Source organism: Triticum aestivum, chromosome 6B, assembly GCF_018294505.1.
Source record: "Triticum aestivum cultivar Chinese Spring chromosome 6B, IWGSC CS RefSeq v2.1, whole genome shotgun sequence".
In the NCBI taxonomy this organism is placed as follows: Eukaryota; Viridiplantae; Streptophyta; class Magnoliopsida; order Poales; family Poaceae; genus Triticum; species Triticum aestivum.
In genome coordinates this window covers 681,307,366-681,451,544 of record NC_057810.1, presented here as the reverse complement: position 1 = coordinate 681,451,544, position 144,179 = coordinate 681,307,366, and the positions used below count along the sequence as shown (strand labels likewise).

At 46.6% G+C, this 144,179-nt stretch overlaps 3 protein-coding genes, 1 long non-coding RNA gene and 3 pseudogenes across 5 annotated transcripts; 5 read left to right on the top strand and 2 right to left on the bottom strand.

The window, feature by feature from the left end:
- The first annotated feature begins 19,113 nt into the window (after positions 1 to 19,113).
- On the top strand, positions 19,114 to 22,285 carry LOC123139198 (uncharacterized). Its single transcript, XM_044559002.1, has 2 exons — positions 19,114 to 20,502; positions 20,609 to 22,285. The coding sequence occupies exons 1-2, from the start codon at positions 19,184 to 19,186 to the stop codon at positions 22,089 to 22,091; spliced, it is 2,802 nt and encodes a 933-aa protein (XP_044414937.1). The 5' UTR covers positions 19,114 to 19,183; the 3' UTR covers positions 22,092 to 22,285.
- Positions 22,286 to 27,274: 4,989 nt separating this feature from the next.
- LOC123139197 (F-box/LRR-repeat protein 14) lies at positions 27,275 to 30,127 on the top strand. 2 transcript variants are annotated; one of them, XM_044559000.1, is made up of 2 exons: positions 27,275 to 27,429; positions 28,118 to 30,127. In XM_044559000.1, the coding sequence occupies exon 2, from the start codon at positions 28,157 to 28,159 to the stop codon at positions 29,606 to 29,608; it is 1,452 nt and encodes a 483-aa protein (XP_044414935.1). In that variant the 5' UTR covers positions 27,275 to 27,429; positions 28,118 to 28,156; the 3' UTR covers positions 29,609 to 30,127. The 2 variants fall into 2 exon arrangements, with proteins under 2 accessions (XP_044414935.1, XP_044414936.1); XM_044559001.1 differs by having other exon boundaries at positions 27,276 to 27,429; positions 28,113 to 30,127.
- A 3,843-nt stretch (positions 30,128 to 33,970) lies between these two features.
- Positions 33,971 to 36,767, top strand: LOC123134832 (F-box/LRR-repeat protein 14-like; annotated as a pseudogene).
- Positions 36,768 to 49,289: 12,522 nt separating this feature from the next.
- Positions 49,290 to 66,207, top strand: LOC123139601 (F-box/LRR-repeat protein 14-like). Its single transcript, XM_044559359.1, has 2 exons — positions 49,290 to 49,530; positions 64,790 to 66,207. Exons 1-2 carry the CDS (start codon positions 49,290 to 49,292, stop codon positions 66,205 to 66,207), a joined length of 1,659 nt encoding a protein of 552 aa, XP_044415294.1.
- A 2,996-nt stretch (positions 66,208 to 69,203) lies between these two features.
- LOC123134831 (F-box/LRR-repeat protein 14-like) lies at positions 69,204 to 72,891 on the top strand (annotated as a pseudogene).
- Positions 72,892 to 74,626: 1,735 nt separating this feature from the next.
- On the bottom strand, positions 74,627 to 76,137 carry LOC123134830 (uncharacterized). The gene is made up of 2 exons (XR_006465748.1): positions 76,010 to 76,137; positions 74,627 to 75,126 (listed from the first exon to the last, which is right to left on the bottom strand). It is a non-coding gene; the product is annotated as an uncharacterized lncRNA (long non-coding RNA).
- Positions 76,138 to 76,365: 228 nt separating this feature from the next.
- Positions 76,366 to 119,210, bottom strand: LOC123139600 (uncharacterized; annotated as a pseudogene).
- Between the last annotated feature and the right edge of the window lie 24,969 nt (positions 119,211 to 144,179).

Here is a 144,179-nt window from a genome sequence, read left to right as displayed (position 1 = left end):
GTCCTCATTGCTGCGTAGAAGGCTTATGTCCTTAATGCACCGCTTGGTGTGCTGAACCTCGAACGTCGTCTGTGGATGTTGCGAACATCTGACATACATGTTCTGATGACTACATGATAGTTCAGTAATGTTAAACGGTTTAGAATTGTGGCGCCGAAGACGTTTTTGAAACGTCGCGGTACATATGAGATGTTCCAAGGGCTGAAATTGGGATTTTGGGCTCGTGCCCACGTCAAGAGGTATAAGACCTCCCACGAGTTTCTTAGCCTACAAACTAAGGGAGAAAAGCTCAATCGTTGAGCATGTGCTCAGATTGTCTGGGTACTACAATCACTTGAATCAAGTGGGAGTTAGTCTTCCAGATGAGATAGTGATGTTTCTCCAAAGTCATTGCCACCAAGCTACTAGAGCTTTGTGATGAACTATAACATATCAGGGATAGATATGATGATCCTTGAGCTATTCGCGATGTTTGACACCGCGAAAGTAGAAATCAAGAAGGAGCATCAATTTTGATGGTTAGTGAAACCACTAGTTTCAAGAAGGGGAAGGGCAAGAAGGGATATTTCATGAAACGGCAAATCAGTTGCTGCTCTAGTGAAGAAACCCAAGGTTGAACCCAAACCCGAGACTAAGTGCTTCTGTAATAAGGGGAACGGTCACAGGAGCAGAATTACCCTAGATACTTGGTAGATAAGAAGGCTGGCAAGGTCGATAGAAGATTGGATATACTTTATATTAATGTGTAATTTACTAGTACTCCCAGTAGCACCAGGGTATTAGATACCAGTTCAGTTGCTAAGTGTTAGTAACTCGAAATAAAAGCTGCAGAATAAACGGAGACAAGCTAAAGGTGAGATGACGATATGTGTTGGAAGTGTTTCCAAGCTTGATGTGATCAAGCATCGCATACTCCCTCTACCATCGAGATTGGTGTTAAACCTAAATAATTGTTATTTGGTGTTCGCGTTGAGCATAGACATGATTGGATTATGTCTATCGCAATACAGTTATTCATTTAAGGAGAATAATGGTTACTCTATTTATTTGAATAATACCTTCAATGGTCTTGCACCTAAAATGAATGGTTTATTGAATCTCGATCGTAGTGATACACATGTTCATGCCAAAAGATATAAGATTGTAATGATATTACCACCTGCTTGTGGCACTGCCATTTGAATCATATTGGTATAAAACGCACGAAGAAGCTCCATGTTGATGGATCTTTGGGCTCACTCGTTTTTTAAAAGTTTGAGACATGCGAACCATGTCTATTGGTATGTGCGCATGAAGAAACTCCATGCATATGGATCATTTGGACTCACTTGATTCTAAATCACTTGAGACATGCAAATCATACCACATGGGCAAGATGACTGAAAAGCCTCGTTTTCAGTAAGATGGAACAAGAGAGCAACTTGTTGGAAGTAATACATTATGATATGTGATGTCCAATGAGTGCTGAGGCACGCAGTGGATATCGTTATGTTCTTACTTCACAGATGATTTGAGTAGATGTTGAGTATAGTTACTTGATGAAACGCAAGTCTGAATTATTGAAAGGTTCAACTAATTTCAGAGTGAAGTTGAAGATCGTTGTGACAAGAGGATAAAATGTCTATGATATGATCATAGAGATGAATATCTGAGTTACGTGTTTGGTACACAATTAAGACATTGTGGAAATTGTTTCACAATTAATGCCGCCTGGAACACCATAGTTGCACCCTATTGGATATGATGCATGCCATGATGTCTCTTATCGAATTACCACTATCGTTTATGGTTTAGGCATTAGAGACAACCGCATTCACTTTAATAGGGCACCACGTAATTCCGTTGAGATGACACCGTGTGAACTATGGTTTAGAGAAACCTAAGTTGTTGTTTCTTGAAAGTTTGGGGCTGCGACGTTTATGTGGAAAAGTTTCATCCTAATAAGCTCAAACCCAAAACGGATAAATGCATCTTCATAGGACAGCCAAAACAGTTGGGTATACCTCCTAATTCAGATCCGTAAGCAAAAGTAATTGTTTATAGAAACGGGTCCTTTCTCGAGAAAAGTTTCTCTCGAAAGAATTGAGTGGGAGGATGGTGGAGACTTGATGAGGTTATTGAACCATCACTTCAACCAGTGTGTAGCAGGGCACAGGAAGTTGTTCCTGTGGCACCTACACCAATTGAAGTGGAAGTTGATGATAGTGATCATGAAACTTCGGATCAAGTCACTACCAAACCTCGTAGGACGACAAGGGCGCGTACTGCTTCAGAGTGGTACGGTAATCCTGTCTTGGAGGTCATGTTGCAAGACAATAATGAACCTAAGAGCTATGGAGAAGTGATGGTGGGCCCGGATTCCGATGAATGGCTTGAGGCCATAAAATCCGAGAGAGGATCCATGTATGAAAACAAAGTGTAGACTTTGGAAGAACTACTTGATGGTCGTAAGGCTGTTGGGTACAAATGGATTTCAAAAGGAAGACGGACAATGATGGTAAGTGTCACCATTAAGAAAGCTCGACTTGTCGCTAAGATATTTTTCAACAAGTTCAAGGAGTTGACTACAATGAGACTTTCTCAATCGTAGCGATGCTAAGAGTCTGTTGGAATTGTATTAGCAGTTACTGCATAATTTATGAAATCTTGCAAATAGGATGTCAAAACATTGTTTCCTCGACGATTTTCTTGAGGAAAGGTTGTATGTGATATAATCAGAAGGTTTTGTCAATCCTGAAAAATGCTAACAAATACGCAAAGCTCTAGCAATCCTTCTAAGGACTGGAGCAAGCATCTCGGAGTTGGAATATATGCTTTGATGAGATGATCAAAGATTTTGGGTTTATACAAAGTTTATGAGAAACTTGTATTTCCAAAGAAGTGAGTGGGAGCACTATAGCATTTCTGATGAGTATATGTTGTTGACATATTGTTGATTGGAAATGATGTAGAATTTTTGGAAAGCATATAGGGTTATTTGAAAAGTGTTTTTCAATGGAAAGCCTGGATTAAGCTACTTGAACATTGAGCATCAAGATCTATAAGGATAGATCAAAATCGCTTGATAGTACTTTCAAATGAGTACGCATCGTGACAAGATTTTGAAGGAGTTCAAAATAGATCGGCAAAGAAGGAGTTCTTGGCTGTGTTATAAGGTGTGAGTATTGAGTAAGACTCAAGACCTGACCACGGCAGAAGAGAGAGAAAGGACGAAGGTCATCCCCTATGCTTTGGACGTAGGCTCCACAGTATGCTACGTTGTGTACCGCACCTAAAGTGTTCCTTGCCATGAGTCAGTCAAGGGGTACAAGTGTGATCCAGGAATGGATCATAGGACAGCGGTCAAGGTTATCCTTAGTAACTAGTGAATTAAGGAATTGTCTCGATTATGGAGGTGGTAAAAGAGTTCGTCGTAAAGGGTTACGCCGATGCAAACTTTGACACTAATCTGGATGACTCTGACTAGTAGACCGGATTCGTATAGTAGAGCAGTTATTTGGAATAGTTCCAAATAGCGCGTGGTAGCTGCATCTAGGAGATGACATAGAGATTTGTAAAGCACACACGGATCTGAAAGATTCAAACCCGTTGACTAGTAACCTCTCTCACAAGCGAGATATGATCAAACCCAATGGGTGTTGGATTCATTACAATCACATAGTGATGTGAACTAGATTATTGACTCTAGTGCAAGTGGGAGACTGTTGGAAATATGCCCTAGAGGCAATAATAAAATGGTTATTATTATATTTCCTTGTTCATGATACTAATTGTCTATTGTTCATGCTATAATTGTATTAACTGGAACCAGTAATACATGTGTGAAAACATAGACCACAACATGTCCCTAGTGAGCCTCTAGTTGACTAGCTCGTTGATCAATAGATGGTTATGGTTTCTTGACCATGGACATTGGATGTTATTGATAACGGGATCACATCATTAGGAGAATGATGTGATGGACAAGACCCAATCCTAAGCATAGCACAAGATCGTGTAGTTCGTTTGCTAAGAGCTTTTCTAATGTCAAGTATCATTTCCTTAGACCATGAGATTGTGCAACTCCCGGATACCGTAGGAATGCTTTGGGTGTACCAAACGTCACAACGTAACTGGGTGGCTATAAAGGTGCACTATGGGTATCTCCAAAAGTGTCTGTTGGGTTGGCACGAATCGAGACTGGGATTTGTCACTCCGTGTGACGGAGAGGTATCTCTGGGCCCACTCGGTAATGCATCATCATAATGAGCTCAATGTGACTAAGTAGTTAGTCATGGGATCATGCATTACAGAATGAGTAAAGTGACTTGCCGGTAACGAGATTGAACGAGGTATTGGGATACCGACGATCGAATCTCGGGCAAGTAACGTACCGATTAACAAAGGGAATTGTATACGGGATTGCTTGAATCCTTGACATCGTGGTTCATCCGATGATATCATCGTGGAACATGTGGGAGCCAACATGGGTATCCAGATCCCGCTGTTGGTTATTGGCCAGAGAGCTGTCTCGGTCATGTCTGCATGATTCTCGAACCAGTAGGGTCTACACACTTAAGGTTCGGTGACGCTAGAGTTGTTATGGGAATTAGTGTGCAGTTACCGAATATTGTTCGGAGTCCCGGATGAGATCTCGGATGTCACGAGGAGTTCCGGAATGGTCCGGAGGTAAAGATTTATATATGGGAAGTCCTATTTTGGCCATCGGAAAATGTTCGGGATTTTTCGGTATGGTACCGGGAAGGTTCTAGAAGGTTCCAGAGTGGGGCCCACCTGCATGGGGGGACCCACATGAACGTGGATAGTGGGGGCAAGGCCCCACACCCCTGTTCAAGGTGCACCAAGATCCCCCCTTAGAAGGAATAAGATCATATCCCGAAGGGATAAGCTCAAGATCCCTAAAAAGGGGGGATAACAATCGGTGGGGAAGGAAATGATGGGATTTCTTTCCTCCCACCTTTGCCAACGCCCCAATGGACTTGGAGGGCAAGAAAACAGACCCCTCCACCCCTATATACAGTGGGGAGGCGCATGGGAGCTTCACCCCTTCCCCTGGCACAGCCCTCTCCCTCCCCAACACCTCCTCCGTAGTAGTAGTGCTTGGCGAAACCCTGCCGGAGAACTGCGAGCTCCACCACCACACCGTCGTGCTGCCGGAGCTCTCCCTCAACTTCTCCTCTCCCCTTGCTGGATCAAGAAGGAGGAGAAGTCCCCGGGCTGTATGTGTGTTGAACGCGGAGGCGCCGTTGTTCGGCGCTTAGATCGGAATCAACCGCGATGTGAATCGCTACGAGTACGACTCCTTCATCCGCGTTCTTGTAACGCTTCCGCATTGCGATCTTCAAGGGTATGAAGATGCACTCCCCTCTCTCTCGTTGCTAGTCTCTCCATAGATTGATCTTGGTGATGCGTAGAAAATTTTGAATTTGTGCAAAGTTCCCCAACAACACTTGGGTATATTTCTTCAAGAGGAAAGTGAGACTCAACAAACCATCATTGACTTTGCAAATGAAGCTCAACGTCAACATGATTCAAAGATATTGACAATAAGGAGTGACAACGGCACCGAGTTCAAGAACTACACCTTGGATGAGTTTCTTAGTGATGAGGGGATCAAGCATCAATATTCTACACCTTATACCCCTCAACAAAATGGTGTCGCGGAGAGGAAGAACCGGACGTTGATGGATGCGGCAAGGACCATGATGGCGGAGTTCAAGTCTCCATACAACTTTTGGGCCGAAGCCATCAACATAGCATGTCATGCATCCAATCGGCTCTATCTCCGCAAAGGCTTGAACAAGACTCCTTATGAAATACTTACCGGTAACAAGCCCAACCACAAGTACTTTCGGGTGTTCGTGTGAAGTGTTTCATTCTCAAGAAAGGTGTTCGTTTGTCTAAATTTGAGTCTAGAGCTCATGAGGGCATATTTGTTGGTTATGCTACAAACTCTCATGCTTACCGTGTCCTCAACAAGTCCACCGGACTCATTGAGGAGACGTGTAACATGGAGTTTGACGAGAATAACGGCTCCCAAGTGGAGCAAAGTGGTACTTGTGATGTAGGTGATGAAATCCCCCCCAAGCCATAAGAAGAATGGGTGTTGGTCATATCCTACCCATTGAGGAACCCCTTGTGGCCAAAGGAGAAGGACAATGCTCCACTCAAGTGGAGCCATCACCAACCCAAGACCCACACGCTTCCGAAGAACAAAGTGAAGGCCCTCAACCTCGTGAACAAGATCAAGGGCAAGATCAACCTCAAGATGGTGGTGAACCACCAAATGATGCCCAAGGTCAAGTTCTCCATTTCGAGCAAGTTCAAGATCAAGAGCAAGCTCAAGATCAAGAACAAGCTCAAGATGGCGCTCAAGATGATCAAGTTACCCCTCCTCTTTTCACATCTGAGGAGGAATTAGATTGTCGTGTCGCGAAGATTACTTCCAAGCTCACTACCAAAGGTCATATCATGGAGAATGTGGTTGGAAGCCTAAGAAAGGGGGTAAGTACTCGTAGACAATTAGCAAATTATTGTGAACATCACGCGTTTGTTTCTTGTGTCAAACCCCAAAAGGTCTATGAGGCGCTCGAGGACCCGGATTGGCTCAATGCCATGCATCAAGAACTTAACAACTTCGAGCGTAACCAAGTGTGGAAATTAGTGCCAAGGCCAACCAGGAATCATAATGTCATTGGAACCAAGTGGACATTCAAGAACAAGCAAGATGCTCATGGGATCATTGTTCGCAACAAGGCTCGTTTGGTGGCACAAGGCTACTCCCAAGTCGAGGGTATCGACTATGATGAAACCTTTGCTCATGTTGCTCGCCTTGAATCTATTCGTTTGTTGATTTCTTATGCTTCTCATCATAATTTCACGTTGCAACAAATGGATGTGAAGAGTGCTTTTCTTAATGGTCCCATTAATGAGTTGGTGTATGTCAAACAACCCCCAGGGTTCGAAGATCCCTATTTCCCCGATCATGTGTACCAACTCCACAAGGCGCTCTATGGCCTTAAACAAGCCCCACGTGTGTGGTATGAGCATCTTACGGAGTTGTTACAAGATCGTGGGTTCGAAATCGGAAAATCGACCCCACTCTTTTTACTAAGAAGGTCAAAGGGGAGTTGTTTGTGTGCCAACTATATGTTGATGATATTATTTTTTGTTCCCCTAACAAAGCTTTCAATGAAGAATTTGCCGCACTCATGACCTCAAAGTTCAAGATGTCTATGATGGGAGAGTTGAAGTCCTTTTTCGGGTTCGAAATCAAGCAAAGAAGAGAAGGAACCTTCATCAACCAAGCCAAATACACTCAAGACATGCTAAGAGATTCAAGATAAGTGATGTCAAGCCGGCCTCCACTCCAATGACCGTCAAATGCCAACTTGACATTGATCCCAATGGTAAAGAGGCGGATCAAAAGGTATATCGCTCCATGATTGGATCCTTACTTTACCTTTGTGCATCTAGACCGGATATCATGTTGAGTGTGAGAATTTGTGCACGGTTTCAAGCCACACCTAAGGAAAGCCACTTTGTGGCGGTCAAGCGAATATTTCGATATTTGGCTCATACCCCAAACTTTGGCTTATGGTACCCAAGAGGAGCCAACTTTGATCTTTTGGGCTATACAGATTCAGATTGGGCGGGAGACAAAGTGGATAGGAAGTCCACCTCCGGAGGGTGCCAATTACTTGGTTGCTCTTTAGTGAGTTGGTCTTCTAAGAAGCAAAGTTGTGTATCTCTCTCGTCCACCGAAGCAGAGTATGTGGCTGCCGGTAGTTGTTGTGCTCAACTCCTATGGATGAGGCAAACTTTGAAGGATTACGGTGTCACTTGTGATGAAGTGCCTCTTTGGTGTGACAATGAAAGTGCCATCAAGATCTCTCTCAACCCGGTGCAACACTTCAAGACGAAGCATATTGGGATTCAGTATCACTTCATCCGGGATCACATTAGGTGAAGGGAGATCAAGCTCAAGTATGTCAACACTCATGATAACCTTGCAGATATTTTCACGAAGCCCTTAGATGAAGCAAGATTTCGTGAGTTAAGGCATGAGCTAGATATCATTGATTCGAGCTATGTGGTTTGAACCCTTGCACACCCCACCATACTCATCATGCTTTCTTGTCTAGGTGTAGGCATGGACATAGGGGGAGTGTTGTTCTCTCAATGAACTTTCCCTCACATTAGCCATTTTTATGGTACTTGTGCTTCAAAGATGAGTTTTGGTCATGGGCCCAAGGTTAAAATCTTCGCGGTGCCATACCTCCGGACTCAAACATAGGTGGCCTCGGCCACCGCCCTCTCTTGGGGAGGAGTGTGTTTCTCATCTTCCGTGTGTTTGTTTTGCGTGTGTGTTTGCTCTCGTTTCTAGTCGTCTTCTTTTCTTGAGCTAAGCCATTTGGGCCAGTCCTTTTGCGGCTGAGTGGTACTACCGCTGGGTGCGCGGTACTACTACTGATGATCATCAAGCGGCACTATCGCCCACCCCAGCAGCACTACCGCTACGGGGCAGGCGATGGGGGGTTATGTTGGGGCAGGGGGAGTTTGCCTTTCTCCCCCATACCCATTCACTCCACCCGCTCGTGTTCTTCGTTGTTCCAGCGACGTCTTGCCGCAGGAGGGCTTAGGCAGGCCGCCGTCTTCGTGTCGTCCCTCTCTAGTTCCTTCGGTGGAATTGATCCCCACCGCGTCCTCTTGCCATGGATGCCGGTATTGCCCCCGTTCCCATTCTCTCTTTGCCTAGATTTCTAATCTAGTTGTTAGGGGCAATAGGCATTGCTTTTCTCGATTTTTGGCTAAGTCAAGGCTTGAGTAGGATGGAGATGGCATCTAGACCTTTTGAATTGATGTTTGGTAGGATCATTTTTGAATTTGGCATCCCGATAGTGCCGGATCTGCCCACGGCAGTAGGGAACCGCCGTTCCCCGTCCAGAGCGGTACTACCACTCAACTGGCGCGGTACTATGCTCGAGCAGTACTACTGCTTTTGGTTTGCGGTACTACCGCTGGATGCCCAATTCCACCTCGTTCCTACCACTTTTTGATCCATGTTGTTTTGTTTGGAGGCTTATGCTCTTTCTTTTGTGTTGTTTCTTCTGCTCGTGTGTCTGGTTCCAGGTGATGAACATCCTGAGCAGCAAGTCCGCCGTGTCAACCCCGGTTGTTAAACGTCAAAGCGCTACCGCACCTCTGAGACAGCGGGTGCTTCCTCAAGTGCTCAACCTCCGTCTCAACACAAGAAGTCGACTGCCAACAAGCCGAAGCCGAGGGGCAAGATTGTGACAGAGATGACTGCCAAGGAATTCTGGGAAAAGGCATCGCCGCAACCCCTATGCGGAAGACCAAGAACCCACGTTGGTCAACCGCCCGTTCTGGAACCGTTTTAGTTTTCCATCTACTTTGATGTGATCAAGGCTAAGAAGAATCTCTATGTTGATGTGCGCTCCATCGACACGGATGCTATGGAAAAGGACCCTGAGTACTTTGGCGAAGCCCTTCAGATGTGCTCTCAGCTGAAAATTCTTAGAATCATGCAGTTCAACAAGGACTTTGATGCAGATTTGGTGGCTCAATTCTTTGCCCCTGTCCATCTTGGAACTGATGAAGAAAGGACTCTGACTTGGATGACAAATGGCAAGTTGCTTTCTGTCAAGTGGAAGGCCTTCATGGAGTTACTTGGGGTGGAAGATCACGGGCTTGAGACTCCAGTCGGCTTCCGCCCTCACCGCAATGCAACCTCCACTCACAAGAAAGCCCTCTAGCCCTACTGTACTGTGAGGATTCACCCCGTGACTGAGAAGAAGACCTATGAGTTGCCTGCCTTTCTGGACAACCTTCATCGCGTTTTCCGGGAGACTCTCTTACCTAGTATTGGGAATCTGGATATGGTCCACTCCTTTCTCGTGGACATGCTTCTCTTCTGCCAGCATGAGAAGGAAGCAAACACTAGCGAGTCCCTGGACATTTCCCATGTCATGTGGTCTAAACTTCTCTCTGCCATTTCTGAGCGCAAATGCCCGATCTATGGTCCATTTATCATGTTGCTCATTGAGAAGGCTTGGGCACATGTCTATCCTAGGGTTGCGCTGGAAATTAGAGAGTTGATTTCTCATGAGATCAAGCGTCTGAGGAAGAAGGACAATTGGGTCACCCCGGCTCCTAAGTCTAGTGTCCATCTAAAGTTGCTGACATGGAGACTAAGGGCGAGGCTGAGGCTGATGATGAGGAGGACTATGAGCCCTCCGGAGTGGAGCCCTCTTGGGCAAAGAAGATTAAGCGCAAGATGAAGAAACTTTTCTGCATGGAGTCTCATGGCCAGTACATGTCTCATGTCTCTAAGAAGAAGGCCCGGAGCCGTCACAAGGGGCTCATACGTCAGTTGGGTGCAACAGTTGCCAGCGGATCTGAGGGAAGGATCATTGATGAGGAGGAGTGGGTTCAGCAACACTGCCCGTGAACCGATTCAGACACCGAGCAGTTTCCTACCAATGACAGCGGTGCAGACGATCCCACTGGGATGTGATGCTCGAGATCCTCGGTTTGCTTTCACCTGGAGCCGTAGCAACGCTCCTTGTCTTTTTGGTGTCTCAATGCCAAAGGGGGAGAGAGAGTCTAGGGATTTATGTCGTTGCCGAGTTGCGAGTGTGTTTTTGTGGTTTGTTTGTCTTGTCTTTCTCGCAACTTTTCTCTCATCGCTTGCTTTGTTTTTTCTGCGCCCATGAGACCTAGTTCCAGTTTATATGGTGTGAGACATATGCTACCTTATCCATTAATATCTATGTCCCTCAAGTACTTTGGTAATTTGTGAGTTGCTTGCTTATCCGGTTATATACCTTTCTCACACGTACCCTTCTGCATTTAAGCCATGTTTACTTGTTGCTTATGTTGGACTATAAAATATAGGGGGAGTGTTGATCCTAATGTGTGTGCCTTGCATTCCAAAGGCACCACTAATTAGGTGCACACATTCAGGGGGAGCCCGTCTATATTTTGTACTCCCTCCGTCCAAAAATACTTGTCGGAGAAATGCATAAAATTGATGTATCTAGAATTAAAATACGTCTAGATACATCCATTCCTCCGACAAGTATTTCCTGACGGAGGGAGTAGTTCTAAGTATCTTTACATTCTTGTACTATCCTTGTGTAAATCCCTGGTTGTCATCAATCCACCAAAAGGGGGGAGATTGTTAAGACATATCTCTCTCTATGTAGTTTTGGTGATTGATGACAACACGCTTGCTGACTAATCGTGTGCCTTGAGCATTTCAGAGATTCATCCTTTGCACGAGACGATTCCTTCCCCTTGGAGTTTTAATCAAAGATGGTGTAGCTCTTTCGTTTCTGTTTTGGTGGACTGGTTTCCTAGGAGTCACCATACTATCAAGAGGGGATCCGCTTTGGTAAGGCTAGGGTGGAATCAACACGTACACATCCTCTTCGCACCCTCTGAGCCTTCCCGCTTCGATGGAGCTTCCATTTCCTTCCAATGTGCATGTTTTGGTCCCAGCGGTAGTACCGCAGTGCCCAGCGGTAGTACCGCTCAAGAGCCACAGGCGGCAGTACCGCTCTACAGCGGTAGTACCGCCTGGGGGTCCTCAGCCGTAGTACCGATGCGGTACCGGGATCCTACCGCCTCGACTCGACGGGGTCGCCTCTCGTGTCGGATTGTGCGGCACTAAGCAGCGGCAGTAGAAGCGGTAGTACCGCTCGTGAGCGGTAGTACCGCCTACCACCACGGTAGTACCGTACTGGGTCCGATTTCTGCCCATATTCTTGCCCTCCCAGACTGCACGGCAGTTCTGCGAGGGGAAGCGGTAGTACCGCTGGGCCCAGCGGTAGTACCGTTACCCCCTGCGGTAGTACCGGCCTCTGCGGGGCTGTTTTGGGGGGTAACGGTTGGATTGTTTCCCCCTCTATAAAAGGAGGTCTTCTTCTCCAATGTTGACCTACCTCTTCCCCAAAGCTCCATTGTTGCTCCAAGCTCCATTTTCGCCCGATCTCTCTCCCTAGCCAATCAAACTTGTTGATTTGCTCGGGATTGGTTGAGAAGGCCCCGATCTACACTTCCACCCAGAGAAATTTGATTTCCCCCACTAATCCCTTGTGGATCTTGTTACTCTTGGGTGTTTGAGCACCCTAGACGGTTGAGGTCACCGCAGAGCCATAGTCCATTGTGGTGAAGCTTCGTGGTGTCGTTGGGAGCCTCCAATTAAGTTGTGGAGATTGCCCCAACCTTGTTTCTAAAGGCTCGGTCGCCGCCTTCAAGGGCACCAATAGTGGAATCACGGCATCTCGCATTGTGTGAGGGCGTGAGGAGAATACGGTGGCCCTAGTGGCTTCTTGGGGAGCATTGTGCCTCCACACCGCTCCAACGGAGACGTACTTCCCCTCAAAAGGAAGGAACTTCGGTAACACATCCTCGTCTTCACCGGCTCCACTCTTGGTTATCTCGTGCCTTTACTTGTGCAAGCTTATTTGTGTTATATCCCTTGCTTGCTTGTGTGCTTGTTGTTGTTGCATCATATAGGTTGCTCACCTAGTTGCATATCTAGACAACCTACTTTGATGCAAAGTTTAATTTGGTAAAGAAAAACTAAAAATTGTTAGTTGCCTATTCACCCCCACCCCTCTAGTCAACTATATCCATCCTTTCAGAGGCGCCACCCAGGGTCGAGCCTGACGAAGCGGTCACGGAGTCCACCTCCTCATGCGCAGGAGTTAGAGATGACATGTCCAAGGATCTCGGTAGTACTGGTGCTGTGGGCTTGGCCTCCTCAGCATCGTAGTCTAGTGGTGGAAGCGACGGCAAAGTTGGGCACAGGCCCCTACTGTGCAGTGGGCATGGTCGCAATGGAGGAGTTGCGAGTTCCGGTTTGATGTTGACGTACACCGTCTCGTTCACAGGCTCCATCACCTCATCTGTGTGAGGCATTTGAGCGGTTGGTCCTGCCAGAATCCTGGCCGACAGTGGTGCTGCCATCAGGATGGCCAGTCCAGGCTGAGCACCGGAAAGTTTGGCATGGTGGCGACCGTTGATTCCTCGGACACCAAATCCTCGATGAAAGCTACAGCGGCGCTCTCTGAAATGATGGAAACCATGCCGACAACCTCCGAACGACAAAGATCGTCCGCATTACGGTGGTGGCAACGAAGCCCGCCAATACCACGACAACAACGTTCAATTAGGCGACTTCAACGACCATCTCCCCGAAGAAGACGAAGTAAGAATGCCAGTAAACCTCTAGGCATTGTTGCCTACCTTTTCTTTCTTCCCTTCGTTGTTGTTTTTTCAGCGAATTTGTCAACTTGTTCTGCCAAGTTCTCTTTCTGTCGGTTTGAGATAAAGTGTTGTTGACGTGTTGTGGTGAAAACTGAATGAATCAATCAAACCAACTGTATTCCATCAATTATCATAGAATATAATTATTTAATCTTGTAACTAAAGTATAATCCTTCGTGAAAAGTGTGTCGTGCGGTTTATCATATGGCAAGCATCCTGACGCTCTCCACGTCCCACGAACTGACAGATCTCTTCGTCACATGTGTTCCCCTTGTGTATATTCTATGATCATCGAACAATTGATTGGATTGTTTCATACAATTTTCACAACAACACATTGTCAACACTTTGTCTCAAACTAAGAAAGAGAAATTGGCGGAACTCGCCATCGAACACGCTGGAAAACCAACAGCAGAGGGAAGAAAGTAAAGATAGGCAACAATGCCCAGATGATTACTGGATTCTTCCTTCGTCTGCTTCGGGAAGATGGACATCGACGTTGCTTGATTGCATGTCACCATCGTTGTATTGGCGAGCTTCATCACCACCACCGCAATGCAGACGACCTTCGTCCATTCAGAGGCCATCAACATGGTTTCCATCGCTTGGAAAGCGTCCCTACAGCCTTCATCGAGGACATGGTGCCCGAGGAATGAGCGCTCACCACCATGTCAGACCTTCTGATGCTCAACCCGATACGGCCATGCCGGTGGCAACACCGCTTCCAACACGGATTCTTGCAGGACCAACCGCTCCAATGCTTCACAGGGACGAAGTGATAGAGCATGTAGATGACAAGATGGACATCAATGTCGCCGACATCAAGCTAAAATTCGTAGCTCCTTCACTGCGATGGCACCGGCTGCATGACTAGGGCCCGTGTCCAACTCCGCTAACATCTCCACCACAAGACTACGGCGCCGAGGAGGAGGCTGATCCCGTGGTACTAGGACCATCGGAATCCCAGACATGTCGTCTCCAACTTCAGCACATGAGGAGGTGGATGCCAGACTGCTTCATCAAGCGTTAGCCCCGGGCTGTTGTGCGTGGGACGCCTTCAACAATGGAGCAAGCAGCTCTGCTGCCCCATCGTAGTTGCCACACCACGACAGCTTAATTGTGTCACACGTCGTACAAGCTAAGGCTGGCACTGGTCGTCAGCCATGGGAGTAGAGCCTAGAGTCTTGGACTCAATAATGGGCACTTCGTTGGAGTCTCACACGGGACGCGCGCGGCTCCCTGGTGCTTCTTCAGAGGAGGAGTAGGGCGAGCTCGTGCTCCCTACCCCCTATCGTATGTTGGGGTGACCACGGCAGATGGCCGAGAGGTGCCCACTATCGTCACTGGCTCGGATCGGGATCGGGAGCGGTTGGTCGATGGGGGCGAAAAAATTTATCTTGCCACCTCCCTTATTCAATCGTGCGGTTAGGCTAAAGTTACCCAGGCTAGGACAAAAGGCCGGTTGGGCATTAGCACATGCTCTGTACGAGCATCAGATTTCCTTTTATCGAAACAAAAATAAGGGTTGCCTGAGCCACAGTACTAGACTACCTACTTTTAGACTATTGCTATTTTTCGTATTTCTTTTCCGATTAGATTCTAGGTTTTTCAGTTTTTATACATATGTGTTTGTGTAATTTCTAGCATACCACTGTGTGATGTCTGCACATTTTATATCAACATATGTATAGATGCAATTTTAATTGCTATATGTTAACTATGTTTGAAGAAATGATATGACTACTTCCAAAAAAATTACACGCTACTTATGCATTGCATTTATCACAATGTATAACTTTGTTCACAAGCGCGAGGTCTACATCACCATGTAGTGATTATCTTCAAAATGTTTTAATTAACAAAAGGTTGTACGAAGTAACATAAAAGTAAGGTCTACACTACTTAGAAGTGATTACCTACATGTGACTAATGCAAAAACGAATGCACCCAAATTATGGCATTAAGATAGCCATAAGAATAAGGTCTGCCACTTGGTGGTGATTACAAACCACCTCTATGTGTTCTACAAAACAAAGATCTTTGTCATGTTACGCTGATTATCTTTTTCTTGTGTGTAGAATGTCACATTTTGGGACGTTTAGGCTTTCCCTAGACGTCCTTTATATTTGAATCAAGCATCTTATTTTACACACAATTAATTTACATGAGGGTAAATTAATGCGCATGATATCTTCATACAGGGTATGGTTGACATATCCTGAAGAAATTTGTTGAGTTTGCCATTGATGACAGAAACTATCTAACGTGGCCCATGGATGTCTAGATTAACATGGTGACCATTTTTTTTAATCTGATCTGCACTATAACCACACCTGATCAGGGAGCTCCTGCTATCACATATATGGCAAAGTATGCTGCTTTGCACTTCATTTGACACTACCTTGATCCTGCTCTGAAAGAAGAATATGTGATGGAGGAAAGTCCTCTACCACTCTAGAACTCGCTAAAGGAGCACTAGGATCAATAGAGGTCGGTGATGTTGTCCGAAGCGCAAAGAGACCGAGCACTTATCCGCTTTTGGGATTTAGGTTTGTTATAGCATACAATTCTATTGTGCATCAAATCAACTATAAGTTGATACTCCGCAATAGTGTAGTTTCGGATGCAGATCTCACGAAAAGACGATCAGGATACTTGTTGAACAACATCGTCATCGGAAATACAAGCATTTTGAATTGGTATATGCACTTATTTATGCAGAAAAGCACAATACAATTCTTGACACGAATAATCTATCTTGTCCAATGGGAACATTGCCATTACTTGAAGCGCATTTCAATTCTCATAATACTCAAAAGTTTCATGGTTCTAAAAAGAACCATAGGAAGTTTAAAGAAAAGTGGAGACGTAATGAGAACTAGAATATCAATGGAGTTCAAAAGGGCAAGAATCATTTTAAGGAAAATGATAAGGGTAGCACCTCTCAAATTTGCTACAAGTGCGGTTGTACTACTCATTATGCAAGGAAGTGTACAACTCCTAAGCATTTGGTGACAAATATTTCCCATGTGAAGAATATTTCTCATATATGTTCCGAGCACCAATGATATTGGTTTCTTCTATTGAGAAAAACAAGAGAGAGCCATGGTATGTTAATATGATGTTGGGTACTTGTCAGATCCCCATAATGCTAGATCGCAAACTGGTTGTGTCTTCTTACATGGAGGTACGACCTTCTTTTGAAAGTCAACAAAGCAAACCTTAGTGGCTACATCCACCAATCACTATGAGATAATTGCTTTATACGAACCATCTCGGGAATGTGTACGGCTTCACACAATGCTGAACTTTCTCCAAGGTTCAAGTGGGACTGGTTCGCTGCAATCAACTACTATTATCTATGAAGATAATCCTACTTATATTTTACAAATGCACACAAGTTATATTAAGAGCTACTTCCTCTGTAAAGAAATATATGAGCGTTTATATTTCTTTAGAGAGGGAGTATATCACAGAGCATATTGCTCCTAAGTTGTTTTATCCCCATGAACTAGAAAAGAATAGGGAAATAAATTGTTTGCTAACAAAGTCACTGATTTATTTACCCATGTCTTTACCAAGTTCTCTGTTTCATAAATATGTAAATGAAATTGGTATGATGCGACTTTGTGACTTGCAAAATTCAGGGGGAGAAATCCTAGACTATAACCTGTTAAGATCGTCAATATTGCACTTTTTTCCTTTGTGAGTTTTCTCTAACGATTTCTCATGTAAAGTTTTTAATGAGAGAATATCAATGCAAGCATGGACGATATATGTTATTTTCTCACTGTATTTTTAGAAGTTTTTCAAGGCATACCGTATATTCCTCCTTAATTTCTCCCACAAGGTTTTTGAAGATGATTCCAACTTCCAAGTATGATCGGTTGCAAGGACAATCAATGCTTAGAGGGTGTTTAGGATTTGTTTAATCTTATTATTAAAGGATAATCCTTCCTTGTAAAGTGCCACGTGGGGTTGACCGTATGGCAACGGTCCCGACGCTTTCCACGCCCCAACGAACGTATGCATCTTCATCACGTCTATTCCCCTTTATGATCATTCATGGAATGCAGTTGGCTGGATTGATTCATTTAGTTTCCACAACAACTCTTCAAAAGAACAATTCAAAGTTGTAAAACGATTTGGCACTGTTTACCAAATAAAGTGGCGAAAACGCAAGAATCAAACACTAGTAATTTGTTAATTCTCTGTTTTGCTTTCCCTAACAGCTACTATCCTCCCACTACAATTCTTCCATGTGTCTTTTAGCAGCTACTAGTTTTTTTCTTATAGTGAGGCTTCGGTTGGCACAGCTCTATAATTTGGCCCAAACCAGCCGAGTCGAGAAAGGCACCGCCTGACCGATGACTTGCACCAGATGAAAGAGACTGTCTGCATCCGAATTATGGAAGGACATAAATAAAAAATGCAAAAATTTAAGATCCTAGTACAGAAAATTATTTATAGCTAAATACTGCCAAGTACCCAAGATACTTACGAAAAGAGCAGTAAAGAACAAAGAAAAACATGCCCCGGCCGAAAAAACACACATGCATCCAAAAAAGTGTGCACCTCACGATGTTTCCAAAATGCTTTCCTTTTAAAAACTACTCTCTCCGTTCGGAATTACTCGTCTCGAAAATAGATGTATCTAGAACTAAAATACGTCTAAATACATTCATTTCTGCGACAAGTAATTCCAAACGGAGGGAGTAGAATTGCTTCTTAGTTGATGTGACCGGAGACGAGTTGATTGCTGCTTCCCTTCTCTGACGACTTTTGACTTCCCTCTATCGAACTTTGAATATGCAGAGCACCTTCCTCCCTCCGGAGGACGACGCCAGGCAAGTCGTTTTATGACCACACAGCTATCTTCTCACTCTTCTATGGCTGCCATTCTCCATTCTGCAGCCTCACAATAATTAAGGATTCTCCATTCTGCACCTTAATTATTCCCCCAGGGTTTTGGAGATGATCCCAAAGACGATCGGTCGCAATTGCAAGGACAAGCAATGATTAGGAAGAGTGTCAGGATTTATGTAGTCTTGTAAGTAAAGGATAACCCTTCCTTGTAAAGAGCCTCGTGCGGTTGGCTGTATGGCAACCGTCCCGATGCTTTCCACGTCCCGATGAACGGACGTATCTCTTCGTCATGTTTGTTCCCACCACCAATGGAATACAATTGGTTAACACTTCAAAAGAACTATTCGAAGTTGCAAAATGATTTGACGCTGCTTACCAATTAAAGTAGTGAAAAGTGCAAGAATCAAACACTGACAATATGTTAATTCCCTGATTTGCTTGTCCCTAACAGCTACTACTCACCCACTATAATCCACTAATGATCTTCTTCAGTGAAAGTGCTACTACTACTTATAGTAGGCGCTGTCGTTTAGCACGTAGGGAATGTAGTCTGGCTCGTTAATTAAGGTATGAAGAAAACGATGAAAGCTACTGCATGCGTCCGTACACCCTTCCGAATAGTACATCACTTGCGTCTTTTAGCAGCTACTAGTGGCTTTTGATAGTGATGAAGCTTGACCATTTTTTATAATTGGCCCACACCAGCCTAGTTGAGCAAGGCCCCGCCTGACCGGTGACTTGGACTGGATGGAGAAAATTATGTGAGCCTAGTAAAAATATCTCTAGCCCAATACGCCAAGTAGCTAAAGCACTTGGAAAAGGAGCAGTAAAGAACAAAGAAAATCACACACATGCATCCAAAAAACACACGTATGCATCCAAAAACATGTGCCCCTCAGGAATGTTTCCAAATGTTTATATTTAGAAACTAGAATTTGCTTACCTAGTTTATGTGACCGGAGAAGAGTTGATTGCTGCTTCCCTTCTCCGACGACTGACTTCCGTCTACCGAACTTTGAATATGCGGAGCACCTTCCTCTTCCTCTTCCTCCCTCCCGACGACGACGCGCCAGGCAAGTCGTTTTATAACCACGCAGCTTATCTTGCTGAGACTCTTCTATGGCTACCATTCTGCACTGTGCAGGTGCAGCTGGCAGAGCCAATGGATCAGCCCGGCCAGCCAGCGCAGGTGCAGCTGACCGAGCCAGTGGCAGCATCTCGGCAGCCGGCAACAGAGTCCGATGAAATCCAGCCAGCGTCTCCGCAGCAGGCAATGGAGTCCAGCCACTTCCGGCCTGCGTCTGCAATGGATCACGGCCACGGCCAGCTTGCGCCACCGCAGCCGGTGCAGCCATGGGAGTACAGCCTGCGGAAGTACCTCCTGCTGCTGGCCACCCTGGTGGTCAACGTGACGTACGCCGCGGGCTTCAACCCGCCGGGAGGGGTCTGGCAGGCCGCCTACGACGGCCAACCCGCCGGCGACCCCATCATCCGTGACACCCACTACCGCCGCTACCTCGCCTTCTTCTACTGCAACGCCACCGCCTTCGCCGCCTCGCTCGTGGTCATCGTGCTCATCCTCATACTCGCCGTCCGGCACGACAAGGAGAAGGAGAAGGGGAAGAAGGACGCCGTCCAGGTCGTCAAGCCGCTGCGGGCTGTCATGGTGCTGGACCTGCTCAGCCTGGTGGGCGCCTACGGCGCCGGAACCTGCCGGGACAAGATCTCCATCGTCTACTCCGTGGTGTTGGTGGCCATTGTCTTCGTCTATATCATGGTACTCAAGCTGAAGGATTGCCGGTGCCCAGAAAGCCCCGACTCCGGTGACACGATACCTCCGACGGAACACAAAGCCGAAGAACGGCTCTGCAAGGTCCTGATGCTCCTGGCGACGTTCGTGGTGAGCGTCACGTACGTTGCCGGGCTGAGCACGCCAGGTGGCTTCTGGGACAGCATCGGCACTACCTACCGCCCGGGCGATGCAATCCTCAAGGACCACCACAGCCTGCGCCTGACGGTGTTCCTGCTTTGCAACACCACGGCGTTCGTGGCGTCCTTGCTCATCACCATGCTGCTCATCATCGACGGCAAGAAGCTCCGCAAGAAGACGGCTCACTCTCGCGTGCTCTACGGGTGCATCGTCGTTGCGCTTGTTGGCCTCGTTGGCGCATACACCGCTGGCAGCTGCAGGAAGAGCGACACCACCGCCAGATTGATTGGCCTGGTCGGAGCCGTTCTGGCAATGGCATGCATCCTACTCTATGGTGGTTTCTATACGCCAGTGCCAGAAATTTCATGTTCTTGTTTCAGTCCAGCAAAACGAACTGATGATGATGTCAGGTAACGGAGCACATATATATCCTCTGTTTGCAGTTACACTGTTTCTTTCTTTCTCTGCAACTGAACTGAACTCTGTTTCTTTTCTCTCTGCAATGTATGAATGCAGCACTAAGGAGCTTCTGGAGAAGGCTCGCTCTCTTGTTCTACTGCTCGCCACTCTTGCTGCCACCATCACCTACACAGCAGGGTTGGACCCACCGGGTGGTGTTTGGCAGGACAATGGCGACGGACACATGGCTGGCGACCCGATTCTCCTCACAACCAATGCTAAGAGGTACAAGGCCTTCTACTACTGCAACTCGGTTGCGTTTGTGGCGTCATTGGTGGCCATCGTCTTGGTCCAGATGGAGAAGCTGGTCAAGCACCATGTGCTGGAGGCAGCCATGATACTCGACCTGTTTGGTCTCATTGGTGCATATGCCGCTGGGAGCTGCCGGAACGTGAACACCTCCATTTACGCCATGGCTTTGGCAGGGGCCGTCTTGGTCTATGTGGTGATCCATGTTGTCTTCTTCACGCTGGATCACACGGACAGGAACACCAGCGACCAAGAAGATCAGTTGCTGGAGAAGAAGCGCAAACGGTTGCTCCTCTTTGCGATCTTGACCGCGACCATCACCTACCAAGCCGGCCTCACCCCTCCTGGCGGCTTCCTGCTCCAGGACGACAAGCTCGGCCACCATGCCGGTGACCCGGTCCTCTTGTACAACTACCCACGTCGCTACCATGCCTTCTTCTACTGCAACTCGGTGAGCTTCATGTTGTCCATCGCCCTCATCATCCTCCTGGTGAACCCCAATCTGTACGGGCCAGCAATACGAAGCAATGCGCTATCTGTCTGCACAGCGGTGGGCTTGTTTTGTTTGATGGGGGCCTACTCCACCGGAAGCACGCAACACATTAAGACATCCATCTACATCTTCGCGTTGGTGGCTGTGGTCCTCTTTGTTGTAGCCATACTGCTGCTAGTATTTTTACTGAGAGGGGCGGACAAAAATGGCACCATAGGACAGGACGAAGAACAAGGGAGGAAGGTAAAAGAAAAGAAGGGGGATGGGGATCGAGAAGAAAGGAAGAAGCACGTGAGGTGCAAGTACCTGATGCTGCTAGGCATTCTGGTGGCGAGCGTAGCCTACCAGGCCGGCCTAGAACCGCCCGGCGGAGCATGGCAGAGCAGCGGCAACGGGTACGAGGCGGGTAACCCAGTGATGCACGACAACAGGAGGCCCAGGTACCTCACATTCTTCTACAGCAACTCCATCTCCTTCATGGCTTCCATAATTGTCATCATCATATTGCTATGGCAATGGTTGCCAAACAAGGATGAAGGAGAATGGGAGAAACAGTCTCTGAGGGTGATGAACTGGATGATCCGACTGGATTTGGTAGCTCTCCTTGTGGCCTATGCAGCCGGCTCCAACAGGGGGTGGAAGACGTCTGTTTACGTCGCCATGCTCCTTCTTGCAGTGCTGGGCTACTTTGCAATCCATATGATACTATCATGTACGGTTTGTCACCGTAAGAAGCCCGAACGGAGATTTGCAGCGAGAAGGCCCAAGGCACATCTGAAGCGTAGCTATACTATGTGAGAGCTATTGCTCATCTGAGCTATGACCTATTTATGTCTTCCTATCTCTAGATCTCAAATCAGTTTGCCCTGCTCTGCCTCCTTGCTCAAGGGCTTCATCAAAAAGCTTCCCTCTTTTCAGATTCCTAAACTCTAGTTGATGTAATCAGATGAATAACCTGCATCCACTTGGAGCATGCTTACATTGTTTGTCGACTTACTGAGCAAGTGTGTGCATCTTAATCGAATGAACATGCATGGCACGTGACGTTTTCCTGACCCTATGTGAACTCTCCGTCTCATAAGAACTTGAATGGCACGTCCAATAACATTTGTATTCCGGAAACTGAAGCATTTGTTACTAATAACATATGTCGTTGCGCTGGTTGGCCTCGTCGGCGCTTCCACCACAGGCAGCTGCAGGGAGACCGACACCACCGTCTACGTGGTCTCCCTCATTGGCGCCGTTCTAGCATACATCCTGCTCCATGGCTTCTGCAGTTCAGCAACCAAATTCTTTTCATGTTGTTCCAGTCCAGCCGAACAACCTGATCAAAATAAGCACACTGATGAGAATAATGTCAGGTACAGAGCGCTGTTTCTTTCTTTCTCTGAAACTGAACCATGTGTCTTCTTTATCTGAAACTGAACTCTGTTTCTTCTTTCTCTGAAACTGAACTCTGTTTCTTCATTCTCTGCAAGACTGCAACTGAACTCTGTTTTGAAATGCAGTGCTAAGGAGGCTCTGGACAAGGCTCGCTCTCTTCTTCTACTGCTCGGCGCTCTTGCCGCCACCATCACCTATACAACGGGGTTGAACCCGCCAGGTGGCCTTTGGCAGGATAACAACGACGGGCACACGGCTGGCGACCCGATTCTCCTCACAACGAACATTGCAATGTACAGGGCCTTCTACTACTGCAACTCGGTTGCGTTTGTGGCGTCCTTGGTGGCCATCGTCCTTGTCCAGAAGGAGAAGCTGGTCAAGCACCACGCTCTGGAGGCAGCCTGATACTCGACCTGTTTGGCCTCATTGGCGCGTATGCCGCCAGGAGCTCTCGGGACGTGAACAAATCCATTTACGCCATGGCTTTGGCAGGCGCAGTCCTGATCTATGTGGTGATCCACATTGTCTTCTTCACGCTGGACCACAAGGACAAGCAAGACAATGATCAAGAAGATCAGTTGCTGGAGAAGAGGCGCAAACGGTTGCTCCTCTTCGCAATCTTGGCAGCGACCATCACCTACCAAGCCGGCCTCACCCCTCCCGGCGGCTTCCTGCTCCAGGACGATGGACGACAAGCTCGGTCGGCACCACGCTGGCGACCCGGTCCTCTTGGACAACTACCCACGCCGCTACAATGCCTTCTTCTACTGCAACTCGATAAGCTTCATGTTGTCCATCGCCCTCATCATCCTCTTGGTCAACCCCAATCTGTACAGGCCAGCCATACGGAGCAATGCATTATCTGTTTGTACAGCGGTGGGCTTGTTTTGTTTGATGGGAGCCTATGCCGCGGGAAGCACCCAACACCTCAAGACATCCATCTACATCTTCGTGTTGGTGGCCGTGGTCATCCTTGTTGCAGTCGGACTGCTGCTAGTATTTTTGAAGGGAAATGGCAATTCTGAGGCGTCATCCGTAACCAATTAACAGAAGGACGAAGAAGAAGAAAGGAAGAAGCACGCAAGGCGCAAATACCTGATGCTGCTCGGCATCTTGGTGGTGAGCGTAGCCTACCAGGCCGGCCTGGAACAGCCCGGCGGAGCGTGGCAGAGCAACATCAACGGGTATGTGGCGGGCAACCCGGTGATGTACGACAACAGGAGGCCCCGGTACCTCACCTTCTTCTACAGCAACTCCATCGTTGTCATCATCATGTTGCTACCGCAATGGCTTCTAAGGATGGAGCAAGGAGAATGGGAGAAATGGACGCTGAAGGTGATGAACTGGACGATCAGACTGGATCTTTTTGCTCTCCTGGTGGCCTATGCAGCCGGCTCCAACAGGGGGTGGAAAACCATTCTCAGATTTGACCTCACGTTCAATCTCCCTGTGCAAAGTAGCTCTGCACGGAAATGATGAGCGTGATTTTGATCATCTACCTATTTCTCCCTGGCCCTAGATCTGTAACCAGCTTAGCTCTGTCCAATCTCCCTGCTTTAGCTAGCTCGCCCTGTTTTTAGGTTCCTTGTCTAGTTGATGTAATCGAATGAACAAGCTGCATCCCAATTGGAGCGTGCTGGCATTGTCTCTCGACGCACTGGGTGTGTGTTTCTTAATCCAATGAATATGCGTGGTGGGTGACCTTTTGCACTCTCTACTCATAAGAACTTGAAAGGAAAGTGCATGAGTTGCAATTACATTTGTACTCCGGATACTGAAGCTTTTTTTTTTTTTTGACGTGGGATACTGAAGCATTTGTTACTACTGAAAGTCTGAAACATACTGTGTCACTTGGTACAATCTCAAGTATTGTGCAATCCTGACAATTAGCAATCAATGATCGAGAGGAAACATACCTTGAACGCGGGGCCCGACCATCGGACGCCAGCGGCGTGATCTCCGCAGCGGGGCAATTCACCGAACACCTGCAGGGCGCCCGATCCCCGCATGCAGATGGTGGCAACCGAGCCGAGCAGGCCGCCGTCGTGCGTGCGGGCGTTGCCGTGGGTCGATAGAGACGTGCGCTGGAGTTAGAGGTTGGCACGATTTTTGGTCGGAGAGGATTCCTCGAGCGTGAGCCGCGTCGATCGGAAGCAGTTGCTCGAGGCGTGAATGCAGGTGCTGCGCGAATCCAGGTGGTTTAAGAGGTCGCTCCGCGCGATCTTCCGCGGGAGGGACAAGGAAAGGGGAAGGCCACCGCGCAGCGCCGCGCTTCCTGGGTGCAGGTTAGGACGGGGCGAGGCGTCGCCGGCGATCGCCGGAGAGAAGGAGCGGCGCCTTGGCTCCTGGCTCCCGCGCGGCTCTGTATCGTGATTCGTGAGGGGCTTTCAAAAAACAAACCGTGAAAACCGGCTAGAGCAACAAACCTCCTGAGTTCTGACTTCACAAATTCAAAATAAATAAATAAATCTGACTTTCTAGTTTTTTTTTTGAGGGGTCTGATTTCCTAGTTCAGAAACGTGAGCTACCGGCGCGTTGGTAACCTCAGGGAATGTTTTTTAAATTTTAAGGAAGGGAATCGTGGAAGATTAGATGTGCCATACACTCCCTTCGTTTCAAAAAAATTGAACTTCTAGATTTGTCGTAAGTTGACCAAGTTATGTAAAAATATACAAACATCTATAACACCAAAGTGGTTTTATTAGATTCATCATAACACCAAACCGTGGCCGCCATAACAGTTGAAAGTGTCAAAATGACGAACAACGAAAACCTAGAAGCTCCAAATCAGGAAAGTTATAACTCCATCCAGTAGAGTGCGAACTCCTTGCACTCCCACACAGGTAGTTCCACCAGAGGAGGAATAGGAGGGACAACCCTACCATCGAAGGAGAGGTGACGGCACATCACCTCTTCTAGTGTTTAGAGCGGAACGGTTGGTGAAAAAACACTCGTTTTGACAAGTAGGATCCAAGTTGGAAATTGCTAATGAAGCTAAAATTTTGAAAAAAATCAAACTTCAAAAATTTAAAGTTTCAAAATATTTCGAAAAAACACATGTACTACATTGGGATGTACTCTACAAGTGTGAAAAAACAATTTTCATTTGTGTACCTCACATCATAACACATTTTCATCATGAAAAACTACACATTTGTAGCCAACATCCCTATGTACATGTGTATTTTTTTCAAAAAAAATGGCACTTGAAAATGTGAATTTCGAAGTGTTTAAAGTTTTGAGCTCCATGAATCTACTTTCCATCCAGTGTCCTATGTAAATGAGTTCACTCCAACCAAACATATGATATTATATCTCAAAAACTCTAAATTATCATTCTCTCTATCTCTCTCTAATTATCTGAAACCAAACCATCTCACAAGTTTGGTAGTGGCGAGAGTAATCAATTTTTTTTGCGGGCAGAAACTTGTATTACTCAACTTGTCATATGATTAGAATCAGCTAAAGATAGCTCAAGAGCTCTCGGGGGTCATGAACCGATCCAAGTTATGGTTATCCCTTCTAGCCGATAAATACTAGCTAGACAACCATTAACCATTAATGAGGGTAGTACAAGCTCCTTAGGTGTTGGATTTCCTTCACCACAAAAAACACAAAACCGATCTATCTGTGTCACTGGACTCAATCAACTTCCGAGCTACACTAGAATCAACCTCAATTTCAATGGGTGGTTCGGTTCGCATCAAAGCCAGAGACAAACCTCCCCATGCATACACGTGACTCTTCTTCAAATGCATCTCTACATGAAAATAATTGTCTCTGGGATGAAAAGACGATAGCTCCTTCGCCATCTCGAAGGATCATACCTGTTCCAGCAAAGCAATCAACAACAAAAGAACCACAAGAATTGAGCTTCGCCCATCCTTGCGGAGGGGCGACCCTGCTGGCTGGAGCTCTAAAATCGTCATCACATGTGTGAAGATTTTGTCCAAGTGCTCATAACTGACTACGCCTTCCCTTTCCACAGTCAGCAATAGGGTCGTGTGACAGTCCTAAGATGGATTCAAGATAATTGCAGGGAAATCTTCTTGTTACATTCATCTGTGGTGGATTCTTCTCCTGAGTGATTTCATTCTTGTTATGCCAAATCCTCCAAAAAGTCATCAAAATCATACACCGCTCACTTTCTTTCAAGGGATCTTTCAACATGGTGCGGCTAATTTGCTACCTAGCAGACACATCTAATGTATGAACTCAACATGTGGTGCTCCTATCATGTTTCCTATTATTTGTAAAAAAAATGAATCTTGATATCATTATTTTTTATCATGAGTGTTGAGATCTTAAAAGTGATCATGCTCGACACAAAAAATATATTTAATTCCAGATAATAATAATAATAATAATATTTATACTGTATTTTTGACGTCAATAAATTCATAACATTTATCATGAACTTTTTCTAAGGTCATTTATTCGTATATTTTTCTCGAGAAGAGGCAATTTGTGCCTAAACGAGTCTAATTATTTACATTAGGCCTGGTCGGCACTGAGGCCCGGTCCTCCGGTCGAATATGGGCCGCATCATCGAGTCGGGCCCAAAGCCCAAACCAGCTTACTACTGCGTACTACTGCGAAGCCCCGGCCCTTGGGAGGCGAGGGTTTCGCCGTCGACCTCGCCGAGGTGGTTTCGCCGTCCAATCCACCCCCTCAATCACCGCCGTTTCCTCCCAGCTCTCCCATCCCCGGCCGGCGCCGCCCTTCCTGGGTCGTCGGCTCCTCCGAGCCTGAGGTACGGATTTGGGTCCATTCCTTTTCCCTCTCGAGCAACCTTGGTGAGCCAGCCGAGGCGATGTCGATTCTTCCACCTGAACTTGGTCGATTCCGCTCTGTAATGTCTGCGTAGCCTCGGTTCTGCACCTGCTCTGTTACTTCCATCACGTACTGCCTAGGTCGACTTCGTTGTCCCGCTTGGCCCTGTTAAGGGAACTAGGCCGCTGTTGTGTGTGGATCTGGAAGCTCTGTGAAATGCTAGAGGAAATAGCTTGGTTTAGGCAGTAACACCTGCTCTGGAGTGTGCAGAAATTGCTATTTTCGTCTGATTTGTTGGTTTGTATTTCCATATACGAGTTCAGCTCGGCAGGGGAATGTTCAGATGCCATGTGGGTTCGTTGTTCAATTCTAGTAATTGGTATATTTGTACATTATCACCCCATCCAACAGAAATTTATATAATCAGGTCGTTAGTTAAATTTAATATTCCTTATATCACTTCTTGTTTCCATGGAATGGATGCAAGTTGGATGCTGCTGCATTGATTTACCGTGTATTGTTATTTGTGAAGATAAGCACATAAAACTTTCGACGCGTATAAGAAAAACTTCAAAGTTTCATCACTGTTTCCTTCTATATTATTTTGTTACAGATGTTATCTGCTTATCTTGTATGTTCCACCCTGATCATAAATTTTTTTAGTCCAGCACCTGCCGAGCTTTGAGTTTGCCCAAGTTGTGCAGCTGATGGAGGATCTCCCGGAGCCACTGCTTGCAGATATCATCAACAGGATTACCGTGTCGAGTGATCTCAATTCTCTTTGCCTCGTGTCAAAGCGGCTCTGTGCCGTCGAGGCGGAGCATAGGGATGCTATCCGTGTTGGCTGTGGCGTTGACCCTACAACAGAAGCCTTGACATCACTGTTCTCCCGGTTCTCCAATTTGTGGAAAGTGGAGATCAGTTACTCTGGTTGGACACCCAGTCATGGGGACCAGGTGAACAACCAAGGCATCCTTGTTCTATCGCATCATTGCCCCTTGCTGTCTGATGTCACCTTAAGCTTCTGTGCACACATTGATGATGCTGGTCTTAGTTATCTAGCTTACTGCAAAAAGTTGAGGTCCCTCAGGCTGAGCTTTGCACCAGCAATAACTTCTACTGGGATTTTCCGGGTGGCCGTTAGTTGCTGCTATCTCTCTGTTCTCCACCTTGTTGACTGTATAGCAATAGAGAGCGTGGAGTGGCTGGAGTATCTTGGGAGATATGGATCATTAAGGGAACTCGTTCTAAAGGATTGTGATGGAATCAGTCAGTATGACCTCCTAAAATTTGGTCCAGGATGGAGGAAGCTCCAAAGGTTTGACTTTGAGATTAATGGAACTTACTGGCTGAGTGAGCGCCCTGACCCCTCATACGTGGTTGGCTACCCATATAGCTATGACATTTGTTGTGATAATTTGAAGGATCTTAGGTTGGCTCATATTGTAACTAAGCCGGAAATTGGACTCCGTTTTCTCCTAGGGAAGTGCAAAGCATTGGAGACACTTTACCTGGAGTATGTTATTGGTCTAAATGAGGATGAGATGATTGCACTATTCCAGAGGTGCTGCAACCTTAAAACCATCTCACTTCGGCTCATGCCTCTGCGCTGTGAAGATCATTGGTTTAGGACGGCATTGACTGATGACAGCCTAGAGGTCCTAGCTCTAAGCTGCCCTATGCTTCAGGTTGTTGAGCTCACTTTCACATTTTGTGAACCCTGTTATCCTACTGAAATAGGCTTCACACAGAAGGGTATTGTGACGCTTATCCAATCATGTCCGATTCGTGCTCTTGTGCTAAATGGTGCCAGCATATTTGATGACGAGGGCATGAAGGGCCTGTCATCCACACAGTTCCTGGAGAAGCTCGAGCTCGTGGATTGCTGCTCTATAACTGATACTGGTATGTACCTCATTGCTCAGGCTCCTTGTTTGAGTCACCTCACACTCCGGAAATGTGGTAGTGTGACAGATGATGGGTTGGCTGCATTGGCACATTCACAGAAGTTGGAGTCACTGACCGTTATAGGTTGCCGCTGGATCTCTCAGGAGGGTGTGCAGGGTGCGGCCAAATCAGTGTGCTACTCATCGGAGACTGAAAGCCATGACAGCCTAAAAGGAATGAATGTGTACAGGAAAATACGTCAGTCGCCCTGAATTCAGTCATTGGCTGTTAATTTGTGTTGCTATATGTTCGCAGAACTTCGAAACCACAACAGTATGAAAGTAACTCGGAGGACAGTTGCACCTGCCATTTCCTTCTGGCAAGTTCCAATTGGCTTCAGATGTTCTAGACTTGTTTTGGCAGTGTGAGATTCGTTTTAGAATTTTGCCAGAATTCGTGTGTATTATGGCTTGATAGTCGTTTGTGCCGGTTCTGGTCTTTCGTGTGTTCGTTGTGCGGCACCTTCTCCATTTATTCTCCATGTGCAGCGCCTGATGTGCGATTCCTGCCGTAGCAATAGTGCGTATGATCTATGTGAGTACATTGTAGTGACTCTTGCTGACAGTAATCACTAATCAGTGGGCAGTTGGGGCACTCGCCTGAGCATATCATATTGTTTTTCTTTGTACACCTCGGCTCAATCCTGGTATGATGCATTGTTCATCACATCCACCGAGGAAGAGTTTTCCATTAATCCTTTTATTGTAGCTATCTGAAAGGTGTCCTTCATCTGTTTGAGATCTCCAAACATGGTTCCCTTCTATTTTTATATTCTCGGTGTTCTAAATTTCAAAAGAATTATCAGGTTCTTTTGGCTGCTTGTGCAATATTTAATGTTCAGGCGTAACTGAGCACATTAAACCTGGAGGTGAGATCTGCTAACCGTTGTTTTAAAGCAGTTTATGCTACAGATAGGAATTTTCTGAACTTATCAACTCAACACATGTGCGCGCATGAAACAAATGCCCTTTTACTACACTGAAACATTCATGGTAATATTCTGTCGTTACACTAAAGAAGGCAAAGATCTATGTAAAATGGCAGAGAAAACATATACATTGTTGCATCTCAGCCAAGACGATGATGCTGTTGACACCGATCTGTCATCGGATGGCTGAAACTACTCAGCGGGTCGCTATTTGAATTTCCTTTACAGCCAGCTTTCTGCTTTATTAATTAGTGATGTAATGGCTACAAGAGCCAAGACTTCAGGTTGCTAGATGCAACCGGTCTTGTACCGGGTTAAAACCCTAGCGGCAATGTTCTGGCTGGCCCTCTTATGCGTATCTGAAAGCCATAAAACCCCTAGCTAGAGTCACAGTTTTCCTGTCCAAAAATCGCTAGCGAACATGTGTGAGATGGTCAGTTAACTCTGAACCTGACACATCAGGAGTTACACAGAACTAGTCAGCCGCGGCTACGTGTGAATGACGTCGAAGAGAAAGGTATACTAAAACGTGTGAATGTTTTTTTTCTTAAATACATGCCGACTTTTTATATTGAATACATGTTGAACATTTTTGTATAGGTTGAACATTTTTTAGATACATATTGGACATTTTTTAGATACATGTTGAATATTTATCCGGATACGTGTTAAACATTTATAAAATGCACATTCAACATTTTTTTAAAATAAATGGTGTTTTTTTGGGTACAAAGTGATCATTTTGAAACACCCGTTGAACAATTTTCAACAATTTCATGAACAATTTTTTAAGCATGCAAACATTTGTTAAGTGTTAGAACATTTCTTTCTTAAATGGAAGGAATATTTTTATATGTTATGGACATTTTTATAAAAATGCGAATTTTTTTTCATTTAATGTTTTTTAAAATTTTGTCAAACACATTTTTATACGTGCCAACATTCTTTGAATGTCATGAACACTACAAAGTGATCATTTTGGAACACCCATATCATTTTGGAACATCCATTGAACAATTTTCAAAGATTTCATGAACAATCTTTGAAACGTTCAAAAATTTGTAAAGTGTTAGAACATTTCTTTCTTAAATGGAAGAAACATTTTTATATGTTATGAACATTTTCTAAAATTTCGATTTTGTTTATTTCATGAAACACATTTTTAAGCCTGCCAACATTTTTTTAATGTCATGAACACATTTTTGATTGGTATGTATTTTTAAATATTATGCTATTCTTAAAACATTTTCATTAACATTTTATTGTTTTTATGAACAAACTTTTAAACGTGTGAAATTTTTTCAATGACATTTTTTTTTGTTTCTATGGTATGTAAAGTTTTTAAATTGCATGATTTTATTTTAATGTGCGGTGATTTAAAAGAACTAAGTAAATGAATTTTTATAGTATGTATATATATTTAGAATATTTCAAAAATATAAAAGGGTAAAATAAATGAAAAAAAACGAAATGGTCCGACCCGCAATAGTGTCACCTGAGGCTAGTCGTCCATCTATTTTGTTAGATTTTTTTGAGGGAATCTATTTCGTTACATGCGAGATAAACGCTCCCAACAGATTGATTTACTAGCACACATTCCGATCACTAACTCCCCAGTGGAATATGGGCCTCATCATCAAGTCGGGCTAAGCTCAAGCCAACTTTGTTGTTGTTGCTGCTGCGGCATACTACCTCCGTTCGGGTTTTTAAGTCCCCCCGACCGGAACGCACTGACCAAGGCAGGATCTGCTGCAGCAGCAGCAGATATTGTGGCAGAGCGACGGCCAACGAGCTTCGCGCAGTTATTACTGCATGCATGCAACGCTTCGCTTTTTCCTTGCACGCGTGCATGCAGTACTCTCGCTTGCATGATCCGGCGTGGGCGTCGTGACCCAATCAGCTTGCTCCCTCGCTAGCATCCATTGGACAATTCATCATGCCACGGATCGATCAACCATCCATTGGTCAATTCACGATGCCACGGATCGATCAAAGCTCGGCCAGAGAAAAAATGGCGCCACGGCCATCGACACAGCTTCAAATTCTCCTTATAAGAACAACACATGATGCATGCTTAATCGTACTCATTCGTTCTCGTCCTTCTTCCAGAACTCCATGGCGTTTTTTGATCTAAACCTACCTCCAGTAGACTTAGAGGACGGCGGCGGCGAAGGGGAGGCGTTTGGACGTGGGCACGATGGGACTGCCGGCGGCGGAGTGGGCGCCGGAGGACCACAAGTTGGAGCTCGCGTCGTCGGCCTTCCTCCGCTAGGTCTAGCAGGACGCCGGCGAGGAGCTTTTGACCCGAGCCGCGGATCGCTCCCATCAAGCTCAAGCGGAGGACGCACTCATGGGCGGCTCGGTCTTGCCGGTCGTACACAAGCTGTTGGATGGCTCGGCGGGAGTGGCTTCACCGGGCATGAAGTTTTCGGCGCGCATGACGGAGGTGCTCTCGGCGCGCACGACGGCGGTGCGTTCTGGGCTAGCATGCATCAACATGACAAGCATAAATAAACCATGAACACTTACCTGAGTACCCCGAGTCGCATCACCAACGACGAGCTCTGCGTGCGCTGGCACCTCCAAGCCGAGCTTCGTCTGGGTCTCCGCGTCAGGATCGACCTCGACGCCATGCTCGACGAGCGCCCCATCGTCGACGCCGAGCTCTGCGTGCCCACCAACGACGAGGTCGGGCGGCGGCGCATCCAAGCCCCGCCCCGCCTGGGTCTCCGCGTTAGGATCGACCTCGACGGCGTGCTGCGCCAGCGCCACGTCGTCCACGCCTACCTCCGCCGCAGTATGGACGACGTGATGCAGCGCATCCTCTCGCCGGCGGCGGCGAAGCCCCGTTTTCTCCGTCTTCGGTCGCGGCGGCATGCTCGCAAGCTGTCGCGTGGGTGGCCGCGGCGTGCTGGTCGCGCTCGCGTCTGTTCGTGCTTCTGCGGGGTGGAGTACTAGTATTGCGGGGTGGAGTAGTATTAGTAATAGCCCATCTGCATGCAAGCTATACGCCAGCAGCTTTGAATTGATTGCGCTTTGGAAAGACGCAGCGCCTTCACTTTTTGCATGGCGCCCGAGGGAGCGGCCCTGTAAATGTGGTACGAGCGTGCGGCACCAAGGGGACCTAAAAACCCGGACGGAGGTAGTATTACTCATGTCATGAGGAAGGTGGGGGTTTTGTTGTCGACCACTCGACCTCGACGCGGAGGTTTCTCAGCCATTCCTTCCAATCTTTAGCACCGTCGTTGCCACTCAGCTCTCCCCTTTGGATCAGCGCCTCCTCTTCTGGTTCGTCAGCTCCTGCGAGGTACGGATTTGGGTCTATTACTTTCCCTTCTCGAGCAACATTGGTTGAGCCAGCCGATCGAGGCGATGCCGATTCTTCTACTTGCTTTGTTGTTTCTTAAATGTTAAATTAAGGCAACAACGAATTCACTTAGGCACACATTCCGATCACACGTACTAAGTGCGATGCTTTTTTTTCCTTGTTCATTAGAGTCGGTTTGGTTTTTTTAGACCAAAATTAATTTTGTTTAGTACGAGATTCAGTTAGTTGGGGTCGAATATGGGCCGCATCATCAAGTCCGGCCGAAGCCCAAGCCACCTTAGTTGCTGCTGCGTACCTAATCTGAGCCAAAAAAGAAAACAAATCCATCCGAGCTCGCCAAGCCAGCCGACGCTCTCGCCGCGAGGGTTTGCCGTCGACCTCGCCGCTCAATCCGCCCCCCTTGCTCACCGCCGTTCCCGCCCAGCTTTCCCCGTTCCGGCTGGCGCCGCCGTTCCTGGTTCGTCGGCTCCTCCGAGGTACGGATATGGGTCCAGTCCCTCCCCTGCTCGAGCAACATTGGTTGAGCCAGCCGAGGCGATGCCGGTTATTCCACCTGAGCTCTGTTCATCCCGTGCCGCGATGTCTGCGTGCGATCCGTTCTTCCACCGCGTACTTGGCTCTGCCGATGCAGTTAGCCCACCGCGTATGGGCTAACTTCATCTGATTGGTTCAGATAACCCTTTTTTAGTATAATTAAAACCTTTTTTTCAGTATATCTGTGAAATTCTAGAGGAAATAACCCTTTTTTTCAGTATAATTAAAACCTGCCCTGGAGTGTCTAGAAATCGCTATGGTTCGATCCTTCCAGACATGTGTTCAGTTCAGCAGGTGGATGTTTGATTATCTCGTGGACTTGCTCTTCTAATTGGTGTGTTTTTACTTTTTAGACTATCCCCTTCCCCCACCCCCCACCCAGCAGCAATTTCACACGTTAGGTCGTTTGATTAATTTTTCCTTGTAGTATCTTTTGTTCCATGATTTGGATGCAAATATTAGCCTGCAGTTGGTTACCATTCACTGTCAAGATAAGCGCATGAATCTTTCAAACTACTCCCTCGGTTCCTAAATGTAAGTCTTTTTAGAGATTTCACTATGGACTACATACGGAGCAAAATGAGTGAATCTACATTCTATAATATGTCTATATACATTCGTATGTAGTTTGTAGTGAAATATCTAAAAAGACTTACATTTAGGAACGGAGGGAGTAGTATTGAAAGTTCAATTTTTCACTGATGTTTCCTTTTACAGTAGCTCTTACAGCTGTCATTTGGTTATCTTGCTGTGTTCCATTCTCATAATGAATCTTTACTTCAGCGCCTGCCGAACCTTGAGGCTGCCCAAGTTGTGCAGCTGAGATACTCAATGGAGGATCTCCCAGAGCCACTGCTTGCAGAGATCGTCAAGAGGATTACCAAGACAAGTGATCTTAATTCTCTTTCCCTCGTGTCGAAGCAGCTCTGTACCGTTGAGGCGGAGCACAGGGATGCTATCCGCGTTGGCTGTGGACTCGACCCTTCTACAGAAGCCATGGTATCGCTGTTCTCCCGGTTCCTCAATTTGGCAAAAGTAGAGATCAACTATTCTGGATGGAAGCCCAGCAACGGGGACCAGTTGAACAACCAAGGCCTCCGTGTTCTATCTTCTCACTGCCCCTTCCTGTCCGATCTTGCTTTAAGCTTCTGCTCATACATTGGTGACTCTGGTCTTGGTTATCTAGCTGATTGCAAAAAATTGAGGTCGCTCAGGCTGGACCATGCATCAGCAGTCACTTCTACTGGGATTTTCCGGGTGGCGGTTGGTTGCTGGTATCTTTCGGTTCTCCACCTTGTTGACTGTACGGCAGTAGACACCAGGGAGTGGCTGGAGTACCTTGGGAGGTATGGATCACTGGGGGAACTTGTTGTTAAGGATTGCGATGGAATCAGCCAGTATGACCTTTTAAAGTTTGGCCCAGGATGGTCGAATCTCCAAAAGTTTGAGTTCGAGATTAATGGAAATTACTGAATTACAGGGGCCAGTGATCCCTCCTTTGTGTCTGGCTACCCATACAGCTATGACATCTGCTGTGATAATTTGAAGGATCTTAGGTTGGCTCATATTATAACAGAGCCAGAAATTGGGCTTCGTTTTCTCCTGGGGAAGTGCAAAGCATTGGAGACACTTTACCTGGAGTATGTTATTGGTCTAAAAGAGAATGAGATGATTGCACTATTTCAGAGGTGCAACAACCTTAAAACAATCTCACTTCGGCTCATGCCTCTGCATTGTGAAGGTTATGAGTATAGGACGCCATTGACTGATGTTAGCCTTAAGGCTCTAGCTCTCAGTTGCCCTATGCTTCAGGCTGTTGAGCTCACCTTCACATTCTGCGAACCCGATTGGCCTACTGAAATAGGGCATTGTGGCGCTCGTCCAATCTTGTCCAATTCGTGCTCTTTTGCTAAATGGTGCCAGCATTTTGTATGACGAGGGGATGGAGGGCCTCTCATCCGCACAGTTCCTGAAGACACTTGCGCTCATGGATTGCATGTCTGTAACTGATGCTGGTATTAGTCACATTATTCAAGCTCCTTGCATGAGTAGTCTCATCCTCCGCAGATGTGAGAACGTGACAGATCGTGGAATGGCTGAGCTGGCACGTTCACAGAAGTTGGAGTCCCTGACCGTTATAGGCTGCCAGCAGATGTCTCAGGAAGGTGTGCATGGTGCTGCCAAATCAGTTCGCTACTCGGCAGAGATTGAAAGCTACGACAGTCTAAAAGGAATGAACAGGAACAGGAACAGGAAAAGACGTCGATCGCCCTGAATCCTGTCTTTGGCTATTAATTCGTGTTTATTATATATCAGCAGAAGTTTGAAACCCCAAATCTATTCAAGTAAACTGGGAGGACAGGTGCACCTGCTATTTCCTTGCGACAAGTACCAATTGGCTTCGCATGTTCTAGACAGAATTCTTGCTTATGTGATGACAGTAGCTTTGATTTGTAATATCTTTGCTTTGCTCCTATTTGTAAGGTCTGCTTCCTCTGATTGAGATCTCCGAACATTGCACAATTTTATTCTTATAGCTTCAGTGTTTGGATTTCAAAAGAATATCGATCAGGTTCTTTTGCCTGCTTGTGCAATATTTAAGGTTCAGGTGTCATTGGGCGCACTAAACCTGGAGATTCGATCTGCTAACCGTTTCTTTAGAGCAGTTTCTGCGCTAGATGGGATTTTTCATAACTCATCGACACAACACATGTGCACAATATGAAAACAAAGCAAAGGGGTTACAAACAAGGAAGAAATGCTTTCTTACACTGAACATACATGCACATGGTGATATTTTTGTGCAAAACGGCAGAGAAAACATTTATTGTATTGCATCTCAGCCTATCACTTGTGTAGTGTAAAAAAGGCGCCATCAAGCGAACACATTGAGAACTAAATAACAAGAGAAGCCAACACATGCCTAAACAAAGGCTCCATTGAAGAAAGCCACCATCAGGTAAAGACATCCAGGGTTTGAGAATTTCACAATGGTCTCGAAGTCTGAGCAGCTCAAGAGAAACTATGTGGAGTTCAGATTTTGAGTAATGATACCAGGTTCTTTCGGCGGCTTGTGCAACCCTTCAGGTTATGCATCACCGTTCAGGTCATCAGTTCTTGCTTTTTCTTAGGTTTAATCATCTTTGTAATCTGTCTGCTTCTTTAATCAGGGGCTGTGTCTCGCAAATAAATAAATCAGGGGCTGGTGTTTCCCTTGCTGTGTTTTGGACTTAATGGAATGCAGAGTTTTGAGTTTGCCTCCCAAAAAAGTTCATTAGGTGTCACTGAGCACACTGAAACTGGAGACGAAATCTGCACAGTTGGTTTCTAAACAGGGGTCGAGCTGCACAAATCAAACAAGTGTTGTGGACAGAGCTGATCGAAACAAGCAGAGCGGAACTGATCGAACCAAGGCGTTTTCTTGTTTTTCCTTTTGTTTTTTTGGGCACACTGTGAACCTACGTTACAGGAAAGAAGACGAATTCTGTGAAAAATGGCAAAAAAACAGATACAGATGGGCTCGCATTTCAGCCTCTCACGTAGTGCACAAAGTTGAACTTTACTCTCTTTTTTTAGGAAACTTTACTCTATTTTAAACAAAATTCAAACAGATATGCATTGTTTGTGCACAACGAGTCTAATTATTCAATGTTACACCGCCATCCTGCGGTCTATTTTAAACAAATTCTACCCCTTTTTTTGCGAGTATGATAATTCTATCCCTGCAAAAGACTAACCTCCGACTCCCATCGACTTCCTCTTTTTCTTCTTCCTTGATGACCTCTGTTTTTTCTCTAGGTGATTCTCACCATGTACATTGAGTTGGTGTTGAGATAAATTTTTCCGCCATACAGTTACAGTAAAAAAAGTCGATGTTACAATAATTTAAAAATATTTAGGATTTGAAAAAATGTTTGTGAATTTAAAATATGTTCACTAATTCAAAAATAGTTCACAGATTTGAATCTTTTTTGTGATTTTTAAAAATGTTTGTGGATTTTAAAAATACTTGTGATTTTGAAAAATGTTCATGGATTTGAAAAATATTTGTGATTTTGAAAAATACTCATGAATTTGAAAATGTTCATGATTCTAAAAAATACAAATTAAAAAAGAATCACAAATTCAAAAAATGTTTGGGAACTTCAAAATAGTTCGTGAATTCAAAAAATGTTTGTGATTTCGAAACACATTTGCAAATTTGAGAAAATGTTTATGAACTCAAATTGTTTGTCGTTTTGGAAAATGTTAATGTGTTTCAATAATGTTTGCAATTTTCAAAGATGTTCGCGAATTAGAGGATGGAGCGGTGACTTCCTGGAATGTATTTGAATCGGTGACTTCCTGTCTACGGAATAGGGTGGCTCCAAATTCAAGGTCGAGGACGAGCAGCGGCAGTGGCGCGCCACCGGCTCGTCATGGACGCCTCATGCCCACATTGTTGGGATCTAGAGGGACTTATTTGTAAATTTTGTTGTTTCTGGGTCTCCTTGTAAGGATGAGTCTTTAATATAAACTAGATGATACCCCATGTGTTGCTACAGGGATTGATTTTAATACTTTTTGATGAAATTTAAATGAAAATTAAATTAGATATAATATATTATATTTCTCATGCATGTCAAGAGAAATATTATTTAAATGATTTAAGTTGGGAAGTTTTGCATGTTGAGAGATCATATAAATAGCAATTCTCATGCATGACTCTCCACTCGCACACGTTGAGAGTCGTCTTGCTTGCTCTGATTTCGCCCCTTTCCCTCTTTCTCTCCAGCGGCTCTGCCGTCCGGCGTGATGATGGGATAGGTGGTTGGCCCCCCTCTGTATATAGTAGTAGTAAATCTAGTAGTCGAGAGAGTCTTGCCTTCGGGGCGTCTAGCGTTATGCCGTTCCCGAGCTCCCCATCGACGCGTCCAGGCAGCGTTCGGTGCTCGCCGGGTTCCTCCCGAGCTTACCGTCCATGGAGGACGGGAGCAGATAGGAGTGGATCTGGCAGGAGCTCTCCCTCTCCAATAAGCATGTTATCTTCCCTGATCTGGAGGGCAACCATCTGCTGCTGCTTGCTTTTTCAGGCCATCATGGGGGTGGATGAGGAGCAAGGAAGATGCAGAAATCTAAAGCCTACAGATCGAGTTCGAGCTTATCAGCAGAGGATTCCTTGGTGGAGCTACGGCGCCCTTGGCTGGCCGGCGGTCTTTATTGGTGCTCTGCTTCTTCTGGTCGAATGGCGGCCGAATCTATTCCTCCCGGCTTGCGTGCCTTATGGGAGGCAGTTTCAGCTGCAACTCGGAGGCCATGCGGAGCAGGTTATGCTTCTATGGCGATTTCGTCGCACCAAGTGGATCGTTCCCGGCGGCGGCGAGGTTCAATCTAGAAGGCGGCTGTCAAGGACCCGATCGCGTTTCTTGCTCTCAGTTTGGGGTCCTCCATGTAAAAGTCAGGGACTTACTTGTTATTTTCTTTTTCTGTTGGGTCCTGTTGTAATCTATGCTTTGATGCTTATCCAATGAAGTATGGGCCTTGGGCCCTTTCACTGTTCAAAAAAAAAATCAATTCTCATGCATATTAAAAGAAATAATTATTGGATGATGAGATGACATGTATGTATGTTGAGAGAGTTGTAAGTGCATCTAGTGCCCCTTAGTGATTTTGGTGTATTGAAAACATATGTTAAGGGACTAATGTGTTTGTGAGTGTACATAGGCCTATAAGTCTATAAGGAGTTTGATATTTACAGGGAAAGTCGACCCCTAAAAATGAATATCTTTGACTGAAGATTTTGGTATTTTTGAAGACTTTCATGAAGACTTTGAAAGTGAAGAAATTGGTGTTACCGTGAAGACTTGATATTCATGCGAGGAATATGAAGCTTGAAGACTTCGTTTTCATAGTTTTGTTTTTCTCTTTCTTGAGTCATAGGAAACACCATACTGTTAAATGGGGTCGAGGAAATACTAAGGAAAAATTTCCAAGTGATGCTCAACTCAAAATCCTACACCTACGAAACCCTTCGAGTGAAGCCTTTGGAAATCTCATACAGTTCAGTCAATTTCTTCAGTGACAGAGACGAAGTTCTTCTGGTCGCTGAGGAATTTGTTCTGACTGAGGAGTTAGGAATTTGCCAGTGCGGATTGCCTACACAGTGAGAAACATGATAGCCCTGAGGAATTTGATAGTCAAATTTCCGACCGTTTTTGTGCTACGCGCCAACTGTCCCAAAATATCTTATCCACCTAACGGTCATATCAGACAAGGGCATTTATGTCTTATCATGTCGGGCTGCTCCCTAGGCTATAAATAGCCGCCCCCTATGTGACGCCCGGGTAATCAGGCTACAGTAATCCCGTGTTAACGATGCCACGTCACCTCGATTATTGTTGATAATCCCACATTAGATCGAAATAGGTTCAAATTCTAGAATTAAAGTTAAAACAATTAAAGTTTTCAAAAGTCAAAACTAATATGTTTGATGTGTTGAAAATATTCCCTAACTATTTGTCATGAAGAAACCATGTTTTTATATAAGTCCTATATTTTTAAAATGAGCTAAAACAGTAGAGAAAATAAAGAAAAAGGGAAAACAATAAAAACAGAAAACAAAACTACAAAAAAAAGAAGAGCCCCCCTGACCAACTGGGCCAAACGGCCCAGCTGGCCATCCAACCAGCCGGCCGACCCACCCCTGCCTTATCCCCACGAGGGAGGGGGGAACCCTAACCATTATCCCCACTCCCCCCCACGAACCCCACTCTCTCCCTCGTCTTCCCCCACACTCGCCTGGATCTGGATCGGGGAGGACCCCATCCCGCGCTGCCTCGTGCCCTGACGCCGGTGCCCATTCCCGCCGCCGCCCCGTAGCCTGCTCCGTCTCGCCTGCCACATGGGCACCCGCCCCCTCGACCCGAGCTGAATCAGGGGCTCGACCCCGCGGCGCCCCGAGCCTCGATGCCGCGTCATCGCCGCTCCCCGCCACCTCATCCCGATGTCGCCCCGCCGCCTCGTCCTCATCACTGCGTCGTCCTCGACCTCCTCCTCAACCGCGGCTCCTGGCGTTCCCCTGCAACGGGGGTGAGCCGCCGTCCGTCCTCCTCTTCCCCCTCTGCCCCGATGCGTCCACGACACCCCGCGCCTCACCCCGCCGTGGCCACGCGCTGGTCGCGCCCGTGTAGCGCCGACCACGTTCGACGCGCGCGCCCGCGAACTGCGTCCCTTCTCGGCGCCCTCACTGCGCCCGCGCCCAACCTCTGTCCCGCGACCGCGCGCCCGCCGGAGCTCTACCGCTCGGGCCGCCCCTGCAACCGCCTCCCTCCGTGCTCTCCAACGTCGCCGCCACTGCACGCCGTCGCCCCCGTCGATTCCGGCAGCCCCCGCACGAGCCGCGGTCAACAATCGACATGCGACATCGAGCACGTGCCGTGGGAACCGTCGCCGGGCCACATAGTGGCCGGAGTCCACTGAACGGCCGCCGCCGGCGCATTCTGCCATCACCGCCGTTAGCCACTGACGTGGCCTCATTAGCGATGCGCTAATGACCCCTATGACTCCCTGACACCGGGCCCCACCTTGCTAATTAATGTTTTTTTTGGTTAAATAAACTCTGTAAAAAAATGACTCACTGATAGCCTGGCCCCACATCACTAATTAATATATTTTTTAGAGTAACTAAACACTGTTAGTTGCCTCTGGGCCAATGACAAACAGGGCCCACACCCCTGAGAAAAAAAAACGAAATAAAAATAATTAATTAATTAATTAATTAATTAATTAATAATTAAAATAGTTAATGAATTAATTAAGTTAATTAATCATGTTTAATTAATCTAATTAAGTAGATAGTTTAATTAAACCCTAATTAGACTAATCAGTCAATGACGAATGGGACCCACAAGTCAGGTTGACCAGTCAACTCTGTTGACTGCTGATGTCAGCATGACATCATGCTGATGTCATTAAATCATTTTCGAATTAATTAAATTCCAGAAATTAATAAAATATTTAGAAAATCATATCTTTTAATCCGTAACTCGGATTAAAATATTTTCAACATGAAAGTTGCTCAGAACGAAGAGACGAATCCGGATACGCAGTCCGTTCGTCTGCCGCACACCCCTAACCTATCGAACCCGTAACTTTCCCCCTCCGGCTCCTCTGCCCGAAAACACGAAACACCGGGGATATTTTCCCGGATGTTTCCCCCCTTAACCGGCATCACCTCATACCACGTTAGGGCCTGCCTAGCATCGTTACTTGTCTTGTCATGCATCGATATGCATCTGTTTACATGGTATTCATTGTTTCTTCCCCCCTTTTCTCTCCGGTAGACTACGAGACCGACGCTGCTGCTGCCCAGTTCGACTACGGAGTTGACGACCCCTCCTTGTCTGAGCAACCAGGCAAGCCCCCCCTTTGATCACCAGATATCGCCTACTCTTTTCTCTATACTGCTTGCATTAGAGTAGTGTAGCATGTTACTGCTTTCCGTTATTCCTATCCTGATGCATAGCCTGTCCTTGCTACTACTGTTGTTACCATTACCTGCTATCCTACTGCTTATAGGATGCTAGTGTTCCATCAGTGGCCCTACACTCTTGTCCGTCTGCCATGCTATACTACTGGGCCGTGATCACTTCGGGAGGTGATCATGGGCATATACGATATACTTTACACAGTTACATTACCTGTGATACTGTTCGGAGATGGGGGCTGAAGGGGCAGCTGGCTCCATCCCGGTAGAGGTGGGCCTGGGTTCCCGACGGCCCCCGACTGTTACTTTGTGGCGGAGCGGCAGGGCAGGTTGAGACCACCTAGGAGACAGGTGGGCCTGGCCCTGTTCGGCGTTCGCGGATACTTAACACGCTTAACGAGATCTTGGTATTTGATCTGAGTCGGCTACGAGCCTATACGCACTAACCATCTACGCGGGAGTAGTTATGGGTATCCCGACGTCGTGGTATCACCCGAAGCCTTCTTGACGTCAGCGACTGAGTGGCGCGCGCCGGGTTGGACTGCGTTAACGCAACTTCCTTTGTAATGGAGGTTGCTAGGTCTGCTCACCGGCCGCGTTCGCAACGTGCAGGTGTGCAATGGGTGATGGGCCCAGACCCCTGCGTGCATAGGATTTAGACCGGCGTGCTGACCTATCTGTTGTGACTAGGTAGGGCTACGACGTGTTGATATTCCGAGGCCGGACATGACCCAGGAAAGTGTGTCCTGCCAAAAGGGATCGAGCGTGTTGGGTTATGTGGTGCACCCCTGCAGGGAAGTTAATCTATTCGAATAGCCGTGATCTTCGGTAACAGGACGACTTGGAGTTGTACCTTGACCTTATGACAACTAGAACCGGATACTTAATAAAACACACCCTTCCAAGAGCCGGGTAGGATTATGCTATGCGATGCTACTGGAGATGCTACTTGGAGATGCTACTTGGAGATGCTACTTGGAGGACTTCAATCTACTCTCTTCTACTTGCTGCAAGTCTAAGGCTGCCAGAAGCGTAGTCTTCGATAGGACTAGCTATCCCCCTCTTATTCTGGCATTCTGCAGTTTAGTCCACCGATATGGCCTCCTTACACATATACCCATGCATATGTAGTGTAGTTCCTTGCTTGCGAGTACTTTGGATGAGTACTCACGGTTGCTTTCTCCCCACTTTTTTCCCCTTTTCTTTCTTTCTGGTTGTCGCAACCAGATGCTGGAGTCCAGGAGCCAGACGCCACCGTCAACGACGACTCCTACTACACCGGAGGTGCCTACTACTACGTGCAGCCCGCTGACGACGACCAGGAGTAGTTAGGAGGATCCCAGGCAGGAGGCCTGCGCCTCTTTCGATCTGTATCCCAGTTTGTGCTAGCCTTCTTAAGGCAAACTTGTTTAACTTATGTCTGTACTCAGATATTGTTGCTTCCGCTGACTCGTCTATGATCGAGCACTTGTATTCGAGCCCTCGAGGCCCCTGGCTTGTATTATGATGCTTGTATGACTTATTTATGTTTTAGAGTTGTGTTGTGATATCCTCCCGTGAGTCCCTGATCTTGATCGTACACATTTGCGTGCATGATTAGTGTACGATTAAATCGGGGGCGTCACAAGTTGGTATCAGAGCCAACTGCCTGTAGGAATCCCCCTTCCAACTCCTTGGCCGAAGTCGAGTCTAGACATTGCAAAACTTTTACTAACATGACTGTGTGTCTTACGGGCACACGTCGCCATTGGGTGGTAGTAGGATCTTTTACTCCTCGACCTTTACTCTGGGACTCTGATCTCTCCTCTATTCGGGTTAAATGAAGTTTACTAAATCTAACAATAGGGTCTCGTTATCACTTTCACCCGGAGAGCCCCTTGTTACTGATGATCGTCTGCTGCACCAGAAGACCCTGAAGATACTCTCCGCTGTTAACCCGAGAACTTGTGTTCATCGCGTTTGCAATTCCCCTTACACCGCAAACCCTTATGGATAACTACTTGCAGTTGTTATTCTTACATTCATCCCCAGTTGGTCTTGTTATTACAAGATAACCTGAAAACTCATCGTTGTTTCGATAATCCTTTGAGCTTACTGCCTTGCTGTTCTTTGTCACCTGAATACCCCTACGGTTAATTATTGCAATTATTGAGTATCCTCTCATCCCCAGTTGTTCATGAGTTTCACAAAAGTCTTCAAAATACTATTCGATCTTCCGAAAATCCTGAGCATCCTATTGCTCTTGAAATTCTTGATTGCTTGCATTATGGTTAATCCCATAAGTCTAGTAATCTTGTTGACATCCATTGTCATTGTCATTTTGAGTTTGTTATTTCGATTTGTTGCGAATGCTCGCAATCCTCAAACAGATCCTAGAATTCATCCTTCCGGCTCAGACGTTGTTTTAATCATGAACTGGTTCTCGCCAATTAAATTGTCGTCGATTGTGCCCCTAAGTCTATTGAATTTACCCATCCTTGATCAGAGCGTCTGCTTCTGATCCTTCGCTTTGTAAATCATAATTCCTTAGCAATTGAGCTCTAAGTTATTCAGTTGTTTCTATAATCCAATTTCTTGCATTGTTACTTCCTCTGATTGTGTGCCGATGCTCACATCAGCTCTGTTATGGACCGACAGATCCTTTAATGGATTTTATCCGACATTTTCCTTTATATTCAATAACCTTGTGAGCCTTCCCTTGGATACATAATGCCTTTGGTAAATTGTATCATCTACTTTCTCAACCTTGCTCTACTTTCGAGCTTGTGTTATTTACTCTTAAAACTTGTGGTATATGTTTCTAAGAAGCCCCTATGGGTTGAACCTATACCTTCATTAAAAACCATATGAACCGGAAGGTTTTGACAAGTCAACCTTTCTAGTGTTTAGCAGATAATTTTCTACCATACAACTTCTTTGAGAACGAGAAGTGTGGAAGGTTATGCATTATGAAAGTGGGAGTCGACCTTGAACTTTGTGTTCATGCCCATGGACACGATGTAGATCTTATCATTAAAGCTTCTCTTAAATTAATTATTCCTTTGGTATAAGTTCATTTTATATCTGGGATCTGGCCTTTTGCAATCATGGTTCCGACCATGTTCTCCTTTAAATACCATTTTTTGTGCAAGTTTAAGCACTTGTCTTCTGTGGAGTAATACCCCAGTCCAACCTCTACTTTGATTTGCCATCGAGTATTACCCCCCCTGGTATCTCAAGATTATCACGGAACTGCATAACTTCTTATGAGTTTTTCATCAAGTGCTACATTCTCATTGATTCCAATTTTTCACGGGCTCTGAGTTATTAAACACTCAAAGACACCGATAACTGACTCGAGTCCGCATCGCGATTAAACAACTCTTGGTAACCTTCATTACTTACGAGTTTGAACTCAATCACGTCATTCCTAGCCTGTTTGGCTATATCCTTGTCGTGCCGATTTTAACTGTGTTACCTGTTCCTTCTTCCCAAAGCACAATTTTTGACGATGAGCTAAGCTTACGTCGATCTTCCTCATCATATCATTTCGCTTTGGAAAGCAAGCTTGCTTTGGAGTTTGTGTCGTACCCATGGTTTCAATAACCTTTTGCTTCATCATTCCTTTGACTTGATTTCATCGCCAATTGATTACATCTTCATGAATTCTCTCGACAAATGTGTCGTGCTCATCATCAGCATTCTGAGCTCTTCCAGGATATCAATGGAATTCATGATGAGAAAGACAATCCTTGCCCTCGATGAATTGTGTTGTCATAGACCACTTTATTGCCTTCCCTCAAACACAAACTTGTTCGTGTTCTATGATATACCTTGAGATTCTTGCTATCCAGTATTTGTTCTCCTTTACCTTGGAGTATTACCATCTTTTATGTCAAGAATGTTGTGAGAATTTCACCACCTCTTAAGAATTCTTGGTATAGTAATACTTCTTGCCATCTCCGCTTATTCCTGGGTCCCCGTGTTGATTTTAACCGGGATACCAACACGTGAACCGTGCTGCTTGGATTCTATACTTCTAGCAACCCTATTGCTTTGAAGTGAATGGGCGATAGTTTCATTCTAAGTCTTTCGATAATTGAATCACCATTCTAAACATTGATCATGCTACCTAAGCCCATATTATGGGTGCATCTTTCAACCAATGTTTACTTGTGTAGGTTTTCCTCGAGCATACATCATTATACCTTTTGATCTGGCAAATGGTATCTCCTTGTTTACATAATTGTGGAAATCCATCCGTTTGGAATTCTCGATGAATTGTCGTTGAGCCCATCAGCCACCTCGTCATCCCCTCCTTGGTTTAATAGTGAACTATTGTTTAAGGAACCCGCTCCCATAGTTCATTTCCCGAGAATCTTGCAATGTCATTTCGCCGATTCGTGTCGCGCCTTTTCTTCTCGGACATCCCGAGTCTGAGGTATCATGACACCAATCGGATCTGAATCTCGGTCGTATATGATGGTTGGGACAACTTTCCACGAGATATGATGTTGGTCCTTTGATGATCCGGTAATATGATGTCATGCCTAGCACCCCCCTGCCTGGAGGACCTATCATTATATTTCTTTTGCAAGGATAACCATTCTTCCTGGAGAAAACTGTAAGACTTAATTTTATAAGTTGCTCTTGATGGATCATTTGTGTATCCAAAGTCTGGCCCTTGATTGAAACACCATGTCAATGCTATCTCGAAGCATGTCTGTGGTACTCCGATTTTCAATAACAACATTTGAAGCACAATGCAAAATTCTCTTTATCAATTATCCAAACACTGTTGTATGGGTAATGTCATGAAATTTCTTCCCTCCTTTTCTAAAGGGTTTTCTACGTTATATCCTGTCATGGATATCTTGCTCTGCTTGTCCTTGGGAAGGATAACCCCCCTGAAATATGTGTTTAAACACATTTTTCATTTCCATTGTTTGATTTAACCTTTCTTGTGATCTTTATGACCTAAGCAGTAATATTCTCCTGCTTATGTAAACACCTTGTGGTACCGCTCTGTCAGTAAGACCCTGTTACTATTGTTGATGACATTCCGGTAGCCACCGATGGACGAGAACCTTGCCTATTGGCCCGCCTCGTTCAACGAGTAGGAAAATGGTTCTCTTCGTCCCTCGCCCTTGGTATCGATGTTGTTGCCGACATAACTGATATGCTACCCTCTGACACGCCTTACTATCGTGACCGTGCAAGATGTCGGCCCCCTTCCTACTTTCAACCACATGGTGGGCCCATAACCCACAGTTCCACAGGATCGAAACCTGACTCTCTTGTACACCCCTGTTCCCAAAGTTATTCCTCGCGTGTGGACTCGTATGTAATTCACGGACCACCGTCCCAAGTGATCTATTTTGGTATCATACGCAATACTTATTCTCGTTGCCCTGAACCCCTTTCACCTTCTGATTAGGCATCGAACGCTTGCCTATCCGTTTGAAACTTCTCATGGTACCTCCTTACTTTGCTCTCGATATTTTCTTAAGATTCAATTCGAGAGTAACTTCCGCCACCTTCCTCGATGTTATCGACCAGATAGTCAACCTTGTAGAGGTCTGTCCTTTTGAAGCTACCCCTTATCCTTTCCGTAAGTACGATGAAGATCCCCAAGGAAGGACGACAACTTCATCATGATGACCCGAAGCAGAGAACTGAAGACATCAATGTAATGGATCGACCTCTTCGAGAAGAGCAACCAAAGACGAGAAGATTCGTTAGGATTTCGTAACCAGACCTTTCCCCCTAGTCCCCCTCTTAAATCTCGGGACGAGATTTCTTGTAGTGGAGGAGATTTGTGACGCCCGGGTAATCAGGCTACAGTAATCCCGTGTTAACGATGCCACGTCACCTCGATTATTGTTGATAATCCCACGTTAGATCGAAATAGGTTCAAATTCTAAATTTGAATTAAAGTTAAAACAATTAAAGTTTTCAAAAGTCAAAACTAATATGTTTGATGTGTTGAAAATATTCCCTAACTATTTGTCATGAAGAAACCATGTTTTTATATAAGTCCTATATTTTTAAAATGAGCTAAAACAGTAGAGAAAATAAAGAAAAAGGGAAAACAATAAAAACAGAAAACAAAACTACAAAAAAAAAGAAGAGCCCCCCTGACCAACTGGGCCAAACGGCCCAGCTGGCCATCCAACCAGCCGGCCGACCCACCCCTGCCTTATCCCCACGAGGGGGGGAACCCTAACCATTATCCCCACTCCCCCCACGAACCCCACTCTCTCCCTCGTCTTCCCCCACACTCGCCTGGATCTGGATCGGGGAGGACCCCATCCCGCGCTGCCTCGTGCCCTGACGCCGGTGCCCATTCCCGACGCCGCCCCGTAGCCTGCTCCGTCTCGCCTGCCACATGGGCACCCGCCCCCTCGACCCGAGCTGAATCAGGGGCTCGACCCCGCGGCGCCCCGAGCCTCGATGCCGCGTCATCGCCGCTCCCCGCCACCTCATCCCGATGTCGCCCCGCCGCCTCGTTCTCATCACCGCGTCGTCCTCGACCTCCTCCTCAACCGCGGCTCCTCCGAGCCTCGCCGGCGTTCCCCTGCAACGGGGGTGAGCCGCCGTCCGTCCTCCTCTTCCCCCTCTGCCCCGATGCGTCCACGACACCCCGCGCCTCACCCCGCCATGGCCACGCGCTGGTCGCGCCCGTGTAGCGCCGACCACGTCCGACGCGCGCGCCCACGAACTGCGTCCCTTCTCGGCGCCCTCACTGCGCCCGCGCCCAACCTCTGTCCCGCGACCGCGCGCCCGCCGGAGCTCTACCGCTCGGGCCGCCCCTGCAACCGCCTCCCTCCGTGCTCTCCAACGTCGCCGCCACTGCACGCCGTCGCCCCCGTCGATTCCGGCAGCCCCCGCACGAGCCGCGGTCAACAATCGACACGCGACATCGAGCACGTGCCGTGGGAACCGTCGCCGGGCCACATAGTGGCCGGAGTCCACTGAACGGCCGCCGCCGGCGCATTCTGCCATCACCGCCGTTAGCCACTGACGTGGCCTCATTAGCGATGCGCTAATGACCCCTATGACTCCCTGACACCGGGCCCCACCTTGCTAATTAATGTTTTTTTGGTTAAATAAACTCTGTAAAAAAAATGACTCACTGATAGCCTGGCCCCACATCACTAATTAATATATTTTTTAGAGTAACTAAACACTGTTAGTTGCCTCTGGGCCAATGACAAACAGGGCCCACACCCCTGAGAAAAAAAAACGAAATAAAAATAATTAATTAATTAATTAATTAATAATTAAAATAGTTAATGAATTAATTAAGTTAATTAATCATGTTTAATTAATCTAATTAAGTAGATAGTTTAATTAAACCCTAATTAGACTAATCAGTCAATGACGAATGGGACCCACAAGTCAGGTTGACCAGTCAACTCTGTTGACTGCTGATGTCAGCATGACATCATGCTGATGTCATTAAATCATTTTCGAATTAATTAAATTCCAGAAATTAATAAAATATTTAGAAAATCATATCTTTTAATCCGTAACTCGGATTAAAATATTTTCAACATGAAAGTTGCTCAGAACGAAGAGACGAATCCGGATACGCAGTCCGTTCGTCCGCCGCACACCCCTAACCTATCGAACCCGTAACTTTCCCCCTCCGGCTCCTCTGCCCGAAAACACGAAACACCGGGGATATTTTCCCGGATGTTTCCCCCCTTAACCGGCATCACCTCATACCACGTTAGGGCCCGCCTAGCATCGTTACTTATCTTGTCATGCATCGATATGCATCTGTTTACATGGTATTCATTGTTTCTTCCCCCCTTTTCTCTCCGGTAGACTACGAGACCGACGCTGCTGCTGCCCAGTTCGACTACGGAGTTGACGACCCCTCCTTGTCTGAGCAACCAGGCAAGCCCCCCCTTTGATCACCAGATATCGCCTACTCTTTTCTCTATACTGCTTGCATTAGAGTAGTGTAGCATGTTACTGCTTTCCGTTATTCCTATCCTGATGCATAGCCTGTCCTTGCTACTACTGTTGTTACCATTACCTGCTATCCTACTGCTTAGTATAGGATGCTAGTGTTCCATCAGTGGCCCTACACTCTTGTCCGTCTGCCATGCTATACTACTGGGCCGTGATCACTTCGGGAGGTGATCACGGGCATATACGATATACTTTACACAGTTACATTACCTGTGATACTGTTCGGAGATGGGGGCTGAAGGGGCAGCTGGCTCCATCCCGGTAGAGGTGGGCCTGGGTTCCCGATGGCCCCCGACTGTTACTTTGTGGCGGAGCGGCAGGGCAGGTTGAGACCACCTAGGAGACAGGTGGGCCTGGCCCTGTTCGGCGTTCGCGGATACTTAACACGCTTAACGAGATCTTGGTATTTGATCTGAGTCGGCTACGAGCCTATACGCACTAACCATCTACGCGGGAGTAGTTATGGGTATCCCGACGTCGTGGTATCAGCCGAAGCCTTCTTGACGTCAGCGACTGAGTGGCGCGCGCCGGGTTGGACTGCGTTAATGCAACTTCCTTTGTAATGGAGGTTGCTAGGTCTGCTCACCGGCCGCGTACGCAACGTGCAGGTGTGCTAAGGGCGATGGGCCCAGACCCCTGTGCGCTTAGGTTTAGACCGGCGTGCTGACCTCTCTGTTGTGCCTAGGTGGGGCTGCGACGTGTTGATCTTCCGCGGCCGGGCATGACCCAAGAAAGTGTGTCCGGCCAAATGGGATCAAGCGTGTTGGGCAATGTGGTGCACCCCTGCAGGGAAGTTAATCTATTCGAATAGCCGTGATCTTCGGTAACAGGACGACTTGGAGTTGTACCTTGACCTTATGACAACTAGAACCGGATACTTAATAAAACACACCCTTCCAAGTGCCAGATACAACCGGTGGTCGCTCTACCTCAGGGATATGAGGAGGGGATCGCCGGGTAGGATTATGCTATGCGATGCTACTGGAGATGCTACTTGGAGATGCTACTTGGAGATGCTACTTGGAGGACTTCAATCTACTCTCTTCTACTTGCTGCAAGTCGAAGGCTGCCAGAAGCGTAGTCTTCGATAGGACTAGCTATCCCCCTCTTATTCTGGCATTTTGCAGTTCAGTCCACCGATATGGCCTCCTTACACATATACCCATGCATATGTAGTGTAGTTCCTTGCTTGCGAGTACTTTGGATGAGTACTCACGGTTGCTTTCTCCCCACTTTTTTCCCCTTTTCTTTCTTTCTGGTTGTCGCAACCAGATGCTGGAGTCCAGGAGCCAGACGCCACCGTCGACGATGACTCCTACTACACCGGAGGTGCCTACTACTACGTGCAGCCCGCTGACGACGACCAGGAGTAGTTAGGAGGATCCCAGGCAGGAGGCCTGCGCCTCTTTCGATCTGTATCCCAGTTTGTGCTAGCCTTCTTAAGGCAAACTTGTTTAACTTATGTCTGTACTCAGATATTGTTGCTTCCGCTGACTCGTCTATGATCGAGCACTTGTATTCGAGCCCTCGAGGCCCCTGGCTTGTATTATGATGCTTGTATGACTTATTTATGTTTTAGAGTTGTGTTGTGATATCCTCCCGTGAGTCCCTGATCTTGATCGTACACATTTGCGTGCATGATTAGTGTACGATTAAATCGGGGGCGTCACACCCTACAACCACTAGCTGGTTGGCTGCTCCGAGAGAAACTGACACTTGTCATTTGAGAGCAACCCATCCTCCGAGGACTTTGAGCGAAAATCATCGAGTGAGGAAAAACCCCAAACCCAAACACCTACAAACCTAAAGTGATTGAGCATCACTGAAGAGATTGATCCTACGTGGATCCGACGCTTGTTACCTTTGAAGACCGTGCTTCTTCCAGACGGTTAGGCATCATGGTCTAGAGCATCCAAGAGGAATTGTGGATCGCCGAGTGACCGAGTTTGTGAAGGTTTGGAAGTCGCCTGAAGACTTACCACGAGTGTTTGGACGAGGTCTGTGTGACCTTAGTTCAAGGAGAATACGGTGAGGACTTGGTGTCCTGAGCTGCGTGCTCAGCAATTGGGTGTCCGGGACTGTGCGTCCTCGAGTTTAAATACTCAGTCGCTCCAACCAGATGTACAACTGAGACAGCAGTTGGAACTGGTCTATCAAATCATTGTCTTCACCAACCTTACTGGTTCTATTTCCTCAACTATTTCATTTCCTCATTACTGTGTTGAGTGATTGTTCATATCTGTGTTTGAAGACTTTGATTGAAGACTTTCTCAATTTCCTTAGTTCAATTTCTTCAGTCTGTTTGTCTTCATCTTGTGTTATCCTGTGTTTACGCTTCCTGTACTCTGTGCTTGTCTTCATTTCATCATGATGACTATGTCTGTATCCTGTTATGCTTACTTCTGAGTACTTATTCCGCTGCTAGTAGTTCTTCGCTAAGGAATTTTCTCACCGGCAAATTCCTTAGTGAAGAATTCATAAAAATCGCCTATTCACCCCCCTCTAGTCGATATAACGCACTTTCAAGAGTTGAGATAATGGGGATCAACTATTTAAGAATATAAGATATATACTTCCCACACAACAAAAAGGATGCCGATAAGTCATGAACGATCAAGATTTGACCATGGAAAAACAAACTTTTTGTGATAATTTATATTTATTGACCATTGCAACTTTAGTTGGTAAACATGACAAATCCACCCTCAATTTTGTTTTTGTCAGAAAATTATCGTGCTTGCCAACAAATTTAGTTGTCATCACATCAACTCAAATTGCCATCGAAAATGTTCGAATTGCCATGGTTAAATCCCAACGTTTGAGATTTTTCAATGATTTTTTAAAAATTAAAGCAAAATGAAAATATTTTTTTCTTATGGAATGGGAAACGAATTGGCTTTTTTTGTGTGAGTGGGTGGGTGGGTGGGGGGGGGGCAAGCAAATTGGCTTAGCAGACATTCTGATCACACGGCCCCCAATGAAATATGGGCCGCATCATGAAGTCGGGCCCAAGCCCAAGCCACCTTCGCTGCGGCTGAAGTAGTACTACAATTCCTCATTCGAGCTACGGAAGCCGACGCTCCACTCACCGTCGCAAGGGTTTCGCCGTCGACCTCGCCGCGGGGGTTTCTCCGCCCAATCCACCGCCCTTGGTCACCGTCGTCCCTGCTCAGATCTTCCCTCTGGCCGGCCGTGCTAACGGCGCCTCCCTCGCTGCTTCCTCCGAGGTACGGATTTGGGTCCATTCCCTTCCCTTCTCGAGCAACATTGGCTCTTTCCACTTGACTTCTTCCACTATGTACTTGAATCTTGATGCACTTAGCCCACTACACATGAGCCTGGAAACTGTGTAGCTCTGCGAGGAAATGGCCTGCTTTAATTTCTAAGCAAAACCTATTCTGGATTGTTATCTTCATCTGGTTGCTTGGGCCCATCCAGATCTGTGTTCAGTTCAGCAGGTGGATGTTTGTAGTAGTTGTAATTGGTGTATTTGTAGACTATCCTCTGATCTCTCTCCCCACTGATGCTCAGCTATGGGCTAGCAATTTCAGTTCCATATGTAGGGCGGTATATATGTTAATTTGATTTTTCTTACTCCCTCCATTTTTATATACAAGGCCACAGACTCAAATTGCAGGTACCAATGTAAAATTTAATGCCTTCTTTATAAGTCAGCTTTTCTTTTCGTTTACTGGGATCATTAATACCACACATGCATGCAAGAACTCTGAGTGGAGGAAGTAGCTGATTGTCATTATGACTACATGCATGCAACTATTAAACAGGTTGCTAGTACGAGAAAATATCATTAATTTTGCCTTGATTACTGTTGGTGGACTTGTATAGATGCAAAAAGTATATTCCATAGTGGCCTTGTATATAAAAATGGAGGGAGTATAACATTTTCTTGTTCCGTGATATGGATGCAAACATCAGGCTGCAACTCATTAACACTCGTTGCGAAGATAAGCGCATGGATCTTTCAAATTTGTATTAAAAAGTTCAATTTTTCACTGATGTTCCTTTTACATTAGCTCTTACAGTTGTCATTTGGTTATCTTGCTGACAATGAATCTTTATTTCAGCGCCCGCCGAACCTTGAGATCGCCCAAGTTGTGCAGCTGAGATACTCAATGGAGGATCTCCCAGAGCCACTGCTTGCAGAGATCGTCAAGAGGGTTACTGAGGGAGTCCCGGACTAGGGGCTGTCCGGATAGCCGAACTATCATCATTGGCCGGACTCCAAGACTATGAAGATGCAAGATTGAAGACTTCGTCCCATGTCCGGATGGGACTTTCCTTGGCGTGGAAGGCAAGTTTGGCGATACGGATATGTAGATCTTCTACGTTTGTAACCGACTCTGTGTAACCCTAGCCCTCTCCGGTGTCTATATAAACCGGATGGCTGTAGTCCATAGGACCAACAACAATCATACCATAGGCTAGCTTCTAGGGTTTAGCCTCCTTGATCTCGTGGTAGATCTACTCTTGTAACCCACATCATCAATATTAATCAAGCAGGACGTAGGGTTTTACCTCCATCAAGAGGGCCCGAACCTGGGTAAAAACATCATGTCCCTTGTCTCCTGTTACCATCCGCCTAGACGCACAGTTCGGGACCCCCTACCCGAGATCCGCCGGTTTTGACACCGACATTGGTGCTTTCATTGAGAGTTCCTCTGTACCGTCGCGATCAGGAAGGATGCCTTTTCCCGTCTTTAAAGACGGCACCGTCGTCAAGGGAGCTTTGGCCGCCGGCCAAACTGTCCGGCTAGGTGGTTTTCTTATGACCGCCTGTTCGGCCACCGCTCCAACGATGACCTCTCAGGTCATCAAAAGCGATCTTCACGTCAGCCCGGAATTCGCCGAGCAGTTAGATCCCATCGAGCTCTCCTCTGTAAACGAGCTCTTGGATCGCATCACCGCCTTGGGAGTCGCTACAGACTACGATCAGATTGGGCTTAAAACCGATCTGAGAGAGATTAACTCTCCTCAGGCTACCCACCACGTTGTCGTGGTAGAGGAATAATGCGACAACCCTTCTTCTACGTTGAAAACCAACTACGTCCGGATTCCCGATCCCTCCAAGCCGGATTCCCGTGGAGGGACGGACGCTAATCAAATACTGAACTTAGAGTCAGGCATCGGACTAGATTCGTTGGAAAGCATCCAGCAAGTCAAGCTTCCAAATCCGGAAACTTCTTGGCCTTTGAGCCTTAGATCGGGCGGGGTTCCGAACTTGATTCCACCCGCCCACCCAAACATAAGCTATCTATCTCGAATACGGCAAGAGCCCGATGAAACAGTACATCATTACTGGGCCAGATTCCTCCTGGTTATGAACAGGATAAAGGACTGCTGCGAAGAAAGCGCGATTTCAATTTTCTGCAACAATTGCATGGACAAGGGAATCATGAACGCCATAAGTCGTCGCGAAGTTACACGCTTCGTCGACCTAGCGACCATCGTACAAAAATACTGTGCGGTGGAGAGTGCCAGGAACACCGAAACTAGGTTTTGGGACAGTCCGGCCTTGACTACAACCCTAGTCCGAAGTAAAAGGGTGCGCCATACTCAAGCACCTGGGTTAAAAACCAAAAAGCAAAAACCCCTAAAGGGCATGGAACCGTACTGGAGGGCTGGCTCAACGGACCCTGCAAAATCCACAGTACGGAGGGCGCCACTCCAACACACAGCCTTCGAGCATGTTGGATACTACGGCAGGTGGCCAAAAGTGGCGAAGGCTTTTTAGCCCCGGGCAAACAGCCCAGCAGTACCGGTACGGTATTAACAGTCTTCGAGACTTTCGCATCAAATAACATGCGAAAACGAACAATCCGCGGCCTCGCCGAAGTCTACCAAGTAGCAACAGCAAATCCATGGAGTGACACGGCTATCACCTTCAACGCCAGCGACGAACCTAAATTCCGAACAGCTAGAGCACCAGCCGCATTGGTCCTCAGTCCGATAGTGGACGGCTTTCGCCTTACCAAGGTACTCATGGATGGCGGCAGCGGATTAAACCTCATCTACGAGGAAACCCTTCAAAAAATGGATATTGACTGGAGCCGCATCGAGCGAAGCAGCACAACCTTCAGAGGGATAATCCCTAGTCGAGAAGTACGCTGCACAGGAAAAATCACACTAGATGTAGTGTTCGGCTCACCGGACAATTACAGGTCCGAGGAGGTCACGTTCCAAGTGGCCCCATTCGGCAGCGGATATCACGCTTTGTTAGGGCGAGAGGCATTCACAATCTTCCAAGCTATACCCCACTACGGGTACATGAAGCTCAAAATGCCCGGACCCAATGGGATAATCACTCTTGCCAGTGATCCAGATACAGCACTCCGCGCTGAAAATAAGACAGCCGCACTGGCCCTAGAGGCATTGTCCGAAGCCCTAGCGGCAGAGGAACTAACTACGCTGCGCTCCACGGTGGATAGGGACGATGTGATACTCGATAAGAGGTCCAAGTCCACCTCTTTTAAACCAGCAGACGAAATAGTCAAATTTCAGGTCCATCCAACGGACCCCACAAAGACGGCCTCCATTGGGGCACAATTAAGTCCTGATGTCGAAGCCGCACTACGAGAATTCCTTCGGGAAAATTGGGACATTTTTGCCTGGCACCCTTCAGACATGCCAGGAATCCCACGCAGGCTGGCAGAGCACAGCCTAAACATCCTAAAAGGATTCAAGCCGGTCAAACAAGCTCTTCGGCGATTTTCCGAACCCAAAAGACAGGCAATGGGAGAGGAGCTAGCCAAACTCTTAGAAGCCGGATTCATCAGAGATATAAAACATCCGGACTGGCTAGCCAATCTAGTAATGGTACCAAAAAAGGACAAATCCTGGCGCCTCTGCGTCGATTTTAAAGACCTTAACAAGGCCTGTCCAAAGGACCCTTTCCCCCTCCCTCGCATCGACCAAATCATCGATGCTACCGCAGGGCACGATTCATTGTGCTTCCTCGACGCATACTCCGGATACCATCAAATCAAGATGGCGGAGAAAGACCAGGCCGCAACGGCATTCATTACTCCATATGGGCCATTCTGCTTCAACACAATGCCCTTCGGACTCAAAAACGCCGGCGCAACATATCAGCGCATGATTCAAACATGTCTGGCTACCCAGATAGGCAAAACAGTAGAGGCATACGTAGACGATGTGGTCGTCAAGACCAAACACGTCGAAACTCTAGTAGAAGACTTGAGGGTGACATTCGACAACCTCCGAGCATATGACATTAAGCTCAATCCGGAAAAATGCGTCTTCGGCGTACCAGCCGGAAAGCTCTTGGGCTTCATCGTATCCGGTAGAGGAATTGAAGCAAACCCGGCCAAAATCCGAGCTCTGTCACAATTGGATATTCCAAAGGACCTCAAGCAAATACAAAAACTAACCGGATGCGTAGCGGCCTTAAGTCGCTTCATCTCCCGTTTGGGAGAAAAGGCTCTGCCCCTCTACCGCCTCCTCCGGCGCACCGAACATTTCGAATGGACGGATGCTGCCACAGCCGGACTCGAAGAAATAAAGGCCATACTGGCAACAAATCCGGTCCTGGCCGCACCCAACCTGGGCGAACCTATGTTATTATATATCGCAGCAACACATCAAGTTGTCAGCGCGGTACTCGTCGTCGAGCGAGAGACAGAAGGGCACAGATTCCCTCTTCAAAAACCAGTGTACTACGTATCCACTGTTCTAACTCCATGCAAGTCCCGGTACCCACATTATCAAAAGATAGCGTATGCGGTGTTCATGGCATCCCGGAAGCTGCGACACTACTTTCAAGAGTGTTCCATAACGGTGGCCTCCGAAGTACCTCTCAACGATATTATAAACAATCGCGACGCAACGGGCAGGATTGCAAAATGGGCTATTGAGCTCTTACCATTTGACATAACCTATAAACCACGGCGAGCTATAAAGTCGCAGGTTCTGGCTGACTTCGTCGCCGAATGGACCGAAGCCGAACTCCCTAAAGAGTACGGCGCATACTCCAATTGGATCATGCATTTCGACGGATCCAAAATGTTGGCTGGCTTGGGGGCTGGCGTCGTCCTGACGTCCCCAACTGGAGACACAATCCAATACGTACTTCAAATAATGTACATGGACTCCAACAATGCAGCCGAATACGAGGCCCTTCTGCATGGCCTCCGGATGGCAATCTCCATGGGCATTCAATGCCTAGAGGTGCGCGGGGATTCAAACCTCGCAATATCCCAAGTAAATGGAGACTTTGACGCCAAAGATCCAAAAATGGCAGCTTACCGCAACGCCGTCCTAAAAATGTCAGCTCGGTTCGAAGGACTCGAATTCCACCATGTAGCCCGGGATAATAACCAGGCAGCAGACGTGTTAGCGCGCATCGGCGCGAAACGAGACGCCGTCCCTCCAAACATCTTCCTGGAACGGCTCTTTAAGCCATCCGTGTTATGGGAAGAGGAGTCCGGAAATAACAATCCGGAGCCAGCTGCATCACCTAACTCAGACCATTCTGACACAATCGGCGGCTCAGCCATTGAAATAACACCTTCAGCTCACGAAATAATGGCAGTAATTGCCCCGTGGACAGAACCATTCCTAGCCTACTTAATTCGGCAGGAACTTCCCGAAGACCAAAATGAGGCCCGCTGCATAGTTCGGCGATCTAAAGCCTACAAGGTCCATGAGGGAGAACTTTATAAGAAAAGCACAACCGGAGTCCTTCAAAGGTGTATCTCCGAAGAGGAGGGGCGGAATCTCCTGGCTGAAATTCACGCCGGACTCGGCGGGCACCACGCTGCAGCCCGGGCCCTTGTAGGCAAGGCCTTCCGTACAGGATTTTATTGGCCGACAGCCCGGGCAGATGCTCAGGACTTAGTCCAACGATGCGTCGGTTGCCAGCTCTTTGCTAATCAGAGCCACATGCCACCCACCGCCCTCAAAACTATACCCATTACCTGGCCGTTCGCGGTCTGGGGGCTTGACATGGTTGGACCCCTTAAAGGGGGAACCCACAAGCACAAATACTTATTGGTCATGGTGGACAAATTCACCAAATGGATTGAGGCCAAGCCGGTTAAAACGGCAGAATCCGGACCGGTGATAGACTTCATATCCGGGGTAGTACACCGTTTTGGCGTCCCCCACAGCATCATCACTGATAACGGCACGAACTTCACGGCCGACGAGGTTAAACTCTGGTGCAAAAACATGGGCATCAAGCTCGATTACGCTTCAGTCTATCACCCCCAAACTAACGGTCAAGTCGAGCGAGCAAATGGTCTAATCATGAGCGGCATCAAACCCAGACTAGTGCGGTCCCTCAAGGAATCTAACACGCACTGGGTAGAGGAGCTCGACTCCGTACTCTGGGGACTGCGGACCACGCCAAACCGAACTACTGGATTCACACCATTTTTCATGGTATACGGCGCAGAGGCAGTTCTGCCCTGCGATATAATTCATGACTCACCTCGTGTGCGCATGTACGAAGAAAGAGAAGCCGAGTTGGATCGGCAGGACAGTTTGGACGCCTTAGAGGAGGAGCGGGACGTGGCAAAGGCTCGTTCCGCATTTTATCAGCAGCAGGCTCGAAGATATCAAAGCAGAGAAGTACGGGCCAAAACTTACAATGTCGGCGAACTCGTTCTACGCCTGCCGGACAAGAAAAAGGACAAACTTAAGCCCAAGTGGGAAGGTCCCTTCATCATCGACCAAGTCCTGACCGGCGGAGCATACCGTCTACGTAAAGCATCTGACAACCGACTCGAGCCGAACCCATGGAACGCAGCCCGTCTCCGAAGATTCTACGCCTAAACACCGGACTCAGAGTTCGTCTCACTCCCCCGTCCACCTTTTTATATTTTTTACTGTCTCTTGTCCCCCTCCTTCTTCCCACTTTTTTTTCAATACCTTTTATAGGCTGATTTGCGCTTTGTTCGCACACACTTGATGTGCTCCTAGCACTCATTATACCTGGGGGCTTCTTTACCAGAAGCTTATTCATATGGGCTTCACGCCCAATACATGTGTCATACTTCCGCATGTACCTTTTATTCACCATTATATGCATCGATATGACTTAAGTTTTGGCCAAGCTGGGTTGCCTGGCTCCTGTGCTTACCCCTACGTTCCCGATTGTTCGGCTAGGAGGTAAAGGGAGCACCTCTGCGATTGTTACTGCCGGGTCAGCCGGATGTGTACCTCAGACTGGGTGAAGCCGAAAGCTAGCGTTCTTAAGAGAATATTCGGTCGGTGACTTGAAAGATGATTTATTACTTACTTATTTATCTGCCCCCAGATGCTTTTTCTGCTATTTTCGCAGTCCGGCATTGCACCTTAGGGCATGCCTCCCAGGGAAAGGAACCCTTAACGGAACTATTCTCCCTGGAAGATGTTTCTTACTAACCATGTAATATAACATAACTAGTTGGGCACTTGTCTGATAAAGCAATTATGACCCCGACGCCTTGTCTCCATGCATGCCCCGGTTCTTTTATAACCGTAAGGGTATTCGGACACACTCCGGACTGTTGGGTCCCGAGGTTGAAGCGAAACGGTCCGCAAAGACAAACGATCTACAATCCGGCTAGAAGGCATCTTACATGTCATTTCAAATTACATCGTCAAACCGACTGATTGTACTCCTCCTCAATCCCATCTAACAGGCTGTCTAATTTACAGTCCTGTTGGGAATATTTCGCGGCCAGTTCTACTTGGCCGTACATCAAGCTCACAGGGATCTCCTTCCCATCAGGCCCCGCAGGTCCGACCTCGGCCATGTGGTTTGGGTCAGCCTTCGGGTATCGCGTCTTCACCATGGCCCAGGCCTCCCTGGCGCCCTGACGGCAGGCCGATATCTTCCACAAACGGAGGCGTCGCCGTGCTCCCTGAAGCTTCTCAGCAAGCTCACCAAGGCCCTCGGGTAGGGAGACGGATGGCCATAAAGCCTGAACGACGCCACTCATCGCCTGCCGAACACGTTCGAACAATTGCACCAGCTCGGGAAGTTGGTCACCCGTTGACCCAGGCATTTCCTCCGCAGGGCGACCTGTGAGCACACCTAAAGACATATTTCTGTCAATCGACTTCCTCGCCGAATTCTTCTTTTCAAAGGAATTTGCTCAAGCACTTACTATAAATGCCGCGACGAAGCCGCTGATTCTCCTTCACGGAGCCAGACAGCTGGGCCCGAACACCTTTCAGCTCTTCTCCTAGTTGGGTGTGGGCATCTTGGAGCTTGTTTCTCTCCTGCTGCACCTTCATAAGCACCCTCTCGCCGGCCTTTAGCTGACGCAGTAGCTGTTGCTTGTCCGGATCTAGTCCGGCGCCCTCTGCAATATTATTGTCAGATTCACGCCGCACTTTGTTAATTAATTATCTTTTCAAAGTACGTCTTACCAGCGGGGGTCTCTGTGGCTCCCCCTGTGGCGGCCAGTGCGGCCTCAAGTTGGGCCTTGCACTCTTGGAGCTCCTGGGACAGATGGGTATTCTTCTCCGTAAGATCCTGCATAAAAATTGATCCTTAAATCAGTTATTTTAACTATTTTAAGTCTCGGGGGCTACTGGCATATATAACTATTAAAATTACTTACACGTATGTCTTTCACATACTGCTCCGTGGCTCTGGTTAACCCATCTTGAGCGGCACGGAGGTGCGCGTTTCCCGCATCAAAGGCATTTAACGCCTCCGGGGAGAAACACGCGTCACGAAGAACTGTCCGGCGACGCCTGTGATTCATGGCGCTCTCCACCTCAGACCGGGTGGCGGACAGCCTGTCGGCATCCTCCGTCGGAGGAGCGTCCGACTCATGCCTTCTATTCGCCTCCCCTCCCGGGCCATGCGTTGGAGCATGGCTGGCGGAGGCTTGATTGGCAACCTCTCCGGACACTGTCCGGCGAGCGCTCTTTCTGGAAAAGTTATGAGCATTAATATACCTCCTGGGAATCCTTCGCTTAAAAATAGCGGTGCTCCGTACCGTTGCGGCGACGTTTCAGTTCGCGTCGCACTCCTCTTCCGCCTGCTGGGCCGGACTGACCCTTGTTGGCCGGCCACCGCGGGTTCGGCTTCCCGCCTTAAAGGCACCTCCTGCGATGCACCATCAGTATGGGATGGTCAGAATTGAGCACGGATTAAATGATGGTGTCAAGACCTCGGTCGTAGTCACCTGGGAGGCCGGAAACAAACCGGGGTAGTCAGCCATAATGGCGACTAAAGCATTGTCTATGCTGAGCTGGTGGAACACCCCGTCGATCAGTTCCACCGCTAAGTCCGGATCCTCTTCGGAGGCCGGATCAAGGGACCTTTCTGGATCCTCGGGTTGTGGAGCTGGGCTTTTTATGCCCTCCACATCCCGACGCAGTTCCTGTGTCAAAATCATACAATAAGACAATTGCCTTTAAAGGCACGGATCAGATATGCATGCGACCGCTTACCCAGCTCCGAGGGTTGTTCATGGAAAACCCGTTCAGAGGATTCGTGCGGAGGAAGTCCTCCTTCTCCCCCTTGTACAAGTCGGACAGGATCTTCACCAGGTCGTCGGCCGAGCCAGGTCCCTTGCGGCCGTGACGGGTGGCGTCATCGTCTCCATTGAAGTCCCACATGGGGTAGCCCCTATATTGGAGCGGCTGCACCCCGCGCATAATGCATGTGGCCATGACTCCGATCATGGTTAATCCGGAATGGGCTAGCAGCCGTATCCGGCCCATCAAGTAATGGACGCTCCTATCATCTTCTCGTTGAGGGCTCCGTGGGCGCCAACTCAGGCGTTTCTTCAGTGGAGCGTTGCTGAACTCCGGAAGGCCGATTCGGACTGGATCCGGCAGCGGAGCGTCCTCCATATAAAACCACTCCGAAGGCCAGTCTTCGGACGCCTTCTTCGGGGTCCCGGACAGGTATCCGGTCCCGGCGATGCGCCATATTTCGGCTCCGCCCACTTGATATATCGACCCCTCGTGAGAGCGGGGTACGAGGCAAAACAGCCTCTTCCACAGCGCAAAATGGGGCTCAATGCCCAAGAACAGCTCACACAGAGCTACGAAGCCCGCGATGTGCAAAATGGAGGCAGGTGTAAGATGATGAAGCTGGAGTCCGTAGAACTCCAGGAGCCCCCGGAGAAACGGATGTATAGGAAATCCGAGTCCCCTTATTAAGTAGGGGACGAAGCACACCCGCTCTCCTTTGGAGGGATTGGGGGCGCTCTCCGCCTGCTTCCCACCCTTGTAGGTGGCCAGTCCGGCTCGAACCGGAACCATGAAGGCCGGGGGAAGATATCCCTCTGCTTGGAGCGTCACTAACTCGCTGTGCGGGACTGAGCATCTCCTCCAATCTCCTGGCTTAGGGCTGGGAGCGCGAGAAGAGGAGCCGCGTCGACTGTCCATGTTGGAATGGGTTTGGTGTCAGATGCGCCTCGATGAGTACTTGCGGAAGGAGGATGGTGTGATTTGGATCTGGATCCTCGCCTCTCTTATAGGCAGCTTATTTGCGCAGCTAGGGGGTAAAACATAAAAATACCCTGGCTTTTCGCATTCGTACGACGCGTGGAAGAAGGCCATTATTGGACGCGGAAGCCAAGGAGCGCAGCATTTATGAAGCAACCGGACACTATCCGGCAAACACATGGAGCATGGAGAAGAACCCGCCTTGCAAACGCCGAAGACAACATACGCGCCGGATTCGTCGTTATTGAAGCCTGGTTCGGGGGCTACTGAGGGAGTCCCGGACTAGGGGGTGTCCGGATAGCCGAACTATCATCATCGGCCGGACTCCAAGACTATGAAGATGCAAGATTGAAGACTTCGCCCCGTGTCCGGATGGGACTTTCCTTGGCGTGGAAGGCAAGCTTGGCGATACGGATATGTAGATCTCCTACCTTTGTAACCGACTCTGTGTAACCCTAGCCCTCTCCGGTGTCTATATAAACTGGATGGCTGTAGTCCATAGGACCAACAACAATCATACCATAGGCTAGCTTCTAGGGTTTAGCCTCCTTGATCTCGTGGTAGATCTACTCTTGTAACCCACATCATCAATATTAATCAAGCAGGACGTAGGGTTTTACCTCCATCAAGAGGGCCCGAACCTGGGTAAAAACATCGTGTCCGTTGTCTCCTGTTACCATCCGCCTAGACGCACAGTTTGGGACCCCCTACCCGAGATTCGCCGGTTTTGACACCGACAGTTACCAAGACAAGTGATCTGAATTCTCTTTCCCTCGTGTCGAAGCAGCTCTGCACCGTCGAGGCGGAGCACAGGGATGCTATCCGCGTTGGCTGTGGACTCAACCCTTCTACAGAAGCCTTGGTGTCGCTGTTCTCCCGGTTCCTCAATTTGGCGAAAGTAGAGATCAACTATTCTGGATGGAAGCCCAGCAACGGGGACCAGTTGAACAACCAAGGCCTCCGTGTTCTATCTTCTCACTGCCCCTTGCTGTCCGAACTTGCTTTAAGCTTCTGCTCATACATTGGTGACTCTGGTCTTGGTTATCTAGCTGATTGCAAAAAATTGAGGTCGCTCAGGCTGGACCATGCATCAACAGTCACTTCTACTGGGATTTTCCGGGTGGCGGTTGGTTGCAGGTATCTTTCGGTTCTCCACCTTGTTGACTGTACGGCAGTAGACACCAGGGAGTGGCTGGAGTACCTTGGGAGGTATGGATCACTGGGGGAACTTGTTGTAAAGGATTGTGATGGAATCAGCCAGTATGACCTCTTAAAGTTTGGCCTAGGGTGGGCGAGTCTCCAAAAGTTTGAGTTTGAGATTAATGGAAATTACTGGATGCCAGGGGCCTCTGACCCCTCCTACGTGTCTGCCTACCCATATAGTTATGACATCTGCTGTGATGGCTTGAAGGGTCTTAGGTTGGCTCATATTATAACCGAGCCAGAAACTGGACTCCGTTTTCTCCTAGGGAAGTGCAAAGCATTGGAGACGCTTTACCTCGAGTACGTGATTGGTCTAAAAGAGAACGAGATGATTGCGCTATTCCAGAGGTGCAACAACCTCAAAACGATCTCACTTAAGCTTATGCCTCTGAGATGTGAAGATTATGAGTTTAGGACGGCATTGACTGATGTTAGCCTTAAGGCTCTAGCTCTCAGCTGCCCTATGCTTCAGGTTGTAGAGCTCACATTCACATTTTGCGAACCCATGTATCCAACGGAAATAGGTTTCACACAGGAGGGTATTGTGGCGCTCGTCCAATCTTGTCCAATTCACTCTCTTTTGCTAAATGGTGCCAGCATTTTGTATGATGAGGGGTTGAAGTGCCTCTCATCCTCACAGTTCCTGGAGAAGCTTGAGCTTGTGGATTGCAGGTCTATAACCGATGTTGGTATGAGTTTCATTATACTGGCTCCTTGCTTGAGCAATCTCACCCTCCGCAAATGCAAGAAAGTGACAGATAATGGAATGGCTGAGCTGGCACGTTCACAGAAGTTGGAGTCACTGACCATTATAGGCTGCTGTCAGATCTCCCAGGAGGGTGTGCAAGGGGCTGCCAAATCAGTTCGCTACTCTGCAGAGACTGAAAGCCACGGCAGTCTAAAAGGAATGAACATGGACAGGGACATGAACAGGAAAAGACGCCGGTCGCCCTGATTCCAATCTTTGGCTATTAATTTGTGTTGGCTATATATCAGCAGAAGCTTGACAACGCAAAACTATGAAAGTAAATTCGGAGGACAGGTCCACCTTCCATTTCCTTGCAATGAGTTTTAATTGGCTTTGGATGTTCTAGACTTGTTTTGGTAATGCGAGCTCTGTTTTAGGAATTTGCCAGAATTCTTGCTCGTATGTTATGACAGACAGTAGCTTCGATTTGTAATCTCTTTGCATTGCTCATATCTGTAAGGTCTACTTCCTTTGATTGAGATCTCCAAATATTGCACCCTATTATTCTTATAGCTTGAGTGTTTGGATTTCAAAAGAATATCGATCAGGTTCTTTTGCCTGCTTGTGCAACATTTAAGGTTTGGGCGTCATTGAGCGCACTAAACCTGGAGATTCGATCTGCTAACCGTTTCTTTACAGCAGTTTCTGTGCTAGATAGGATTTTTTCATAACTTATCGACACAACACATGTGCATGATATGAAACAACGCAAAGAGGTTACCAACAAGGAAGAAATGCTTTCTTACACTGAACATACATGTACATGGTGATATTTTTGTGCAAAACGGCAGAGAAAACATTTATGGTATTGCATCGCAGCCTATCACTTGTGGAGTGTAAAAAAGGCGCCATCAAGCGAACACATTGAGAACTACTCCCTCCGTTCCAAATTAGTTGACTTGGATTTATCTAGATACGGATGTATCTAACACTAAAGCATGTCTAGATATATCCGTATCTAGACAAATCTGAGTCAACTAATTTGGAACGGAGGGAGTAAATAACAAGTGAAGCAAACACATGCCTAAACAAAGGCTCCATTGAAGAAAGCCACCATCAGGCAAAGACATCCAGGATTTGAGAATTTCACAATGGTCTCGAAGTCTGAGCAGCTCAAGAGAAACTATGTGGAGTTCAGATTTTGAGTAATGATACCAGGTTCTTTCGGCGGCTTGTGCAACCCTTCAGGTTATGCATCACCGTTCAGGTCACCAGTTCTTGTTTTTTCTTGGATTTAATCATCTTTGTAATCTTGTCTGCTTCTGTAATCAGGGGCTGGTATCTCGCAAAAAACTAAATAAATCAGGGGCTGGTGTCTCCCTTGCTGTGTTTTGGATTTAATGGAATGCAGAGTTTTAAGTTTGCCTCCCAACAAAGTTCATCAGGTGTCACTGAGCACACTGAAACTGGAGAAGAAATCTGCACAAATCAAACAAGTGTTGTGGACAGAGCTGCAAGTTCCTTATTATTAGAACTGATCGAAACAAGCAGAGCGGAGCTGCAAATAGAGAACCAAGGCGTTTTCTTGTTTTCCTTTTTCCTTTTTTGGGCACACTGTGAACCTACGTTACATGAAAGAAGGCGAATTCTGTGGAAAATGTCAAAAAAACAGATACAGATGGGCTCGCATTTCAGCCTCTCACGTAGTGCACAAAGTTGAACTTTACTCTCCTTTTTTTAGGAAACTTTACTCTATTTTAAACAAAATTCAAACGGACATGCATTTTTTGTGCACAACGAGTCTAATTATTCAGTGTTACACCGCCATCCTGCGGTCTATTTTAAACAAATTATATCCCTCTTCTTTTGCGAGTAAGATAATTCTATCCCTGTAAAAGACTAACCTTGGACTCCCCGTTGACTTCCTCTTTTTCTTCTTCCTCGATGACCTCTGTTTTTTCTCTAGGTGATTCTCACCCTGTACATTGAAATGGTGTTGGGATGAATTTTTCCGCCATACAGTTACAGTAAAAAAACGATGTCACATAATTTAAATTCTTTTAGGATTTCGAAAAATGTTCATGACTACAATAAATGTTTGTGGATTCAAATGATGTTCACTAATTCAAAAAGTGTTCATGGATTTGAAAATATTTGCGATTTTTGAAAATTGTCCGTGAATTCAAAAAATGACAGTGAATAAAAAATTCATGAATTTGAAAATCTTCGCGATTCTAACTTTTTTTTAAAAATAATCACAAATTTAAAATGTTCAGGAACTTAAAAAATATTCATGAATTTAAAAAATGTTCATGAACTCAAAAATTGGTTGTCGTTTTGGAAAATGTTAATGTATTTGAATAATGTTTGTGATTTTCAAAAATGTTCACGAATTAGAGGATGGAGCGGTGTCCACACTAGAGGATGGAGTCACGCCCGCACTAGAGGATGGAGTCACACCCGCACTAGAGGATGTCGCAGCCGCTCGAGCAAGGGAGCCTGAAACAACACCAACGACAGGAGAGATGGAGTAGGCACGGGAGAGGGGCGGAGCAAGCGTGCTGCACGGGTGCCGGTTATGGGAAACGTTCATGTCGTTTTCGGTTAGAGCGAACTGTTCTTTGGATCCTTAGTATCGGTGACTTCCTGTCTACGGAATAGGCTCGCTCTAAATTCAAGGTTGAGGAGGAGCAGCGGCAGTGGCGCGCCACCGGCTTGTCTTGGACGCCTCATGCCCGCGTCGTTGGGATCTAGAGGGACTTTTTTGTAATTTTTGTTGTTTCCGGGTCTCCTTGTAAGGATGAGTCTTAATATAAACTAGATGCTACCTCACGTGTTGCTGCGGGGATTAATTTTAATAATTTTTGATGAAATTTAAATGAAATTTAAAATATTATAATATATTGTATTTCTCATGCATGTCAAGAGAAATATTATTTTTGTTAGAAAATTATCGTGCTTGCCAACAAATTTAGTTGTCTTCACGTCAACTCAAATTGCCATCGAAAATGTTAGAATTACCATGGTCAAACCCTGAACGTTTGAGATTTTTTAATGAAAAAGAATTAAATTAAAGCAAAACGAAAATATATTTTTTATTATGGAATGAGAAACAAATTGGCTTAGCAGACATTCCGATCACACGCTCCCGAATGAAATATGGGCCGCATCATGAAGTCGGGCCCAAGCCCAAGCCACCTTCGCTGCGGCTGAAGTAGTACTACTAAAATTCCTCATTCGAGCTGCCGAAGCCGACGCTCCACTCACCGTCGCAAGGGTTTCGCCGTCGACCCCGCCGCGGAGGTTTCTCCGCCCAATCCACCGCCGTCCCTGCTCAGTTCTTCCCTCCGGCCGGCCGTGCTAACTGCGCCTCCCTCGCTGCTTCCTCTGAGGTACGGATTTGGGTCCATTCACTTTCCTTCTCGACCAACATTGGCTCTTTCCACTCGAGTTCTTCCACTATGTACTTGAATCTTGATGCACTTAGCCCACTACACATGAGCCTGGAAACTGTGTAGCTCTGCAAGCAAATGGCCTGGTTTAATTTCTAAGCAAAACCTATTCTGGATTGTTATCTTCATCTGATTGCTTGGGCCCATCCAGATCTGTGTTCAGTTCAGCAGGTGGATGTTTGTAGTAGTTCTAATTAGTGTATTTGTAGACTATCCTCTGATCTCTCTCCCCACTGATGCTCAGCTATGGGCTAGCAATTTCAGTTCCATATGTAGGGCGGTATATGTTAATTTGATTTTTCTTATAACCTCTTCTTGTTCCATGATATGGATGCAAACATCAGGCTGCAACTCATTAACACTCTTTGCGAAGATAAGCGCATGAATCTTTCAACTTATTATTAAAAGTTCAATTTTTCACTGATGTTTCCTTTTACATTAGCTCTTACAGCTGTCATTTGGTTATATCTTGCTGTGTTCCATTCTGACAATGAATCTTTACTTCAATGCCTTCCGTGCCTTGAGATTGCCCAGGTTGTGCAGCTGAGACACTCAATGGAGGATCTCCCAGAGCCACTGCTTGCAGACATCGTCAAGAGGATTACCAAGACAAGTGATCTTAATTCTCTTTCCCTCGTGTCGAAGCAGCTCTGCGCCGTTGAGGCGGAGCACAGGGATGCCATCCGCGTTGGCTGTGGACTCAACTCTTCTCCAGAAGCCGTGGTATCGCTGTTCTCCCGGTTCCCCAATTTGGTGAAAGTTGAGATCAATTACTCTGGGTGGAAAACTAGTAACGGGGATCAGTTGAACAACCAAGGCCTCCTTGTTCTATCATCACACTGCCTCTTGCTGTCTGATCTTGCTTTAAGCTTCTGCTCATACATCGGTGACAGTGGTCTTGGATATCTAGCTGAGTGCAAAAATTGAAGGTCCCTTAGGCTGAACTGTGCACCAGCAGTCACTTCTACTGGGATTTTTCGGGTGGCGGTTGGTTGCAGGTATCTTTCGGTTCTCCACCTCGTTGATTGTACGGCAGTAGACATCGGGGAGTGGCTGGAGTACCTTGGGAGGTATGGATCACTGGGGGAACTTGTTGTAAGGATTGCGATGGAATCAGCCAGTATGACCTCTTAAAGTTTGGCCAAGGGTGGGCGAGTCTCCAAAAGTTTGAGCTTAAGATTAATGGAAATTACTGGACGCCAGGGGCCTCTGACCCCTCCTACGTGTCTGGCTACCCATATAGGTATGACATCTGCTGTGATAGCTTGAAGGATCTTAGGTTAGCTCATATTATAACCGAGCCAGAAACTAGACTCTGTTTTCTCCTGGGGAAGTGCAAAGCATTGGAGACGCTTTACCTAGAATATGTGATTGGTGTAAAAGATAATGAGATGATTGCGCTATTCCAGAGGTGCAGCAACCTTAAAACCATCTCACTTCGGTTCATGCCTCTGCGGTGTGAAGGTTATGAGTTTAGGACGCCATTGACTGATGTTAGCCTTAAGGCTCTAGCTCTCAGCTACCCTATGCTTCAGGTTGTAGAGCTCACATTCACATTTTGCGAACCCATGTATCCAACAGAAATAGATTTCACACAAGAGGGTATTGTGTCGCTCGTCCAATCTTGTCCAATTCGCACTCTTTTGCTAAATGGTGGCAGCATTTTGTATGACGAGGGGTTGAAGTGCCTCTCATCCTCACAGTTCCTGGAGAAGCTTGAGCTCGTGGATTGCAGGTCTATAACCGATGCTGGTATGAATTTCATTACACTAGTAGAAAACAGGGCTTTGGTTCTGCCAGAAAAGAGCATTAATCCTGGTTGCATTACGAACCGGGACTAATGTGAGCATTAGTCCCGGTTCGGGCGGCTAGGGCACCGTACATGCATTAGTCCCAGTTCAAATGGGACCTTTAGTCCCGGTTGGTGCCACGAACCGGGACTTAAGGGTGCGATGTCCATTAGTACCGGTTCGTGGCACCAACCGGTACTAAAAGTTAGACCTTTAGTCCCGGTTCGAGCCACCAACCGGTACTAATGGGGTTTGAGGCATTAGTACCGGTTCGTGGCACGAACCGGTACTAAAGGTCCCATTTTCAAACTCTACCCCTCCCCCCCTTGGATCGCCTTTTCAGTTTTCTAAAAAGCAAAAGAAAATGATAAAAACTTCAAAAATTAAAATCCTTCGAGATGTAGTTATGTTACTACATGTACTAGTTAGGAAAATTTAAAAACTTAAATTTGGACATGTTTTGCAAAAAGTGTAGGGAAAATGTAAAACAGCTATAATTTTTGCATACGATGTCAGAAAAAAGTATAATATATCAAAATGTTCAGCATGGAAATGCGCATCCGATTTTGACCGCCTATGGCTTGTTTGCAAATTTTTAGAATCCTCAAATTCTAAAAGGAAAAAAAGTTATGCTCAAATTTCAGTTTTTTTGAATTTTCATTAAATCTGGTCAAACTATGGTCAAACTACTTATTCAAGAAGTATTAGTGTTACTAAATAATTATTCAAGAATATTAGTATTACTAAATAATTATTTTAGTTTTTTTAAATTTTGGTCAAATCTGGTCAAACTGTGGTCAAACTATGGTCAAACTACTTATTCAAGAAATATTAGTGTTACTAAATAATTATTTCAGTTTTTTTGAATTTTAGTCAAATCTGGTCAAACCACTTATTCAAGAAATATTAGTGTTACTAAATAATTAATGTTTTTTAAACAATAGTTTCAATCTCAAAAAGTGAAATGTGTGATTTCATGCGCAAGCTAAATTCTGAGGGTTAATAGGATTGCCATCTTACTATTGTCAGGAAAACAACAAGTGCACACTTGAAAATGAGGGAGAATAGAACCCGGAAGTTAAGCATGCTCAGGCTGGGGTAGTGAGAGGATGGGTGACTGTCCGGGAAGTTAGATGATTTGGAATAACGAGGGATGATTAGAGATTAGAGGTTAAATTGAGCAGTGATGAGGGGTGATTAGAGATTGTAGATTAAAATAATTCAGAAATTTGAAAATCAGGAAAAAAAATCATTTTTTTTCAAAATTAAAAAAATTTCATAAAATTTCCTTTATAAAGGTGGACCTCCAGGCAGCGGCCACATGGAGGGCCTTTAGTCCCGGTTTGTATAAGAACCGGGACTAAAGGGGGGGGCCTTTAGTAGCGACCCTTTAGTCCCGGTTCCAGAACCGGGACTAAAGGCCCTCACAAACCAGGAAAATAGGCCCTTTTTCTACTAGTGTTATACTGGCTCCTTGCTTGACCAATCTCACCCTCCGCAAATGCAAGAAAGTGATAGATAATGGAATGGCTGACCTGGCACGTTCACAGAAGTTGGAGTCACTGACCGTTATAGGCTGCTGTCAGATCTCTCAGGAAGGTGTGCAGGGTGTTGCCAAATCAGTTTGCTACTTGGTAGAGATTGAAAGCCCTGGCAGTCTAAAAGGAATGTACATTAACACGAATAGGAAAATACGTCGGTCGCCCTGAATCCAGTCTTTGGTCATTAATTCGTGTTTGTTATATAGCAGCGGGAGTTTGAAACCGCAAAATTGTGAAAGTAAATTTGGAGGAGACACTACAAAAAAAAGACACATCCATGACATTTTGGGCCGAACGAAACTTTTTTCTGTCATACTTATGACACTTCTATGACAATAATTGTGACAAAACCCGGTATCATCATAGATGTGGTTGGCTCCTACTTCTATGGCAAAAAATCATGACAGAAAATGGGATTTTTGTCCTGGGCGGGCCGGAGACGCAGCTGCATGACATTCTTTTGGCCGTCCATGACGGAAAAAACCGTGGTAGAAGCGAGGGCGAGGAAAATTTCGGGGAGTTCTCGGTTACGGTGGGTGGTTGGGCCGAGCAATGCGCGTTTCTCTCGTACACGTACGCGCGCGTGTGTGTGGCGTTGGCTCTAACTGAACCCGAGCGAGGCGTTGGGCTCTAACTGAACCCGAGCGATTGCACTGAAGGCTACGCGTTACTGAACCCGAGCGATCGATCGATGACTGTTAACTGAACCCGATCGAGCGATTCCTTCGCTACTGCTGCTAACTGAAGCCGATCGATGCCGCCTCTCCGGATGAACAGTGAACGTTGGGGGGGGGGGTGGATGAACAGTGAGCGGTGGGAGTGGATGAACAGGACCCGTGGCATTGCCTCTGGATGAACATGACCCCGATCAATCGAGCCGGTTGGGGCTGGATGAACAGGACCCCGTGGAGAGCTGGATGAATAGGACGATCCCATGGAGGGTTGGATGAATAGGACAACCCCGTGGAGGGCTGGATGAATAGTAGATGGTGGAGGGGTGGATGAATAGTAGCCCGTGCAGGGGTGGTTGAACAGGAGCCCGTGGAGAGGGGTGGTTGAACAGTAGCCAGTGGAGTAGCGCGCGGTGGAGGCTGGATGAATAGGTGCCCATGGATGAATAGTCACAGGTGGAGGCTGGAGGAGGTACGGTGGAGATGAACAGTATCCCGTGGAGTCCCGTTTTGCAGTACGCCACACCTCTCCCGATGAACAGGACCCCCGTTTCAACTGTAGCGCTCCAACACAAGTCCGTTTCGTCCGTTTTGCGGTACGCCACACCCCTCCCGATCAACAGGACCCCCGTTTTGACCGTAGCGCTCCAACACAAGTCCGTTTCGTCCGCACTACAAGAAATATGTCAACTTGTGACCACCACTATTGGTCAGTGAAAGGTCATGGTTTTTCATTTGTGACCTTTTTGTGACCAAAAACAGAAGGTCAAAAGCTGGCGGTCGTAAATTGACTATAGCGACCTTCTCTGTGAGATGGTCGTAGACGTTTACGACCAAAACAGAAGGTCGTTGAACCCATGACCTTTTTTTTGGTCACTAGCTGTCTGCCTAGGCCACGTCGGATCCGACGTGGCAAAACTACGACCAATTGTAAAGGTCATTGATAAGATTCAGCCCGGTCCAATTCGCTGTTTTACATGGGCTTGGCCCAATAGTTTAGCCTTTTTATATTTATTTCCTATTAATTTCAGCATGGGCCATACCCCACAATTCGGCCTTTTTGTTAGGTTCTTCCATACTAGGGGGCCTCAGCCTTTTTTGCAATATATTTCTTCTCTTATTTTCTAAGGTTTTTTTGTTTCGCTTTTTAAACGGTTCAATGCTTGTTGGGTTGTGGCCTTTTCCAGCCCAATTATTTGTCCAATATTAGATCTCAGATTTTGAAAGAAATGTTTGGACAAAATTGTTTCATATTCAAATCAAGAAAACTCCATGTCGAATTCAAATCATTCATCATATCACATCACATAACACATCTCCCAGGTTTACATAACACAACAAAATCATCTCAGAAATACATTTACATAGGAATATAGCAGGAACGGAGGGAATATCTGCTACTATCCTAACATGTATGTATATGCATGTGTGCTTGCTTGACCGGCGCATGCATCACTGTAGCAGCCAAGCAAGTAGGCATAGTTGACGTCTACTCACAGCTTTCCTCGCACCAGAAAAAGAGTCAAAACAAAACATATTAGACCATAATATGACACCAGACCACAGATAAGAGAAGAGATAAATGCTGGGAGTACATCAGAAGTCCCAGAAATTCACATCTCCTAAGGAGCAGAAGGAGGGATAAGAGAGCATGCATGCTTGCCTAGATCCTGCATGTCTTCTTCCAACTTCGACCTAGAGCTCACGTTGAAACATGAATGAAGGCAATCATCTGCATGTTGTAAAACAAGATGGTTATGAACTCAGGAGTACATGCCAAAACACCGCATTAAACTTGTACATCAGTACATACCAAAATACAACATTAACTCGTTCAGGAGTGCATACCAAAATACTACAGTAAACTTGTACAACAGTACTACCGAAATACTCTGCATTAAACTTGTACAACAGTACATACTAATTTGAGCATTCTATACTTGTGTAGTTAGATCTAATCTACTAGTCTACAAGGTTGGGGGAATAATCAGATAGTTGTATTAGATATCTCCTTCAGGTTTTCTAAAAGACTCAGTATAAATGAACTGAATGTTTTTTTGTTTTCAGACCAGCTGAACATATTCAACTTGTCAAGAAAAATGAAGAAATGTGAAGGTGAAACTATGTAACCGCAAATTTAAACTACTTAACTCATTTTGCACGAACACCAGGAACATGTTAACTAATTTTTTAAAAGAGTTCTGCTGGTCAGTATACTGATCCCTTGGGCCTTGTGTGAAGTGGAGAGCATATACCACATGGTTCATTGCAAGCACAGCAAATAAGCAAGCACATCATCCATCCAGACTAGTATAATGGAGATGTTAGCACCCACAAAAGCAACCAAAGCAATTGCAGGAAAGTTAATTACATCGTCAGTCGGTTAGGTGTAAGCTACCCATGTGTACAGAAACAAGAACATATGGATCAATATGCATTAGCAGCAGCAGAAATTGACCCTAGCTAATAATCTTTCACATACCCAGTAACATAATATATGTGCATTCGACAACAGTAACAGTCCAAAAAATATGATTCACAAAAAAGAAAAGAGCAATCTGTCCAAAAAAATCACATCGGGATGGGAACAGGGGAAGAGGAACTGGAAGATGGACCTTAGGAAGAGCGCCAGGGTCGAGCTCGTGCAAGGCCACTTGGTTCTCCAACACCCACGTCCTGTAGCAAGGGAAGCCACATCCATCCTGCCGCTGCTGCTCGTCCATGGCTGGGCGTCCTACATCCAGCTGCTGCTCGTCCATGGCTGGGCGTCCTACATCCATCCGGCTGTAATTCTTAGCTGAAGTGATTATATATTTATATGCCAGTTCAACATCTATGAGGCAAGTACTTTGTTTATAATTATATGCAGCAGAATCTTAGCTGAACAATGTGTAGATGTAGAGTTGTTCTGCAATTGTTTAGTAGCAGCAGACAGAGACTGACTATATAACATACTGGCATTAGTGTTGACTTAACCAGGCATAATATTTTTTCCCTGTAAACCAACCAAGTATAGTATGACACCAATAAAGATGGAACAAGATCAATTGATAGTTACTTACCTATTCTTAAACTTCTCATTATGGATTATGCATCATTGGACTCGACCTACATCCCTGAGTGAAAACACATAAACCAAGATCATCAACAACAATGGTATCACCATCTTATCCTAAGAAATAGTATTTCAGTAGAGGTGTATGTGTTTATTAACGTGACTTGGCACACCATATATGCAAATCAACCAGAATTTTACCACTCCATGTGTGAAAAACAATCGGAGTTCTACCAGCTCAAAATGGCATATTACCTGATTCTTTTCACAGATCTCTGCACTTGAAAACCAAGTCTCATCAACTACTACATCAGGAGTTCTTGGCTTCCCATTGTAGGCAACAACAGCCATTGATGACATGATGACTCTCTTGATAGAGGCTTTCTTGCAGGAGCAAAGAACATTGAGTGTTCCATTGACTGCTGGGTCAAGTAACTCAGCCTGCAAGACAGTAAAGACACACATAAGTATATAGAACAAACGTCTGGTGAAGCTGTTGTATCATAAACAGTTTTAGCTGTTGAAAACATAAGCCCGCGCACATGCATAAGGAACAAACAAATGTTGTATGTAATTCTGCACAGAATGGTCATGATATATATACTAACCTTGGGGTCCTTGACGTATGTTGTGATAAAAGGGAGAAGCCGTGTGGAACACACAATCAGAACCGGCGATGGCAGCATGAAAGAGCCTTCTCCAATAAGCTTGCTTTGAACTAGTGCGGCCTATCCTTGGCTCCATCCAGGGCCTGCAGGTGCAATGTTTTCTTGGGGTCGGCTGAAAGAAGGAACCGTCAGTTCAGTTAGCGCCGCACATGCATGTTTTATTATAAGGAAACATTCCAACGGGCAATTTATGTTGATTCTAAACTCCAACAATCTAAAAGATTTATTATAATGAAAAAAATGTCATAACAACACACTAGCAACAGTATTATGGGAAATCAGTTCTGTAGTTTAAAATTCACAGGTCAGAATGGCTGCCCCTTGACTCTTACAGAATCTAGATTCAGATTTATATACTAGATAATACAACACTCACTCACATCATCCTAACAAATTCAGTCAGTCAGGGAGGGAGTGAACACAACTTCTTCTTCTTATTATTATTCCTTGTACTATTAGTTTCAATTTGACAAAACCTAGTCCACCAGCCACTGAATGACTGAATCCCTCGAGGCATATTCCTGTTTAACACCCTGGGCTGCTTGACATGATTCATCGACAAAGATACATTAGCTTGATGAATTCAGGGGACATGCTATGAAGCAAAATTGTTGATTCCAGAATAACAATGAACCTAGGTTCTACTAGTACTAGGCTATCAATTTGGTTCGTCTCCGTGCATGGCATCATAACTGTATACAAATTCTACTCAGCAACATTGATTTGAGAATCTGAATTCTGAGAATGACCAACATGGTATGATCATTTTACCTCCTGGACAGACCATTTTCCCTGGAAGACCTTGAAATCACCGTCTACCATGTTGAAGTCGATCTCCCGGCGGCGCGCCCGGGAATCCGGCAGTAGCTCCATCTCCCCCTCGTAGAATTTGATGGTGCCCTTGGCGTTGAACTTGAACCCCAGCGCCAGATCCTGCTCCCCGACCTGTAGAGGAACCAAAGCGTCCGTCCATTAGAGCAGAGCAGAGCAGCACGCCACCTGTTCGATGAATTGGCGAGAGGAGAGGAGAAACCTGGTAGAGGCGGGCGAAGGCCTTGTCCTAGTGGAGGAGGCGGCACTCGGAGAGGCCGGGGATGAATCCGGCGAGGCCCTCGTAGTCGGTGAGCGTGGCCCAGACGGCCTGGAGCGGCGCGCTGACCCACACCCGCGCGCGCACCAGCCGGCGGTTCTTCTTCCCCGGCAGCTTCCGCACCTCCATCTCGAACCCGTACCGCTCGTCCCGGTCCTCCTCCACCTCCCTGTCCACATATTCTCCCTCGTCGCCGGCGACACCGGCGCCGACTCGGAGTAATGCCGGAGTGGGTTCCGGGAAGGGGTGGGGCGGGAGACAAGGCGGATGCGCGCGGGGCTCAAGGTGATGGTGGTGTGGGTCAGGAGGAGGCGGAGGCGGGGGTGGCCATGGGGGGAGGAGGAGGAGGCGAAGCAGCAAGATGCGATGGACGACATGGCCATGGCAAGCAAAGCTTCGACCTTCTCAACATGGGAGAGAAGGGGAGGGGAGGGATCGCCGGCGGCGGGGTTGGGGATCGAGAGATTGAGACAGAGGGGGGGGGGGGGCGAGAGCTGGCGGCTGTGGGACGAGAGAGGGATATGAGTTAGGGTTTGGGTAACAGAGGAGGGGGAGAGGGATGTCGTTCGATTCAGAAGCATCCGACGGTGGTGGATGCATGATCCGCGTGATATGCCCATGAACCAATCAGAACGCATCAAACAATTTGAAGACCTTTTGACCTTTTAAATTTGGTCATGATTGATTACACACAATTTTTTCATTCCATTTTTCAATGCTCAAAATGAGTTTTTTCGTGATAAGACCTAGCAAATATTTGTTCAAATGATGTCATATTTTGCACAAGTTCATATCTTAGATTGACAAACAACATTGACACAAGGAGTTTTTATTTCATTTGCATGATTTTTTTTTCATTTTTAAATGCCCAAAATGAGTTTTTTTGTGAAAGACCTACCATATATTTGTTGCAAAATTGAACCAAATCAATTTTATAAAATACTAGGCCATATATAATGCACAATTGACAAAATGGTTGGGTGTCAAAAGTTTTAATGCACCTCTGGTGAAAAAAACAAATTCCCGTTGATTCAGCTGGAAGTGGGTCAAATTTGAATTGTAGCTACCTCGTAGTTTGCTCTTTATTTTTTCCAAAAATCATTTCTAGGTACATAAGTATCTATTTAATCAGAGAAACACCAGAAAAATTCCAAGATTCAACCACTAGCTAGGAATGGTCATTCTCGCCGTTTTGACCGCATTTTGAAACGGGCATAAAAAATTGAAAAAAATCAAAAAAAATTGGAAAACCTTCGCATTCTATCATTATATGTGACCAAGTTATCAGGAAAAATAATAAACTTGTAATATGGCAATTATTTCAAGCCAAATGATCAATCTTATGGCCATATTCATGGCATAGTTTGTTCAAATGACCTCATATCATGCACAAGGGTGCATATTGGAATGGCAAAGAATGTTGCCTAAGGAAGTTTTCATTTTCTTTGGACGAATAATTCATTTTCCATTTTTCGAGTGCCTGAAATGAGTTTTTTTGAAGGACCTACCATATATTTGTTGCAAAATTGGACCAAATCAATTTTATAAAATACTAGGCCATATTTAATGCACAATTGACAAAATGGTTGGGTGTCAAAAGTTTTGATCCACCTCTGGTGAAAAAGACAAATTTCCGCCGATTTAGGAGGAAGCAAGTCAAATTTGAACTGCAGATGCCTTATAGTTTGCTCTTTATTTTATTTCCAAAAATCATTTCTAGTTACACAAGTATCTATTTAATGATATAAACACCAAAAAAATTCCAAAATTCAACCACTAGCTAGTAACGGTCAAGCCCGCTGTTTTGACCGCATTTTGAAACGGGCATAAAAAATTAAAAAATCAAAAAATTGGAAAACCTTCGCATTGTGTCATTATATGTGACCAAGTTTCCAGGAAAAATAATAAACTTGTAATATGGCAAGTATTTTAAAAAAGTGTTCTCAGAAACGAACTATCATGCATGAAGATTCATGGCTTTCAAGCCAAATGATCAATATTATGGCCACATTCATGGCATAGTTTGTTCAAATGATCTCATATTATGCACAAGGGTGCATCTTGGAGTTCCAAATAATGTTGCCTACGGGACTTTTCATTTTCTTTTCACGGAAAATACATTTTCCATTTTCCGAGTGCCCGAAATGAGGTTTTTTGTGAAGGACCTACCATATATTTGTTGCAAAATTGGACCTAATCAATTTTCTAAAATAGTAGGACATATTTAATGCAAAATTTACCAAATGGTTGGGTGTAAAAAGTTTTGATCCACCTCCGGTGAAAAAGACAAATTCTCATCGATTCAGCTGGAAACGGGTCAAATTTGAACTGCAGCTGCCTCATAGTTTGCTCTTTATTTTATCCAAAAATCATTTCTAGGTACATAAGTATCTATTTAATAAGAGAAACATCAAAAGTTTTCCAAGATTCAACCACTAGCTAGGAACGGTCAAGCCCGCCGTTTTGACCGCATTTTGAAACGGGCATAAAAAATTCAAAAAAATCAAAAAATTGGAAAACCTTCGCATTGTGTCATTATATGTTACCAAGTTTTCAGGAAAAGTAATAAACTTGTAATATGACAACTATTTTAAAAAGGTGTTCTCAAAAATGAGCTGTCTTGCGTGAAGATTCATGGCTTTCAAGCCAAATGATCAATCCTATGGCCACATTCATGGCATAGTTTGTTCAAATGATCTCATATTGTGCACAAGGGTGCATCTTGGAATTCCAAACAATGTTGCCTAAGGGAGTTTTCACTTTCATTGCACAAAGAGCCATTTTCTAATTTTCAAGTGCCCCAAATGAGGTTTTTTTGTGAAGGGCATACCAAATAATTGTTGCAAAATTGGACCAAATCATTTTTCTAAAATACTAGGCCATATTTAATGCACAGTTGACCAAATGGTTGGGTGTAAAAAGTTTTGATCCACCTCCGGTGAAAAAGACAAATTCCCGCCGATTCAGTTGGAAACGGGTCAAATTTGAACTGCAGCTACCTCATAGTTTGGTATTTATTTTTTCCAAAAATCATTTCTAGGTACATAAGTATCTATTTAATCAGAGAAACATCAAAAGTTTTCCAAGATTCAACCACTAGCTAGGAACGGTCAAGCCCGCCGGTTTGACCGCATTCTGAAACAGGCATAAAAAATTCAAAAAAATCAAAAACTTGGAAACCTTCACATTGTGTCATTATATGTGACCAAGTTTCCAGGAAAAATAATAAACTTGTAATACGGTAATTATTTTAAAAAAGTGTTCTAAAAAATGAGCTATCATGTGTGAAGATTCATGGCTTTCGAGCCAAATGATCAATCCTATGGCCACATTCATGGCATAGTTTGTTCAAATGATCTCATATTGTGCACAAGGGTGCATCTTGGAATTTCAAACAATGTTGCCTACGGGACTTTTCATTTTCTTTTCACGGAAAATACATTTTCCATTTTCCGAGTGCCCGAAATGAGTTTTTTTGTGAAGGACCTACCATATATTTGTTGCAAAATTGGACCTAATCAATTTTATAAAATACTAGGCCATATTTAATTCACAATTGACAAAATGGTTGGGTGTAAAAAGTTTTGATCCATCTCCGGTGAAAAAGACAAATTCCCGTCGATTCAGGTGGAAGCGGGTCAAATTTGAACTGCAGCTGCCTCATAGTTTGCTCTTTATTTTTTCCAAAAATCATTTCTAGGTAAATAAGTATCTATTTAATCAGAAATACATGGTTTTATGGCGAGACATCGAGGTTTGGACGGTGGCCGAGGGCCCCAACTCTAGGGCACGTGAGCTCGGATGCCCGCCGCGTGGTCACCGCGTGACCATGGCATTGCCATGTGTTCTAGGCGGACTAGGCATGTCTAGTGGGTTGGGCACTCCCCAGTTAGGTGCTAGGAAGAAAATCACAACATAAGATTCTCACGAGGAGACCGATCGATGCTCAAACATGAATAAGCAGCCAAGTGTTGGATTTGCGGTACGGGAAATGCACATGGCTAATGGGCGTGAGTTTTGGCTGAGGATGATCAGTTACTAAGAAGACCGTCTTCACAAATTTTTAGGGAAATCAAGAATATATAAATAACACTTCCTTCACAAAGTGCTGCTTTGAACAGGATAGGAAAATGAATATTGTTGAGTTATTTTTGAACTAGGCAAGGAAGGTTTTTGACATATTTGATGAAGATATGATCCAAACAATTTATGAGAATTTGTTGGGAATTTTTGGAATAACAGAAATATAGGTTGCTTCACAACCTAGGGCAAAAATTGACACATGGACATGACACATAGGCAAAACTGATGAGATGGCGCCTAGTCATCACAACCCACCACAATCTACAAGGCTATGACCATCTATATTGGTCGTTAACAACTAGAAATAAGGCAGCAGACCTGCACTGTTTGCTTTGTGACCATTTCGTGTAAGGAAATTACGACCTTTCTAACCAAAATGGTCGCAATGGTTTAGGGTTTGGCGCCCCTCGGACAGCTTTTGACCAATTGGTCTCAAATGGTCGTAGATCTATGACCAATTCTTCCAGGGTCACTGACAGAAGGTCACTAGTTGACATATTTCTTGTAGTGCCGTTTTGCGGTACGCCACACCCCTCCCGATCAACAGAACCCCCATTTCGACCATAGGAGGTCCGTTTCCTCCGTTTTGCGGTACGCCACACCCCTCCCGATGAACAGGATCCCGTTTCAAACGTGGCCAGTCGAACACAAGGCCGTTTCCTCCGTTCTGCGATACGCCAAGCGTCGTTTCCATCGCCTGTTTCGTCCAAGCCCTCCCGATGAACACGGTGACGCATTCCATTCTGACCCAGCCGGCTGGCTCCCCATGAACATGACGGCGACGCTGTTTCTTCGTTCCGACCCATCCATGTACATGAGCCCTGGCCGTACGTATATATGCGCGAGTAGGCGTTCGAGACCCCGCCCATATGTACGTACATGGCCATATTTTCTTTCTTGCACCCTGGCCGCTGTACGTACGTGTACATGCTACGTGCGCGCCTCTACTACGACACGTGCACACCTCTACATCCACCAGTATGTACGTACATGTTCGCGACCAGAATGACAACGCTACGTACGCTTCGACCAGGTGGGTCCCGACTGTCAAGCACTTCCTTGCGTGCGAAGATGCAGCTGGTGGGTCCCAGCAGTCAGGGGGGAGAATCTTTTTTTCGGACACACTTCCTTGCGTGCGAAGATGTAGCTGGTGGGTCCCAGTAGTCAGGGGGGTGAATCGTTTTTTTGTCCGGACGCACTTCCTTGCATGTGAAGATGTAGCTGGTGGGTCCCAGCAGTCAGGGGGGAAACGTTTTTTCGTGAAATACAGTGGACCGTCCGATGTGTCCCAGCTGTCAGGTGTAGGAATCATTATTTTCCGTGTAATAAGGAGACACTTCCTTGCTGCGGCCGTGGACCCAGCTGTCAGCCTCTCCACGTACAGTCCACTTCAGATGCATGTCGGTCATTGACCACGTTGACCAGGCCGTGCCGAGAGGACCAAGGCGGTGGACGATGGTGAGGCCTAGGAAGGGAACGAGACGGAGGCAGGGAAGACTCGGTAGTTGTTTCCCAGGCAGAGGGGAGTATGACTGTACGAGGGTTTACTGGTTCGTCTGCCGTCGCCGGAGAATAACAACAGGTGTGGGTGAGTAGAGGGATGGCTAGGCCAGCGATGGGAGTACGGTGGGGCGGTGAGGCCTGCGCGGCAGCACAACCGGCCGCGGGAAGGAGGGAGCAGGCAGTCCTGGCGGCGCTTGTTTGAGCGGCTGGAGCAGGAAGAGCAGAGATTGAAGAAGCACGATGGCAGTTGGACAGAAATCCAACAGTCACTGCTTGTGCGTCAACCTTTTTTAGAAAAAGCCTCAAATCTGTGGAAAACAACATATAGCCTATCTGCCATTATTTCTAATAATTTACAGCCCAAGCTTTCAAAAAAATAATAATTTACTGCCCATTTGCTAATTCTTAAGTTTTTTTTGGAGCCCATATTCTTTTTGTTAGCATTACAGCCCATATTGTGGCCACGGTTAAAAAATTATACGAAATTTTGCATATTTCGGTGCGGTCTGAACTGTTTTTAATCCCGAAATTTCGAGTCACATTCAAACTGATTTTAAAAATAAATCTATATCAATATAAAATCCAACAAATTTTCCACGCATAAAAATCAATGCAATTTAAAATCTTGAAATGAAAAAAAGAAATTTGAAACTAATTGCCGGTTTGATGTGTTTTAAAAATGTACAGCCCATTTCTCATTACTGATAGGCCATTTTCTCGGCCAGCCGAATGAAGCTCTCCTCATCTTGAAAGATTTGCAGCCCAACAGGCCTGACAAAGCAACTTACTTGGCTAATCACAAAAAACTGGGCTGTGGCGTGACCTAGCTGTGAGCCTCTCCACGTACAGTACTCTTCCGATGGAAGTCGCTCATTGACCACATTGACCATGCCGTGCCGAGAGCAACAAGGCGGTGGACGACGGCGAGACCTAGGAAGGGGAAGACACGGAGCCGGGGAAGACGCGGTAGTGGATGCCCACGCGGAGAGGAGTACGAGGGTTCACTGGTTCGGCTGCGGTGTGAGGCTACCGTCGCTGCAGAATAACAGGGGTGTGGGTGAGTAGAGGGATGCCCTAGGCCAACGGTGGGAGTAGTAGGGGGCGGTGAGGCCTCCGCGGCATCACAGCCGGCCACGAGAGGCAGGAGCACGTGGCATGACCGGCGCTGCTTTGGGTGGCTGGAGCAAGAAGACTAGAGGTTGAAGAAGCACTACGGCCATTGGATGGACATCGTACGGTCACTGCAGCTAGAATCATTTATAATGACTAAGTTGACAAAGCCCTTGGTACGCGTCAACTTAGTAGGCCCATAGGTCAGCCTCCGAAATAGTGCACCCCAGATGTCAGGGGAGGAATCATTTTTTGGGCGGCCGAAGCTAGTATATCCGAGATTGAAGAAGAAGCACGACATCCGTTGGATAGACATCCAACGGCCACTGCTACTAGAACCGTGTGTTGACTATAATAAGTTGAAAAAGCCTTGCATATGCGTCAACCTTTTTTCTTAGGGGACATGTCAACTTAGTAGGCCCATAAGTGTGTGGCAGAGAACTTATGGCCCATTTGCGATTTGTAAGAATGTACAACCCATTTTTGAATTCTAATGGAATTTACTACAGCCCATTTACAATTTGTTAAAAGTACAACCCATTTTCTCACTAGGACAACGATTAATAATTTCAACCAACCGTTAAAGACATAATTCAATAAAAAATTCCCACATTTTGATGGGATCTGAAATATTTTTATCCTGAAATTTCTAGTCAGACTAAATATATTTGTATTACGTAAAAATCCAACGAAACATTGCGCGCGCAACAATTATAAATTAAGATTTTCAAAATCCATCAATAATATTTTACAAACTAATTTCGTGTTTGGTGCATTTTTTTATAGTTACTGCCCAGTTTTTATAATTACAACCCATTTATTTTTTTAAAGCCCATTTTCCTGTTAAGCCTAATGCATAAAATTTGCAGCCTAGCGGGGCGAAGAATAACAAGTTGACCTTGCCTGGGTATTCCTCAAAAAAAACGTATAGCTGGGCTAGCCATTTTCATCTTGAAAAAATGAACATCTGGGCTGGATATCTGGCCTGGGCTAGACGGGCCACAGCTCGCCCAGTTAATACCCTGCTCTCCTCTAAACAACAACGGAAACATCGCCAAGAAAAACTTTGCAGTGCTCACGCCTCAAAAACACAAATACTGCTCGAGCTGCTTGGTCCCAGCTGTTGGCTGCACCTTGTGCAATTCTCTCATTTATATTGACTACATAGGTTAACAATGGTGTGGGACCATGATGTTAGGAAACCAGGAGGAAGCAAAAACAATATAGTTGTACATATTAAGGAGGCACTTGCGTATGTACGGCAATGGCCCTACTGGGCCCCTACTGTCATCCAATCAAAATAAAGTCATCTCCTGAATCCTCATGTTCATTGACCATGTTAACAATGCTCGGCGCCACGACGAGCGCAATAACTCGAAGGACGACGAAGAGGGCCTCGCGGGCCCTTACAGATGGTCTGATACAGCGCCCGCTGCTCATTCAGGAAGCCAGGATCATCCGACACCTATGAGCACCTTCAAGAGACTGAGACGGCATGAAACGGTAAGGCCGCGCTTGGGAGCTCTGGTTTATTTCACACATGTATTAAGATACAAGTGTAATTTACTCATCATCGGAAACAATGCGTAAAATACAGGCATAATGAAACTGAGGGCCCGAGGTCTGTAAGTAAAACCGGCGGGTTACGCGTGTAATTTGAGAGGCCAGTGTATATTTTACTACTAGTCGAAATCGACCAACAAAGCGCTTCGCCCGAGACCATCTGCTTTTATTTACAAGCGTCAGTTTTACAAGCGGTTTTGGTTGGAAAACGACGATCCAATCATGGCCTAAGATGATGAGTTGGTCGGAAGATCATATGGTTTCACGTCTAACCTACCCGATTTGCCGTATAGGCTATGAATGAAACATAAGACGATGAACTTCTTAAGCACGGAAACAACAGAAGAGGATAATCTTCTTAACAAGCAAATCACTGGCATTAGATCGACATGCAAAACAATATGAAGCATTATTCTCAGGAGGCACGTGAACAACTCTTGATGTCGCATGCCATAACATTCCAAGCTCAACTTTGCAATCAAACACAAGGCATGGCATTACATAGACAATTCAGAACAAACTCTTAACACAGGAATATCTCAGCAGAGTAACTATTTACTTCTAAAACTGAACACAGGAATATGAAAAACCGATCGACGCTGCTCACAGCAAAGGGCGTCCCACTCAAAAATATCAAATGCATGTCTTCTGGCTAACATCAATGACCAAATTTTGACAAGGTTTTCCAATTCCAGTATATATTGCACAAGGCCTAGCATTACATAGACAATATTCAGAACAAACTCTTAACAAAGGAATATCTCAGCAGAGTAACTGTTTACTTCTAAACTGAACATAGGAATAGGAAAAAACAATCGACGCTGCTCACAGCAAAGGGCGTCCCACTCAAAAATATCAAATGCATGTCTTCTGGCTAACATCAATGAGCAAATTTTGACAAGGTTTTCCAATTCCAATATATTAAACTAATGTCTTCTTGCTAACATCAACGATTAAACTTTGACAAGCTTTTCCCATTCAAAAATTTGTAATGCCTATGATTGTCGAGTCCTATCATGGCTTCTTATACTTGTTTGGGCACTTTTTGAGTTGCCAATGCTCTCTGCAGACTATTCATGTCACCAGCGTCTACTAATACTCTGTAAAGCTTCTCGGTCATTCCTTTTGTAATGTAGCGCAAACAGTGACTGCTTCTTTCTGCAAAGTGGAACAACCAACTGGACCCAGTAATGCAGCAGTTTGCCTTGGACACATTGGCTCCTTTTGTGCAGTTCAACTAAAATCAAAGTCAGAATAAAACCAAGCTTTAATTTTGATATCCATGTAAGCAACAATAGGTATAAGGGAAACAATTACTGAGAAATAACGGTTGATGACTTGTACTCCCAGAAGAAAAGCATCTACTGATCTACCTTATCTTAATGGGAAACAAAGCAGGAGAGTAGCAATTCTCCATCAGTGCGATTCATTCATATTGACTGAGACATTATCTTAACAATGCCTTGTTTCAACATTTATAAAGAACGACAAAGCAGAAAAGTTCCATTCCTAAAACAATGCGACTGATTCATTTTAACTGCACAAAAATGATAATCCCGCCAACCCCTAACAAGTGTTGCAGTTTTGAAATAAGATTCAATAGTTAATTCTAAGAGTGGCATTGCTTAATTTTACCAGCAACATTAGACTAATGAAAAACATAAACAGTTCCACGGGAGAGTGGGCGCAACAACAATATGTGCTTCCATCTACTTATAAAGGGGGTGATGCAGAGTTTGTTGTAACAAAGCAACAAGCATCATGTCTAGGTTGGTCCCATTTTTGTTCACTACTTAATGGGAAAAGACTGCAATACAATAGCTTCAATTCAACATTTATTTAAAATAGTACCAATAGAAAGAACATCTCAAAGCACACTGCACAATCATGTGGATGAAGGCCTGTACTGACCTTTCATGAGAAGACCAGGAAAAAATACGAATCTACCAACACGAATAGGGAATCCAATCTCGTTTTGTGCAGTTGCACTGAAATCAAGCAAAGTGTTTCGTGTAGCGAAGCAAAATGTCACAATAGCAACAAGTTGAATAGATACCCCTGTTTTAACAGAGGCAAAAAAGGAAACAATTACTTGCCGATAAAGGAGGATGAAACAAACGATGACAGAAAGAAGAATCTAACTTATCTTGATGGAAAACAAAGTAGGATAGTAGCATTTCTAAAATAGTTGCATTGATTCATATTAACAGAGACATTCTCTTAAAACAACATTCGTTAAAAAATGTAATTTACTTTTAACAGTGGCATTGCTTCAATTTTCCGGCGGCATTCTTAGATTAACAATAGCAAAATAGTTGTATGGGACATGCCAGCACCACGTGCGTCCACACGTATAAATGGGTGATGCAGAGTATATAGCCAAGCAGCATATCTGTGTTGGTCCCATAATTGTTCTCTTTGAACCTTTTTCCTATGTGAGGGCAGCAAATCTAGTCCTACACAAACTACCCGACCGCCCCAGTTGCTTTCCCTTACAGATGTGTGTACTGGTTTACCCCCTTTTTCCGTTTTCGACCAACAAAGCGGCTGGATAGCCAGTCTATACTACTTTCCGTCCTTCCTTTCCTCATTGAACCACGTCCTAGATTCATGCTCCACCCCACCACACCCTTGTTTCCTCTTTGAACCAAGACCTAGATTCGACTACAGATCGAAAAAGATCCACATGCAGCTAGAGCAACGACGGTTTCAAAGAAACTTATACCTTAGGGTCGTCGAGATGTGGCAAGGCGTGCAGCGGGAGGCCGAATCTGCCCACACTACGTACGACAGCGAGGAAGAAGGGGTCGGTGGCCCTCCCGCACAGGCGCTGGGTGAAAGAGAACAGCGCAACCGGCAGTGGATTGCCTCCCTCGCCGAAGGCGATAGAGTGAACGCTGCACCTCCTCCCCTTCCCGGTGCGATGGGATTCAGATGCCTCCTTCACCAGCTGTGAGGGGGGAGATAGAGACAAAAGGCCAGCGCAATCTTGTTTAGATCTGGTGAAGAGAGGGTGAGAGACTCTGAATATAGCAAACCCTAGCAAAGGAACGCTGAGCCTCCAACATGTATATATATGTAGTGCGGCGAGAGTGTGGAGAGTGCAAACCCTAACGAACAAGCGCTGAGGCTCCAGCTTATGGGGTTGTTTGGTTCTAGGCCTAGGAGTGCCACACTTTGCCATACAAGGGCTGTTTGGTTTGAGACTAAGTTTGCTAAAGCTTGCCACATCTAAGGTTAGGCAAGTTTGACCAACTTAGGTGTGTGTTTGGTTCAAGTCACATTTTAGGCAAGCCACACTATGGTCCCACATCACATACACACAAAAAGTGTGGCAAGATTCCCTTAGTCTTGCCAACTTGTGGCTCTAATTTTGAAGAACTAACCTTAGGAAAGTTTGGCAATATTGTATGGCAAAGTGTGGCACTCCTAGGCCTAGAACCAAAGAACCCCACAATGTTGCCAAACTTGCCTAAGGTTAGTTCTTCAAAATGAGAGCCACAAGTTCGCAAGCCTAAGGGAATCTTGCCACACTTGTTGTGTGTATGTGATGTGGGACCATAGTGTGGCTTGCCTAAAATGTGGCTTGAACCAAACACACACCTAAGTTGGTCAAATTTGCCTAACCTTAGGTGTGGCAAGCTTTGGCAAACTTATAGTCTCAAACCAAACAACCCCTATATATACTGTAGTATGGACTGAGCTCCGGTGCCTTAACTGCACCTGCTTTTGGCTGTATGACAGGTGGGTCAGCCACATTTTGGGCCCACCTATCATAAACCCAAAGGCAGGTTAAAGTAAATGAAGCTGCGTCCATATAGTACTCGTGTATATGACCAATATATAGTGGAGTGGTTTTCTTATTCTCTCCATAACAATCGTTTTAAATTGTGTAAGTACGAAATGAAACTCTTTATTTAACGTACCAGTGAAGAAAACTACTAAGTACTCCCTCTGTCCCATAATGTAAGACATTTTTTCATATTACGTTGGTGTCAAAAAAACATCTTATATTATGGGACGGAGGGAGTACTCCCGATGAACTAACAATCCACACGTCCTGGTCGCACTTCCGGACCATTGCCACGACCGCTCCTAACCAACCCGAACCCTCTGCATCACCCGCGCGTGCTTCCCGCCCGAAACGATCAGTGCCGCATTCATGCCCGGCCAGAGCGGACGCGACCTCTCAATGGCGCCGGCATTGAAGTGGCACACTGGCCGAGAGAGCGTCGCCCGCGCCGCTTCCTGGTGCACGCGACTACTCTGTGTTCAAAGGTCGCAATAGCCGGCCACAACATGCATGTAAAAAGTTCTTGGGAGTCCATGCTATAGCTAGCTGTCCACGCAGATGTTGACCGCGTCTACGCAGAACATTGTTCCCTTCCCCGAGCTGCAGGATCAGGCCGGATATGTGACCAGCGGTGGGGCTACCGTCATTCTATGCTTGTGAAGAGAGCAACCCAAGCAAGCAGGCTTGTAGCTTAGGCTCTTGCTAGTGTATATATAGTGGTTTTCTTTTTCTCTCCATATCAACCATTTTATATTGCGTACATGTCATTGAAGAGTGAAATGATGGTTGCTTCTTCCGACTAACTTACTGTGTGATTTGACTGCTCCTTAGTGGCCCCTACATGTACTCCCACTATGTGTATGCAACAGTGACACGTACACATGGACGCAAAAACGCGCGTGACGCCCTAATGCATGCATGTCCGAGCACACGACGGAACACGCACGATCACGCTCAAGTGCTCAACATACATGTGCATACACATACATACTCAACCAGGGTGAGCTAGTGACCGTATAAAGACCGAAAAATGTATATATTGAGCGCAATGAGCGTATTATGAAGTCCACTGATCGTATTTTTACAAATATACAGTGACAGACAGTGTATTTATCTCGTTTGAAATTAAGCCATATTAACCGGAGAGGAGGCAGTATGGACTAGCATTACTTTGTTGTGTCCCGTCAACTTGCCGAACGAGGAGAAGCTTGCAGGACGGGAGAAGCTTGCACGTGGTGGCTTGCAGGACAAGGAGAAACTTTTGAGTAATGCTGTGGACGTGCAACAGTTAATTCGGTGTCAGATTGCCAGAAGCATATACTATACTAGTACTACTATTATTGTTCGACTTCCCGAAGAGGCGAACAACCAAGCGCAAAGTAGGATAGTTACTGCTTTGATGTGTCCCCTCAACTCGCTGAATGAGGAGAAGCTTGATTACTATTACACCTCTCGCTCGCCCATGCGCGCGGTGGCTTGCAGGACGAGGAGAGGGTTTTCACTACAATGCCCTCTACCTCTCCCTCTCCCTCGCCCTCGCTCTCGCGGCGGGCGTGCAACAGTTCAATCGGTGTCAGATTGCCAGAAGCATATTGTATTGTAGTATCATCATTGTTGGACCTTCCGAAGAGGCGAAGAGCCAAGTATGCACTATACTAGTACTAGGAACCGGATGGAGGAGCGTCTGCACTCTTATTATATTTTTTAAATGTGCTAAAGCAATCTTCAACACATTTGGTTCTCTTTGATGGTTCTCGCATGTGATAATGGAAGTTGATTGCATGGAACACTCGCCATAATTCTTGCTTAATTCTGGCTCATGTCCTGTTACAAATAGGAGCGTTCGGTAATATTTCCTCTTTTTTTGTTATTCAGCATGTAAACAGGTCAGCAAACCTTGCAGCGCATCTTCGTGCGAACCGTGCTTGCTGCACTTTGATGGCCGAGAGCTGGCTTGATGAAACACCTCGCTTCCTACTTCTTTTCTTGCGGGATACCTCGCTTCCTAGTGACCAGTGTCATGGCTGATCGTCCTAAGAATGCTTATATATGAATAAAGCTCTCTCATTTACCCGCAAAAATATTAAGCCATATTAACTGGAAAGGAGGGAGTATGGACTAGCACTACTTTTCGGTGTGTCCCGTCAACTCGCAGAACAAGGAGAAGCTTGCAGGACAAGGTGAAGCTCCCTTACGCCTTTTGACTAATCCAACCTACCCTCGGTGGACATGCATCAGTCCATTCAGTGTCAGATTGTCAGAGGCATACACTGTAGTACCAACATGCGGAGTACCATCATTTTTCGACTTCACGAAGAGGCGAAGGGACAAGCGCAAGGTTTAGTAGTACGAGTAGTACTACTACTAGAACCGCATGGTGGAGCATCTGTACTCTTATTTATTTTAATCTCTGATAAATTACACGTTTATTCAGGAGAAGGGCGGAAAACGGCAGCCCAACATGTAATGATGATATCGATCAACCAACCATGCTCGAATATATCTTGGCCTCCGTGCGAGCCCGTCTGTGTGTACTCACTCCTCGTCTCTCTCAAGGAACGGCGGGTTGGCCATTTTGCTATCAATTGAGATCGGTTTGCTCACACTCCTGTCCCACATGTCAGTGATATGCCAAGACGAGGTGCGTTAACCGACTGGCCATACACGTACTTGGTTTTGCACCTTCATATACTACTCCTCCCTCCATCACAGTTTACAGGGCGCGCTTCATTATGATGCATTTCTCTCAATGCATTTCCACCACCGGAGAGACTTTAGACGCGTTTGGTTTAATGCTCAATTAATTAGGGCGTGGTAACCGCAATCAAGTCCAGAATTTTCTCTCGATGTACTACTACGGAGTGGATTAAGTGCATGCATGTGTGTACCCGGGGTGCAAGCACTGCATGCATGTGTGTACGCATTATTTCCTCTAGTAATAGACGCCGTGCTATAACTACCAATGCTATTTTACAGGCCGATCGCTAGTCGCCTTGGTCCCATAGATTTTCTCTTTTTTCTAAAGCGCGCTCTATAAAACAGCGACGGATGGAGTAGTATGAGCGGATTCAAAGAAGAGCGTATTGATGGTGCTTCTTCCGAGCAACTTACAGTGGGAAAGGTGGGGCTTATGATTTGACTGCTCATTACTCACTATTAATGCGGCGCAATGACCGGGCGGTTGTGCACTACCTCCTCGGTTATTAAATACACTCTAGAGTATTTGTCTTTCTAGAGATTTCAATGAGTGACTACTCAAATATTTGTCTTTTTAGAGATTCAAATGGACTACTACATACAGATGTATATAGACATATTTTAGAGTGTAGATTCACTCATTTTGCTCTGTATGTAGTCACTTGTTGAAATCTCTAGAAAGACAAATAGAGTATTTAGGAACGGAGGGAGTACACATATGAAGCAAAATGAGTGAATCTACACTCTAAAATATGCCCATTTGAAATTTGTAAAAGGACAAATATTTAGGAATGAAGGAGTATAATTTTGTGCATGGCACACGGACCCGGATGCTGAAGAGGCTTCTGGCAATGCTATCAAGCTTCCAGCATTTGTTTACATAATTGACGTACTATACAAATAACTTTCCAGCGATATGAAATTGTACAATGGTGTGAGCATTCAGCTTTTGTTTCGTGTGTCGTGCCATCAATGCTCTTTCGGAAACAATAAAAAACTAACTTCCTTGCTATCACATCTCAATTATTAGCAGATTAGAGCTAATATTTACATCACGACTGAAGACAAAGTTGTGAGAAGGTGTTAAATTAAAATTGATCCATGCTTTCATTGGCAGCAACGTCAACCCAACTCTGTCTAAATCAACAAGGCATGTTGGGAAAAAAGTAGCTCTCTAGAGCATGCAACATTCCGATCATTTTGTGCAGTTCCACTAATATAGAGCTGAGCATCCCTGTTCCAAAGATATTAAGTGTGATTACGATAATAGAGGACTGCTGATGAAACAATAAACACAGAAATAGAAGTCGGTCACCTTTGCAGTCTCTCTTAAGACTAACTAGTTGGAGAAGATTAGGCTCGGAGTTGGATGAGGAGGATAGAGCAAAACCAATCTCCCTTTGTGCAGTCGCACTGAAATGGAGAGACATTGCCCGTGTGACATTTTAGTACAACTGCACAAAACACTCTTAAGAAAAAATGATTTGTGCAGTTCACCAAAAGGTCGCAATAGCAACGAGGTGAAATGTATAGCCCTGTTTGCAAAAAAGAGGTAGAAAGGAAACAATTACTGGCCAATAACAGTTGATGACACATGCGACGACAAAAAAGAAGCATATTCCTTGTCCTAAGGGAAGATAACAACATGGTTGTGTTTGTCTAAAACGGTGTGAGGACGAGATTGCAGTATGGAAAGTACGCCGGACAAGCTACTTTTTGGGCAAAGAACTATGGAAGATCCACATGCAGCGACGTGGGAAGACGGGTAGTGGAGCAAGGCCGGAGGGGATACCTGGAGGTCGATGGGATCTAACTAGGTGAGCGGTAGCAGGCGTACTGCGGTAGCGAGCAGGTGGCATAGGCCCTACCACGCTGGAGCTTGGTCAGAGAGAATGGCGTGTACCGCAGATCAGGACATGCTGCCTCGGCGTCGTCGAACAGAGAAACGATGCACTTCCTCTCTTTCCCCCGGCGGACGGGATGCGGCCAGATCACTGACCAACGGTGATAGAGAGAGAGGCCACCGCAGCCTTGTGTGAGATACTCTGAAGAGAGACATACCAGGAAGGCAGTCTCCATTGTATATAGTGGAGCGGACTACCGTTTTCTCCATAAAAATCGTTTTATATTCTGTGTACGTGCCATTGAGCGCTATAACTTTATTTAAAAATAACGCGCCAACACGTCAAGTCGAACTTTGTTTCGTGCACGCGTGGTACCACGACCTCCCTAGGTAAACAACCGCTACACGCGTTCAAATTAGCACGTGGGCTGCCATTTCATAAAGAAATGAGCTCCACCGTGTACCCGCGTGGGTGTGGCTCGGCACGAAGCATGAGTACGTGCATGGTGCACCTATTCTCTTCTTGTGTACGTACACCACCTACGTGGGGTTGTGTGAGAAAGATACAAACCTAGAGAGATATAATGTGTTGGGTTCGTGAGAGTTTTTTTATGGGTGGGTGGGGGGGTCAACCAAAAAATGTAACATATGCAATGTGTGTGAAATAGAATCCTGGATATATCATATATATAGGAGGGGGCGATCCACGAGAAGAGAGTGGAGGTATCATCGGCTTGAGGTGTCCATAGGATCGAAGAGAGGGATGATGTGTGTGTGTGCGCGCGTGATCGATAAAGAGTGCCATCGAATTTGTGTGTCCCCACGTCAAATATATAGAGTGGTTGGCCTACTGGAAGGTGAGAGGGGACATGTGCAGTTTGTCTCTGTGGTATGGATACCTCCCTACAACGCTCGACTATCGGTGTGTGGTGGGGGGAGAGGGAGGCCTAATTAACTATAAAGGTACAATGGCTGGTATATGTGTGGAGGAGGAGAGAGGCCTAACTCATGTATTAACACTACTAGGGAAAAGCTTATACACAGACACATACAAGCAGCGCGGGTTTATAACCCTCGCTACTGCTACTTACTAGTAGCGCAGGTTTTTAAACCTCGCTACTACTAAGTTGATAGCAGTAGCGCGGGTTTTTAACCCTCGCTACTACTAAGCGGTCTCTACCGTGCCCCCCGGGACATGCCATAGTAGTAGAGTGGGTTTTTAACCCTCACCACTACTAAGTTGATAGCAGTAGCGTTGGTTTTTAACCCTCGCTACTACTAAGTGGTCTCTACCGTGCCCCTGGGCCATGCCATAGTAGTAGCGAGGGTCATAAACCCGCGCTACTACTAAGTTGATAGTAGTAGCGCGGGTTTTTACCCCTTGCTACTACTAAGCGGTCTCAACCGTGCCCCTCGGGGACATGCCATAGTAGTAGCGAGGGGTAAAACCCCGCGCTACTACTAAGTACTAGGTTTTTAAAAACTCCCCCCCGGTGGATCGCCTTTTCAGTTTTGTAAAAAGCAAAAGAAAATGATAAAAACTTCAAAAATTAAAATCCTTCGAGATGTAGTTATGTTACTACATGTACTACTTAGGAAAATTTTAAAACTTAAATTTTGACATGTTTTGTAAAAAATGTAGGGAACATGTAAAACGGCTATAACTTTTGCATACGATGTCAGAAAAAAACATATAATATATCAAAACGTTCAGCACAAAAATCCGCATCCAATTTTGACAGCCTATGGCCCATTTGCAAATTTTTAGAATCCTAAAATTCTAAAAGGAAAAAAAGTTATGCTAAAATTTCAGTTTTTTTGAATTTTGGTCAAATCTGGTCAAACTGTGGTCAAACTACTTATTCAAGAAGTGTTAGTGTTACTAAATAATTATTCAAGAATATTAGTGTTACTAAATAATTATTTCAGCTTTTTGGAATTTTGGTCAAATCTGGTCAAACTGTGGTCAAACAATGGTCAAACTACTTATTCAAGAAATATTAGTGTTACTAAATAATTATTGTTTTTTAGAACAATAGATTCAAACTCAAACAGTGAAATGTGTGACTTCATGCTCAAGCTAAACTCTTGAGGGTTAATAGGATTGACATCTTACTATTGTCAGGAAAACAACAAGTGCAGGCTTGGAAACAAGGGAGAATAGAACCCGGAAGTTAAGCGTGCTTAGGCTGGAGTAGTGAGAGGATGGGTGACCGTCCGGGAAGTTAGATGATTTGGAATGATGAGGGGTGATTAGAGATTAGAGATTAAATTGAGCAGCGGTGAGGGGTGATTAGAGATTAGAGGTTAAAATAATTCAAAATTTTGAAAATTTGGGAAAAAAATCGAAAAAATTCAAAAAAAATTCCAGAGATTAGTAGTAGCGCGAGTTTTTACCCATGCTACTACTAACGGACGTAGTAGTAGCCCGCGCTACTACTACCTATTAGTTGTAGCGTCGTATCAGTAGCGCGGGCACCCACGCTACTAATATACCTAAAACCCGCGCTACTGCTAGGCTTTTCCCTAGTAGTGTAAGGAGATCGATCTACCTCATGTATTAAGGGAGATCGATCGGCATCCATGCATATGTGTAGGAGAGGAATAAGGTTGGGAGAGAGACAGAGCTAGAGTGTTGGAGGGGGTGGTAGTGGAGTTGCTTCTAACAAATGGTGGGATAGGCTTGCTAGACAAACGGAGGGCACGTGCGCAATATCAATAAGAGAGGAGATGGCTGCTTGTCTATGCACGTGCGTGCGAGAGACGAGTCAGGAGGCATGCACGAATGATGAGGGAGGACGATATGGCTGTGGTAAGCAGACGTAACTACATAGGAAGATCAATCACCTTTGTTAGAGAAAGGAGAGACATGACTTGTGAGGTACGTTAATCGATGGGGGAGGGGATAGTTAAAGTCGATCTAGGTATATGTTGGGAGATCGATCGGTATACATGCATGTGTGTGTTAGAAGCAAATGAGGCACGTGGAGAAGGATAGAGAGAGAGGGATGCATCTAGGAGGTGGGACGAGAGGCATACTATATCGAGGGGGGAAGGAGTGTGTGAGTACAAGATCGATGAAAAGAGTGGTGGGAGTGAGGCATCGACGGTGATAAGAGAAGAGGGGAAGCTTGTGTTTGTGCTAGGCACACCTGGCTAGAGAGGCATATCGATCAATGTGTGCCGTAAAGAAGGAGCTGGGGGGCCTACACACACCGTGGGTGAAAGACCTAAAGTGAAAAGACGAATTTGCGCGATGGAGCTAGAGAATGATGTGGGAGGGTGAGAGGGATGCGGGTGTGTGCATGCACGAGAGAAAGTTAGCGCTAGCTACAAAGATAAGAGGATTGTGTGGGCATAAAAGACGAATAGAGATCATACTTCACTATAAAAAGCGAATTCAGATATTTGCAGAATTTATCATAGTGTTTTAAGCCGACGCATGTGTGATTACATATAACGGTGATACACATGGTGTGGTTATAAACATGTTATACTACATATAATATATTTTATCTCTACTTCTTATAAAAAACGGAGTTGTTGATGATGGTGTGCCTGCCATCCTGCAATATAGACAGTCCGATTTATATCTGCTGGATAGGAAGGAAACTATGGCAATTTTGAAAAAAGATACCCACACCCCTCTCCATATTTGCAAATTAGGCCCCTTGATCATGTTGATCTTCCGTGGAACGCATGGGCATCTTGCTAGTACTACGTATAATATATAGAACATTGATTATAATTTGGGCTAATGTGTGGTTTTGCAGCTCAGGTCTAAATACTTGTCATAATGTAGGGGGCGGGGCACTATACTTTGTGTGATAAACACGGTGTACGTATGGAACATGGTTTAAATTATGAATATATAGTTAGTACATCAAATGTACTATTATTTGGAATCAACATCAAGTGTATTCAAAAAATAGAATTTGAGTTCATGTAGTACACATAGTTCATATCTATCTCTATAGTAATCATGTGGTGTGTTATTAAGGTAATACATGAATGATGGTTGAAGTTGGCAACAATCATGATTGTAGATTCTTATTGAAATAGAGAAACAAATTCAAATTTGGTTCGAATTGCAGCGGTAGTATAGACATTTGGAATGCACTAAAATGTTGGTATGAGTAGCTCGTTACATGCATTATACAGCAAGCGAAAAAATTTAATTGGACATAACATGGATTCATACTCCCTCCTTCCATCTATATAGGGCGTAATGCGATTTTTAAAGACCGCCTTTGACTATTGACAAGATTAATAGTACATGACATGAACAATATGAAAATTATATCATTGAAAGAACCTTTCACAGACGAATTTAACGGTGTGCTTTGTGTAAGTTGCATGTCATATATTATTGCTCTAATATTTGGTCAAAGTTAGCATCGAAAAACGCATTAGGCCCTATATAGATGGAAGGAGGGAGTAGCTTTGAATAGCATTTGTATAGTAAAACGGGGCAAGACACTCTCTTTGTGTGGTGTGAATAGTTTTATTTTTTCTATTTTCTTTTTGGTTGAGGGAAGTGCGAATTGATTTGGTACGTACAAGTACAATATTAGTACACATTAGACTTGTCCCTAAAACTCAACCCGCGCCTTGTTATATCCCGAATATTCAGATATCATGCTCCCAAAACTGGCGCCTTCACAACCCGCGCCTTGCTATCCCGAAATTACAACGCGCGCGAAAATTCCCTCCAGCTGCCAAATGCCGACACGCGAAATCCCCCTTCTAACCCTGAGATGAAAGGGATACTAGTTCAAATTGGTGGGGGGTACTTTTGTAACACACCCTAAATTTTGGACAAGCGCGTCCCTAAGTCATGGTTCACCCCCTCCCATCGCCCCCTTTTCGCCATTCGAAATCGCAGGCCGGCATAACCTCTCCGCTCCAGCCGCGAAACCCCACCCTCCTCCGTCCGCCACCTCACCGCTGCCCAGCCAGAGCCTCTTCCCCGACGATGTCGTCCACCACAACAGCTCAACGTCCCTCGTCCACCTCCCCGGATGAGGATCTGTCGTCCATCTCGTCGTCCCGTCAGTTCAGCCGCCCCGTACTCCACCTCCAAGGAGCTGCTCCGACGATCGCCTCGTCTATCGTGGCTGCTCCATCCCCATAGCGCCGCCTTAACCCGCTCCACCGGAACCGCAACATCCTTACCGACTCCTCGGATGAAGCCGAGGCCTACTCGGCGCCACCAAAGAGGTTGTACACTCATCGCATCGCACCTTCTCCTTAACTCGACCTCCCGGCACCGACGGTGCTCCATCCCGCACCCCCATGGAGCGGCTACCTTGAAGCCGGCGCCGCGGGCGACATCTCCATGACGGCTCTCCCCCAGTGCGAGGCCCCTTCGGCGGCAGCGTCCATACCAGCCGGATCTGCTGCTGCTGCTCCGGCTCTCGCTCACTCGCTCGCGCTGCTGCTGCTGCTCTGGCTCTCGCTCGATCGCTCGCTCGCCCAACTGCTGCTGCTGCTCTCCCCCTTGCTCGTGCTGCTGCTCTACTCCGATTTAGCCATACTTCAGTCGACTGAATCGACTTTGGGCCAGTCGATTTTCAGGGGTTGGGGGGGGGGGGGCTCGCCGGAGTTAAGGAAGAACCACCCACAGCGGGGACGGGGGCTCGCCGGAGAGGTACCCCACTATCTATCTTAGGGTTCAGGGTGGGGGATGGGGGGCCTAGAGGGCTGGCCGGGGCGGCGGTGAGGAGTTGTTTCGGGGCGGCGAGGTGGCGCCGGGGCCGGCGGTTCGACCGGTGGTGGCTGGCGGCTCAGGGGGGGTGTAGGTTGAAGATGAACTGCAGGCCCTCCCTAAACTACATGTCAAGTGCCTCTCTGCTACCATTGCGTTCAGTTTCGACAGTAGCATTCAGATTTCGCAGTAAATTTCAGTTTCGACAGTTAAGTTCAGATTCAACAGTTTTTACCTCATCTTTTGTAGTCAGGTGGTTTTTGGTGATGTAAATTTTACATCTATTTTACATCATCTATTGGAGATGCTATTAGAATCCCACTTGAGATTGACGATGTCTGTCTTGTGCTGCTTCAGCCTTGATGTCTTACGGCTCACCGAAGCTGCTCCAACGACAGAACGATCCATCACCATCATTGACTCAGCAGATGAACCTGAGGAGTACACGGATCCACAAGAGAGGTTGCACTCTTTTTGTTTCTGCTTATGTTATGCATTGCTTAAAATTACCTGCTACTTTATCGTCCTGTTCAGCTCTTAGACTCCCAAGTCAGGTCCAAATTAATGTTCAAATTTGAGTTCTAAGTTAGTTGCGGGGCACATATCGAGACAACAATGAATAGTTCTGGTTCACCTAGGGTATGCCTATGTTGTTCATCTTGGGTGGGAAACAAATAGTAAAGCAATCATCATCTATCTTTTTATTAAATTAAAGCAATCATCAGCCTGCTCTCATTATTTTTGGATCCATCCACTGGTTGTTACCATCACTCTAAATTTCTGGATGCTCTCCTCACATAATCTCACCATATTTTTTTCGTATGCATGTCAGATATTGTACACAGTCATGCTAAACATGTAGAGAAAAAGAGAAGAGTCTTGCGCTGCAATACAATGTCATGCAGACATCGCTCCATGGTGGGTTCAATGGAAAACCCTCCCCACCCCTCTCCAGATTGTAATCCAGAGGAAGGTATCTGTTCTGAGGCGGATTCAGACGCCGCTGACCACTCCTATTTACCCCCAAGCTGTTTGCTCTACCTTGGCATGATGATGTTAGTCATATCATGCATATGTTGCCTTGCAGTGCCTACTTTTGACATCATATATGTCATCTGCTTAGTTTAGACATGTTCTATAATGCCACCTGTTTAGTTTCTATATCATATATGGGAATTATGCAGTCTCATGTCTTTTAGCCAGCCATAATATATGCAAAATGTGCAATGCCATCCTGTTTAACCAGGCATCATATATTTGAATGATATCTTGCCCATCCTTTTCTTCATTACATTTCCATTTGTCGACAATGTTTGTACATTAAACTACTCTTCCTGTGAATCGGCCATTTGGGTGGGAGATGGAAAAATCTGGAGTGAAAACAAGGCCTTCAGAGCAGACAGTGCTACCTGTCGAAGCAGATCTCTTGTTGGGTGCCGATAGCTCCTCAGAGATGGATTCAGAGACAGATGACCAGTCCTATTCCCCCACCGAGGTGTATGCTCTAACTTGGCATGGTTATACTGCTCATATCATGCATATGGTGTCTTGCATTGCATAGTTTAGACATCATATACACAATATTCAACACCATGTTCTTAGTTCAGACATCATATCGAATGCCCTCTGTTTAGCATATAAATCACATATGTGAATTAAATGATGCGATCTTGATTACCTAGATAACATGTAGGTGAATTATGTCATGCGATCCTGTTTAGTTATTCATCATATCTTTGAATTATGTTATGCGCTATGCTATCCAGTTTAGATAGACATCATATATGTGAAATTATGTCATGCTATCCGTTTTAGTTAAACAATATACATGTCAACTATTTCATGCCCTCTTTTTTCCACACTATCTATTGCATCTGTTTCTCATACAATGTCTGTACATTCAACTATATTTCCTGTTTATCAGCCATTTGAATTGGAGCGGGTGATGCCAGTATCTAGAGGACTAAAAACACGGTCTTCAAATAAAACAGTGCTACCTCCATGTGGAGATACCACCCCGGTTGTACATGCACAAGAACCATCCCTACCACACATAACCCAAACTCTCACAGATTGTACCCCTACTGTGATGGACAGAGAACCAGCTTCACCCAATCTAACCCCAACCCCAGCCGATAGTAACCCAGTTCCCGTTGACACAACACCATCTCCACCACAGAGCTCCCAAACAAGAGCAGTTAGTAAGGCAGCTCCAGTGCCCAAAGGGCCAGTACTATCACGTCGAACCCCAACTCCACCAGTTAGTATGCCTATTCCTGTGGAGGAAGCACAACCAGCTAGTCGTAGTTTAGCATCTATCGCATTTGATGTTGTTAAATCGTATGTGCGTATCTTCCCATCTTGGAAATATTATACTGAAGATGAAGGAAAATGCCAGTTGCAGGTGTTTGTCCAGGAGTTATGTGTAAGTAATGTTATTCATGTCAATTACTTTGCTTCGTCCCATACATCCTACCTCCATGATGGTTATAATACAACAAATTTTCCCATTTTTCTCTATAGAGAAGGACCGGTTTGGAAACTCAGGATGAGGTAACCTGTGCTAATACCTCTGCTATCTTCAAGAATGCTTGGTGGCAGTATCGGAATTACCTGAAGAAAACGTACTTCACCGGCTAAGAAACTCATAAAATTCCCTTACGTTCTCCTGAGACACATTTACTGGACGATGACTGGGAACGCCTTGTTCTGTACTGGTCCCGAACCAAGAATGTGGTAAGGTCTATGAGCTCATTTTCTATTCTTAAGTATTATATTCTTGCGTCTTACTGTACTCTGTTCATGTAGAACAAGTGCCTAAACCTGAAGAACAACTGTTCTAATTTAAGATTCCATTGCTATCATAGTTCAAAAAAGCGCTAGACATTAATTGTGCGTTTTGCCACCGCCTTGCGCTTTACTGACCAAAGCACATGCTTATGCGCAGCTATGCACGGATTAAGCGTAGTTATGCACAATGCGTTTTGCCAACGCCTAGAGCCTAGGCGCGCTTAAGCGCTCGCTTAGGTGCGCCTTTTTTAACTATGATTGCTTTGCTCTTGTATCACTGTATTACTCATACAAACTTATTTTTAAATTGAAGGATCCAATCGAAACTCCAATGGCACAACAGGTATGTTCACACATGTTTCTTTAACAGGTTTGCTCTTATCAATAGCTCTATTGATTTCAATTTCAATTGTGTATACAGTTGACTTTCATATCATGCACATTACTAGCATCACAACAGAGCCAATAGTGTTGTTGTATATGTAGACCCATGGTACCCATCTGAAATCTTGTTGTGCCGTGTAGTTTCCCACGCTTTGTATTCTTTCACTGTTGCTTTGTCTTGAACTGATATGATTTGAACCGTGTCTCTATTTTGATTTGGCAAGACAATGCAGTGACCACAGGACATAGATATATGTTTGTTTGATGCTTTTATTATGTACTAGTACTTGGCAATAGAAGACTTGGTACTCTAATCCTGTCACCTTACTAATGAACTGGTTCACCAAAATGAGTTTCATATACTAGTACATGCTAAACTTGTTATGTGTCTGCTTGTTTCTTCTTTTAGAATGCTGACAGAATATTGGGGAAGGGTGCCTTATTAAGCAATGGTAAAGGAAGTAATGCAGATAAGGTTCAGGATAGTGACACATCCTTGTTGGTCTCCAACAAAGCTGATAAAACAGCTAAGGAAGACTATCATGAAGAAAGCGAGACAACCCCAAAGTCATGTCTTGGTTTAGTGTTCGAGCTACTGGCCACTACCGCTTGCACAAGCTATTCAAACTCACTGTCTGAATCACTTCGGTTTCTTGAGTCTCAACTACAAGCTGAAAGACATCGATCAGCTGTGCTGCGACAAGAAGCGGAAGGACTGCGGAAGTCCCTGGATCATTCAGATGCATACTTTCTGGTGCAACAACAGGCGTTGGAGGATTTTAGCGCCAAACAGGACAAAGCTAATAAGCTTGCTAAGCTTATTGCCAGCATGGTGGATACCCAGGATAACTTTTCTTGAGCTCTTCTGAAGTTGTTTCAATTATCCTCTTGTTTTGCTGCAGCGTTTATTTGCACTGGTGGCCAATTTTGACGGCCAGTGTATGTAATATGCTGCTTTGTTCCCTATATTTGCACTCGTGGCGAACTTTGATGCCCAGTGGATGTAATATGTGTAATAGCGGTAATAGGCTAGCGTTTATTGCTTGCTTATTTATTTCCTTATTATCTTGTTTAGTTGTTTGCTTGTAGTCACTGCAGTTCTTTTGCTGTGTTTTTCTAGTGGCCACAATAGCCTATTTTTGAGTAACTAGGCCAAAATAATCATGGCAACACACGGACTATTGTAACCATGGGCCTCCTACAGGCCATATGTTCCATGGGCCTTCTTCCGGCCGTAGGATCCATTGGCCTTCTATACGCACTAGTAGAAAAACACCTAATAGTCCCGGTTCGTAAGGGCCTTTAGTCCCGGTTCATGAACCGGGACTAATGGGCCGTTAGTAATACCTCCACCCATTAGTCCCGGTTCAAACAAGAACCGGGACCAATGTGCCTCCACGTGGCCCTATGCGTCGAGCCCAGTCAGGGGTCTTTTGGTCCCGGTTGGTGGCACCAACCGGGACCAAAAAGCATCCACGCGTCAGCATTCCAGTGGTTGGGGTTTTTGTTATTTTTTTTGAAAGGAGGGGGGGGATTGGGGGTTTTGGGGGGTTAATTTACGTGTTTCATATATTGTGTTAGCTAGCTAATTAATAGAGAGAAGTGTCCTCTCTTATGTCCATGCTTGGTCGACTCTATGTACTATATATACTTAAGTGATCGAGAGAACCATTCAGTACAGAAGTTCATGCATATACCGAGAGAAGTGATCGATCGACCTCTCTCCTTCTCTGAGAGATTGGTCGAACAACAAGTTTTCGTATATCATGTATCTGACGCTACTGGCTACATACATGCATGTACAATATGTATAAGATCTCTTATAATTACAATCCCCTAGCAATTGAAATCAATTTCCACATGGTATTCTCTGGCTTTATTGATGATGTGGTCAAGAAAGAATCCCGCCAATTCCTCTTGAATTGCTTTCATGCGATCTGGTTCTAGGAGTTCATTCCGCATCTGCCACGTCTAATTTGAAGAAGGGGGTTAATTAATACATATATATATATATATATATATATGAATGAAACTCAACAGAAATGATGGTGTAATAAAATGAAATTGTGAATATTATTGCTTACGCACTTCATATTGTCTTTGAGAGTAGCCCCGCTTGTTTTTCAAAGTCGCGTTGTGGATGAACTCGCACACGTAGTATCCACAGAAATCATTCCCTTCTTCCTGCCACAAGCACTTTACGAGAAATAGAGGTAAATCAAACTGATAATGAAGCATTATAAATGGCATTGATGAAAGTATAGCTATAGAATCAACGGGAGATGCGCGCAACTAGCTAGCCAGTAGTACTTACTTTCGGGTATGTATATCATAGCTCCTTCGGCAATCCCGGAGCTTCTGCGGTGAACTGTTTCCAAACCCTGCAAGACAAAGAAAATAATTATTATTACTTGAGATATCAGGAAATGAACAAAAAGTTGCCGATATGATGCGATAATGATCGATTGAACTTACTTGCTGAGCATTTCAGTCATGTCCGCATAGGATTTGGGATCTTTCCATCTCGAGTCTAAGACGGTTACTAGTCCACGCTCAAGCTTAATCTCCAGAAGAATATAGTGGTACCTGTGCATGCATGCATAACTCATCAATTACATTACTATAACCTTGCTTGAGTAATAAGGGAAACCGAATATGCACACGACAGTAACACTCACTTGCCGTTGTAAGGAAAGAGTATGGTATCTTTGTTTAGATTTTTTATCAATGATTGTAGCACGTTGTCCTCGGCCTCTTTGATGTCCTTTTTAACCAGAAATTCATCTATGATATTTGTGTTAATGAACCCAATATCATAAATTACTTGTTTTTTGCACTCGACGATCTTCAATCTGCATAATATATTGAGGATAATTAATTATAAATACATGAAATGAAAGAGCCGAGCTATATATAGTGACTTAATGACAGAAATAGTACTTACAGACAGTAGCAAAAGACCATTAGTTTATCGAGGGCCTTTTGATTGAAGAACGCGAAGAACTCATCAAATGGAACAGTCAACAGATCATTTGCAACGAGACCGTGCTCCTCTTTAATATGCAGATACAAAGCATTCGTACCCTCAGACTCTCTGCAGGTTTCCATGTACCAATTATGGAATCTTCCATCGTTGTTGTCAGAGATTTTTCATCTTTGATGAGAGGCTTCCCGTACTCGTATCTGTGTTCGTCCACCTCCAAGAAATCAGGAAGTGCATCGTCAGGCAGGTAATCATCAAGATTGCCATAACCGGCCACCGTCCCCAGAGCATTAGACACATTGAGCGGGGGGCACGATTGCTGTCCTTGTTCGCCAAGCTGGGCAATTTTTTCCCCTTTGCTCGTTCTTTTGACCTTTTAGCACTGACAGTAGTTCCCGACCGCTGGGCTTGGAGATATGTCTGTTTGGTAATGCGCTCATAGTTGGTTCTCAGCGGAGACTTTGGTGGTTTCCTCAGGGCATCGATAGTGCGCTTTGCTTTCACCGGATCTACCTTCTCCTCCGGAGGTGGATGTCTCTTTGCTTTCACCCCTTCAAAGAACCCCTTCACGTGGGTTCGCACAATCGTATCGTTTTCCTCCTCGGACCTCTCGTATGGTAACTTCTCTAGAGGCTTGAGAGATGGACCGTATTTGTATTGCCTCCCGCCTCTGGTTGTGCTGCTAGACGCCGGAGCAGACGGAGCAGCTGCGGCGTCTATCTTATTTCGTGCTTGCTTACGAGGCGGAGGAGAAGGAGTACGACACGCCGGAGCAGCTGGGGCGGCGGCGGGTCTCTTCCGCCCTTGCTGGCGAGGCGGAGAAGGAGGATGCTGCTGGCTGCTCGGGAGCGCCGGCGTAGGCGGAGAAGGAGGCGGAGTGCCGCCATGCGCCGGAGAAGGAGCCGGAGTGCCGCCACGCGTGCCCTGATCGTCACTCGTCGGAGGAGGAGGCGGTGGAGGAGGCGGAGTGCCCTGACTCGCCGGAGCAGGAGGAGGAGGCGGAGGCATCCAGTTCGGAAGGTTGATGAGCTTCTTCTTCCATAGGCATGGAGTCTTCAGAGCAGAACCCAGCCTAGTCTCCCCTTCACCGGTAGGGTGGTCAAGCACGAGGTCCTCAAATCCCTCCGTTATTTAATCCACCATCACCTTAGCATATCCTTTTGGAATCGGCTGGCAGTGATAAGTTGTCCGGGTCCACTAGGATAAACTTGGCCAACAGCCGCCTTGACCTTCAAATTCATCCATCACGCCATAATGTGGCAATTTTGAGACTCCGTGATACCATCCACGGGATAGCTGGCAGGAGCCGTCAAGACATGCTCCGGCTGAAGCAGCTCGGTGGAAGCCACGCTGCTTCTCCGCTGATATGGCGGGGTAGCTTCGGGGGAAGCTTCGGCAGGTCGTTTGCTGCGATCTGCTGCTTCTCGTTCCTCTTCTCGATCCTCTAGCCCCATTACCCTTTCGTGCAGCGCCTGCAGTTGGTCCTGCTCTAGTTTCTTCCTCCTCTCGTGGGTTTTGTAACCCCCTGCGTCCGAAAAACCAACCTTCCATGGAATGGAGCCTGGCGTGCCTCGTGTCCGTCCAGGGTGCTCAGGATTCCCAAGGGCCATTGTGAGCTCGTCCTTCTCCCTATTTGGAAGGAACGTCCCTCGCTGCGCTGCATCGATATAGTGTCGAAGGTTCTTGACTGGTATTTCCAGTTGCTTGTCCGTCCACTGGCAAAACCCTGTTACAGGGTCTAAGGTTCTGCCAGACCCGAAGAACCAAGTCCGGCAACGGTCTGGCCATCTCATTGTCTCTGGTTCGATCCCTTTTTCAAGCAGATCATTCTCAGCCTTGGACCACTTAGGTCGGGCTTGCAGGTAGCCACCTGACCCCGTGTGATGGTGAAGCGTCTTCTTCGCAGCATTTTTCTTGTTTGTCTCCGACATCTTCTTACTCTTTTGCGATGTCTTGTGGGCCACAAATGCGGGCCAGTGATCTTTGATCTTCTCATATTTGCCGATGAATTCTGGTGTCTTTTTATTTTTGACAAACTGGTTCAGCTCTTTTCTCCACCTCCTCATTAGGGTTGCCATCTGCTTAAGAGCACAAGACTTGATTAATTCCTCTTTAACTGGCTTCTCCGGATCCTCCTCTGGCGGTAGGGTGAAATTTGCCTTCAGCTCAGTCCAAAGATATTCTTTCTGCATATCATTGACATAAGACACCTCAGGGTCTTCCTCCTTAGGCTTATACCATTGCTGGATGCTGATCGGGATCTTCTCCCTAACAAGAACCCCGCACTGAGCAGAAAATGCCTTCCTTGTCCGGATGGGTTCAATCGGTTCGCTGTCGGGCGCGATTTCTATGATCTCAAACTTTTCATCCGAGCTCAACTTTTTCTTCGGGCCTCGTCTCCTTACCGAAGTTGTGCTCGATCCGGAGGGCTAGAAATTATAAGGAAGAAAGACGAGAGTAATTAATATGTGTACATATACCAAAACAATGGAGCATCAATTAACTAGTCAGCACGGGCTTAACTAATATATATATACCTGGCCGGGCTCGGTTCGGTCACCGGAGCAGTCAGCACGGTCTCCTTCTTGTACCTCCATTGTGTCACCGGAGCCATCATGAACATAGTCCTGTTCTTGTACCGGCATTAATGGGCCAAAGCCATCATGAACATAGCCCTCTTCTTCACCCTGTTCTTCCAGCTGACCAACGGTGTCGAGGAGAAATGACGCAACTTCATCCCTTCCATTTGCGATTATGTCCCTCAATATCGCTTCTGTTTCTTCGTCTCGGCAGTGCTCCATAGTTTCTGTAAATATTTACAACATGTCAATTATTATTCAAACATGGTACAGATGGATATATATATATATATATATATATATATATATATATATATATATATATATATATTAGTGGCAAACGTAGAACTAGCCAGCTAATCACAATAAGGAATCATGTTAGTGGCCTCGACGCTGCTTCTCTAGGGTTTGGGGTCGCCTCGACAAAACAACGCTTCAAAGCTTTGGGGTGGCCTTGACGACAACGCTCTTTTAACTTGGTAAATTTGGGTGGCCTCGAGAGAGTTAATTTGTCGGGTCGGGGCGCGGCGGGAGGGGGTAGGAGACCAACATTGTTTTCTCTCTAGGGTTTGGGTGTCCTCGAGAGTTTTGGTCGAGCGAGAGGACCGAGGGGGGTATATATATCGACCGCCCCTCATCCTGAAGTTATCTCGAGGGGGTTATATCGACAACGATGCGACAACGACGAGAAAGGAAAATAATTAAGGAAAAGGAAGAAAAGAGGAAGAAGGAAGAAGGAAGAAGAAGAAGAAAAAAAAGAGGAGAAGAAGAAAGGAATAGAGGAGAAGAAGAAAAAATAGAATTTCTATTTTTTCTTCTTCTCCTCTATTCCTTTCTTCTTCTCCTCTTTTTTTCTTCTTTTTTCCTCTTCTTATTTATTTCTCCTCTTCTTCCTCTCCTCTTCTTCATCTTCTTATTTTCCTTTTTCCTCTCATTCTTTTTCTTCTTCTTTCTTCCTTCTTCCTTCTTCCTCTTTTCTTCCTTTTCCTTATTTTACTTTAAATTTCTCCTCTACACTAACCTAAAATGCACTAACCTAAAATCGATATCTACTAACAACCTAAATAAAAAATTAATACATATATGAAAAAACATATATAAACAAAAAATGCTATGAACATTATATTCATACATACATATATATATAGCCACATCCATTCATCATATATATAGCTACCACACACATATATACATTATATATATGAAAAAAATGCAATGAACAAAAAAAATACACTTATGAAAAAAATACTATGAACATGTACACATATATATATACACATACAAACACATATACACAAAAAATGCAAAAAATTGCTATGGAAATTGCAGGGGCGGCGGGCGGCGGGGCGGCCGCGCAGGACAGGGGCGGCGGCGCGGTGGCCACGCAGGGCAGGGGCGGCGCGCGGCGGCCGCGCAGGACAGGGGCGGCGCGCGGCGGCCGCGCAGGGCAGGGGCGGCGGCGCGGCGGCCGTGCAGGGACAGGGGCGGCGCGCGGTGGCCGCGCAGGGGCGCGGGACGGGAGGGGCGCGGGAGCAGGCTGTGCTCACAGGGGGCGGCGGCGACGAGGCAGGCGAGCAGCCTGACGGCGTCGGTGGCGGCGGCGACGGCAAGGTGGAGCAGGGGCGTCGGGCGACGACGGCGACGACGAGGAGCAGGGGCGCGTCGGGGGAGAAGTGGGCGATTTGGCCGGAAACTGCTAAGTGTTTGCTTATATAGCAAACCCTTTAGTCCCGGTTGGTGCCACCAACCGGGACTAATGCACCCTTTGGTCCCGGTTGGTGCCACCAACCGGGACCAAAGTCCTCTTTTTCGGCAGCCCAAAGGGCGGGAACCGGCGGCCTTTGGTCCCGGTTGGTGGCACCAACCGGGACTAATGCCTCCCCCTTTAGTCCCGGTTGGTGCCACCAACCGGGACCAAAGGCATCTGTGATGCCCGCCTCGGGGCCAAAGTTTAGTCCCACCTCGCTAGTTGAGACGGGCACGCCGTGGTCTATAAGCCCCACTGCCGCATCCCTCTCAAGCTCCTCTCCACCGCAGGCTTTTGGGCCTACCTGCTATTGCTTTGCCTGATGGGCCTTCTGGGCCTACTGCGGGCCTGAATCCTGGCCCATAGTAGGGTTTCATGTCGTATTCAGGCCGTGGGGGGCCAGTAGGAGGCATTTTTTTGTTTTTTTGTTTTCTTTACTTATTGTTGCTATATTTAATTTTTTTCCAGTTTTTTTCTTTTGTTTTCTGCATTATTTATTTTCTTTTGTTTTTTGCTTTATTTTTTAATTGTTTTTTCTTTTAATTTTAGGAAAATTATAAACTTTCTGTTAGCGCCATTAGTTTTCAAATTTGAAAACACTTTTTTTTTGTTTTCTTTCTTGCTTTATTTATTTTATTTTGTTTCTACTTACAACAAAATACTTATTGTTGTTTTTTTTGTTTTGTTTTCTGCATTATTTATTTTCATTTGTTTTTTTCTTTATTTTTTAATTGTTTTTGCTTTTAGTTTTAGGAAAATTATAAACTTTCTGTTAGTGCCATTAGTTTTCAAATTTGAAAACACTTTTTTTGTTTTTTGTTTTCTTTCTTGCTTTATTTATTTTATTTTGTTTCTACTTACAACAAAATACTTATTGTTGCTATTTTTAATTATTACGAGGGACGAACCATAAGACATTAAAGCATTTCAAATGAACTCTGAAAAAGTTGAAAGTTGGCATGGTATCATAAATTGACCCACATAGCATGTGCATGTACAAAACGGATAATGGTATCATACTCGTCAGTTACAAAGTTGGCATGGTATCATCATAATAGTTGCGGGAGAAAGTCTTCACTTTTTCTTCGCTTGTGTCATTTTCTTATTGCGCCGTAACCATGGATAATCTTCATCGTTTATCAGGATGCTGGGGTCAGCCTTGACTTTGAAGGGAGGAATTTCATGAAACTTTTCATAATCTTTAGGCATGTCTGTCTTGTCCTCCACTCCCACGATGTCCCTTTTTGTTGAAAGAACTATGTGGCGCTTTGGCTCATCGTATGATGTATTCGCTTCCTTATCTTTTCTCTTTCTCGGTCTGGTAGACATGTCCTTCACATAGATAACCTGTGCCACATCATTGGCTAGGACGAACGGTTCGGCAGTGTACCCAAGATTTTTCAGATCCATTATTGTCATTCCGTACTGTGGGTCTACCTGTACCCCGCCTCCTGACAGATTGACCCATTTGCACTTAAACAAAGGGACCTTAAAATCATGTCCGTAGTCAAGTTCCCATATGTCCACTATGTAACCATAATATGTGTCCTTTCCCCTCTCGGTTGTTGCATCAAAGCGGACACCGCTGTTTTGGTTGGTGCTCTTTTGATCTTGGTCAATCGTGTAAAATGTATTCCCGTTTATCTCGTATCCTTTCCAAATCAATACAGTCAAAGATGGTCCCCTGGACAACTAGTACAGCTCATCACAAACAGTGTTGTCACCTCTGATACGTGCTTCCAACCAACTGCTGAAAGTCCTGATGTGTTCACATGTAATCCAGTCGTCGCACTGCTCCGGGTGTTTGGAGCGCAGACTGTTCTTGTGTTCATCGACATACGGGGTCACCAAGGTAGAGTTCTGTAGAACTGTGTAGTGTGCTTGAGACCAAGAATATCCGTCCCTGCATATTATTGAGTCCCTTCCAAGCGTGCCTTTTCCAGTCAGTCTCCCCTCATACCGCGATTTAGGGAGACCTATCTTCTTAAGGCCAGGAATGAAGTCAACACAAAACCCGATGACATCCTCTGTTTGATGGCCCATGGAGATGCTTCCTTCTGGCCTAGCGCGGTTATGGACATATTTCTTTAGGACTCCCATGAACCTCTCAAAGGGGTACATATTGTGTAGAAATACGGGGCCCAGAATGACAATCTCGTCAACTAGATGAACTAGGACGTGCGTCATGATATTGAAGAAGGATGGTGGGAACACCAGCTCGAAACTGACAAGACATTGCACCACATCACTCCTTAGCCTTGGTATGATTTCTGGATCGATCACCTTCTGAGAGATTGCATTGAGGAATGCACATAGCTTCACAATGGCTAATCGGAGGTTTTCCGGTAGAAGCCCCCTCAATGCAACCGGAAGCAATTCCGTCATAATCACGTGGCAGTCATGAGACTTTAGGTTTTGAAACTTTTTCTCTACCATATTTATTATTCCTTTTATATTAGACGAGAAGCTAGTCGGGACCTTCATACTAAGCAGACATTCAAACAAGATTTCCTTCTCTTCTTTGGTAAGAGCATAGCTGGCAGGACCTTCATACTGCTTTGGAGGCATGCCGTCTTTTTCATGCAAACGTTGTAGGTCCTCCCGTGCCTCAGCTGTATCTTTTGTCTTCCGATACACGCCCATGAAGCCTAGCAGATTCACGCAAAGGTTCTTCGTCACGTGCATCACGTTGATCGAAGAGCGGACCTCTAGGTCTTTCCAGTAGGGTAGGTCCCAAAATATAGATTTCTTCTTCCACATGGGTGCATGTCCCCCAGCGTCACTCGGAACAGCTAGTGCGTCGGGACCCTTTCCAAAGATTACGTGTAAATCATTGACCATAGCAAGTACGTGATCACCGGTACGCACGGCGGGCTTCTTCCGGTGATCTGCCTCGCCTTTGAAATGCTTGACTTTCTTTCGACATTGATGGTTGGTCGGAAGAAATCGATGATGGCCCAGGTACACATTCTTCCTGCAGCTTGCCAGGTATATACTATCGGTGTCAAGTAAATAGTGCGTGCATGCGTGGTATCCCTTGTTTGTCTGTCCTGAAAGGTTACTGAGAGCGGGCCAATCGTTGATGGTCACGAATAGCAACGCCTTTAGGTTAAATTCCTCCTGTTTGTGCTCATCCCACGTACGTACACCGTTTCCATTCCACAGCTGTAAAAGTTCTTCAACTAATGGCCTTAGGTACACATCAATGTCGTTGCCGGGTTGCTTAGGGCCTTGGATGAGAACTGGCATCATAATGAACTTCCGCTTCATGCACATCCAAGGAGGAAGGTTATACATACATAGAGTCACGGGCCAGGTGCTGTGATTGCTGCTCTGCTCCCCGAAAGGATTAATGCCATCCGCGCTTAAAGCAAACCATACGTTCCTTGGCTCACTTGCAAACTCATCCCAGTACTTTCTCTCGATTTTTCTCCACTGCGACCCGTCAGCAGGTGATCTCAACTTCCCGTCTTTCTTACGGTCCTCACTGTGCCATCGCATCAACTTGGCATGCTCTCTGTTTCTGAATAGACGTTTCAACCGTGGTATTATAGGAGCATACCACATCACCTTCGCAGGAACCCTCTTCCTGGGGGGCTCGCCGTCAACATCACCAGGGTCATCTCGTCTGATCTCATACAATAATGCACCGCATACCGGGCATGCGTTCAGATCCTTGTACGCACCGCGAAAGAGGATGCACTCATTAGGGCATGCATGTATCTTCTGCACCTCCAATCCTAGAGGGCATACGACCTTCTTTGCTGCGTATGTACTGTCGGGCAATTCGTTATCCTTTGGAAGCTTCTTCTTCAATATTTTCAGTAGCTTCTCAAATCCTTTGTCAGGCACAGCATTCTTTGCCTTCCACTGCAGCAATTCCAGTACGGTACCGAGCTTTGTGTTGCCATCTTCGCAATTGGGGTACAACCCTTTTTTGTGGTCCTCTAACATGCGATCGAACTTCAGCTTCTCCTTTTGACTTTCGCATTGCATCCTTGTATCGACAATGACCCGGCGGAGATCATCATCATTGGGCACATCGTCTGGTTCCTCTTGATCTTCAGCAGCTTCGCCCGTTGCAGCATCATCGTGCACATCGTCTGGTTCCTCTTGATCTTCAGTAGCATCACCGTATTCAGGGGGCACATAGTTGTCATCGTACTCTTCTTCTTCGCCGTCTTCCATCATAACCCCTATTTCTCCGTGCCTCGTCCAAATATTATAGTGTGGCATGAAACCCTTGTAAAGCAGGTGGGTGTGGAGGATTTTTCGGTTAGAGTAAGACTTCGTATTTCCACATATAGGGCATGGACAACACATAAAACCATTCTGCTTGTTTGCCTCAGCCACTTAGAGAAAATCATGCACGCCCTTAATGTACTTGGAGGTGTGTCTTGAACCATACATCCATTGCCGGCATCTGCGTGCATTATATATAATTAAGTGTGTCAAAAATCATTACAGAACATCATGAATAGATAATTAAGTGACCAAATTAATAGAAGTTCATCATCACATTAAAACCAAAGTACATACATAGTTCTCATCTAACAACATAAAGCTCTGCAGAGCATCTAAATTAATTAAACCATACACTGAAACTATGTAAAACATTTCAATGCGAAAACAAATGCGATCATAATCGCAACCAATGTAACAACTGATCCAACGGCATAATGATACCAAGCCTCGGTATGAATGGCATATTTTCTAATCTTTCTAATTTCAAGCGCATTGCATCCATCTTGATCTTGTGATCATCGACGACATCCGCAACATGCAACTCCAATATCATCTTCTCCTCCTCAATTTTTCTAATTTTTTCCTTCAACAAATTGTTTTCTTCTTCAACTAAATTTAACCTCTCGATAATAGGGTCGGTTGGAATTTCCGGTTCAACAACCTCCTAGATAAATAAAATCTATGTCACCTTGGTCGGCATAATTGTCATAAACAATAAATGAACCAATAGTTATGAAAAGATAATATATACCACATCTGAATCATAGACAGGACGAGGGCCGACGGGGGCGGATACCAAAACCATCGCACTATATAAGATGCAAAAATAAAAGTAAGAAAATTATACAAGTATCTACATAAATATACAAGTAAGATTTTTTTCCTTTCAGAAAGAAGATAAGAACAAGAGGCTCACCACGGTGGTGCCGGCGACGAGATCGGCGCGGGCGATCGACGATGGTGAAGACGGGGACGGGACGTGATGGACCGCTAAACCTAGACAAATATTGAGGAAAATGGAGCTTGGAGGTCGAGCTTGGAGAGGAGAAAGCTTAAGTAGTGTGGCTCGGGCATTCCATCGAACACCTCGTGTGCATAGGAAGTGAGCTAGAGCACCACAAAGCTCTCCTCTCGCCGGCCACGAAAAACAGAGCACTGGGAGTGCTCTGCTCGCGGGCGAGGGGTAGATATAGGCAACTAATTGGTCCCGGTTCGTGCCACGAACCGGGACTAAAGGGCAGCCTTTGGTCCCGGTTCACTCCACCAACCAGTACCACTGGTGATGGGCCAGGAGCAAGGCGCATTGGTCCCGGTTCGTCCCACCAACCGGAACCAATAGGTCCAGCCGAACCGGGACCAATGGCCCACGTGGCCCGGCCGCCCCCCGGGGCTCACGAACCGGGTCCAGTGCCCCCAATGGTCCCGGTTCTGGATTGAACCGGGACTAATGGGCTGACCCGGCCTGGACCATTGCCCCCTTTTCTACTAGTGACGGGCCGTATGATCCATTGGCCTTCTATACGGGCCTTCTATGGGCCTTAGGATTCATGGGCTTTCTATGGGCCGTAGGGTCCATGGGCCTTCTACGGGCTGTGCGATCCACTGGCCTTCTATGGGCCGTACGATCCATGGGCCTCATACAGGCCGTAGGATCCATGGGCCTTCTACGGGGCGTATCGTTATTTCGCCAATCATGAGCCGTACTGTTCGTGGACCATAACGGGCCGTATTTGATTACTCTATGAAAACAGCCCAACGGTTTTTTTTGACATGAAAACGGCCCAACATATTAACGGTCCACAAACGGGCCGACTGCAATGACGGGCTGAATTAGACCCACAAGCAGAAAATGACAGTAACGGGTCGTATGTAACCAAATGCTGCAAATGAGCCCAAGAACCAATGGGCCCTGAGAAGGCCGAAAGATAACTTAGCCTGGAAACGGCCCAATGAAATAACAGGACGTTAATGGGTATAAAGTGATACACTGTTCTTTACGGGCCAGTTTCACAACGGGCCGTTAATGGGCCAAGAGTTATAAAGGGCCTCATATGGGCCGAAAGAAGTCATGGGCCACACATGGGCCAGAAGTTAAAACGGACTGGAATCATATTGGACGGTCCAGATGACGCTACTGGGCCTAATTCAGAGAGGTCATAACGGGCTCTGGGTTAGCGGGCTGTAAATGGGCTATAGGCGAACAGGCCGTTAACAGGCTTTCCGTGGGCCGGCCGGCCACCTTTTGACCAAGTCAAACGGGCCGACCTTTTCACAGGAATGGGCCTCTGTTGGGCCGTGCCACGTGTCAACGTAATATAGGCACCTTCGGTCCAATGAGTGGATGACATCTGTCCCAATGGTGAGCCGACACGTGTTTTCTCCAGCCAATGATGATTTTACACGTGAAAAATCCTCATTGGTCGGGGCTGTTAACGGGTTATCGGATCCAAAACCGGACCCGATAGCTTAACGACGTTCCGTTACGGTGGATGCCACGTGTCGGTCACCCTCGACGAAAACACTTCTGTGACGCGTGATTTATCGTCATGGAAGTGGACACTTCCGTGATGATAATTTTGGTAATGTCATGGAACACTTATACGACAGCACAGGTATGACTATCTTGATTCTGTCATAAAATCATCATGGATGTACATGCATGACAGAAAACGTGTTCTACTGTGACAAACACGTATCATCATGGAAGTGTATTTTTTTTATAGTGAGAGGTGCACCTCCCATTTCCTCGCGACAATCCTTATGCTTCAGATGTTCTAGACCTGTTTTGGTAATGCGAGATATGTGTTAGGAATTTACCAGAGTTCTTGCGTATATGTCAGTAGCTTCGATTCATAATCTCTTTTCATTGCTTGTATCTTTGGTTGAGATCTCCAAGCATTGCACCCTTTTGTTCTTATAGCTTCAGTGTTTGGATGTCAAAGGAATATCAGGTTCTTTTGGCTGCTTGTGCAGCATTTAAGGTTGAGGCGTCATTGAGCGCATTAAGCCTGGAGATTAGATCTGCTAACCATTTCTTCACAGCGTGTTTTGCGTTAGACAGGAATTTTCATAACTTATCAACACATGTGCACATGTGAAACAAAGCAACCATGTTACGAACACGGAACGGATGCATTTTTCTTACACTGAACATACATGCAGTACATGGTAATAGTTCAGTGCTCAACGGCAGAGACAATCAGACAGATAATACGTGCTGATGCCCAACATTTTCTAACACTTGGGAATCGGTCAGCCCAGCGCCTATAGCCTGCAATCAGTACGAAAAGAAAGTTCGATGATTATGTTTCAGACCACACACACCAAATGAGGTCCGTGCTTTCTTCCTCTTCATCTGTAAGACCGACAGATTATGGTGTTTACCTGTTGCGATTGCAATGATTTGCTTTTGGTTAAATCGTTCCCTATCGTCGTCAGGGATATCCTGTAGGAGTAGGACAATGCAGAAAGCCACCATCAAGCAAACACGTTGAGAATTAAATAACAAGAGAAGCAAATTCAAGCAACTATAAAATTCTTGAATTGCCATGACCACGGTTCAGAAACAAGATAAAAACAGTCAGTTTTCTGAACCTTTGCCAAGACAATCGAGAGATGTGTATTTTTTTTTTTGAACCTGAGAGATGTGTACTTTGACAAGTGTGCAGAGACAAACGGAGGGAAGTAATTCCATTACAATGTTATAAGTACAGTACAGTTACAATGTTAACCGTTGCGTACTTTAACAGGTATGCACAGCCGATGAGCTCCGTCAAAACCTGCTGCTGACCCGCCAGCTGCCGGCCACGGTGACATCGAGCAGCAGCAACTCGGGTGCGAGCCTCCCTTTCTTCTCCCCGCCGGCGTCGATCACCCCACTTCCCTTGAGGTCAGCTCTGCAGCCATCATCATCAACGACAGGAGCGAGGCGGCGCTCAAGCAGCTGGCGGGCAAGACGCCACTGCCGCAGTGGCATCGGCTACTGAAGGCAGTGATGGAGGCGCGGCCTCTGCTGGTGGCCGGGCCGGTGCCGCGGTGGTGCGACCCACATTTTTTCTACTCGTCGAAGCTACTTGAAATTGCTGTATTTTCAGACTTGTCTCTGGCGCCAATCATACACTATTAGTACAAAAGAAACCAAGGTGCCAGCTACTATGAAAAAGTTTTGTACGTACTACTGGTTTTAGACTGAAATTTTCTGAATTGATTGAACATACAGAAAGGAACCAAAAAAGAAACAGTTACTCCAAACCTATATGTATGACGTAATTTGGATTCCATTGAGAATTAAAAGGTTACGGATCATTCGCAAAAAAAAAAAGGTTACTGACCAAGCATACATAGAAAAAAGAAATGGCGCCTGATCGCATCAACAAGATACACATAGAAAGCAAGTATTAGCCTTAACTTGTCCTGGATAATGATCATCGTGAATAAAAAAGGGGCACATTTACATTTGTGATAATTTTACCGAGAGAGACGGACCTCAGACATCTCCCCAAGAGTGATGGTATTGCCTGTGTCGGCATGATAAGTGCATGATGAATCATGAAAAAATATTTGATGAAAGAAACAAAACAAAAGTAATAGTACGAATTTACATACAAGACAAAATATCACCAGGCAATGGTGCTTTCTCCATTTATGAACGCCCTGTCTTGTAGATCCCTGATCCATTGGCATACTTTGTTGCATATCTTGATCGCTTGGATCTGCAAACAAAATGCATCGTGTTCAGGCAAGTTGTACATATTACCCCTATGACCTCGCCCCCCCCCCCCCACCACAAAACCTTTGATTCGCAAAGTTTCCAAGTAAACTTCTGAAAATCCATTTTGGTTTCAAAATGGTTTCAGACTAGTTTCATTTTTTTCTCAGAATTTTACATACATTTTCAGAACGGTTCCAGAATTGTTCAGAAGGGTTTCATAATTTTCTCAATTTCTGACATACAAACTTCAATGGTTTCACCAATTTTTACTAATTCCGTTTTAGTATCAGTATGTTCTCTGACAAGTTTCAGAACTATTGCAGTTAGTTCATCCATGTTCACTTTTTCCCACATTGTTTCAGAACCATTCGGGAATTGTTCACACAATTTCACAACTTGAACCTTGTTTCAACATATATAAATTGGATGTCACTACACCCTACAAGAAAAAATTCCAAGCTTCAGTGGCTTGACACGTCTGCACCTACGCCGACACTTATTCCGTGTCCATACACCCTACATACGGCGACATATTGGATGTCACTAAGCATACACCTACGCCGACACATAAATTGTTAGGGCCCACACATGTGCCGACACACAACGTGTTGTTAGCCAATTGCCGACAGCTAAGTTGTTGCTTCGTACTTGCTGACACATAGTATGTCCACAATGATGTATCTACACCGACACATGGTCCGGAGGCAAAACTTCATAGCTACCCCGACAGTTTCTTCATGGAGACTAGTGGACCTTTGCCCACAGAAGTGTGTCACATAAGCTCTACTGTGGTGTAGTGATAAAACTGAATAAGTTTCACTGATTCTTCATACAGGTTTCAGGCTGGTTTGATATTGGGGTTCATACATCATTGTAGTTGACAGTTGACTCAAAATTCGGGTGGGATTTCAATCTAGTTTCATACAGATTTGACAAGGTTTTTGTATGTTTGTTGTTGTCCTGTTCCATAATTCAGCTGGCCCCGACAAAGTTTCAGAAAGTTTACCCAAAATGTTCAAGACAAGTTTTTAGAAGTTTTAGTTTCCGTTGATAGTTGATCTATTCTCCAATTTATTTATATTATAGATAATTGATGCAAGTTCCATATATAAATTGAAAAACAAGTCATGGAAAGGATGAGGTGACCAAAAAAACTTGATGTTTCTATCCCAATTTTTTTTTTGAGAATCACCGGGGGGGGGGGGGGGGAGCTCCCCCACCTGAATATATTACTCAAAGGACTACCGTGGCAGCAAGTACATAATTACATAGGCACAGTGCAATGTGCAGAGAGGTAGGAGCGCCACGAGAAGACGTCCTCCTTGTCTTGTGTTTCCACGAGACGATGAGACCAAAGGTCCAAATCAGAAATAAGGTTCCTAAGGGTTATTACAGAACTTTGATCAACAGTCCTAAACACCATGTCATTACGTGCTGCCCAAATCTTCCATAATAATGCCATGAGGACCAAGGGCCATGCCGTGGTAGAGAGGTGAGGAGGTAGAGTGACGTCCCAGAGCTCCTGATGTCGTCGGCTTGTGGCGGAAACCCAAGACGTTACCAAATCCTATTGGCAAGAGGACACGTGATGAAAAGGTGGCTGGAGTCTTCGGGCAACCTAGCACACCGGGGGCATATATCTGAAGAGATTATATGCTTGTGTGCAAGATTGACCCTGGTATTGAGGCGGTCTTTAAAGAGTAGCCAGGTGAAGACTTTAAGCTTTCGAGGAGCCTTGGCGCTCCAAATGAGAGGAGCAACGAGATCGTTATCTGACCAAGCCATGAGGGCACTGTACGAGTGCCTGGCGGTGAAGCCAATGCCATGTTGTAGGAACCATTGATCTTCTCCTGCCGAGGGCATGAAGTCCTGCAAAATAGCCATAAGCGAAACAAGCTTTTGTTCTGCCGTGAGAGTGAGACAATTACAGAGGTTAGCTTGGATACCGAAACGTCAAATGTTAGCCACTTTAACCAGCTCTAGGGTGGAGTGTGAAAACAGGTGGGGGAAGGTGATGGTAAGGGGTTATGGGGTTAGCCAAGTGTCAAGCCAGAAATAAGTATGTGAGCCATTGTTTGTTAGCACGAACGAGATAGTCTGCAGGGTAGAGATTTGTTGTGAAATCGTGCGGCAAAGAAAGGAGGTTTGAGGGGATGGTGAGACTAGGGCGTTGGGGTGTTGGAGATCAAGCCACTCTAACCAAGGTGTCTGGCGGAGGAGAGTGCTTTGGCAGCAAATTTCATAAGGAGGCAGTTGTTTTGGACCTACAGGTTTTTAAGCCCTCATCCTGTCTGGCATCAAGCCTCGACTGGTCGAACCACTGGAGCGTTCGGCCGGCTGTTGGCTTGACGAGTTGCCAGCCGTCCTCTGGAGTCTGCGCATGACTCCAAACAAGTCAACTGGCTTCACACCCTTCTTCCTCGTCTACGGTGCTGAAGCCGTCATCCCGACGGACATAGAGTTCGACTCTCCGCGAGTCACCATGTACACCGAGGAAGAAGCAGAAGAAGCACGTCAAGACGGTGTCGATCTGTTGGAAGAGGGCCGGCTGTTGGCACTCAGCCGGTCCAGCATTTACCAGTAGAGCCTGCGCCGATACTACAACAGGAAGGTCAGGCCGAGATCTTTCCAAGAGGGCGACCTTGTGCTCCGGCTGATCCAGCGAACAGCCGGCCAGCACAAGCTGTCTGCGCCTTGGGAAGGCCCCTTCATTATCAGCAAGGTGTTGGGAAACGACTCCTACTACCTGATCGACACTCAGAAGCCCCGAGCACGCAAGAGGGACGACTCCGGCAAAGAGACGGAGCGCCCATGGAATGCAAATCTTCTCCGAAGATTTTACAGTTGATGCAGTATGTATCACGCTACCCTTTGTATTAAAGTACCAAGACTTCGGGGCCCCCGAGACAAGCTCAGGGACTGCCCTTTTTGTTATCTGTATGATAAGAATTATGCCTTCGAGTATACTACTCTTTGTTATGCCGCTTGGCACCGGGCTCGACTAGTCGGCCCGGGGACTCGCCGCCTTGCGCTATGAAATGCTTCCTGCAGTCGGACAAGTAGTGCGTGGCGCCTAAGCCGTCTCCTGTCAGAAGCCGCAGCTCGTAGAGTGACTAATTGGTGGACAGGAGTAAGGAAGAATAGGCGTCCACACGAAAAATGGCTAAGGACTCAAAGCATAAGCATAGCTTAAGCCGGTTTCCTGCCTCTCTTACCAAAACCGACTCTTTAGTAGTCAGCCTGCCGCTTTCTATCCAACTTGTTAAGAAGACTCTAAAAAATGGCCAAGTACTTGCCTTCCCAAAGTAGCCAAGCACTTGATCCAGTGGCAGCCGCAGAACGGTTGTCCGACTGGCAAGGCGGCAACTAAGGGAAGGCGGCAAAGGAAAAAGCCAAAGGAGCAATGAGCAAGGAAAGATAGAACTCGGATAAATATTTACATAGCATAGGCCCTTGGCCGAATCTTCAAGCAGAAGTTTAAAATACACCCCGCGGGTGGAATTGTTCAAATTAACAAGTTCTTCAAAGACTACTAAGCAGATAAAATGAAGGCAAGACGGCAGCCTAGGAAGTGGCAGACAGGTTCGGAGGGTCGGAAGAGACGGCGGTGTCAGCCATCGGGGCGATCGGCCGGACAGTCTCGGCTCGATCATCTCCGGCGGCGGCTGGCTCGGTCGGGCGCGGCTCGTTGCTGGAGGCACGGTCGAGCTGAGGCTGGTCGTCTGCTCCACCGTCTGGCGCCTCCGTCTCACCTCCGTCCTCCGCCTCGCCTTCCTCCTTAGCGCTGGAACCGATCACCTCCGCCGAGTCCTTGTCGTAGTCCGGGTTCATCCCGAACCACTCCGGCGGCACCTCCCTGTCGTCTTCAGCCCGATCAGGGACGAAGATGCTAGTGTCGGCATAGTCGGCGATCGCCGCAGCACGAGCGACGAGGGCGTCTTCCATAGCTACCAGCTCCGCCTGGGCCTCTGACCAGAACGCGGCCAGACGGTCCAGGTCCAGCCCTGGATACCACGCCTTGACGAATTCCAAGGCCCGGCGTGCTCCAGCCCGGGCCGAGGAACCCTTCGAAGCCTCAAGACGACCAGCCATGACCTCCAGCCAGTCGGCAGTCTGACTGGCAGTGCGCAGAACCGGCATGTCTGGCCGCAGGGTGGCAATGGCCTGGGCGCCGGCACGTTGAAGCCGGCGCAACATCCGATGGGCCGGCCGCAGACGAGCCTCGATGCTTAGAAGCTGCTCGTCAAGGGTCCGGGGGCGGTGGCGGCAATCTCCGCACCATCTTCCCTCTGCACCTCGCGATCTGCCTCGATGGCTTGAGTGGCCGCCTGCGAGTGGCCAGGGAAGAAGTCTGCCCAGACAAAAAAGAAGCAAGTCAGAATCAGAAGTCGGCCCGACCCACAGTCGACGGCTCAAAGGAAACCAAGAAACTCACCGTCGACGATGTCCTCGATCTCATGGAAGCCGGAGGTTAGCTGCGCCTCCTTGTCGGTCCAGGAGGAACGCTCACTTTCGAACTTAGTCAGGAGGGCAGTCTCTCTCTTCTCTGCCTCGTCCCGCGTCTTCTTGAGCAGCTCCCTCTGCTCCGCCAGCTGCGCGGCCAGCAGGTCGTGCTCCGCGGCGAGTTTGCTACACTCCTGCCCCTTGGCACGCAAGGCGGTGTTGGCCTCGCCCAGCTGCTGCTAAAGAGTGGCGTTGGCCCCTGAAGAACAAAGGAAAAAGATGATAAGTCGTCAGCAAAGAAGGTCGTCGGGAAGATCCGGCCCGACTGCTCAGCAGTCGGCCTAAATCTCGGGGACTACAGCCCGTGGGTGCGCCTGCGCGCCCCCGCAAAGAAGAAGGAGCACTCACTCCGGCTCTCTGACAAGTCGGTAGTCCGCCTGCCCAGCTCCTCGACATTGCGGTTGAAGGCAGTGGCGCGGAGGTTGTGATACTCCTGAAATAAGAATTTTAGACAAGGAAACTCGCTAGAAGGAGTTTCGGGCCGCCTGCTCAGCAGCCGCCCCGAAACTCGGGGACTACACCTAGTGGGTGCGCTGGCGCGCCCCCACAGAGAAGAACAAGGAAAAAACAAAGTCAAAAATGAAAGCATACCCGGACGGCTACTCGCGACGCCAGATGCGCCTTGGTGCAGGCCTGGATGGCGTCGCCCTCGGCTTGCAGCTTCGCCTAAACATCTAGAAGCGCCTGGTTCAGCGGGCCCGTGCCGCCTCCTCGCACCCACCCAACGGGCGCGGCACTCGTCGCCTCGGCGTCTGGGATGGCCGAGCTGGCGGCACCGGTCTCCAACGGGCGTGGCACCGAAGTCGCCTTCCTGAGGCGGCGGCGCGCTGGCGAGGTGACTTGAAGGAGCAGCCTCGCCTCAGACTCGTCCGCAGTCGGCGGCGCCGGCGGGTCTGCCGGCTGTTTACCTCGCGCGCTCGCAGACGGCGGTGGAGGCGGCGGAGGCAGCACGGCCGTGTCCGACATGGAGGCCTCGTCGCTTTCCTTCTTCATGATAGGGTGCTCGCCGCCGGCTTCCCCAGTCTGCCCCGTGAACTCCGGGGGTGGCGGCGCAGAGTTCAGCGGAACGACAAATAGCGCCGATTGGCGGCGCGCGGCCTCCTCTGCTTGCCGCCTTGCCGCATCGGCGGTTCGGCCTCATCCAGCTTCCTCTAGGCAGAGGCCGCCGCCTTCTCGGCCTCTGCCTTCTCCAGACGGGCGGCCTCGTCCTCATCGCGCTTCTCCCGCGCGTTCTGCTCCGTCGCCTCCCAGAGGTCGGCGGCGGGGTCAATCCGCCGAGTAGTGGCGGATGTCTCTGCCGACCCCATGACGGAGGCGGCGGCAACCCTCTCAAAAGTAAGGGGAGCCCTAAAGCGAGGAAGGCATGTAAATGATTTGGGCAAAATTCACTAATAGAAAACAAGACAAAGGCGGAGGCACTTACGCAGAGACCAGTGGCGGCTTCTTCACTTCCTTACGGAAGCGGTTCGCCTTAGCGATCGCCTCTTCCTGCTTGGTCGCGGCGGCCGCCCCCTTGAACTTCTTCGACCGGCCGCCAAGCAAGCTCGGCCCGGCCCGGCGCCTCTTCGCGCTGCCTTGACCATCCAAGCCAGCGGAGGAACTCGCACCCGGATGGCCAACCCTGGTTGGTGGCGTGGGATGACTTCCCCCTCGGCGTCGTCATCAGGCCAGTCGGCAAAGGTGGCTGACGGCCTGAAGCCTCCTCCTCCTCCTCCTCCGCCTCCTTTGGCGTCGGCCTCCATCGCTGCCGCCCCCAAGTCAGGGTCGTCGACGTCGCTCTCCGCCCGATCGGAGACGAACTGACGGGCCGGGCCCGTGGTGCCGGCTGAGGGCTGGATGAGGGGGTTCTGACTCAAGAAAAACCAAAAAGATCAGAAGTTAGATTCGGCTGCAAAAGAAGATAGAAGAAAAAGAAAGACGACTTACAGCAGGCGGGGGGTTGGCGCGTGAGTATGGCTCCTTGCCGAACTGCCAATCCGCTGTGAGACTGCAGTTCGCGATGTAGTTCACCGTGTCGGCCACCTCCATGTGGGGCATGTCCTTGGAGAATATCCAGCTCGGGTCTCGGTGGCCGCTCATCTGACAGATCAGATGAGGTCGGCCTTGGAGCGGGAGAACTCGGCGTGCCATGAAGGCGGCCAGCAGGTCGGCCCCAGACAGACCCTCCGACTGCGTCAGCACTCGGAGTCGCGCAACAGCGGCGACTCCAGCGGGAGTCAGCGTCTTGACTCGGTGGGACCAGCTGGGGAGCCTCCTAGCCGGAGCGCCGGCTTCGTAAGGCGGCAGATTGACCCAGTCGCCGTCTGGGGCGACGTTCTTCACCGACTTGATCAGCGGAATGGCGGGGAATGGGTTATCGGCCGTCGATCTCCGCATCGCGATAAAGGCACCACACTGGGCCGGCACGCCGGCGACGTGCATGCCGAGCTTGGACTGGAAGAATTCCCCCCACAGCTCGATGGTGGGGAGAACACCGAGGAAGCCTTCGCACAGGGTGGCGAAGGCAGCTAGCAGCACCATCGTGTTCGGGGTGAGGTGGTGCGGCTGGAGCCCGTGTAACTCCAAGAAGGAGCGGAAGAAGCCGCTCGCCGGCAGCCCCAGGCCGCGCATAAGGTGCAAGCGGAATACGACCCGCTAGCCCTCCTCCGGCGCCGGCGATATTTCTCTCTCCGACGCGGCACAGGCTCGCACTAGGTTCACGCCGGGGAGGCGGCGCGTCTTGCGGAGAAACTCGATATGGTCGTCGTCCAGAGGAAGAAGAAGCAAGAAGAAAGCAAGGGGAGTAGGGGAGATGGGCGCACGTGCTTCGCCGCCCCCTTCCTCCCGCCTACTTATAGGCTCATGGGCTGAGAAGACGATGGGGCGGGCGTGGGATTAACTGCACCCCAGCCCCCACTCCCCCCACGATTTACCACATGCAGTAACTGCGTGCAGTTACGACGTGGGAAACCCAACCGTCCGCACGGCTGCAACAAATCCGCTCGCGTGCTGAGGCACGGTAGTGGCGAGCCCCGCCTGAGGCCCTGTCCCGTCACGCGCGTGGGTGGGCAGACTGACCCCGCCACGTGGCGCCACATGACGGACCCGCAATGGGCGGCTGCCCGGAAGCTTATCAGGCACGCTGCCTGGACCCTGCCGCGACGTTCAAACTCTCTAAGAGGCAAGACAGATTTCTGTGAGTCCGACTCCAGCTAGTCGGCCTGGAGGAAGATGGCAAGCGAGGCCGAGATTCCACCCCCAGAGAGATGAAACTGTTGAGGCTCCCTGACATGTCTCCCGCGGCACCTCACCAGCTTCGGGGACTACTGTCGGAGTAATGGGCCACGGGTAGGCTAGCCCGAGCCGCAGAACCTTTCAAAACATCGGGGCAGACTGCGCCCCTCAAGACCCCACGATGAAGAGCCGCCTCCTGGGAGTCGGCGGCAACTGCCCCTCACGGCTGAGTCCCAGGGACGACTTCGAGTTAAGCCGACTCTTGGCTGACGGCCAAGTTAAGCCGACTCTTGGCTGACGACTTCGAGATGAGCCGACTCTTGGCTGGCGAGTTCGAGATAAGACGACTATGGGAGTCGGCCCGCGACTCGAACCACCCCTGCCTCGCTTACGAAGGGCTGGCATGGCTACAGTGCGCTGTATCGCTGGAGATCTCAATTGTGGCGCGGCACTGTTGCCATGCCCGCCCTGACCTCAGCCCCCGTGGGTGGCGCACTGTGTCCACGACGGCTTACCTGTACGGCCCAGAGACGGTGGGACCCGCCCGTCAGCAAGGGTACAGAAGGCAGAGAGAGCGCCACAAAGACGGACCCGTGGGAGTCGGCCTCCTTGAGTCGGCCGGCCCCTCCCACGGGCCCCGCACGCCATTAACCAGACAAGACAGGGAATGGCGACAGTGATCATCCACCAGGCGGCGACATTGTTGCCACGACTCCATGACCAAGCCCGCGTCATTGGAAGCACGACTACAGTACCAGGCCTGTCGGCGGGCCCCCGCAGTCAGCGAAGAAGACGGCGGCCTGAGAGACAGACGGCTGGGACCCGCGCCCAGCCGGATTACCATTGTATCCCCGGGGGGTAGGCCTATATAACCCCCCCCGGGGCACCCATGCAAGGGGGATAGCTTCTTTAGCATTAGACCCGATCATATAGGAAGGAGGGAGCTAGCCTTGCCCTCTCCTACCTCCAGAAAACAGCTCTAGGAGCAACCTTGTATTCACTTGCCATAGTGATCATGTGGAGCCCCCGCAGAGCAGCAGTAGGGGTGTCATCTCCTTGGAGAGCCCTGAAGCTAGGTAAGATCCGCCGGCGTGCATGTCTTCGCCTCATCCCGTTTCCAGGCACCGGCGACGTTCTACTCGCTCCCACCATGATAAGCCATCCTTTGGCATATGTCGCACCCAACCCCCGACAGGAACGGTTTTCCCGCATTTTTTGACAGCTGCTTGTTGGCTCGAGCTCGAGCTCGCTTCCTTCTGTAGCCGTGCTCGATGTAGCTTCCTGATTTGGCGCTCATAGTCTGAGTCAACAGGCTTGGGAGCTGGTTTTCTTGCCATATGAATAAAGTGGTCAATAACTTTCTCAAGCACTTTCTCCCTTGGCGGCGGTGCCGGTTTCGGTCCAAAATGGGCATCAACTTGGGCCCGCACTATGGTTGTGTTTTGCTCCTCGGTCATGTCGTAAGGCCTCTAAGGAAGAGGAGCGAAGCTTGTACCATATTTATATCACTTGTCTCCGCCTGTACTTCATGTACTACGTCGACTTGTACCGCTACGCACCATAGCTGCGGCGTATCTCTTCTGTAATTGCTGAGACGACAGAGACGGCTGACGTGGCTGAGTTGGAGCAGGAGGAGTGGCCTGACACTGTGCCGGACTTGAAATAAGAGAAGTGGCCTCACACATTCGTGGACTTGGAGGAGGTGGCAGACTTCAAGGAGGAGTCGGCTCACGCGTTCGTGGACTTGGAGGAGCGGGAGTCTGCTGGCTCGATGGCGGACTTCGAGGAGGAGTTGGCAGACGCGGTGTCGGTGGACTTCGAAAGACAATGCAATCATTTCTCCATAGGATGATATGATGTATGGCCTCTCCCAGTGTGCGCTCGTCGTCACCTCCAGGAATGTCAAGCGCTAGCCTCGAATATGGGTCCACCACTTCATCAATCAAGACACGAGCATAACCCTCTGGAATCGGGGTGCAATGGAAGGTTGCTTCGGGGGGTAATTGTAAAAGCAACGGCGTCCGCCACCTTCATGGATATGTTCTTCATTTTGGAGTGTAGCTCACAGTTAGTGTTCTCTATGATGTCATCCACAGGGTATGTATCTAGCAGTGTGTCGCCCGGGGCGGAACCAACTCTGCTTCTCGGCATGGATGGGACGGTGCTATCCAATGTTATACGATCATCTGGTTGCTTTTGCCGCTGCTGAGACCCCCTTTCCTGGCTAAGTAAGTCGATCTGTTGCTGCTGCTGGAATTTGAGTGCCAAGTCCGCGTGCCTTGCTTCTAGGCCTTGAAGGAGTTTTGTGTCCTGCTTCCTCTCCTCCTCCTCCAGCGTCCTCTTCTTCTCCTCCTCCATCTTCTTTCTTGCACGGGTCCTGCAGTCGTCGTTCCATTCCGAAAAGCCCTCATACCACGGAATAACACCCTTGCCTCGTGTTCTTCCTAGGTGTTCAGGATTTTCCAAGGCGCGCGTAAGCTCATCGTTCTCTCTGTTGGGCGTGAACACCCCCTTTTGAGCATATTCTATTGCATCAAGTATCTTTTTTCGGATACTTTTAGACTTGTCTTATTCGGAACCAGGCCTGTCTTCGGGTCCAACGCCCCCCATGCGCATAGAACCAAGTTCTGCACCTGGGGGGCCAGCTCCTAGTAACCGGAGTGACCCCTGCATCCTCCATCTCTTGCTTAGACTTATCCCACTTAGGCATTCCCATCGTGTAGCCACCTAGACCCAGCCTATGGAACCGCGTCTTTTTTGCGGCATTAGCCTTGTTTTTTCTCGACCGTTCCTTAGATAATTCTGATTCCTTGAATTTCATGAAATCGGCCCAGTGTTCTCTTTGCTTCTCCAGTGTTCCAATGAATTATGGAGTCTTCCTTTCTGTAGCGAGGTAGTTGGCCCATACAGTTTTCTTGTGGGTGTTGAATGCAATTGCCATCTTCTTAAGAGCAGCGGCCTTGACTTTCTGCACATTTGCATCACTGAAATAATCTGGTAGGGTGAAATGTTCCATCAGAGATTCCCAAAGGTTTTTTTTGCTCTGTCGTTGACCCAAGTAACATCTGGACGTTTAGTTTTTGGCTCTTTCCATTCTTGAATGGAGATCGGGAGTTGGTCCTTCACAAGTACTCTGCACTACCGAGTCGCTTTTTCGCAATGTTCTTAGGTGTGAGGGGTTCGCCACTAGCTTTGATGGAGTCGATGTTGTACTTTACACCCTCCTTCAACTTTTTGCCCGGGCCTCGCTTTGTCCCGCTCTCTGTAGAAGTAGATTTGCTCGATCCAGAGGGTTGAAAGAAGAAAGATCGATTCGTTAATATATCTTCAAATAAAAAAAACATGTGATGATGACCAGATGCCTGCTTATATAAATATACCTCACCGGTAGTCTTTGTTATTTGAAGATCAACATTATTGTCTGTGTCATCATAAACATTGTCTGCGTCATCATAATCATAATCATAGTTCATGACATCATCAGCTCGGTCGTCGAGATCGAATATCTTATCATCACCCTCTCCAGTATTGTTCAGAAATTGGGAGCCGTCATCTGCTTCATTCAGATCATCTAGCCTGCGAGGGCTGCGTATGATCTCGAACAATTCCTCTTCTCTCTCTCTCTGCCGGTATTGTCCGCCATAGCTTTTACTTAACTAATACAGAAGAAATATAAAACAATTTAGTATTCAAATTACAATGCATGGATGCAATCAATAAGGAAAGACTGAATCATATAGTACATAATATGCATGGTCTTGATTAATATATAATCTCGAATAGATCGTCTCGAATACTATATATCGAATACATCACTGGCTAGGTACCTAATAAAAATCGAATACTACAGAAGAATCTAGGCCACTCGCGGTTCCTGGGGCGCGGGCGGTGGACACCCAAAGAGAAGGAACCATCACATGATCATATCTCCGGTCATCTGCCCAAAGAACCTGCCAAGTATTGGAGAACCTGACGTCCATAGCAGCCATGTAGCGATGGACGTGCTCGTCCTCCCTGACACGGTGACACACCACCTCCGGCGGGGCCGGCTCCCTGTGCACCGAATGTGGCCTACGCGAACGCCACCAAAGGAGATCAGGGTCCACGATGGGGCCCAAGGCCGGGTTCCTCACCAAGCGGCGTGCCCCTCCAGGTAGCACCTCCCAGTGCCAGCCTGGCGGAGCCCAATCCCAGACGCGGGTCCTCTGAAGCAGGACGTCGTCACGAACGGGTCGACGGCGAGGATGCGGGCCGAGCATCATCGAGAACAAATACTATATGCCCGCAAAAAGTAACATTTTTTAAATGATTGGATTGTGATAACTAAAATTCTATATGCAAATTATAAAAATTTGACATTAATCTAATTCATCTAACTAAAACTAATTCTAAAATTTCTAACATTTCCATATATATAACTAACATTTCTAATATTTCTATAACTAAAAAACAGAAAAATTACTAACATTTCTATAACTAAAGAACAAAAAAATTTATAACATTTCTATAACATTTCTAATATTTCTATAACTAAAAAATAGAAAAAATTTATAACATTCTATATAACTAACATTTCTATAACTAAAAAACAGAAAAATTTCTATAACTAAAACTTATAACTAAAAAACTAATGTGTGTGTGTGTGTGTGTGGACATGGCGGCCGGGGCAGGAGCTCACCGGCGAGGCGCGGCGACGGGGGCGGCGACGGGGACGGAGACGGGCGGTGACGAGGACGATGGGGACGGGGCGGCGACGACGGGGACGGGGACGGGCCGGGCGGGGACGACGGGACGACGGGGCGGGGTGCGGCGCGACTGGGCGGGTTGCGGCGACGGGGACGGGGACGGCCAGGGCGACGACGGTGACAGGGACGACGACGGACACCGACGGGGCGGCGACGACAATGGGGCACTAGTAGAAAAGATGGCTTTGGTTCAGGCCGGGTCTGCCCATTAGTCCCGGTTTAGTCCAGAACTGGGACCCATGGGGGCATTGGTCCCGGTTCATGAGCCCAGGGGGCTGGCCGGGCCACGTGGGCCATTGGTCCCGGTTCATCTGGACCTTTTGGTCCCGTTTGGTGGGAGGAACTGGGACCAATGGGCCTGGGTCCTGGCCCACCACCATTGGTCCCGGTTGGTGGCTCGAACCGGGACAATGCCACGAACCGGGACCATTGAGGTGCCTATATATACCACTCGCCCGCGAGCAGAGCACTCCACTGCTTTGTTTTTCTCTGGCCGGGGAGGGGAGGGCTTTGTGGTGCTCTAGCTCACCTCCTATGCACTTGAGGTGTTCGATGACATGCTCGAGCCACACTAGTTAGGCTTTCTCCTCTCGAAGCACGACCTCCGAACTCTATTTTTCCTGAGATTTGTCTAGGTTTATATTAGCGGCCTGTCATGCCCTGATGTCTACTACACAACCTTCTTCTTGTAGACGTTCTTGGGCCTGCAAGTGCACAGGTTTGTAGGACAGTAGCAAATTTCCCTCAAGTGGATGACCTAAGGTTTATCAATCCGCATGAGGCGTAGGATGAAGATGGTCTCTCTCAAACAACCCTGCAACCAAATAACAAAGAGTCTCTTGTGTCCCCAACACACCCAATACAATGGTAAATTGTATAGGTGCACTAGTTCGGCGAAGAGATGAAGATACAAGTGCAAAATAGATGGTAGATAAAGGTATTTGTAATCTGAAATAATAAAAACAGCAAGGTAGCGAGCGATAAAAGTGAGCGTAAACGGTATTGCAATGATAGGAAGCAAGGCCTAGGGTTCATACTTTCACTAGTGCAAGTTCTCTCAATAATAATAACATAGATAGATCATATAACAAGCCCTTAACATGCAACAAAGAGTCACTCCAAAGCCACTAATAGCGGAAAACAAACATAGAGACTATGGTAGGGTACGAAACCACCTCAAAGTTATTCTTTCGAATCGATCTATAAAAGAGTTCATACTAGAGTAACACCTTAAGACACAAATCAACCAAAACCCTAATGTCACCTAGATACTCCATTGTCACCTCAAGTATCCGTGGGCATGATTATACGATATGCATCACACAATCTCAGATTCATCCAACCAACATAAAGTACTTCAAAGAGTGCCCCAAAGCTACTACCGGAGAGTCAAGAACGTGTGCCAACCCCTATGCATAGGTTCATGGGTGGAACCCGCAAGTTGGTCACCAAAACATACATCAAGTGGCACATGATATCCCATTGTCACCACAGATAATCACGGCAAGACATACATCAAGTGTTCTCATAAAGACTCAATCCGATAAGATAACTTCAAAGGGGAAACTCAATTCATCACAAGATCGTAGAGGGGGAGAAACATCATAAGATCCAACTACAATAGCAAAGCTCGGGATACATCAAGATCGTGCCATAGAGGGAACACGAGAGAGAGAGATCAAACACATAGCTACTGGTACATACCATCAGCCCCGAGGGTGAACTACTCCCTCCTCGTCATGGAGAGCGCTGGGATGATGAAGATGGCCTCCGGTGATGGGATCCCCCTCCGGCAGGGTGCCGGAACAGGATCCCGGTTGGTTTTTGGTGGCTACAGAGGCTTGCGGCGGCGGAACTCCCGATCTATCTTCTGTTCTGGAAGTTTTAGGGTACAAGAGTATATATGGGTGCAGGGGGTACGTCGGAGGAGCTACGGGGGTCCCACGAGGCAGCGGGCCCGGGGGGGGGGGGGGCGCCCCCACCCTCGTGGGCAGCCCGTATCTCCCCTGACATGCACTCCAAGTTCCCTGGGTTGCTTTCCTTCCAAAAATAACTTCTCCAGTTGATTTCATTCCGTTTTGACTTCGTCTGATATTCCTTTTCCTCGAAACACTGAAATAGGCATAAAACAGAAAATCTGGGCTGGGCCTCCGGTTAATAGGTTAGTCCCAAAAATAATATAAAAGTGGATAATAAAGCCCAATATTGCCTAAAACAGTAGATAAAGTAGCATGGAGCAATAAAAAATTATAGATACGTTGGAGACGTATCACGCCCCGTCCCCGTCTTCACTATCGTCGATCGTCCGCGCCGATCTCGTGGCCGGCACCATCGTGGTGAGCCTCTTGTTCTTATCTTCTTTCTAGAAAAAAAATTCTTGCTTTAGATAGATACTTGTCTAATTTTCTTACTATTTTATTTCTTGTTATTATATAGTGCGATGGTTTTGGTATCTACCCCCGTCGGCCCTCGTCCTATCTATGATTCAGATGTGGTATATATTATCTTTATAACTATTGCTTCATTTATTGCTTATGAAAATTATGCCAACCAACATGACATAGATTTTATTTATCTAGGAGGTATGTGAACCGAAAATTCCAACCGACCCTATTGTCGAGAGGTTAAATTTAGTTGAAGAAGAAAACAATTTCTTGAAGGAAAGAATAAAAAAAATTGAGGAGGAGAAGATGATATTGGAGTTGCATGTTGAGGATGTTGTCGATGATCACAAGATCAAGATGGATGCAATGCGCTTGAAGATTAAAAAGATTAGAAAATATGCCGTTCATACCGAGGCTTGGTATCATTATACCATTGGATCAATTGTTACCTTGGTTGCGATTATGATCGCATTTGTTTTCGCATTGAAATGCTTTACATAGTTTCACTGTATGGTTTAATTAATTTAGATGGTCTGGAGAGATTTATGTTGTTAGATGAGAACTATGTATGTACTTTGGTTTTAATGTGATGATGAACTTCTATTAATTTGGTCACTTAATTATCTATTCATGATGTTCTGTAATGGTTTTTGACACACTTAATTATATATAATGCACGCAGATGAACCAGCAATGGATGTACGGTGACAGACACACCTCCGAGTACATTAAGGGCGTGCATGATTTTCTCGAAGTGGCTGAGGCAAACAAGCAGAATGATTTTATGTGTTGTCCATGCCCTAAATGTGGGAATACAAAGTCTTACTCCGACCGGAAAATCCTTCACACCCACCTGCTTTACAATGGTTTCATGCCACACTATAATGTTTGGATGAGGCACGGAGAAATAGGGGTTATGATGGAAGACGACGAAGAAGAAGAGGACGATGACAACTATGTGCCCCCTGAATACGGTGATGCTGCAACGGGGGGAAGCTTCTGAAGATCAAGAGGAACCAGATGATGTGCCCAATGATGCTGCAACAGGGGAAGCTGCTGAAGATCAAGAGGAACCAAACGATGTACCCGATGATGATGATCTACGCCGGGTCATTGTCGATGCAAGGATGCAATGCGAAAGTCAAAAGGAGAAGCTGAAGTTCGATCGCATGTTAGAGGATCACAAAAAAGGGTTGTACCCCAATTGCGAAGATGGCAACACAAAGCTCGGTACCGTACTGGAATTGCTGAAGTGGAAGGCATAGAATGTTGTGCCTGAGAAAGGATTTGAGAAGCTACTGAAAATATTGAAGAAGAAGCTTCGAAAGGATAACGAATTACCCGACAGTACATACGCAACAAAGAAGGTCGTATGCCCTCTAGGATTGGAGGTGCAGAAGATACATGCATGCCCTAATGACTGCATCCTGTACCGCGGTGCGTACAAGGATCTGAACACATGCCCGGTATGCGGTGCATTACGGTATAAGATCAGACGAGATGACCCTGGTGATGTTGACGGCGAGCCCCCCAGGAAGAGGGTTCCTGCGAAGGTGATGTGGTATGCTCCTATAATACCATAGTTGAAACGTCTGTTCAGAAACAGAGAGCATGCCAAGTTGATGCGATGGCACAGTGAGGACCGTAAGAAAGACGGGAAGTTGAGGGCACCCACTGACGGGTCGCAGTGGAGAAAAATTGAGAGAAACCTTCCTCCTTGGATGTGCATGAAGCGGAAGTTCATTATGATGCCAGTTCTCATCCAAGGCCCTAAGCAACCCGGCAACGACATTGATGTGTATCTAAGGCCATTAGTTGAAGAACTTTTACAGCCGTGGAATGGAAACGGTGTACGTACATGGGATGAGCACAAACATGAGGAATTTGACCTAAAGGCATTGCTATTCATGACCATGAACGATTGGCCCGCTCTCAGTAACCTTTCAGGACAGACAAACAAGGGATACCACGCATGTACGCACTGTTTAGCTGATACCGGAAGTATATACCTGGGAAGCTGCAGGAAGAATGTGTACCTAGGCCATATCATTGATTTCTTCCGACCAACCATCAATGTCGAAAGAATGGCAAGAATTTCAAAGGCGAGGCAGATCACCGGAAGAAGCCCGCCATGCGTACCGGTGATCACGTACTTGCTGTGGTCAATGATTTACACGTAATCTTTGGAAAGGGTCCCGGGGGACTAGCTGTTCCGAGTGACGCTGAGGGACACGCACCCATGTGGAAGAAGAAATCTATATTTTGGGACCTACCCTACTGGAAAAAGACCTAGAGGTCCGCTCTTCGATCGACGTGATGCATGTGACGAAGAACCTTTGTGTGAACCTGCTAGGCTTCTTGGGTGTGTATGGGAAGACAAAAGATACAGCTGAGGCACATGAGGACCTGCAACGTTCGCACGAAAAATATGGCATGCCTCCAAAGCAGTATGAAGGTCCTACCAGCTACGCTCTTACCAAAGAAGAGAAGGAAATCTTCTTTGAATGCCTGCTTAGTATGAAGGTCCCGATTGGCTTCTCGTCGAATATAAAGGGAATAATAAATATGGCAGAGAAAAAGTTTCAGAATCTAAAGTCTCATGACTGCCACATGATTATGATGCAACTGCTTCCCGTTGCATTGAGGGGGCTTCTATCAGAAAACATCCGATTAGCCATTGTGAAGCTATGTGCATTCCTCAATGCAATATCTCAGAAGGTGATCGATCCAGAAATCATACCAAGGCTAAGGAGTGATGTGGCGCAATGTCTTGTCAGTTTCGAGCTGGTGTTCCCACCATCCTTCTTCAATATCATGACGCACGTCCTAGTTCATCTAGTCGACGAGATTGTCATTCTGGGGCCCGTATTTCTACACAATATGTTCCCCTTTGAGAGGTTCATGGGAGTCCTAAAGAAATATGTCCGTAACCGCGCTAGGCCAGAAGGAAGCATCTGCATGGGCCATCAAACAGAGGATGTCATTGGGTTTTGTGTTGACTTCATTACTGGCCTTAAGAAGATAGGTCTCCCTAAATCGCAGTATAAGGGGAGACTGGCTGGAAAAGGCACGCTTGGAGGGGACTCAGTAATATGCATGGATGGATATTCTTGGTCTCAAGCACACTACACAGTTCTACAGAACTCTACCTTGGTGACCCCGTATGTCGATGAACACAAGAACAGTCTGCGCTCCAAACACCCGGAGCAGTGCGACGACTGGATTACATGTGAACACATCAGGACTTTCAGCAGTTGGTTGGAAACACGTCTTAGAGGTGACAAGACTGTTTGTGATGAGCTATACTTGTTGTCCAGGGGACCATCTTTGACTGTATTGATTTACAAAGGATACGAGATAAATGGGAATACATTTTACATGATTGAACAAGATCAAAAGAGCACCAACCAAAACAGCGGTGTCCGCTTTGATGCGGCAACCGAGAGGGGAAAGGACACATATTATGGTTACATAGTGGACATATGGGAACTTGACTACGGACATGATTTTAAGGTCCCTTTATTTAAGTGCAAATGGGTCAATCTGTCAGGAGGCGGGGTACAAGTAGACCCACAGTATGGAATGACAACAGTGGATCTGAAAAATCTTGGGTACACTGGCGAACCGTTCGTCCTAGCCAATGATGTGGCACAGGTTATCTATGTGAAGGACATGTCTACCAAACCGAGAAAAAGAAAAGATAAGGAAGCGAATACATCATACGATGAGCCAAAGCGCCACATAGTTCTTTCAGGAAAAAGGGACATCGTGGGAGTGGAGGGCAAGACAGACATGTCTGAAGATTATGAAAAGTTTCATGAAATTCCTCCCTTCAAAGTCAAGGCTGACCCAAGCATCCTGATAAACGATGAAGATTATCCATGGTTACGGCGCAATAAGCAAATGACACAAGCGAAGAAAAAGTGAAGACTTTCTCCCGCAACTATTATGATGATACCATGCCAACTTTGTAACAGACGAGTATGATACCATTGTCCGTTTTGTACATGCACATGCTATGTGGGTGAAATTATGATACCATGCCAACTTTCAACTTTTTCAGAGTTCATTTGAAATGCTTTAATGTCTTATGGTTCGGCCCTCGTAATACCATTAATCCCGGTTTGCTCCTTGTCAACTATGTTCTCACCAAGAACACTGAAGAGGGCAGCCACGTGGGCCATTGGTCCCGGTTGGTCTGGACCTTTTGGTCCCAGTTCCATGCACGAACCGGGACCAATGCGCCTCGCCCATGGCCCATGACCATTAGTCCCGGTTTGTGCCACAAACCGGGACCAAAGGGTTGGTCCTCGTTGCGGTTAGAGTTTAGTCCCACCTCGCCAACCGAAGGGCGCTCACACCGGTTTATAAGCCCCTCCCTCTCTGCCTTGTTGAGCTCCACTCAAAGTGAAAATAGATGCCCTTATACAGGGATTTAACCTAAATTCATACTGAATTTCTCTGAAATTCATAGAAATTTATTATGAATTTAGGTTGAATTTTATCTATAGGCGCATCTATGCTCAATTTTTTAGTAAAGTTAATCACAAACTTGTGATTCACACAAATTTCAAAGAATTCAAATTTTAACTATTCAAATTTGAAAACTAATGGCACTAACAGAAAGTTTATAATTTTTGTGACTTAAAAGAAAAATAATTAAACATAAACTTTAATAAAATAAATAAAAATAGCAACAATAAGTATTTTGTTGTAACTAGAAACAAAATAAAATAAATAAAGCAACAAAGAAAACAAAAAAAAAATAATTTTTCTAAAACTAATGGCACTAACAGAAAGTTATAATTTTGCTGACCTAAAAGCAAAAAGAATTAAAAAATAAAGGAAAAAAGAAAATAAATAATGCAAAAAAAAACTGGAAAAAAACTATTTTTATAGTAAAGTTAATCACAAACTTGTGATTCACACAAATTTCAAAGAATTCAAATTTTAACTATTCAAATTGGAAAAGTAATGGCACTAACAGAAAGTTTATAATTTTTCTGACCTAAAAGCAAAAAGAATTATAAAATAAAGCAAAAAACACAAGAAAATAAATAGTGCAAAAAACAAAACAAAAAAATTGGAAAAAAATAAAAAAAACTGCCACCTATTGGGCCACCACGACCTGAATACGACTAGAAACCCAACCTGGGCCAGGATTCAGGCCCGCAGAAGGCCCAGTAGGCCCACTGGCCGTACAGTGTGAGATTAGGCCCGTAAGCCTGCATTTGAGAGGAGCTCGAGAGGGTAGCCACAGTGGGGCTTATAAACCACTCCGAGCCCCTCTCAACTAGCGAGGTGGGACTAAACTTTGGCCACGACGCGGGCAACGCAGGGGCCTTTGGTCCCGGTTGGTGGCACCAACCGGGACTAAAGTGGGGCATTGGTCCTGGTTCGTGGCACCAACTGGTACCAATGCCCACCCTTTAGTCCCGGTTGGTGCCACCAACCGGGACCAAGGCCCCTGCTTCCCGCCCTTTGGGCTGCCGAAAATTGGCCTTTGGTCCCGGTTGGTAGCACCAACCGGGACTAAAGGGTGCATTGGTCCCGGTTGGTGCGACGAACCGGGACCAATGGCTTTGCTATATAAGCAAACACTTAGCATTTTTTAGTCATCTCTGCAGTTGCCCGCGCCGCCGCCGCCGCCAGGCTGCCCGATTCACACCTCGCCGACGCCGTCGCCGCCCGCGCCGTCACCACCCTGTGCCGCCCCGACGTCGTTGCCGCGCACCACCCCGCGCCGTCGCGGTCACCTCCCCGCGCCGCACCGATGCCGTCACCGCCCCGCGTCGCGCCCCGACGCCGTCGCCACGCACCACCCCGCACCGTCATGGTCACCTTCCCGCGCCTCCCCGACGCCATCGCCGCCCCGCGTCGCGCCCCGACGCTGTCGCCGCCCCGCGTTGCCCCGATGCCGTCCCCTGCCCCGCGCGCCACCGCCGTTGCCTCAGGCCGGACCCGACCTCGCCATCACCGATGCTGCTCATAGTGAGCCCCCGCGCCCTGCCCTGCCCCCTGCCGCCACCGCCGCCCATAGTGATGTTTTTTTGCATATATGTTGATGATATATGTATGTTTTTTTGCATATAAGTTGATGTAATGTTTTTTTGCATATATGTTGATGTATGGATATATGCTTTGTATGTATGTTTTTTTGCATATATGTTGATGTATTGGGTTAGTTTCATTTTTAAAAAAGTTTTATATATTTACAAAGAAGGAATAGAAGGAAGAAGAAAACGTTATATATATATATATATATGCAAAAGTTACATTTTTTAGAAAAGTTTTATATATCTAGCTAGGAAAGGAAGAAGAAGAAAAAGAATGAGAGGAAAAGGGAAAATAAGAAGAGGAAGAAAGGAGAAGAAGAGGAGAAATAAATAAGAAGAGGAAAAAAGAAGAAAAAGAAGAGGAGAAGAAGAAAGGAATAGAGGAGAAGAAGAAAAAATAGATTCTTCCTCTCCTCTATTCCTTTCTTCTTCTCCTATTTTCTTCTTCTTTTTTGTCTCTTCGATCTTCTCCTCGATCTATTCCTTTCTTCTTCTCCTCTTTTTATTTCTTCTTTGTTTTCTTATGTTTTATCGGGTCTGTCGTCATCGATATACCCCTCCCGATAACTTCAACATGAGGGGGGGTTGATATACCCCCTCCCCGATAATATTATTTTCCCATGTACGTATGTCGTCATTGTCGATATAACCCCCTCCCGATAACTTCAACACATGGGGGGGGGGGGTCGATATACCCCCGATAACATTATTTTCCCGTGTATGTATGTCGTCGTTGTCGATATTACCCCCTCTCGACTGTGATAACTTGTACGAAAACTCTCGAGGACACCCAAACCCTAGAAAAAATGATGTCGGTCTCCTACCCCCTCCCGCCATGCCCTACCCGACAAACTCTCTCGAGGCCACCCCCTCTCGCTCGACCAAAACTCTCGAGGACACCCAAACCCTAGAAAAAAACGATGTCGGTCTCCTACCCCTCCCGCCGCGCCCCTACTCTTGAAGCGTTGCCGAGGCCACCCCAAACCCGGAATAAGCTTGGTCTATGTTTGCCACTAATATATCCACCTGCTGTCATGTTTGTGTAATAATTGCCATGGTGTAATGTTTGCAGAAACAATGGAGCACATACGAGACGAGGAAGCAGAAGATGTGTTGGGGAAATAATCTTAGCCGGAGGTGATATCTTCTCGTATCTTAATGATAATGATGGTATGGAAGAACAGGGTGAAGAAGTAGGCTACGGTGAACAAAGAATGGAGGAGGAAAGACACGATTATGATGGCTCCGGCGACCCAATGACGGTGCAAGAAGGAGACCGTGACGACGGCTCCGATGACCGAACCGAGTCCGGCCAAGTATATATATTAGTTAATCCTGTGCTGACTAGCTAATTGATGCATCATTGTTTTGGTATATATGTACACATATTAATTAACTCTCGTCTTTCTTATTTTTTCTAGCCCTCCGGATCGAGCACAACTTCGGTAAAGAGACGAGGCCCGAAGAAAAAGTTGCGCTCGGATGAAAGGTTTGAGATCACAGCAATCGCGCGCGACGGCCAACTGATTGAACCCATCCGGACAAAGGACACATTTGCTGCTCAGTGCGGGGTTCTTGTTAGGGACAAGATCCCGATCAGCATCCACCAATGGTATAAGCCTAAGAACGAAGACCCTGAGGTGTCTTATGTCAATGATATGCAGAAAGATGATCGTTGGACTGAGCTGAAAGCAAATTTCAACCTACCGCCAGAGGAGGATCCGGAGAAGCCAGTTAAAGAGCAATTAATCAAGTCTCATGCTCTTAAGAAGATGGCAGACCTATTCAGGAGGTGGAAGAATGAGCTGAAAAAGTTTGTCGACAAAGAAGAGACACCAGAATTCATCGGCAAATATGAGAAGATAAGAGATCACTGGCCCGCATTTGGGGCCCACAAGACATCGGAAAAGAGTAAGAAGATGTCGGCGAAAAACAATCAAAATGTTGTGAAGAAGAAGCTTCACCATCGCACGGGGTCAGGTGGCTACCTCAAAGCCCGGCCTAAGTGGGGCAAGGCTGAGAATGATCTGCTTGATAAAGGGATCGAACCAGAGACAATGAACTGGCCAGACCGTTGCCGGACTTGGTTCTTCGGGGCTGGCGGAACCTTGGACCCTGTATCAGGGAAGTGCCGTTGGACGGACAAGCAATTGAAAATACCAGTCAAGAGGCTTCAGCACTATATCGATGCAGCGCATGAAGGCACTTTCATTCCAGACTGAGAGAACGACGAGCTCACAATGGCCCTCGAGAATCCTGAGCACCCTAGACGGACACGAGGTACGCCAGGCTCCGTTCCGTGGCAGGCTGGGTTTCCGGACGCAGGTGGTTACAAATGCCAGGAGAGGAGGAAGAAAGTGCAGCAGACTGAACTGCAGGCGCTGCACGCAAGGATACAAGCGATAGAGGAACGAGAAGCAAATCACAGCAAACGAACTGCCGAAACTTCCCCCGAAGCTACCCCGCCATCTCAGCGGAGAAGTAGCGTGTCTTCCACCGAGCTGCTTCAGTCGGAGCATGTCTTGATGGCTCCTGCTAGCTACCCCGTGGATGCTATCACGGAGTCTCAAAATTGCCACCTTATGACGCAATGGCAGAACTTAAAAGTCAAGGCGGCTGTCGGCTCTGTTCGACCTTCTGAACCTGGCGCAACTTTTCACTGTTGTCCGATTCCAGAAGGATATGCTAGGGTGACGGTGGACGAAATAACGAAGGGATTTGAGGACCTCCAGCTTGACCACCCTACCGGTGAAGGGGAGACTCGACTGGGTTCTACTCTGAAGACTCCATGCCTATGGCGGAAGGAGTTCATCAACCTTCCGAACTGGACGCCTCCGCCTCCTCCTCCTCCTCCTCCTCCGGTGAATCAGGGCACTCCCCCTCCTCCACCGCCTCCTCCTCCGGCGTGTGACGATCAGGGCACTCAGCCTCCTTCTCCGGCGCGTGGTGGCACTCCGCCTCCTTCTCCGCCTGCGCCGGTGCGCCCGAGCAGCTAGCAGCCTCCTCCTTCTCTACCTCGCCAGCAAGGGAGGAAGAGACCCGCCGCCGTCCCAGCTGCTCCGGCACGTCGTAGTCCTTCTCCTCCGCCTCTTAAGCAAGCACGAAAGAAGACAGCCTCAACCGCTCCGTCTGCTCCAGCGTCTAGCAGTACAGCCAGAGGCGGGAGGCAATACAGATACGGTCCATCTCTCAAGACTCTAGAGAAGTTACCGTACAAGAGGACCGAGGAGGAAAACGCGAAGATCGTGCGGACCGAAGTGAAGGACTTCTTTGAAGGGTTGAAAGCAAAGAGACATCCACCTCCGGAGGAGAAGGTAGATCCGGTGAAAGCAA

Bases quoted from the DNA above. Each gene is read 5' to 3' on its own strand.
- LOC123139198 (XM_044559002.1), top strand. From the start codon at position 19,184: ATGCGGAGCACCTTCCTCTTCCTCTTCCTCCCTCCCGACGACGACGCG. The intron at 20,503-20,608 runs GTAACGGAGCAC...GTATGAATGCAG, and splicing joins CGAACTGATGATGATGTCAG to CACTAAGGAGCTTCTGGAGA.
- LOC123139197 (XM_044559000.1), top strand. From the start codon at position 28,157: ATGGAGGATCTCCCGGAGCCACTGCTTGCAGATATCATCAACAGGATT.
- LOC123139601 (XM_044559359.1), top strand. From the start codon at position 49,290: ATGGCCACGCGCTGGTCGCGCCCGTGTAGCGCCGACCACGTCCGACGC. The intron at 49,531-64,789 runs GTCAACAATCGA...TGACACCGACAG, and splicing joins CAGCCCCCGCACGAGCCGCG to TTACCAAGACAAGTGATCTG.